The 144,179-nt window shown below is 52.1% G+C and overlaps 2 protein-coding genes and 1 pseudogene across 2 annotated transcripts in view; 2 read left to right on the top strand and 1 right to left on the bottom strand.

The window, feature by feature from the left end:
* Positions 1 to 12,454, top strand: part of NEURL4 (neuralized E3 ubiquitin protein ligase 4) — a 203,518-nt gene extending 191,064 nt beyond the window's left edge. The window contains exons 24-28 of the mRNA XM_075332000.1: positions 2,619 to 2,723; positions 6,933 to 7,077; positions 7,149 to 7,258; positions 8,739 to 8,898; positions 11,943 to 12,454. Of these exons, the coding sequence (XP_075188115.1) occupies positions 2,619 to 2,723; positions 6,933 to 7,077; positions 7,149 to 7,258; positions 8,739 to 8,898; positions 11,943 to 12,147 (725 nt within the window). The 3' untranslated portion in view covers positions 12,148 to 12,454. The remainder of the gene's footprint in view (positions 1 to 2,618; positions 2,724 to 6,932; positions 7,078 to 7,148; positions 7,259 to 8,738; positions 8,899 to 11,942) is intronic.
* Positions 2,783 to 6,742, bottom strand: LOC142260604 (uncharacterized; annotated as a pseudogene).
* Positions 12,455 to 64,626: 52,172 nt separating the features above from the next.
* CTDNEP1 (CTD nuclear envelope phosphatase 1) lies at positions 64,627 to 93,656 on the top strand. The gene is made up of 8 exons (XM_075332002.1): positions 64,627 to 64,800; positions 88,076 to 88,179; positions 88,411 to 88,529; positions 88,617 to 88,688; positions 88,791 to 88,907; positions 91,244 to 91,355; positions 91,931 to 92,015; positions 93,306 to 93,656. Exons 1-8 carry the CDS (start codon positions 64,742 to 64,744, stop codon positions 93,364 to 93,366), a joined length of 729 nt encoding a protein of 242 aa, XP_075188117.1. The 5' UTR covers positions 64,627 to 64,741; the 3' UTR covers positions 93,367 to 93,656.
* The last annotated feature ends 50,523 nt before the right edge of the window (positions 93,657 to 144,179 follow it).

The following is a 144,179-nucleotide window of genomic DNA, read 5'->3' as shown; positions in this document are numbered from 1 at the left end:
GTGGCGAGCGATGGTGAAAACCTGGCACCCATCGGGCACCGCACCTACATTCACGTTCAGGAGTCTGGTGAGCCGTGTTTTGCTTGGTTTTTACATATTCCGGGTACCTGGGCTGCATATACAGCTTAACAAGACACCGAGAACAAGGGACAGAACTAAAGTATCACACTGACTGTTTCTGCCAGAGGCGCCAACCAAGGAGCATTCAACCTCCCACCAGACCGTAATATACTTACTATAGCATAAGAGCGAACGAGCAACTCAGAAAAGTATCACATATAAGCGAGTAACATCAAAGGAGACAAATTCCACAACTCCCAAACTTCATTATATTTCTCAGGGCAACCCCTATTTTGATTCACTGTCCGTTCATGGGGAGCATTGCATTTACCGTATTTTCAGACTAAGATGCACCGGACCATAAGACGCACCCTGGTTTTAGAGGAGGAAAATAAATTTTAAGCAAAAAATGTGGTCATGACACATTGTTATGGGGCGAGGATCTGCTGCTGACACTGTTATGGGGAAAATGTCCCCAAATTCTCTAACTAAGGTACCCCATCCTGGTAATGATCCTCCTGCCTTGTATATGATCCCCATCCTTGTATATATTCCCATCCTGCTATCTAACGCCATCATGGTATATATTCCCATCCTGCTATATACCGCCATCATGGTAAAGCCCCCATCCTGCTACATAGCACCATCCTGGTATATGCCCTTATCCTGCTATATACTGCCATCCTGCTATATACCCCCATCCATCCTGATATTTACCTCCATCCATCCTGCTATATACCCCCATCCATCCTGCTATATACCCCATCCTGCTATATACCCCCATCCTGCTAAATAGCCTGGATCCTGTAGCACGCAAAAAAAAAAATAAACGTTTATACTCACCTTTCCTCAATCCATGCAGCATCGCTCGTCCCCCTGTCAGTGCCGGCAGCAGTGCCGCTGGAGTGTGGAGCCGTCACTGTTGTCTGCAGCATCGCTCGTCCTCCTGTCTGCCTGTCAGCTGACCTGTGTGGAGACTAGCGGTATGCACAGAGATGACGTCATCGCTGTGCTCACCGTTTCTACACAGATCAGCTGGCCAGCAGACAGGAGGACATTGCGATGCTGCAGGGGAATGATGACGGGTGAGTGTACTGATTCACTGCACACCACGCTGATGATGATGCGTGGGCGGGCAGTGAATACAGCCGCACATGATCACTTCAGGCTTTATTTGCCAGGGGTGATCACGCGGGCCGGCTGTTAATTATGCGCGCACCCCCGCCCATCATCCCGCCCACCTTTCAGCGCTGAGGGTTGATGGGCGTGCATATCAAATGAGCAGGCCCACGTGGTCACGGCAGGCACTGCGACAGCCTGATCATGCCACCGATGACCCGCTCCACCGCAGCCACCTCATTCCCCGCAGCGACATTCAGACTATTAGACGCACCCCCCACTTTACCCCAACATTTGGGGGGGAAAAAGTGTGTCTTATAGTCCAAAAAATACGGTACTAGCTACACCCATGCACCTACTGTCGGGGGGAACTGCTCATCCATCATAGGTAGGGCATTGAGTTTCCTGGCCATTAAAAGGGATTCTCGGAGAAAGATTTAGTGGTGAGACCAAGTTCCCTCGTCCTAGACTCCAAACAGGCAGAGTAATGGATAAAGAGGTATAGGGAAGGAGGCCTGGCAGGACAGAAACGATACCACTTTATGCCAAAGGCGGCAATTACCGGGCAGCCCCAGATCATATGGACACAGTCTGCGTCCTCCCCATAACACCGCATACTCTCTGACGTCTCCCGGTGTCGCATCTTAATCTCCGTGGAGTAAGATACGCCTGGTGTATTATACAGATTGGATCATTTTGTTGTTAGTTGACGGGGAGAGCTTAGTGGGCGATTCCAAAACCTCCGGTCATCCTCCCTCATATTTGGAATAAGCCCCCACCTCTCGTTGACTGACAAAGGTTGGGATTCGTTCCCTATGGAAAGTAGGTATGTATACAAAGAGGAGATCAGCCCTTTCTGGCCCTGAGCCCGAGGTATCCCTATCACCGGAAAGGAAGGTCTTGGAACGGTCCCAGGAGTCTCGTGTGATGCGGGAGCGCTGCACTTGCCTTTCTTACACCTTCGTATACATACATATCTGCAGCAGATTTTCCCGCTCATTCTGTTCACATTTCTACATCTGCAGTATGATTTCTGCTCTTTTTGCCCCATTTTTTGATTTTTCTTGCCATATGTTTACAGTACACATCATGCTTGGTTAATAAAATCCACACCTTTTCTCACCACGGTTTTCATTGACTCAGAATAGTTTTTTTCTTCTTTTTTTACTTGATCGGACTATAGACTATGGCTCAGGCCTCACTTTTCTTTGACTGTAATGTGTAGTGCTAAGAAAACAAATGGCTTTGTACCGTGTTAGATGGTAAGAAGTGGCAAGCCTTCAAGACTATCCAGGTCTCCTCATCAGGGATGGTTACTGTGCCTGACGAAGAGATCGGAGTTGTCTTGTTGCTATTTTTTATCATCTGTTCAGATCGCTAATAACCGCTATCAGGCCTAGCGATGTATGCATGCTACATAAGTTTCTCCATCTGTATAGGAGTGAAGGAAAGTTTGTGCTGGCTTCCACCGGACCCAATGGCTCTCCTCAGCTGTGAATATCTCGCCCTCTGCCTCCGCTTCAAAGAGCTGCTGCTGCTGCCTGGTAAGAGCTGCAGATTGCTACCGTCTCCTCTTTCCACGGTCTCTTCATCTTCTTTCCTTTTACCTCCTCTCCTCTGTCTTTTTCACCTCCTTTCTCTCTCTCATCTTCCTTTTCCACTTCCTTTCTCTGTCCTCTGCCTTTTTCTTCTCCTCCCTGTTTCTCCTTGGCCTTTTCCTCCTTGCTTCTCAGCATCTCCCTCCTCCTTCCTCTCTCCTCTGATTTTTCTTCCTCCTTCCTCTCTTTCCTCGGCATCCTCTCTACTTTCCGCTCTCCTCTGCCTTTTGCTCCTCATTATCTCCTTGGCCTTTTTCCTACTCGCTCCTCAGTATTTTCTTCTCCTTTCTTCTCTTAATTCCTTTCTCCTTGGCCTTTTCTCCTCCACTTTCCTCTTCTCCCTCTTCAGCTCCTTTGCCTCTTCTTCCAATTTCCTCTCTCTCTGGCTTTGTTCTCCTTGCTCCTCAGCATTTTCCTTCTTTTTTTCTCCTATTACTTTCCTCTTTAGTCTCTACTCATATTTCCTCTTTCTCCTCCGTCTTTCTCTTTCTTCTTCTCAATCCTCGGACTGTTTCTCCTTAGGCGGGCTTTGCACACTACGACATTGCACGTGCGATGTCGGTGGGGTCAAATTGAAAATGACGCACTTCCGGCATCGCAGGCGACATCGTAGTGTGTAAAGCCTAGATGATACGATTAACGAGCGCAAAAGCGTCGTAATCGTATCATCGGTGTAGCATCGGCGTAATCCATAATTACGCTGACGCGATGGTCCGATGTTGTTCCTCGCTCCTGCGGCAGCACACATCGCTGTGTGTGAAGCCGCAGGAGCGAAGAACATCTCCTGCCGGCGTCACCGCGGCTCCCGTAGGATATGCGGAAGGGAGAAGGTGGGCGGGATGTTTACATCCCGCTCATCTCCGCCCCTCCGCTTCTATTGGCCGTGTGACGTCGCAGTGACGCCGTACGACCCACCCCCTTAATAAGGAGGCGGTTCGCCGGCCAGAGCGACGTCCCAGGACAGGTGAGTCCATGTGAAGCTGCCGTAGCGATAATGTTCGCTACGGCAGCTATCACAAGGATATCGCAGCTGCGACGGGGGCGGGGACTATCGCGCTCAGCATCGCAGCATCAGCTTGCAATGTCGTAGCGTGCAAAGCCCGCCTAACTCTTGGCCTTTTTCTTCCTCTTTCTCCTTCGCTTTTTCCTCATCGCTCGTCTGCCTTTTCCACTTTTTTTCCTCTCTCTCCTCTGCTTTTTCCTCCTCCTTCCTCTCTCCCCTCAGCCTCTTCTCCTCCACTTTCCTCTCTCCTCTGCCTTTTCCTCCTCTCTCTCCTCGTTCCCCGGCATTTTACTTCTACTTTTTCCTTCTAATTCCTTTCTACCCAGCCTCTTCACATCCACTCTCCTCAGCCCCTCTTCCTTTTCCTTTCTTTCCTCTCTTTTTTTTTTTTTTTTTTTTTTGCCTTTTCCTCCTTGCTCCTCAACTTTTTCCCCTCATATTTCCACTCTCTCCTCAGCCTCCTTCACTTTCTTCTTCTCAATCCTCAGATTCTTTCCCCTTCCTCTCTCGCCTCAGCCCTTTTTCTTTTTCCTCTCTGTGTTTCTTCTCCTTTCTCTCTCTTTTCGGCTTATTTGTCCTTCCTCTCTTCTCAATTTCTTTTTCCTTCCACTCTTCTTCTACTCTCTCCTCAGCCTCTTTCTTTTGCTTCCTCCATCTCCTCAGCCTATTCTCCTATTTGTTTCTTTCCTCCTCCTCTGCCTTTTCTCCTTTTTCCTCTTTCTCATGGGCCTCTTCCTCCTGGTCCTCTGCCTCCTTTTTCTCACTCCTCAGCCTTTTCCTCCTGTGTCCTCTCTCTCCTTGGCCTTACCCTCCCATCTCTTTCCTTTCTCCTCGGCATTTTCCGAATTCTCTTTTCTCTGCCAAGTCCTTCAGCTTTTTCTCTATTTGTCTGCTTATCCTTCTTCTCTTTATTTGGTCTTATCATCCTCTCCTGATATTCTCCCTCTTCATACTCTTCTTCTCCTTCCTTGGACTCTTCTTCTTTCTCCTCCTTCTCTCTCCTCCACCTGTTCCTCCTACTTTCTCCCTTTCCTCAACCTCTTTCTTCTTCTCTTTCCTCTACATTTTTCTCCATCTTTCTTCTATTCCCGACCTTTTCCTCTTCCTTTTTTTCTTTCTCTCCTAGGTCTTTCTTTTTGCTCTCTCCATGGCCTCTTCCTCCTTCCACTCTCTCCTCAATCTCTTCCTCCTTCTCTGTCCTCTTTCTTCAGACTCTTCATTTTTCCTCTGCCTCCTCCTCCTTTCCCTCTTTCTTCCTTCTCTTTCCTTGACCTCTTCTTCCTCCTTCTCCTTGGCCTCTTCTCTTCCTTTTCTCTTTCCTTGGCCTCTTCATCCTCCTTCTCTCAGCTCGGCCTCTTCAGCCTTTTTCTCTTTTTCTTTTCTCTCTCTACAGCCTCTTTCTCATTTTTCTCTTCCTGAGCTGCTCTTCTTCTTTTCCCTCTTCATCTTATCTTTTCCTCCTAAATCTCTCTCTTCAGCCTCTTCCACCTCCTCTGCCCTCTTTTTTGCCTCTTACTCTTTTACTCAGACTCTTCCTTTTACCTATTCCTCTTCCTCTTTTTTTCTTTTTTTTTCCTCTTTACGCAGCCTCTTCCTCCTCCTTCCTCTCTCTCATTGGTCTCTTCTCCTCCATGTGTGGCCTCTTCATTCTTTCTCTGTTCTCTGCTGCTTTGTCGTCATCGTCCTCCTTTCTCTGTCTCTTCCTTCCAACTTTATTTGCTCCTACTCTTTTCTCTGCCTTTTTTTTCCCTCCTCTATTCTTGGCCTTTTCCTTCTAGTACTTTCCCCTCAGCATCTTCCTTCTTCCTCTTCGCCCTGCCTTTTCCTCCTTCTTTCCCTCGCCCCCTCTCTTTTTGGCCTATCTTTTCTCTGTACCTTCCGATTTCACTTCCGCTCTTTCTTCCTCCTTTTTCTACCATCTTTCTCCTGAGTTTATTCCTTCTTCCTCTTTCATTGGCCTAGTCTTCCTCCTTCCTTTCTGTCCTTGGCCTTTTACTCAACAGCTTTCTGCTCTTTTCCTCCTTCTTTGCCTATCTGTACTTGGTCACTTCCTATTTATCCTCAGCCTTTCCCTGCTTCTTCCTCTTGCTCCTTAGCCTTTTCCTCCATTTTCTCCTCTGCCTTTTTCTACACCTTCCTCTTTCTCCTTTGCCTTTTCCTACTCCTTCCTTTTTCTCTGCAGCCTTGTCCTCCTCCTTCCTCTCTCTCCATTGCCTCTTCCTCCTCCTACTCTTGTGTCTCCCAACTTCCGCTTCCCTTGGCCTCTTCCTTCCTCTCTCCTCTGCCTCTCCCTCTATTCTCTTTCTTGTTGGTCCCTTCCTGTTTCTCCTCAGCCTTTCCTTCCTTCCTTCTTCCTTTTGCTCCTTAGCCTTTTCCTTCTCTTTCTCCTCTGCCTTTTTCTATACCTTAATCTTTCTCCTTCACCTTTTCCTACTCCTTCCTCTTTCTCCGCAGCCTTTTCCTCTTCTTTCTCTCTCTCCATGGCCTCTTCCTCCTCCTACTCTTGTCCCTCCCATCTTCCTCTTTCCTTGACCTATTCTTCCTCTCTCCTCAGCCTTTATCTCTAATTGGCCTCTTCATCCTCCCTCCTCTCATTCCTTATCCTTTTTATAACATCTTTCTGCTCTCCTCTGCTTTTCCACCTTCCTTTTTCTCTTCAGTTTCTTCCTGTTCCCTCTCTTCTTGGCCTCTTCCATCTTCTTTCCTTCTCATCTTTCCTCTCTACTCTGCCTTTTCCTCTTTCTCCTTCCCCTCCATTCTTTGCAATTTCCTGCTTCCACCCTCTCCTCCGCCTCTTCTTTTTTGTTTTCTCTCCTTGGCCTCTTCCTCCTCCTTTCTCTCTCCTGAATCTCTCCTCCCATATCTCCCTGGCCTTTTCATCCTTCCCGACTCCTCTTCTCCTCCTTCTCTCTTCTGCTTTTTCTTCCTCCTTCTTCATTTTCTCTCTCCTCAGCTTCTTCCTTCTCCTCCTACGTCCTCTTTACTCACACTTTTGTTCCTTTGCTTCTTCCTCATCCCATTTTCTTTTTCTCCTCCTCTTTTTCCTAGTCCTCACCTACTTCCTTCCCCTCTCCGCAGCCTTTTCTTCCTACGTCCTCTCTCTTCAACCTTTTACAGCTTTTCAACACTTTAATTTTGTCTTTGTTGCGTAGATGGCTATTTCATGGAGGACTCTAAATTGTGCATTTGTCACTGTGAGTCTTGTCACAAGTTGCGAGGAGATGAGCTGTACAGTAAGAGGGGAGACCCCCCTCGGGAGTACGCTGAGCCAACGGGATGGTGCAGCTTCCCGCTCAGGTACTTGTAGTTTTCACATTGTGATTGTAGGAATTCTGGATATTCTCGCTCACATCTCCATTGTTTTTCAGACTGAGTCCACGGTTATCATGTACCCAGTACAAGAAGTGGCACATTGCATACCAGGGCAGCAGTGCTGGCAGTGTGAGGAGGACACTGGATCGGGGGGAACTGCTCCCAGGTGAGTGGTCTTGACACAGCTTGTGTGTCATTCTTCATTACTGCATAAAAGGGTGTGAATACATCTGCAGTGTGTGCCTTCTCCACAGATTCCTTGTATATTCTCACTTCACTCCTCAGTGAGTTCTTGCATTCTCGCTGCTTTCCTTCTCTGCAGGTTCCTCATGTATTCTCGCTGCTCTCCTTCTCCATACGTTCCTTGTGTATTCTCGCTGTTCTACTCCGCAGGTTCTTTGTGTATTCTCGCTGTTCTACTCCGCAGGTTCTTTGTGTATTCTCGCTGCTCTCCTACTCCGCAGGTTCTTTGTGTATTCTCGCTGCTCTCCTACTCCGCAGGTTCTTTGTGTATTCTCGCTGTTTTACTCCGCAGGTTCTTTGTGTATTCTCGCTGTTCTACTCCGCAGGTTCTTTGTGTATTCTCGCTGCTCTCCTACTCCGCAGGTTCTTTGTGTATTCTCGCTGTTCTACTCCGCAGGTTCTTTGTGTATTCTCGCTGCTCTCCTACTCCGCAGGTTCTTTGTGTATTCTCGCTGTTCTACTCCGCAGGTTCTTTGTGTATTCTCGCTGTTCTACTCCGCAGGTTCTTTGTGTATTCTCGCTGCTCTCCTTCTCCATACGTTCCTTGTGTATTCTCGCTGTTCTACTCCGCAGGTTCTTTGTGTATTCTCGCTGTTCTACTCCGCAGGTTCTTTGTGTATTCTCGCTGTTCTACTCCGCAGGTTCTTTGTGTATTCTCGCTGCTCTCCTACTCCGCAGGTTCTTTGTGTATTCTCGCTGCTCTCCTACTCCGCAGGTTCTTTGTGTATTCTCGCTGTTCTACTCCGCAGGTTCTTTGTGTATTCTCGCTGTTCTACTCCGCAGGTTCTTTGTGTATTCTCGCTGTTCTACTCCGCAGGTTCTTTGTGTATTCTCGCTGTTCTACTCCGCAGGTTCTTTGTGTATTCTCGCTGTTCTCCTTCTCCATACGTTCCTTGTGTATTCTCGCTGCTCTCCTACTCCGCAGGTTCTTTGTGTATTCTCGCTGCTCTCCTACTCCGCAGGTTCTTTGTGTATTCTCGCTGTTCTACTCCGCAGGTTCTTTGTGTATTCTCGCTGCTCTCCTACTCCGCAGGTTCTTTGTGTATTCTCGCTGCTCTCCTACTCCGCAGGTTCTTTGTGTATTCTCGCTGTTCTACTCCGCAGGTTCTTTGTGTATTCTCGCTGTTCTACTCCGCAGGTTCTTTGTGTATTCTCGCTGTTCTACTCCGCAGGTTCTTTGTGTATTCTCACTGCTCTCCTTCTCCACAGCTTTCTCTTGTATTCTCACTGCTCTCCTTCTCCACAGCTTCCTCTTGTATTCTCGCTGCTCTCCTTCTCCGCAGGTTGCTCCTTGTATTCTCACTGCGTTCCTTCTCCGCAAGTTTTTTTTGCCTATTTTCACTGCTCTCCTTCTGTGTAGGTTTCTTGCGTAATCTTGCTAATCTTTTTTTTTTTTTTTGTAGGTTCCTCGTGTATTTTGACATCTATGCCAATAAAGACGGATCCACAAAATGGCTTCCCAACATCTGAGCTAAACGTCCTGCAGAGCCGCGAAGTGCAAAGTGTGGTCCTCTCACCCACTCTACGATATGCCGGGCTGCCTGACTTCTGTCCCAAAGTCCAGTGAGTGTATGCCAGTAATGATCAGTCATGAGGTGGTACTGCACTCTGCTCGGCCTGTACCGGTAATGATTAGACATTAGGTGGTACTGCACTCTGCTCGGCCTCTACTGGTAATGATCAGTCCTGGGATGGTACTGCACTCTGCTCGGTCTCTGCCGGTAATGATCAGTCCTGGGATGGTACTGCATTCTGCTTGGCCTCTACTGGTAATGATCAGTCCTGGGATGGTACTGCACTCTGCTCTGCCTGTACCGGTAATGATTAGTCCTGGGATGGTACTGCACTCTGCTCGGTCTCTGCCGGTAATGATCAGTCCTGGGATGGTACTGCATTCTGCTTGGCCTCTGCCGGTAATGATCAGTCCTGGGATGGTACTGCACTCTGCTCGGCCTGTACTGGTAATGATCAGTCTTGGGATGGTACTGCACTCTGCTTGGCCTGTACCAGTAATGATCAGTCCTGGGATGGTACTGCACTCTGCTCGGCCTCTGCCGGTAATGGTCAGTCCTGGGATGATACTGCACTCTGCTCGGTCTGTACTGGTAATGGTTAGTCCTGGGATGGTACTGCATTCTGCTCGGCCTGTACTGGTAATGGTTAGTCCTGGGATGGTACTGCATTCTGCTCGGCCTGTACTGGTAATGGTTAGTCCTGGGATGGTACTGCATTCTGCTCGGCCTGTACTGGTAATGGTTAGTCCTGGGATGGTACTGCATTCTGCTCGGCCTGTACTGGTAATGGTTAGTCCTGGGATGGTACTGCATTCTGCTTGGCCTGTACTGGTAATGGTTAGTCCTGGGATGGTACTGCATTCTGCTCGGCCTGTACTGGTAATGGTTAGTCCTGGGATGGTACTGCATTCTGCTCGGCCTGTACTGGTAATGGTTAGTCCTGGGATGGTGCTGCATTCTGCTCGGCCTGTACTGGTAATGGTTAGTCCTGGGATGGTACTGCATTCTGCTCGGCCTGTACTGGTAATGGTTAGTCCTGGGATGGTACTGCATTCTGCTCGGTCTGTACTGGTAATGGTTAGTCCTGGGATGGTACTGCATTCTGCTCGGCCTGTACTGGTAATGGTTAGTCCTGGGATGGTACTGCATTCTGCTCGGCCTGTACTGGTAATGGTTAGTCCTGGGATGGTACTGCACTCTGCTCGGTCTCTGCCGGTAATGATCAGTCCTGGGATGGTACTGCACTCTGCTTGGCCTGTACCAGTAATGATCAGTCCTGGGATGGTACTGCACTCTGCTCGGCCTGTACTGGTAATGGTTAGTCCTGGGATGGTACTGCACTCTGCTCGGTCTCTGCCGGTAATGATCAGTCCTGGGATGGTACTGCACTCTGCTTGGCCTGTACCAGTAATGATCAGTCCTGGGATGGTACTGCACTCTGCTCGGTCTGTACTGGTAATGGTTAGTCCTGGGATGGTACTGCACTCTGCTTGGCCTGCACCAGTAATGATCAGTCCTGGGATGGTACTGCACTCTGCTCGGCCTCTGCCGGTAATGATCAGTCCTGGGATGGTACTGCACTCTGCTCTGCCTCTGCCGGTAATGATCAGTCTTGGGATGGTACTGCACTCTGCTCTGCCTCTACCGGTAATGATCAGTCTTGGGATGGTACTGCACTCTGCTCGGCCTCTGCCGGTAATGATCAGTCTTGGGATGGTACTGCACTCTGCTCGGCCTCTGCCGGTAATGATCAGTCTTGGGATGGTACTGCACTCTGCTCGGCCTCTGCCGGTAATGATCAGTCTTGGGATGGTACTGCACTCTGCTCGGCCTCTGCCGGTAATGATCAGTCCTGGGATGGTACTGCACTCTGCTCGGTCTCTGCCGGTAATGATCAGTCCTGGGATGGTACTGCACTCTGCTCGGTCTCTGCCGGTAATGATCAGTCCTGGGATGGTACTGCACTCTGCTTGGCCTGTACTGGTAATGGTTAGTCTTGGGATGGTACTGCACTCTGCTCGGTCTCTGCCGGTAATGATCAGTCCTGGGATGGTACTGCACTCTGCTCGGTCTCTGCCGGTAATGATCAGTCCTGGGATGGTACTGCACTCTGCTCGGTCTCTGCCGGTAATGATCAGTCCTGGGATGGTACTGCACTCTGCTCGGTCTCTGCCGGTAATGATCAGTCCTGGGATGGTACTGCACTCTGCTTGGCCTGTACTGGTAATGGTTAGTCTTGGGATGGTACTGCACTCTGCTCGGTCTCTGCCGGTAATGATCAGTCCTGGGATGGTACTGCACTCTGCTCGGTCTCTGCCGGTAATGATCAGTCCTGGGATGGTACTGCACTCTGCTCGGTCTCTGCCGGTAATGATCAGTCCTGGGATGGTACTGCACTCTGCTCGGTCTCTGCCGGTAATGATCAGTCCTGGGATGGTACTGCACTCTGCTTGGCCTCTGCCGGTAATGATCAGTCTTGGGATGGTACTGCACTCTGCTCGGCCTCTGCCGGTAATGATCAGTCCTGGGATGGTACTGCACTCTGCTTGGCCTGTACCAGTAATGATCAGTCCTGGGATGGTACTGCATTCTGCTCGGCCTCTGCCGGTAATGATCAGTCTTGGGATGGTACTGCACTCTGCTCGGCCTCTGCCGGTAATGATCAGTCTTGGGATGGTACTGCACTCTGCTCGGCCTCTGCCGGTAATGATCAGTCTTGGGATGGTACTGCACTCTGCTCGGTCTCTGCCGGTAATGATCAGTCCTGGGATGGTACTGCACTCTTCTCGGTCTCTGCCGGTAATGATCAGTCCTGGGATGGTACTGCATTCTGCTTGACCTGTACCGATAATGATTAGATATTTTGAATCAGATTTTCGAAAGGACCGCGGTACGAGGCCCAGACCCAGTCCTCAGGGTCTTTTACACATAATAATTATGACACAGCATCTACATATCATGGGCTGGTACTTCGCACTTCTCTGACTGTGCCAGGAGTTGTGAATTGTACAGTAATTGTGCATGGTATATTAGTGCTAGTAGCCATTTTATAGTGGTCTTTCCCTTCTGAACTCTGCCTATCTCTTATTTCAGGTTCAGAGACCCTCGATCTCAGCGCACATTTGGAGCTCAAGTTGCCCTCCAGGTCTGTGTACGACCAGGGTCATACAAGATTGGCCCTCCATCAGCAGGGACCTCTGATATTTTGGATCCCAGGATTCCTAGCTCTGAAGTGGAGTGGCTGACCAAGGAAAAGGGGGCCACCATCTTGAGGGGTCTGCTGGTGCGCTTAGAGTGAACATATGTTGGATGTGCTGATACCAGAAGAGAAAAGCGGACGGCTGGAAATACCTGTGCCACAAATGGGGAATCTGTTATAGATGACCCTCTGACCGAACTTCTCCCACCACCCCCTAACCAATGCACCCTCCATTTTGTCAGCTTTTTTCTCTACTCCTCGCCCGTTGTTTACATACCCTTCCCATTAATTTATTGAAAAAAAGCATTGTGGCTGGTGGCGGGACACATGACCGGGCGCAAAGTCTCCTGTTCCAGCCTCTCGCCTTTTATTTAAGCTGCTGATCTTTGTTTTTTTTTTCTTGATTTGTACATTAAGTTTATTTTTTTTTAATACATAAATTTCTTGTACAGAACAAGGGATTTGAGTGTTGGTATAAAAAAAGCAAATGGTGGTAGATTGTGCAGAGCTCGAATGCCACTGTACAATTCAAGCCTGGCGGATCGTACAAAACTTGTATGTGAGAGTAAAGCTCCAGCAGAGGTCAGCGAATCGTACAAAGCTTGTATGTGAGAGTAAAGCTCCAGCAGAGGTCAGCGGATCGTACAAAGCTTGTATGTGAGAGTAAAGCTCCAGCAGAGGTCAGCGGATCGTACAAAGCTTGTATGTGAGAGTAAAGCTCCAGCAGAGGTCAGCGAATCGTAGAAAGCTTGTATGTGAGAGTAAAGCTCCATCAGAAATCGGCGGATCGTACAAAGCTCACATGTGAGAGTAAAGCTCCAGTAGAGGTCGGCGGATCGTACAAAGCTTGTATGTGAGAGTAAAGCTGCAGTAGAGGTCGGCGGATCGTACAAAGCTTGTATGTGAGAGTAAAGCTCCAGCAGAGGTCGGCGGATCGTACAAAGCTTGTATGTGAGAGTAAAGCTCCAGCAGAGGTCGGTGAATCGTACAAAGCTTGTATGTGAGAGTAAGGCTCCAGCAGAGGTCGGTGAATCGTACAAAGCTTGTATGTGAGAGTAAAGCTCCAGCAGAGGTCGGCGGATCGTACAAAGCTTGTATGTGAGAGTAAAGCTCCAGTAGAGGTCGGTGAATCGTACAAAGCTTGCGTGTGAGAGTAAAGCTCCAGCAGAGGTCGGCGGATCGTACAAAGCTTGTATGTGAGAGTAAGGCTCCAGCAGAGGTCGGTGAATCGTACAAAGCTTGTGTGTGAGAGTAAAGCTCCATCAGAGATCGGCGGATCATACAAAGCTTGCGTGTGAGAGTAAGGCTCCAGCAGAGGTCGGTGAATCGTACAAAGCTTGTATGTGAGAGTAAAGCTCCAGCAGAGGTCGGTTGATCATACAAAGCTCGTATGTGAGAGTAAAGCTCCAGCAGAGATCGGCGGATGATACAAAGCTTGTATGTGAGAGTAAAGCTCCAGCAGAGATCGGCGGATGATACAAAGCTCATATGTGAGAGTAAAGCTCCAGCAGAGATCGGCGGATCGTAGAAAGCTAGTATGTAAGAGTAAAGCTGCAGTAGAGGTCAGCGGATCGTAGAAAGCTCGTATGTGAGAGTAAAGCTCCATCTGAGATCGGCGGATCGTACAAAGCTTGTATGTGAGAGTAAAGCTCCAGCAGAGGTCTGCGGATCGTACAAAGCTTGTATGTGAGAGTAAAGCTCCAGTAGAGGTCAGCAGATCGTAGAAAGCTCGTATGTGAGAGTAAAGCTCCAGTAGAGGTCGGCAGATCATAGAAAGCTTGTATGTGAGAGTAAAGCTCCAGCAGAGGTCGGCGGATCGTACAAAGCTTGTATGTGAGAGTAAAGCTCCAGTAGAGGTCGGTGAATCGTACAAAGCTTGTATGTGAGAGTAAAGCTCCAGTAGAGGTTAGCAGATCGTAGAAAGCTTGTATGTGAGAGTAAAGCTCCAGCAGAGGTCAGCGGATCGTAGAAAGCTTGTATGTGAGAGTAAAGCTCCAGCAGAGGTCGGTGGATCGTAGAAAGCTTGTATGTAAGAGTAACGCTGCAGTAGAGGTCAGCGGATCGTACAAAGCTTGTATGTGAGAGTAAAGCTCCAGCAGAGGTCGGCGGATCGTCCAAAGCTTGTATGTGAGAGTAAAGCTCCAGTAGAGGTCGGCGGATCATACAAAGCTTGTATGTGAGAGTAAAGCTCCAGTAGAGGTCAGCAGATCGTAGAAAGCTCGTATGTAAGTAAAGCTGCAGTAGAGGTCAGTGGATCGTAGAAAGCTCGTATGTGAGAGTAAAGCTCCAGCAGAGGTCGGTGGATCGTAGAAAGCTCGTATGTAAGAGTAAAGCTCCAGCAGAAGTTGGCGGATCGCATAAAGCTTGCGTGAGAGAGTAAAGCTCCAGCAGAGGTCGGCGGATCGTACAAAGCTTGTATGTGAGAGTAAAGCTCCATCAGAGATCGGCGGATCGTACAAAACTTGCGTGTGAGAGTAAAGCTCCAGCAGAGGTCGGTGAATTGTACAATGCTTGTTTGTGAGAGTAAAGCTCCAGTTGAGGTCGGTGAATCGTACAAAGCTTGTATGTGAGAGTAAAGCTCCAGTAGAGGTCGCGGACCGTACAAAGCTTGTATGTGAGAGTAAAGCTCCAGCAAAGGTCGGCGGATCGTAGAAAGCTCGTATGTGAGAGTAAAGCTCCAGCAGAAGTTGGCGTATCGTACAAAGCTTGCGTGTGAGAGTAAAGCTCCAGCAGAGGTCAGCGGATCGTAGAAAGCTAGTATGTAAGAGTAAAGCTGCAGTAGAGGTCAGCGGATTGTAGAAAGCTTGTATGTGAGAGTAAAGCTCCAGCAGAGGTCGGCGGATCGTACAAAGCTTGTATGTGAGAGTAAAGCTCCAGTAGAGGTCGGCGGATCGTAGAAAGCTTGTATGTGAGAGTAAAGCTCCATCAGAGATCGGCGGATCGTACAAAGCTTGCGTGTGAGAGTAAGGCTCCAGCAGAGGCCGGCGGATCGTACAAAGCTTGTATGTGAGAGTAAAGCTCCAGTAGAGGTCGGCAGATCATACAAAGCTCGTATGTGAGAGTAAAGCTGCAGTAGAGGTCAACAGATCGTACAAAGCTTGTATGTGAGAGTAAAGCTCCAGCAGAGGTCGGCGGATCGTAGAAAGCTAGTATGGAAGAGTAAAGCTGCAGTAGAGGTCAGCTAATCGTAGAAAGCTCGTATGTGTGAGTAAAGCTCCATTAGAGGTCAGCAAATCGTAGAAAACTCGTATGTGAGAGTAAAGCTCCAGTAGAGGTCGGCAGATCATAGAAAGCTCGTATGTGAGAGTAAAGCTCCAGCAGAGGTCGGCAGATCGTACAAAGCTCATGTGTGAGAAACTCCAGCAGAAGTTGGCAGATCGTAGAAAGCTTGTGTGTGAGAGTAAAGCTCCAGCAGAGGTCGGTGGATCGTACAAAGCTCGTATTTGAGAGAAACTCCAGCAGAAGTTGGCGGATCGCATAACGCTTGCGTGAGAGAGTAAAGCTCCAGTAGAGGTCGGCGGATCGTACAAAGCTTGCGTGTGAGAGTAAAGCTCCAGCAGAGGTCGGCAGATGGTACAAAGCTTGTATGTGAGAGAGAAACTCCAGCAGAAGTTGGCGGATCGTACAAAGCTTGCGCGTGAGAGTAAAGCTCCAGCAGAGGTCGGCAGATCGTACAAAGCTTGCGTGTGAGAGTAAAGCTCCAGCAGAGGTCGGCGGATCGCATAAAGCTCACGTGTGAGAGAGAAACTCCAGCAGAAGTTGGCGGATTGCATAAAGCTTGCGTGTGAGAGTAAAGCTCCAGCAGAGGTTGGCGGATTGTAGAAATTTGTGATGCAAACACTGCACGAATTACAGCTACTAGTAAAGAGACTTTGGCTGGAGAACAGCATCTCTTAACGTATCCATGTAGATCATGAAGAAGACAATTAGTCATGTTTCGACTTCTAGAGAAGCCCCAGGATGTGGTGGAGAACAGCACACCCATTCTCCGCCTGTCATTCACACATCTAAAATGTAACTACCTCTACCCATCTGAGAGCGACAGATTGTACAAAAGCTCATATGTGAAAGAAAAATATATTTATACACCAATGGCACACCTGCCACGCTACTGTCACATACAGCTGGTGGAAAAAGTATTGAATACATTACCAATTTTCTAAGTAAATATATTTCTAAAGCTGCTATTGACATGAATTTCTGACCAGATGATTGTAACAATCCATCCAATCCACAGAGGCAGAGAAGTCAAACCATAGATGTCTATAGATTATGTGTAATAATGAGAAATGACACATGGAAAAAGTATTGCACACGTTACTGAAATGTATTTAATACTTGGTACATTCTCCTTTATTGGTGAGGAAGGTTCCAGATGCCTCCTGTATGGAGACACTAGTTGCCTGCATTGCTCAGGTGGGATTTTTGCCCATTCTTCCTCACAAACACTCCTCACATACTGCAGGTCCCGACACCTTTTATCAACTCTGAGTTTTAGTTCCTTCCATACATTTTCTATTAGATTCAGCTCTGGTGATCGGTTCAGCCATTCTAGCAGAATTATTTTCTCTCTTGGACTCTAGTTGGTAGCTTCCTTAGCTGTGTGTTTGGGATCATTGTTTGTTGAAATGTCCGCCCTCGCTTCATCATCCTGGTAGATGGCAGCAGATTTTTATCAAGAATGTCTCAGTACATTTGTCCATTCCTGCAATCATATGATGTTTTTCAGTTCTATGTGCTGAAAATCAGCTGCACATCATGATGTTCCCACCTCCAGGGCTGTGGAGTCGGTAAGCCAAACCTGCGAACCCTCCCCCCCCCCTTCCCCGATACTTGCTCACGGTTAAGTAATAAATTTACTGTACTAAAATGGTAATATTAAACTTTTCGTCACCATTATCATACAATAATCCAGCTATTTGAATAGAACATACAGTGCCTTGCAAAAGTATTCAGCCCCCTTGAATTTTTCAACCCTTTCCCACATTTCAGGCTTCAAACATAAAGATAAAAAATTTAATGTTCTGGTGAAAAATCAACAACAAGTGACACAATTGTGAAGTTGAACAAAATGTATTGTTTATTTTAAACTTTTTTTTTTTTTTCCAAAACGTTTTTTATTGATTTTTCAAATTTGTAAAAACATGACAAGTATCATTGCAAAAGAAGAACATTCGTCTGACAAAATGTGACATAGAGGTGGGTGATACCCCAATTTGGAGTTCCATGTTGCTGTTCGATTTAAGATAGTATACAGTAACATTAAACCAAAACATAGGTAATGAAATATAATATAACATATGCAATACAATTCGTTAAATCTCTGTGTCGTCCCTGAATGATTTCAATTTTGCTAGCGTGTCTTGGTATTCCCAACCGTCTCGTCTCCCCCTCCCGCCAGAGCCCCCTCCTAGGTGATTCTCAGTTTACCCAGGCTGTCCTGGATATCGCTCAGGATATACCACTCCGAGTGAACAAAAGGTGCCATCAGGTTAATTATTTCTCCCTGTGTGAATTGGCTTTCAATAAAATGTCTCCATCTCACAAAAAACTTGGCTGTCAACCCATCTTTATCCCTCTCCGCTTCTAGTTTTTCCCACTTCAGAAGGTTGTGTAGTTCGCCCACAACCTCCTTTATGGATGGGCCCTCCCTTTGAATTTAAACTTTTTTTAAAAAATAACTGAAAATTGTGGCGTGCAATATTATTCATCCCCTTTACTTTCAGTGCAGAAACTCACTCCAGAAGTTGATTGAGGATCTCTGAATGATGCAATGTTGTCCTAAATGACTGATGATGATAAATATAAGCCCCTGTGTGTAATCAAGTCTCCGTATAAATGCCCCTGCTCTGTGATAGGCTCATGTTCTGTGTAAAGCGCAGAGAGCATCATGAAGACCAAGGAACACAACAGGCAGGTCCAGGATACTGTTGTGGAGAAGTGTAAAGCCGGATTTGGCTACAAAAAGATTTCCACAGCTTTAAAGATCCCAAGGAGCCCTGTGCAAGCGATCATATTGTAATGGAAGGAGAATCATACCCCTGCAAATCTACCAAGACCCGGCCGTCCATCCAAACTATTATCTCACACAAGGAGAAGACTGATCAGAGATGCAGCCAAGAGGCCCATGATCCCTCTGGATGATCTGCAGAGATCTACAGCTGAGGTGGGAGAGTCTGTCCATAGCACAACAATCAGCCGTACACTGCACAAATCTGGCCTTTATGGAAGAGTGGCAAGAAGAAAGCCATTTCTCAAAGATATCCATAAAAAGTGTTGTTTACAGTTTGCCACAAGCCCCTGGAGACACCAAACATGTGGAAGAAGGCGCTCTGGTCAGATGAAAACAAAATCGAACTATTTGGGCATAATGCCAAACGATATGTTTGGCGTAAAAGCAACACAGCTCATCACCCTGAACAAACCATCCCCACTGTCAAACATGGTGGTGGCAGCATCATGATTTGGGCCTGCGTTTCTTCAGCAGGGACAGGGAAGATGGTTAAAATTGATGGGAAGATGGATGGAGCCAAATACATGACCATTCTTGAAGAAAACCTGTTGGAGTCTGCAAAAAACCTAAGAATGGTATCTTAAGTTTGTTATTTTGTATTGTCTCATATTGTCTGTACATGTCCCCTCTTAATTGTAAAGCGCTGCGGAATATGTTGGCGCTATAGAAATAAAACTTATTATTAAGAATGGGACAGAGATTTGTCTTCCAACAAGACAATGATCTGCAATGGAATGGTTCACAAATAACCGCATCCAGGTGTTAGAATGGCCAAGTCACAGTCCAGACCTGAACCCAATCGAGAATCTGTGGAAAGAGCTGAACACTGCTGCTCACAAACACCTCCATCCAACCTCACTCAGCTCCAGCTGTTTACAAAGGAAGAATGGGCGAGAATTTCAGCCTCTCCATGTGCAAAACTGATAGACACAGACCCCAAGAGACTTGTGCTGTAATCGCAGCAAAAGGGGGCGCGACAAAGGATTAACTTACAGGGGACGAATATTGCACGCCCCAATTGTCAGTTATTTATTTATTTATTTTTTTCAATAAATTTCCTTCCTCTTCACAATTGTGTCACTTGTTGATTCTTCACCATAACATTCACATTTTATCTTTGAAGCCTGAAATGTGGGAAAAGGTTGAAAAATTCAAAGGGGTCGAATACTTTCGCAAGGCTCTGTAAAATATGTTTATTAAATACAAGTTTAGAATACAAAACTTTCATAAATTGTAAATCTACAATACACTGTGCAGTAAGTGGGAAAAACAGTTTTCAACACAGATACTGAATAACATTGGTGCCGTCTATGAATTTGTTCTGAGAAAAAGCATCGCCTCCATAAGATCCTCCTTCATAGAAGACCTCAAATATGATGTCATTACTGTAAGGCTGGAGAACAACCTCCCTACAGTAACTTGGGCTGGAGGCAAAGCCGTGACCACACGAGCAACATCTAACAATCTCTGGGCATAAAGGAATGGCCTCGTGCACACTCAGTTTTCATGAACGGTTGAACTTTTCTACTTCTTTGAGAGCAAGTGAAACACTTTTCAGAAATATGGTCAATCTGCATCGGGAGTGGAATCTTTCATTGCGGCAGCGCTTTGCCTACTCCATATAGTCCAAATACAGGCGCATCTCAATACATTAGAATATCATCAAAAAGTTAATTTATTTCAGTAATTCAATACAAAAAGGGAAACAGATATATTATACAGTCATATGATAAAGTTTGGGCCCCCCTATTAATGTGAACCTTTTTTCTTTATAACAATTTGGGTTTTGCTATTTCAGTTTCATATATCTAATAACTGATTGACTCATTAATATTTCTGGATTGAAATGAGGTTTATTGTACTAACAGAAAATGTGCAATCCACATTTAAACAAAATTTGATTGGTGCAAAAGTATGGGCACCCTTATCAATTTCTTGATTTGAACCCTCCTAACTACTTTTTACTGACTTACTAAAGCTCTAAATTGGTTTTGTAACCTCATTGAGCTTTGCACTTCATAGGCAGGTGTATCCAATCATGAGAAAAGGTATTTAAGGTGGCCACTTGCAAGTTGTTCTATTTGAATCTCCTATGAAGAGTGGCATCATGGGCTCCTCAAAACAACTCTCAAAGGATCTGAAAACAAAGATTATTCAGCATAGTTGTTCAGGGGAAGGATACAAAAAGTAGTCTCAGAGATTTAAACTGTCAGTTTCCACTGTGAGGAACATAGTAAGGAAATGGAAGAACACAGGTACAGTTCTTGTTAAGCCCAGAAGTGGCAGGCCAAGAAAAATATCAGAAAGGCAGAGAAGAAGAATGGTGAGAACAGTCAAGGACAATCCACAGACCACCTCCAAAGACCTGCAGCATCATCTTGCTGCAGATGGTGTCACTGTGCATCGGTCAACAATACAGCGCACGTTGCACAAGGAGAAGCTGTATGGGAGAGTGATGCGAAAGAAGCCGTTTCTGCAAGCACGCCACAAACAGACTCTCCTGAGGTATGCAAAAGCACATTTGGACAAGCCAGTTACATTTTGGAAGAAGGTCCTGTGGACTGATGAAACAAAGATTGAGTTGTTTGGTCATACAAAAAGGCGTTATGCATGGAGGCAAAAAAACACGGCATTCCAAGAAAAGCACTTGCTACCCACAGTAAAATTTGGTGGAGGTTCCATCATGCTTTGGGTCTGTGTGGTCAATGCCGGCACCGGGAATCTTGTTAAAGTTGAGGGTCGCATGGATTCAACTCATCATCAGCAGATTCTTGACAATAATGTGCAAGAATCAGTGACGAAGTTGAAGTTACACAGGGGATGGATATTTCAGCAAGACAATGATCCTAAACACCGCTCCAAATCTACTCAGGCATTCATGCAGAGTAACAATTACAATGTTCTGGAATGGCCATCCCAGTCCCCAGACCTGAATATTATTGAACATCTGTGGGATGATGTGAAGCGGCTGTCCATGCTCGGCGACCATCAAACCTAACTGAACTGGAATTGTTTTGTAAACAGGAATGGTCAAATCTACCTTCATCCAGGATCCAGGAACTCATTAAAAGCTACAGGAAGCGACTAGAGGCTGTGATTTCTGCAAAAGGAGGATCTACAAAATATTAATGTCACTTTTATGTTGAGGTGCCCATACTTTTGCACCGGTCAAATTTTGTTTAAATGCGGATTGCACATTTTCTGTTAGTGCAATAAACCTCATTTCAATCCAGAAATAATACTCAGTCCATCAGTTATTAGATATATGAAACTAAAATAGCAAAAACCCAAATTGTTATAAAGAAAAAAGGTTATCATTAATAGGGGTGCCCAAACTTTTTCATATGACTGTATATCATTACACACTACATGGGATATACAGGATCTATTCCTATATATTATATAGAGTCATTACACACAGAGGGATCTATTCCTATATATTATATAGAGTCATTACACACAGAGGGATCAATTTTCATGTGTGTATTATATATTTATTGCACAAAGAGGAATCTATTCCTATATATTATATAGAGTCATTACACACACAGAGAGATCTATTTCATGTGTTTATTTCTGGTAATGTTGATGATTATGGCTTACAGGTAATGAAAACCCAAAAGTCAATATCTCAGAAAATTAGAATAATTACCACAAAACACCTGCAAAGGCTTCCTAAGTGTTTAAAATGGTCCCATAGTCTGATTCAGTAGGCTACACAATCATGGGGAAGACTGCTGACTTGACAGATGTCCAGAAGACAGTTATTGACACTCCACAGGGAAAGTAGGCCACGAAAGGTCATTGCTAAAGAAGCTGGCTGCTCACAGAGTGCTGTATCCAAGCATATTAATGGAAAGTGGAAGGAAAAGTGTGGTAGAAAAAGGTGCACAAGTAACAGGGATAACCGCAGCCTTGATAGGATGGTTAAGGAAAGACCATTCAAAAATGTGTGGGAGATTCACAGGAGTGGACGCTGCTGGAGTCACTGATACAAGAGCCACCACACACAGACGTGTCCAGGACATGGGCTAGAACTGTCGCATTCCTTGTGTCACCACTCATGACCAATAGACAACGCCAGAAGTGACTTACCTGCGCCAAGGAGAAAAAGACCTGGACTGTGGATCAGTGGCCGAGGTGATTTTTTCAGAAGAAAGTAAATTTTGCATTTCATTTTGAAGTCGCGGTCCCACATGTGGAGACACGGGGCTCAGTGGGTGCTCTTGTCTACTGGCCCAGCCGCCTTTAGAAAGACCGCGTGGCCCAGGGCTCATCCCAACTGAACGCCGACCTCCTTAACCATGGGCGGAACACTACTCAGACAATACAGGGTGAGGGAATCACAATATTAAGACTTTATTGGATCCCCAAAATATTAACGGCACATAACACATAACCAGCAAAACACACAAATGTAACAGGCAACAGAGTCTCACCCTTCCGCTGGCTCACCAGGGATTAGAATGTCCGTGCCTCAGAGCTTCCAGGGCTACTTACTCCAATCCAGCAGCACCCCGCATTCGACGGGCACCCACCGAGACTGGAATAACGCCAGATTTAGGAAGCTGGCTGAGGTCTGCAAAGTCTGTAGCCAGGTGACTGGATTGTCACAACCTGGGTTTCCTCCTTAAGTAGTCTCTGGTATGTCGAAGTCCCTAGATTGAAGCCATGTAGCCAAGTGATCCTGTAGTCGGAGCCAAAGTCCCTAGACCGAGTCTACAAGGCATCCTGGTCCTGATCCCCTAGCCAGCTCCTAAAAGCTTAGACTGGATCATGCAGCATCCATCAACCACTGGTGACTTAAAGAAATCCCTTTTTATAGCCATAGCCTTCCCTTCGGATTTACTGTGCCCTTATCGGATTAGTTGTACAAGATTGCTTCTCATAAACTGGGTTTACACACTGCAACATCTCAAACGACATCGCTGTAACGTCACCGGTTTTGTGACGCAATAGCGATGTTGTTTGCGATGTTGCAGTGTGTGAAACCTATCAGCGACCCGGCCCCTGCTGTGAAGTTGTAATCGTTACAAATCGTTCAGGACCATTCCTAGGTCCTTTGTTTCCCGCTGTGCAGCATGCATCGCTGGAAAGTTTCAGTGTGTGAAAGACTTTGCAGCGACTTTGTTAGCAACTTCCCTTTCAAAAGGCTGCTTATCAACGTCCCCAACAACCAGCTAGGTCGCTCTGCAGGTCCGGATCGCTGTTGCCTTGTTGGACAGGTTTGAAAGTTTGACTGCTCACCAGCGACTTAGCAGAGACTTAGGGAGGTCGCTGTTACGTCACAAAACCGGTGACGTTACAGCGATGTCCTTTGCGATGTTGCAGTGTGTAAACCCAGCTTTATTGGATGAATTTCAAGCTATATTCAAATATCCAGAGACAAGGGTGAGACAGGTAAGTTACATCACATCTAGCAATTCACTTAGTAATACAATGGGAAGTTCGCATAATTGAGTTCTCTGGGTGTCTGGCCTTCAGTGGCCAAAACAATTACATGAGTCAACAAAAACTTCAATACTAAACTCCCAAGAGTCTTGTAGAACAATGAGGGATCATCCCCCATCTATAAACAAACTGTCTTCATGTCTGGCTGAATGTTAAGAAACTTTAACTCATGCTAGGCAGTGAGTGTCCATGTCGTCACACCACAGACTGGAGGAAGAGTGGAGAGGCCACAATCCAAGCTGCTGCGTTCTAGTGTGAAGTTTACACTTGGCACCTGTCCACACTGCCAGTAGTACCAATACCTGGTTTACTAACCACAGTACCACTGTGCTTGATTGGCCAGTAAACTCGCCTGACCTACACCCCATAGAGCATCTATAGGGAATTGTCAAGAGGAAGATGAGAGACACCAGACCCAACAATGCAGATGAGCTCAAGGCTGCTATCAAAGCAACCTGGGCTTCCATAGCACCTCAGCAGTGCCACAGGCTGATCACCTCCATGCTGCATTGATGCAGGAATTCATGCAAAAGGAGCCCTGACCAAGTATTGAGGCATTTACTGTACATATTTTTCAGTAGGTGCCAACATTTCTGAATTTAAAATCATTATTTCAGTTGGTCTTATATAATAATCTAATTTTCTGAGATATTGACTTGTGGGTTTTCATTGGCTGAAAGCCACAGTCATCAACATTAACAGAAATAAACACATGAAATAGATCCCTCTCTTTGTAATGACTGTAAGTAATGTGTGTGCTTCACTTTTTGTATTGAATTACTGAAATAAATTAACTTTTTGATGATATTCTAATTTACTGAGCTGCACTTGTAATTTTCAAAATGATCTGTAGTGATGGGCAAGTGTGCTCGCCACTGCTCGTTCGATCGAGCATCGGGGTGCTTCTACGCAACTCGAGTAGCGAGTATACTGGAAGTCAATGGGAAACTAAAGCATTTTCAAACTCCGATGCTTGAGTGTCACAGGGCGTGAGGGTATAACCGGGGACCAGGGCTCCTAATCTGGCCCTCAGCCTAGTGGGCACGAACTGTCCCTGATCCCAGAAATATCTCTGATCCCAAAAATATCTCTGATGGTGAAGATGTCTGGGCCGCCTTCCTTTCCCTTCTGGACAGTCCTGATCTAATACCCCAGGGGAGGATCGGGACAGGTGTTATTGAACCCACAGATGGGGAAACCAAAACTCTACATAGCTAGCACACACAGAGATATGACAACATCTGGTAAGGAAATAAAGAGCAGGGAGGAAATAATGAGACAACAAGAGGGTTTCCAAAGCACACCAAGCATCATGCAGTAAATCACCAGCAAATGGAACACAACAACACATGGACTGAATTAGCAAAAGCTATTGTCTGCATGGGAAGACAGATTTCTTCATCTTGAAAAGTAACTGATAGGTCTCCTGAAACATGTCATCCAAAAGGTAACGAGCAGGCTACCAGAAATTAACTCCTGCTAGCCTGATCACTAATGAGCACACAGCTGGTCAACACCCGAGCCTGCCTCTGCAACTCCGAAGCACCAGAGTAAGCATAGTGTGGAATGTCAGAGTCTGTAGTCTTAAAAGTGTCTGATGCTGCCATGACACTCAGTGAATGTAGAGCCAAACACCATGTGACATCGAGTAACGAGCTGTGGCGAGCACACTCGCCCATCACTACTCATATGATGAGACTAAAGATATAAGAGCAGTAGCACTGGATGACCCAACTCCTTATGTTGGGAGGCTGAGAATATGGAGCAGTAGCACTCTGACAAAATTCATCATTTGGTGAGGCTGAAGATATGGCAGCAGTAGCACTGTATGACCCAATTCCTCTTGCTCTTGGCAGTCCTATAGCCTCTCATCCTGATCTCTACTTCAGTCAGAGCTTATTTTCCTTTAGTACGCTGGTGATCATCCAGTAACATACAATGACTTGGGTCCATATAAATAGCGGCCAGAAGAATTGTATTTTCTAATAGCAGTATCTCTCCATTTCATTGAAGCAGCTATGCCATCTATGATTAAACCTCCTCTTTGGGACAGGAAAAAGCAAGTTCTTCCACTCCTTTATGAAAATGCTGGAAGTTAAATCCACAGCTTGTAATTCCTTCAATCCTACCACCTGTGTCCTTCATTGTGTTCCCGGTGGGTTGGCCATGTCTACGAGAAAGGGTTTCAGCTCAAGCAATTGCTCAATCTTTAAAACGGTACTGCCTATTTATAACTTTCCCAAATTGTTTATGAAAAAATATTCAGCATAAACTGCACTGAACTACGGTACCCAACTACATATTTTCAGAGTCTCCATTTTATACCAACTCCACCAAAATCATCTATGACGCCACAATACTGCCCACCTCCACCCTTCACTGGTGTTGGTGTTTTGGGGGTGATTTGTCTTTTTGCCTCCAAACATGGTGTGTATTATGGCATCCAATGAGTTCAGTTTTGGTTTCATTTGACCAGACTATATTCTCCCAGGATTTCAAAAGAAACAATTGAATCAGCCACACTTACCGTTTATGTCCAAATGTCCTTTATTGAAGATCCATAAAATCACCAGGCAACAGGGTGTAAGTAAGGGGGAGTGGGGTGTATCGGGACGACGGCTGTTTCGCGTGTGTGAAACTGCTCTTCAACAGGACCCACAAATTTCTTTAAAAGAGATTTCTAGAACACATTATGGATTTTGTGTGAAGCTGATATGGCCAGACAGAAAGCCAACAGATTGATGACAACAGTAATTTTGAATGGACCGATGAAACGAGGTCCTAACTTAAGAGATTGTACTTTAAGCTTAATGTTTTTAGTGGACAACAACACCAGATCACCCACACAGACCAGACACATGTCTACTGCCCGCCACACACTTATACTTAGAGCCCATGTTATGAATTGCTGCTGAACCTTTTCCCATGTAGACGATAGTGTTGAGCCTAATTGATTCACCTCAGGTACCCCAGACGAGTGGGCCTTAAGAAAAGTACAGAACTGGGGATGGTAACCATAGAAACAAATTAAAGTTGATATACCAGAGGACTCATGGCGGCAATTATTGATTAGCAAATTCTGCCAGAGGAAGAAAGAGGACCAAACCTCCTGATTATCCGAGACAAAACCGCGCAAATACTGTTCCAAGTTCTGATTCATGCTCTCTGCTTGCCCATAGCCTGAAGATAAAATGCAGACGAGTTAGTTTAATCCCTCAGTGAGAACAGAAAGTCCTCGAAAAATTGACGATACAGTCAAACAGTACAGGGTACTTTACAGGCTGTGACATTGCTAGCGCTAGCTAGCGATGTTGAGCGCGATAGCACCTGCCCCCGTCGTATGTACGACATTTAGTGATCGCTGCCATAGCGAACATTATCGCTACGGCAGCGTCACACGCACTTACCTTGTGTGTGACGTCGCTCTGGCCGCCGAACAATCCCTCCTTCAAGGGGGGGGTGCGTTTGGCATCATAGCGACGTCACTGCGGCGTCACCAAGCGGCCGCCCAATAGCAGAGGAGGGGCAGAGATGAGTGGGACAAACATCCCGCCCACCTCCTTCCTTCCTCATTGCCGGTGGAGGCAGATAAGGAAATGTTTGTCGTTCCAGCGGCGTCACACATAGCGGTGTGTGCTGCCGCAGGAACGACGAACAACATCGTACCTGCAGCAGCACCGATATTAAGGAAATGAACGACGTGTCAACGAGCAACGATTTTGCACGTCTTTGCGCTCGTTGATCGTCGCTTATTTGTGTCACTCGCTGCGATGTCGCTACTGGCTACTAACGACGTGACCCCTACGGTATATCGGTAGTGATGTCGCAGCATGTAAAGCCCCCTTACCTCTATCAGAGACCATGTCAGATGGGACTCCATGGAGTCTGACAATCTCATGTAAAAACACCTGAGCTAAAGTTTAGCATTGGGTAATGATAGTAATGCAATAAAATGCAATTTTGGAAAACTTATCCACAACCACAAAAATGACGGTATTACTAGCAGAGTGAGGATGATCCATAATAAAGTCCAAGGTTTGCTAGGGACTCTCAATGGCTGCAGACAACCTGATGGACGAGAGTGCGATGGCTTAGAGCGCGCACAGGTGGCACAAGCAGACACATAGGACACCACATCTCTCTGGATTTTGGGCCACCAGAAATGACGCAGTAAGAGAGCCAGAGTACTTTTCACCCCAGGGTGATCAGCCAGCATAGAATTATGATGTTCCCCCAGAAACCTAAGGCGAAGATTCAGAGAGTCAAATGACTTGCTAGCTGGCACCCCAGATGGTGCCTCATCTTGGGCCTCCGCAATCTCAGTTTCAACCTTAGTACTGAGTGCTGACACCACCACTCCATTCTGCAGGATGGACACAGGTTCCTCACAAGGTTCTCCTACCCCACCCCCCTGAAAATTCCTGGACAATGCATGAGCCTTAATGTCTTTAAAACCTGGACGATAAGTTACGAAAAAGTGAAATCTATTGACAAATAATGACCGCTGACCTTGTCTCGGTGTAAGATGTTTAGCCGAGTCGGGGTAAAGGAGATTCTTATGGTCCGTAATTACAGTAACAGGGTGAATAGCTGGCTTCAAAAAGTGTCCCCATTCCTCAAACGCCAATTTAATAGCAAGTAGTTCCCTATTACCAATGTGATAATTGCGTTCAGATGGAGATAACTTCTAAGAAAAAAATGTACATGGACCCAGTTTACCAACAGACAGACCTTGAGACAATACAGCCCCCATCCCCACCTCTGATGCGTCAAGTTCCACCGTGAAGGGTAAATACACATCAGGTTGTTTTAATACGGGTTTCGACACAAATTATTTTTTTAAACAGTCAAACGTGTATAAAGCACTCTGACCAGTTGGAAAAGTCAGTAACTTTTTTTTGTCATGTCAGTAAAAGGTCTTGCTAGGATAGAAATGTTTTCAATAAATTTCCTGTAATAATTTGCAAACCCCAAGAAACACTAAATCTCTTTAAGGTTCTCAGGACAGTCCCATTTTAATGTAGCTTGTAACTTCGAGAGATCCATCCTAAAACGAGCGGCAGAAATTATAGAACTCAAAAAAACAAAAGTTACTGAGCTGCGAATACACACTTTTCTAATTTAGCGAACAACTTGTTCTCTCTGAGAATTTGCAAAACCTGTTTAACATGTCTCAAATGTGACCCAGAATTCTGTGAATAAGTGAGAATGTCATCCATACAAATGATAAGAAATTTCCCCATCAGGTGCGCAAATACATAATTAACTATGTAATTAACTAAAAAAACGCAGGCATGTTGGTCAGACCAAACCGCATCACCAGATTTTCTAAGTGACCCTCTGGTGTGTTGAATGTCGTCTTCCACTCATCCCCCTATCTGAGCCAGATCAGATTACAGGCTTCCCTGAGATTGAGTTTGGAGAATCATTTAGCACCGGTAATCTGAGTAGGTCTGGATTGAGTAGCATTGGATACACGTCCCGAACTGTAATCTGGTTAAGCTCACGGAAGTCCAGGCATGGACGCAGTCTGCCATCCTTCTTTTTGACAAATCCACAGCCACAGGGGATAAAGATGGCCTAATGTGACCATTAGCCAAACTCTCCGTTATGTATTCCTTGAGAGCTTGGCTCTCCCGATTGGGTAGTTTATACAGTCTGCACTTGGGCAACTTGGCCCCTAGCTTCAACCTTATGGTGCAGTCATAAGGTTTTTGCGGTGGCAACTGCTGACAAGGCTTCTCAGAGAACACATCACCAAACTCTGAGAAAGGATCTGGGATACTGGTGATTGTCGCCGAGATACAGGTCCCTACACAGTGTTCATTACAGTTATTATTATTATTTATTATTATAGCGCCATTTATTCCATGGCGCTTTACAAGTGAGAGAGGGTATACGTACAACAATCATTAACAGTACAAGACAGACTGGTATAGGAGGAGAGAGGACCCTGCCCGCGAGGGCTCACAGTCTACAGGGAATGGGTGATGGTACAATAGGTAAGGACAGAGCTGGTTGCGCAGTGGTCTACTGGACTGAGGGCTATTGTAGGTTATAGGCTTGTTGGAAGAGGTGGGTCTTGAGGTTCCTCTTGAAGCTTTCCACGGTAGTGGAGAGTCTGATGTGCTGAGGTAGAGCGTTCCAGAGTATGGGGGATGCACGGGAGAAATCTTGTACGCGATTGTGGGAAGAGGAGATAAGAGAGGAGCAGAGAAGGCGATCTTGTGAGGATCTGAGGTTGCGTGCAGGTAGGTACCGGGAGACGAGGTGACAGATGTAGGGAGGAGACAGGTTGTGCATGGCTTTGTATGTCATGGTTAATGTTTTGAACTGGAGTCGTTGGGCGATGGGAAGCCAGTGAAGGGATTGGCAGAGTGGCGAGGCTGGGGAGTAGCGAGGGGAGAGGTGGATTAAGCGGGCCGCAGAGTTTAGGATAGATTGGAGGGGTGCAAGAGTGTTGGAAGGGAGGCCAGAGAGCAGGAGGTTGCAGTAGTCGAGGCGGGAGATGATGAGGGCATGCACTAATGTTTTTGCAGATTCTTGGTTAAGGAAAGCACGGATCCGGGAGATATTTTTGAGTTGTAATCGGCATGAGTTGAAGAGGGCTTGGATGTGTGGCTTGAAGGATAGAGCAGAGTCGAGGGTTACTCCAAGGCAACGAGCTTGTGAGACTGGGGAGAGTGAGCAACCATCATGTTTGATGGAAAGGCTTGTTGGAGGAGATGAGTGAGGAGAAGGAAAGACAATGAACTCTGTTTTGTCCATGTTAAGTTTTAGGAATCGTGCAGAGAAGAAGGATGAAATAGCAGACAGACATTGTGGAATTTTGGTTATTTGAGAGGTAATGTCAGGTTCAGAGAGGTAGATCTGTGTGTCATCGGCATAGAGATGATACTGGAAGCCGTGGGACTCTATGAGCTGTCCCAGGCCGAAGGTGTAGATGGAGAACAGCAGGGGTACAAGAACTGAGCCTTGGGGGACACTGACAGATAGGGGGCGAGATGAGGAAGTGGTGTGAGAATGGGAGACCCTGAAAGTTCGGTCGGTTAGGTATGAGGAGATCCAAGATAGGGCCAAGTCTGTGATGCCCAGAGATGAGAGAATCTGTAGTAGGAGGGAATGGTCTACTGTGTCGAAGGCAGAGGATAGGTCCAGGAGGAGGAGGATAGAGTAGTGTCGCTTGGCTTTTGCGGTTAGTAGATCATTGGTGACTTTGGTTAGGGCAGTTTCGGTAGAATGATGTGGTCGGAAGCCAGATTGAAGCCGGTCAAAGAGGGAGAAGGAGGAGAGGTATGAGGACAATTCAAGATGGACATGCTGTTCCAGTAGTTTTGAGGCATAGGGGAGAAGGGATATGGGGCGATAGTTTGACACAGAGGATGGGTCAAGGGAGGGCTTTTTGAGGATGGGTGTAATAGAGGCATGTTTAAAGCATGAAGGGAATACACCAGTTGTTAGTGATAGGTTGAAGAGATGGGTTAGGGCTGGGATGAGGACTGCGGTGATGTTGGGGATGAGGTGCGATGGGAGCGGGTCAAGTGCACAGGTGGTTAGATGTGATCTTGAGAGTAGAGTGGAGAGATTGTTTTCTGTCATGGTGGAGAATCTGGATTTGGAGGAAGAGGGATGAGTAGCTATGATGAGGGGCTGTGGTGATTGTGGGCCAAAGCTTGCTCTGATGTTGTCAATCTTCTGCTTGAAGAAAGAGGCAAAGTCTTCAGCTGAGATGAGAGGAGAGGGAGGTGGTGCTGGAGGACAGAGGAGAGAATTGAAAGTGTTGAATAGCTGTTTAGGGTTGTGAGAGAGAGAAGATATGAGGGATGAGAAGTAGGTTTGTTTTGCAGCAGTGAGTGTGGACTTCAAAAGTGGTGAGGGACTCTTTATATGCAATGAAGTGCTCAGTGGAATGAGACCTCTTCCATCTGCGCTCAGCAATTCTGGAAGCCCGTTGTTACACCTCGTGGCTCTCCTGAGGCAGTCTCCCATTCCTTGCCTGCCACGAGCGCTCCTGCTCAGCAGCGCTGAAGGTCTGCCAGACTGCGCAGTGTGCAGGAGATACCTTCTCAGAGAGGCAGCAGAAGGGTGACACCTAGTGCTTCTCCTGTTACAAGGAGTGAAGCGGTCTCCCATTCCTGGCCTGCCGCGGGCCCTCCTCCTCAGCGGCCCCGAAGGTCTGCGAGGTTGCGCAATGTGCAGAGGTTTACTGCTCAGGGAAGCAGTGAGACTCCCGTTATCTCTGCACATTGTGAGACCGAGGATCCCGCCTCTATTTCCCAGAGGCAGGAGGGTGAGCATGTGCAATGCGTGGTGGGTCCTGATTCGCCCACTGACGTCACACGGCTTGATGACAAGGCTGGTGACGTGGTGAATCCTGACTGGCCAGGCTGGGACGTCGTGGACCCTGATTGGGTCAAGTCCGTCATCTCCGCCTCGCGCCCGCCCTTGGGTGGAGCTACACCTCCTTAAAAGCTCCCCCTGCCATCATGGCGGCGCGCGACCGGCCTTCTATGTTTGGATGTCTGGCAGCGTGCTGCCACGCCACTGCTCAGGCATTACTGTCTTTTGTGGGCTTGGCCCTTGCTGCTTAGGCAGCACCTGGTTTGCAGGCCGTGTCCCTGCCTTGCTGCTCCGGCAGTATCCCCTTCAACAGGCCGTGTTCCTGTCCCAGGTGAGCTCCTCAAGTCTCCACCGGACTCATCTGGTTATTGAAAGCACACGTGCGTGGGCACCTCTGTGCTACCCTCGTGCCATATTTTCGTGACTTCCACTGGCACACGTGCGTGGGCACCTCTGTGCTTCCCCGTGCAACAGGTACACCGAGCCGTGAGATCCGTGCCATACAACCCTCACGGGTTAGGGCAGACCGGTGTACATAGATCGTCTGTGACATTCCAGACGATCGCTAGCAGCAACCCGCTCACTCTTCACCCACCATAGCAGCGGTCCCTTACACCGCACAGTGGACCTTGACCGGCGGAAGCTGTCCTTTTCCCATCTTGGCACGCTTCCCCGGGTCCCCCTCGTAACATTACGGTCGCGCCAAAGGTCGCGCCAAAGGTCTGCGCCTCCTACGACTTCGGCAAGGGTCCGCTTCAGTCGGGGACTTTGCTGTACACTTTAGGACACTTGCCGCAGAGCTGGACTGGCCGGATAAGGTCCTTGTCCCTGTGTTCTGGGAGGGCCTGGCAGGGTTTGTCAAAGACGCACTGGCCACGCGTGAGGTGCCTGCCACTTTAGAGTCCTTGATTCAGGTTGCCTCTTGCATAGACATCCGCCAGGCGGAGCGGAGGCTCGAGGTCTCTTCAGCACCCACGTCTTCTCGGCCTAAAAAGCGTCTGACTCCCGTCTTCCGTCAGACAGGTCTCCCAGCCAGTCCTGTAGGCGACTCCGTGGAGTCAATGGAGGTGTCCAAGGCGGTCTCCTCTGCCCCAGGTTCTCGGTCTTGTGTCATCTGCTTTTCCTGTGGGCAGAGGGGACACATAGCTACCCGATGTCCCAAACCGTCGGGAAAAGACAGCGTCTAGTTTCTATCAGAGGGGGGACTCTAGACGCTACCTCTCCCTCTAGGTTGACTATCAGCGCCCAGTTGCAGTTCGGCACTACTCTCTTCTCTGCCCTGGCTTGAATTTCATTTCAACCTCCCTGGCAACCCGATACTCAGTTCCCCTGGTTCTGTTGCCCAAGCCACTCAGGGTCCGGTTAGTCGACGGGTCCCTACTACTCGATCCCATCACCCAGATCACCATCCCTCTCAGGATGGATGTACCACCGGGACACCATGAGCAGGTGTCCTTCCTGGTGCTTCCAGGGGGGACGGATGAGATCCTACTGGGTCTTCCCTGGTTGAGACAGCATGCTCCTATACTCAACTGGGCAACAGGGGAGATCTCATCCTGGGCAGGATCCTGTAGAGAGCACCTCGTGACTACCGAACCACCCGCTACCATTAGGTCGGTTGGGTCCTCAGGGAATACAGGGGGGCCGTGTTTACCGACACCTTATGAGGCCTACAGGGATGTCGTTTCCAAAAGGGCCGCAGATACCCTTCCTCCCCACCGGCCATATGATTGCCGAATAGACCTGAAGCCAGGCTCCGAGCCCCCTAGGGGCAGAGTGTATCCACTCTCTGCTCCAGAGATGGAGGCAATGTCCAAATATATTCAGGACAGCCTGGCGAAGGGGTTCATTCGCAAGTCTATTTCACCGGCCGGTGCAGGGTTCTTTTTCGTGCAGAAGAAGGAAGGGGATCTGCGCCCCTGTATCGATTACAGGGGATTAAATGCAATCACGATCAAGAACAAATACCCTTTGCCCCTCATTACGGAGCTATTTGATCGATTCCGCGGGGCAAAGGTCTTCACAAAGCTGGATCTACGCGGGGCGTATAATCTAGTGCGAGTCCGAGAGGGCGATGAGTGGAAGACCGCCTTTAACACCGGGACGGTCACTACGAGTATCTAGTAATGCCCTTCGGACTCTGCAATGCCCCTGCTGTATTTCAAGACTTTGTGAATGACATTTTCCGGGATTTGTATCTTTCCGTGGTTGCATACCTGGATGACATTCTTATCTTCTCCCCCGATCTTGCCACCCATCGGAGGGATGTCATCCGAGTACTTAAGAGGCTCCGCACCCATTCGTTATATGCTAAGCTGGAAAAGTGCATTTTTGAACGTGAATCCTTGCCGTTCCTGGGGTATATCGTGTCCAGTCAGGGGTTAGCAATGGATCCGGGGAAGTTGGAGACTGTGATGAACTGGCCTGAGCCCCGCTCGCTGAAGGCGATCCAGCGATTCTTGGGGTTTATCAATTATTATCGCCAGTTCATTCCCAACTTCTCGACGGTGGCAGCACCCATCATTGCCCTTACCCGCAAGGGCGCTAATCCCAAAGCATGGACACGGGAAATGGTAGAGGCATTTCACACTCTCAAAACTTACTTCTCCAGAGCTCCCATCCTTCATCGTCCAGACATCTCCAAAACCCTTCCTACTGGAGGTAGATGCCTCTTCAGTCGGTGCAGGTGCAGTCCTGTACCAAAAAAACGAACGAGGAAGGAAGCATCCGTGTTTCTTTTTCTCCAAGACCTTTTCTCCGGCCGAGAGGAACTACTCCATAGGGGATAGGGAGTTACTGGCGATGAAACTAGCATTCCAGGAATGGCGGCATCTCCTGGAGGGTGCGAAGCATCCATTTGAGGTGTTTTCTGACCATAAAAACCTCACATACCTCCAGACAGCACAATGCCTGAACCCAAGGCAGGCCCGTTGGTCTTTATTCTTCTCCCGGTTCCGCTTTATTATCCGCCACCTGGCCGGTGAGAACGTACGGGCCGATGCCTTGTCACGTTGTATGGTTGTGTTGGAGGAGGACGAGGAGGAGCCTCGTCTTATACTACCCCCGGACAGCTTGAGGATGGTCACTCCCACTTCTTTGGACCAGGTGCCACCTGGCAAGACCCTCGTTCCCCCTGAACTACGGAACGAGGTGCTATCGTGGGCCCATGCCTCCAAGGTCGGGGGTCACTTCGGGGTCAAAAGGACCAGAGACCTTGTGACCAGGCATTATTGGTGGCCGAGACTACCCCAGGACATATAGGAGTATGTGGGAGCCTGTATGTCGTGTTCTCGGAATAAGCCGTCCCGGCAGAGACCGTCAGGTCTTCTCCACCCACTGCCAGTGCCGGATCGTCCCTGGGAAGTGGTGGGGATGGACTTCCTGGGAGATCTGCCCAAGTCAGCAGGGCACAGGGTCGTATGGGTCATCACGGATCACTTCTCTAAAATGGTCCACTTGGTGCCTCTCCCACGACTCCCGACGTCACGTGCTCTCGCCACCTTGTTCACTCGGCATGTATTTAGGTTGCATGGCATGCCTGACAAGGTGGTGAGCGACTGGGGTCCCCAGTTCGCGTCTCGCTTCTGGAGAGAGCTCTGTAAGCTCCTGCAGATAGAGCTGAACATCTCCTCCGCATACCATCCCGAGACCAATGGACTGGTGGAGAGGACCAATCAGACCTTGGTAACTTACCTCCGCCATTTTATCTCCGCGCAGCACGACAACTGGGCTAACCTCCTTCCTTGGGCCGAATTTGCCATTAATAATTCGGTCCATGAATCCTCTGGCCAGACTCCGTTCCTGCTCAATAACGGACAACATCCCAGACTCCCGGTTCCGATGCCCATTACGTCACCCGATCCTAGAGTGGAGGATTGGGCGACCAAGGCCCGGGAGATCTGGGATAACACCCAAGAGGCTCTTAAGAGGGCTAAAGACCGGATGGTGACAACGGCTGATGTTCGCCGCCGCCCTCCACCATCCTTCGCCCCTGGTGACCTAGTGTGGCTGTCCTCTAAGAATGTTAACCTACGGGTACAGGCAGCCAAGTTCGCCCCTAGGTACCTGGGTCCGTTTTAAAGTACTACAGCAGGTAAACCCGGTGGCATACCGACTCCAGCTCCCTCCACGCTGGGCTATAGCCAACACCTTTTCACGTGTCCCTCCTGAAACCCGTACGACTTAATAAGTTCTCGGGGTCCCTGCCGGCTCAAACCGACTCCCCGTCCGACGACCCTGAGGTGGCGAAGCTTGTGGAGACAAAAGTCATACAGGGCCGGAGGTACTACCTCGTGGAGTGGGCCGGCCGTGGTCCGGAGCATAGATCCTGGGAACTGGAGGATCATATCCGCACCCCAGGTTTAATAGCTGCCTTCGAGCACGGACAGGGGAGGGGGCCTAGACGGGGGGGTAATGTTACACCTCGTGGCTCTCCTGAGGCAAGGACTGAGGCAGTCTCCCATTCCTTGCCTGCCACGAGCGCTCCTGCTCAGCAGCGCTGAAGGTCTGCCAGACTGCGCAGTGTGCAGGAGATACCTTCTCAGAGAGGCAGCAGAAGGGTGACACCTAGTGGTTCTCCTGTTACAAGGAGTGAAGCGGTCTCCCATTCCTGGCCTGCCGCGGGCCCTCCTCCTCAGCGGCCCCGAAGGTCTGCGAGGTTGCGCAATGTGCAGAGGTTTACTGCTCAGGGAAGCAGTGAGACTCCCGTTATCTCTGCACATTGTGAGACCGAGGATCCCGCCTCTATTTCCCAGAGGCAGGAGGGTGAGCATGTGCAATGCGTGGTGGGTCCTGATTCGCCCACTGACGTCACACGGCTTGATGACAAGGCTGGTGACGTGGTGAATCCTGACTGGCCAGGCTGGGACGTCGTGGACCCTGATTGGGTCAAGTCCGTCATCTCCGCCTCGCGCCCGCCCTTGGGTGGAGCTACACCTCCTTAAAAGCTCCCCCTGCCATCATGGCGGCGCGCGACCGGCCTTCTATGTTTGGATGTCTGGCAGCGTGCTGCCACGCCACTGCTCAGGCATTACTGTCTTTTGTGGGCTTGGCCCTTGCTGCTTAAGCAGCACCTGGTTTGCAGGCCGTGTCCCTGCCTTGCTGCTCCGGCAGTATCCCCTTCAACAGGCAGTGTTCCTGTCCCAGGTGAGCTCCTCAAGTCTCCACCGAACTCACCTGGTTATTGAAAGCACACGTGCGTGGGCACCTCTGTGCTACCCTCGTGCCATATTTTCGTGACTTCCACTGGCACACGTGCGTGGGCACCTCTGTGCTTCCCCGTGCAACAGGTACACCGAACCGTGAGATCCGTGCCATACAACCCTCACGGGTTAGGGCAGACCGGTGTACATAGATCGTCTGTGACATTCCAGACGATCGCTAGCAGCAACCCGCTCACTCTTCACCCACCATAGCAGCGGTCCCTTACACCGCACAGTGGACCTTGACCGGCGGAACCTGTCCATTTCCCATCTTGGCACGCTTCCCCGGGTCCCCCTCGTAACACCCGTCTTAGTTCTTTAGTCTGCCTTGTGTGCCAGGGTTGCCTGTTGATTGTGCGGGTTTTGGTGTGTGTGAGGGGGGCAGCTGATTCGAGAGCTGCAGAGATTGTAGTGTTGTATAAAGTTGCAGCGGCATCTGCATCATGTAGAAATGCAATATCTGTGAGGGGGAGAAGGGACTGAGAAAGGGCGTGTAAATCAAGGTGTTTGATATTTCTGCGGGGGTGTGGAAGTTTGTGGAGGGGGGGTTGCCGACTTGGAGAAGAGAGGGAAGAGAATGTGAGTAGGTTGTGGTCAGACAGGGGAGAGGCGAGTTAGAGAGGTTAGATAGGGAACAGAGGCGAGTGAAGATGAGGTCCAGCGTGTGGCCATCTTTGTGAGTAGCTGCAGAAGACCATTGGGTGAGGCCGAAGGAGGAAGTGAGTGTTAGAAGTTTGGAGACAGATGAGTGGGAAGCGTCAATGGGGATGTTGAAATCACCCATGATGATGGTGGGGATGTCAGTGGAAAGGAAGTGTAGTAGCCAGGTGGTGAAATGGTCAAAAAAGGCAGTGGCTAGCCCTGGAGGGCGGTAAATGACAGCCAGCTGAAGGTTGGAGGGGGCGTAGATGCGTACGGAGTGCACCTCAAAAGATGGGAGCGTGACAGAGGGTGGTAGTGGAATTGGTGTAAAGGAGCATTGGTCGGACAGGAGCAAACCAACTCCTCCACCATGCTTGTTACTGGGGCGGGGTGTGTGAGACAGTTGGAGACCGCCATAAGAAAGTGCAGTTAGGGCTCTATTTAATAATGTCCTGGGTCTTCTAGTCAACAGGGTTATGTAATGTAAACCAAGGGAAGACTAAGGCTATATGCTCACGAGAAATTAAACCTGTGGATTTATCTGCAGAAAATCTGCGGATTTTCTGGATTTTCCAGAGAAATCTAAAGGTTTCAGCATGTACAGACACTCCCCATGTTATCCTATGGGACATGAGGAGTGCTGTGTCCATGCTGCGGATACGTGCGGCTGCGGAACATGCTGCGGATGTCCCGCAGCCACACGTAATTGCATGTCAATTATTTCTGCGGAATTACCTACGGAAATCCCGGCCCTCCACTATGGAGATAGAGGCCGGGACTTCCGCAGCCTAACACCATTTGTGCTGGAAGGTCTTTGTGCAGTGAATGGAGGACCCCTATGCAGAGTTCCAACCCCTGTACACACTTCATAAAGACTCCTTGTAGAGAGGTAGCGAGTCAATGGCAAAAATCCAGATCGGACTAGATAACTCATTTACCTGTAACCCGGAGGAGCGAGCAAACTGTTCGTCGAATGTTTGCCCCAGAGCCACTATCTAGAAATACGTTAATAGGGCTGTCCTGGCCTCTTTATTTTAACCCTGACAGGTATAAGACACAGACACCATGGTGGAGGAAATACGTAGAACAAGGTTGGAATATTCCAACCCACCAGGGTCTAAAGGTTTTTCCGACTGCAGATTTTTCTTAGACACTGAGGGACCGAGGCTAACAAAGTGTGCCTTTTTACCACAATAAAAACGGACTCCTCTATTAAGAATAGGGCAATTTTTCCCCTCCTGGGACGTCCCTCCAAGCTGCATGGGTGAGGTCTTGGGAGGTAAAGTAGGTACAGTAACCCCCTCCCACAGAGATTTGGTATTATTGAGACTTCTGTTGGGGAAAAAACGGCAATCAATAAAGATTACAAGAGACATGGCACACTCAAGAAGGTGGAGTTCCATACATCATCAACGCCTCCTTTACCCTCTCGGACACACCGTGAAAAAACTGTTTTTGAGCACAAGGTCGTTCCATCAAGTGTCCATGGATCAGCGCCAGAATTGAGTGCAGTAATCCGATGCTAGACTATTCCCCCGCTGCAGTGAACAGATTTTACATTCAGCTACAGATACCTTATCGGGATCATTGTAGAGTAGACCAAATGCAGAGACAAATCCATCCACTGACACAAACACAGGAAGCTGCAGGCAGATGTTGTGGAAACTGCAGACAAGTGGTAGAGAAGCTGGAAGCCGCAGGCAGACGTTCTGGAAAATGCAGACAGATACTAGAGAAGCTGGAAGCCGCAGGCAGACATTCTGGAAAATGCAGACAGATACTAGAGAAGCTGGAAGTCGCAGGCAGACGTTCTGGAAAATGCAGACAGATACTAGAGAAGCTGGAAGCCGCAGGCAGACGTTCTGGAAACTGCAGACAAGTGGTAGAGAAGCTGGAAGCCGCAGGCAGACATTCTGGAAACTGCAGACAAGTGGTAGAGAAGCTGGAAGCCGAAGGCAGACATTCTGGAAACTGTAGACAGATACTAGAGAAGCTGGAAGCCGCAGGCAGACGTTCTGGAAACTGCAGACAAGTGGTAGAGAAGCTGGAAGCCGCAGGCAGACGTTCTGGAAACTGCAGACAGATACTAGAGAAGCTGGAAGCCGCAGGCAGACGTTCTGGAAACTGCAGACAAGTGGTAGAGAAGCTGGAAGCCGCAGGCAGACATTCTGGAAACTGAAGACAGATACTAGAGAAGTTGGAAGCCGCAGGCAGACGTTCTGGAAACTGCAGACAAGTGGTAGAGAAGCTGGAAGCCGCAGGCAGACGTTCTGGAAACTGCAGACAAGTGGTATAGAAGCTGGAAGCCGCAGGCAGACGTTCTGGAAACTGCAGACAAGTGGTAGAGAAGCTGGAAGCCGCAGGCAGACATTCTGGAAACTGCAGACAGATACTAGAGAAGTTGGAAGCCGCAGGCAGACATTCTGGAAACTGCAGACAAGTGGTAGAGAAGTTGGAAGCCGCAGGCAGACGTTCTGGAAACTGCAGACAAGTGGTAGAGAAGCTGGAAGGCGCAGGCAGACGTTCTGGAAACTGCAGACAGATACTAGAGAAGCTGGAAGCCACAGGCAGACGTTCTGGAAACTGCAGACAAGTGGTAGAGAAGCTGGAAGCCGCAGGCTGACATTCTGGAAACTGCAGACAGATACTAGAGAAGTTGGAAGCCGCAGGCAGACATTCTGGAAACTGCAGACAGATACTAGAGAAGCTGGAGCCGCAGGCAGACGTTCTGGAAACTGCAGACAGATACTAGAGAAGCTGGAGCCGCAGGCAGACGTTCTGGAAACTGCAGACAGATACTAGAGAAGCTGGAAGCCGCAGGCAGACGTTCTGGAAACTGCAGACAGATACTATAGAAGCTGGAGCCGCAGGCAGACGTTCTGGAAACTGCAGACAGATACTAGAGAAGCTGGAGCCGCAGGCAGATGTTGTGGAAACTGCAGACAGATACTAGAGAAGCTGGAGCCGCAGGCAGACGTTCTGGAAACTGCAGACAGATACTAGAGAAGCTGGAAGCCGCAGGCAGACATTCTGGAAACTGCAGACAGATACTAGAGAAGCTGGAGCCGCAGGCAGACGTTCTGGAAACTGCAGACAGATACTAGAGAAGCTGGAGCCGCAGGCAGACGTTGTGGAAACTGCAGACAGATACTAGAGAAGCTGGAGCCGCAGGCAGACGGTGTGGAAACTGCAGACAGATACTAGAGAATCTGGAAGCCGCAGGCAGACGTTCTGGAAACTGCAGACAGATACTAGAGAAGCTGGAGCCGCAGGCAGACGTTCTGGAAACTGCAGACAAGTGGTAGAGAAGCTGGAAGCCGCAGGCAGACATTCTGGAAACTGCAGACAAGTGGTAGAGAAGCTGGAAGCCGAAGGCAGACATTCTGGAAACTGTAGACAGATACTAGAGAAGCTGGAAGCCGCAGGCAGACAATCTGGAAACTGCAGACAAGTGGTAGAGAAGCTGGAAGCCGCAGGCAGACGTTCTGGAAACTGCAGACAGACACTAGAGAAGCTGGAAGCCGCAGGCAGACGTTCTGGAAACTGCAGACAAGTGGTAGAGAAGCTGGAAGCCGCAGGCAGACATTCTGGAAACTGAAGACAGATACTAGAGAAGTTGGAAGCCGCAGGCAGACGTTCTGGAAACTGCAGACAAGTGGTAGAGAAGCTGGAAGCCGCAGGCAGACGTTCTGGAAACTGCAGACAAGTGGTATAGAAGCTGGAAGCCGCAGGCAGACGTTCTGGAAACTGCAGACAAGTGGTAGAGAAGCTGGAAGCCGCAGGCAGACGTTCTGGAAACTGCAGACAGATACTAGAGAAGTTGGAAGCCGCAGGCAGACATTCTGGAAACTGCAGACAGATACTAGAGAAGCTGGAGCCGCAGGCAGACGTTCTGGAAACTGCAGACAAGTGGTAGAGAAGTTGGAAGCCGCAGGCAGACGTTCTGGAAACTGCAGACAAGTGGTAGAGAAGCTGGAAGGCGCAGGCAGACGTTCTGGAAACTGCAGACAGATACTAGAGAAGCTGGAAGCCACAGGCAGACGTTCTGGAAACTGCAGACAAGTGGTAGAGAAGCTGGAAGCCGCAGGCTGACATTCTGGAAACTGCAGACAGATACTAGAGAAGTTGGAAGCCGCAGGCAGACATTCTGGAAACTGCAGACAGATACTAGAGAAGCTGGAGCCGCAGGCAGACGTTCTGGAAACTGCAGACAGATACTAGAGAAGCTGGAGCCGCAGGCAGATGTTGTGGAAACTGCAGACAGATACTAGAGAAGCTGGAGCCGCAGGCAGACGTTCTGGAAACTGCAGACAGATACTAGAGAAGCTGGAAGCCGCAGGCAGACATTCTGGAAACTGCAGACAGATACTAGAGAAGCTGGAGCCGCAGGCAGACGTTCTGGAAACTGCAGACAGATACTAGAGAAGCTGGAGCCGCAGGCAGACGTTGTGGAAACTGCAGACAGATACTAGAGAAGCTGGAGCCGCAGGCAGACGGTGTGGAAACTGCAGACAGATACTAGAGAATCTGGAAGCCGCAGGCAGACGTTCTGGAAACTGCAGACAGATACTAGAGAAGCTGGAGCCGCAGGCAGACGTTCTGGAAACTGCAGATAGGTGCTAGAGAAGCTGGAAGCCGCAGGCAGACGTTCTGGAAACTGCAGACAGATACTAGAGAAGCTGGAGCCGCAGGCAGACGTTCTGGAAACTGCAGACAGATACTAGAGAAGCTGGAGCCGCAGGCAGACGTTCTGGAAACTGCAGACAGATACTAGAGAAGCTGGAGCCGCAGGCAGACGTTCTGGAAAATGCAGACAGATACTAGAGAAGCTGGAGCCGCAGGCAGACGTTCTGGAAACTGCAGACAGATACTAGAGAAGCTGGAAGCCGCAGGCAGACGTTCTGGAAAATGCAGACAGATACTGGAGAAGCTGGAAGCCGCAGGCAGACGTTCTGGAAACTGCAGACAGATACTGGAGAAGCTGGAGCCGCAAGTAGATGTTCTGGAAAATGCAGACAGATACTAGAGAAGCTGGAAGCCGCAGGAAGACGTTCTGGAAAATGCAGACAGATACTGGAGAAGCTGGAAGCCGCAGGCAGACGTTCTGGAAACTGCAGACAGATACTAGAGAAGCTGGAAGCCGCAGGCAGATGTTCTGGAAACTGCAGACAGATACTAGAGAAGCTGGAAGCCGCAGGCAGACATTCTGGAAACTGCAGACAGATACTAGAGAAGCTGGAGCCGCAGGCAGACGTTCTGGAAACTGCAGACAGATACTAGAGAAGCTGGAGCCGCAGGCAGACGTTCTGGAACCTGCAGACAGATACTAGAGAAGCTGGAGCCGCAGGCAGACATTCTGGAAACTGCAGACAGATTCTAGAGAAGCTGGAAGCCGCAGGCAGACATTCTGGAAACTGCAGACAGATACTAGAGAAGCTGGAGCCGCAGGCAGACGTTCTGGAAACTGCAGACAGATACTAGAGAAGCTGGAAGCCGCAGGCAGATGTTGTGGAAACTGCAGACAGATACTAGAGAAGCTGGAGCCGCAGGCAGACGTTCTGGAAACTGTAGACAGATACTAGAGAAGCTGGAAGCCGCAGGCAGACGTTGTGGAAACTGCAGACAGGTGCTAGAGAAGCTGGAAGCCGTAGGCAGATGTTCTGGGAACTGTAGACAGATACTAGAGAAGCTGGAAGCCGCAGGCAGACGTTCTGGAAACTGCAGACAAGTGGTAGAGAAGCTGGAAGCCGCAGGCAGACGTTCTGGAAACTGCAGACAGATACTAGAGAAGTTGGAAGCCGCAGGCAGACATTCTGGAAACTGCAGACAGATACTAGAGAAGCTGGAGCCGCAGGCAGACGTTCTGGAAACTGCAGACAAGTGGTAGAGAAGTTGGAAGCCGCAGGCAGACGTTCTGGAAACTGCAGACAAGTGGTAGAGAAGCTGGAAGGCGCAGGCAGACGTTCTGGAAACTGCAGACAGATACTAGAGAAGCTGGAAGCCACAGGCAGACGTTCTGGAAACTGCAGACAAGTGGTAGAGAAGCTGGAAGCCGCAGGCTGACATTCTGGAAACTGCAGACAGATACTAGAGAAGTTGGAAGCCGCAGGCAGACATTCTGGAAACTGCAGACAGATACTAGAGAAGCTGGAGCCGCAGGCAGACGTTCTGGAAACTGCAGACAGATACTAGAGAAGCTGGAGCCGCAGGCAGACGTTCTGGAAACTGCAGACAGATACTAGAGAAGCTGGAAGCCGCAGGCAGACATTCTGGAAACTGCAGACAGATACTAGAGAAGCTGGAGCCGCAGGCAGACGTTCTGGAAACTGCAGACAGATACTAGAGAAGCTGGAAGCCGCAGGCAGATGTTGTGGAAACTGCAGACAGATACTAGAGAAGCTGGAGCCGCAGGCAGACGTTCTGGAAACTGTAGACAGATACTAGAGAAGCTGGAAGCCGCAGGCAGACGTTGTGGAAACTGCAGACAGGTGCTAGAGAAGCTGGAAGCCGTAGGCAGATGTTCTGGGAACTGTAGACAGATACTAGAGAAGCTGGAAGCCGCAGGCAGACGTTCTGGAAACTGCAGACAAGTGGTAGAGAAGCTGGAAGCCGCAGGCAGACGTTCTGGAAACTGCAGACAGATACTAGAGAAGTTGGAAGCCGCAGGCAGACATTCTGGAAACTGCAGACAGATACTAGAGAAGCTGGAGCCGCAGGCAGACGTTCTGGAAACTGCAGACAAGTGGTAGAGAAGTTGGAAGCCGCAGGCAGACGTTCTGGAAACTGCAGACAAGTGGTAGAGAAGCTGGAAGGCGCAGGCAGACGTTCTGGAAACTGCAGACAGATACTAGAGAAGCTGGAAGCCACAGGCAGACGTTCTGGAAACTGCAGACAAGTGGTAGAGAAGCTGGAAGCCGCAGGCTGACATTCTGGAAACTGCAGACAGATACTAGAGAAGTTGGAAGCCGCAGGCAGACATTCTGGAAACTGCAGACAGATACTAGAGAAGCTGGAGCCGCAGGCAGACGTTCTGGAAACTGCAGACAGATACTAGAGAAGCTGGAGCCGCAGGCAGACGTTCTGGAAACTGCAGACAGATACTAGAGAAGCTGGAAGCCACAGGCAGACGTTCTGGAAACTGCAGACAGATACTATAGAAGCTGGAGCCGCAGGCAGACGTTCTGGAAACTGCAGACAGATACTAGAGAAGCTGGAGCCGCAGGCAGATGTTGTGGAAACTGCAGACAGATACTAGAGAAGCTGGAGCCGCAGGCAGACGTTCTGGAAACTGCAGACAGATACTAGAGAAGCTGGAAGCCGCAGGCAGACATTCTGGAAACTGCAGACAGATACTAGAGAAGCTGGAGCCGCAGGCAGACGTTGTGGAAACTGCAGACAGATACTAGAGAAGCTGGAGCCGCAGGCAGACGGTGTGGAAACTGCAGACAGATACTAGAGAATCTGGAAGCCGCAGGCAGACGTTCTGGAAACTGCAGACAGATACTAGAGAAGCTGGAGCCGCAGGCAGACGTTCTGGAAACTGCAGATAGGTGCTAGAGAAGCTGGAAGCCGCAGGCAGACGTTCTGGAAACTGCAGACAGATACTAGAGAAGCTGGAGCCGCAGGCAGACGTTCTGGAAACTGCAGACGAATACTAGAGAAGCTGGAGCCGCAGGCAGACGTTCTGGAAACTGCAGACAGATACTAGAGAAGCTGGAGCCGCAGGCAGACGTTCTGGAAAATGCAGACAGATACTAGAGAAGCTGGAGCCGCAGGCAGACGTTCTGGAAACTGCAGACAGATACTAGAGAAGCTGGAAGCCGCAGGCAGACGTTCTGGAAAATGCAGACAGATACTGGAGAAGCTGGAAGCCGCAGGCAGACGTTCTGGAAACTGCAGACAGATACTGGAGAAGCTGGAGCCGCAAGTAGATGTTCTGGAAAATGCAGACAGATACTAGAGAAGCTGGAAGCCGCAGGAAGACGTTCTGGAAAATGCAGACAGATACTGGAGAAGCTGGAAGCCGCAGGCAGACGTTCTGGAAACTGCAGACAGATACTAGAGAAGCTGGAAGCCGCAGGCAGATGTTCTGGAAACTGCAGACAGATACTAGAGAAGCTGGAAGCCGCAGGCAGACATTCTGGAAACTGCAGACAGATACTAGAGAAGCTGGAGCCGCAGGCAGACGTTCTGGAAACTGCAGACAGATACTAGAGAAGCTGGAGCCGCAGGCAGACGTTCTGGAACCTGCAGACAGATACTAGAGAAGCTGGAGCCGCAGGCAGACATTCTGGAAACTGCAGACAGATTCTAGAGAAGCTGGAAGCCGCAGGCAGACATTCTGGAAACTGCAGACAGATACTAGAGAAGCTGGAGCCGCAGGCAGACGTTCTGGAAACTGCAGACAGATACTAGAGAAGCTGGAAGCCGCAGGCAGATGTTGTGGAAACTGCAGACAGATACTAGAGAAGCTGGAGCCGCAGGCAGACGTTCTGGAAACTGTAGACAGATACTAGAGAAGCTGGAAGCCGCAGGCAGACGTTGTGGAAACTGCAGACAGGTGCTAGAGAAGCTGGAAGCCGTAGGCAGATGTTCTGGGAACTGTAGACAGATACTAGAGAAGCTGGAAGCCGCAGGCAGACGTTGTGGAAACTGCAGACAGATACTAGAGAAGCTGGAAGCCGCAGGCAGACGTTCTGGAAATTGCAGACAGATACTAGAGAAGCTGGAGCCGCAGGCAGATGTTGTGGAAACTGCAGACAGATACTAGAGAAGCTGGAGCCGCAGGCAGACGGTCTGGAAACTGCAGACAGATACTAGAGAATCTGGAAGCCGCAGGCAGACGTTCTGGAAACTGCAGACAGATACTAGAGAAGCTGGAGCCGCAGGCAGACGTTCTGGAAACTGCAGACAGATACTAGAGAAGCTGGAGCCGCAGGCAGACGTTCTGGAAACTGCAGACAGATACTAGAGAAGCTGGAAGCCGCAGGCAGACGTTCTGGAAAATGCAGACAGATACTAGAGAAGCTGGAGCCGCAGGCAGACGTTCTGGAAACTGCAGACAGATACTAGAGAAGCTGGAAGCCGCAGGCAGACGTTCTGGAAAATGCAGACAGATACTGGAGAAGCTGGAGCCGCAGGCAGACGTTCTGGAAACTGCAGACAGATACTAGAGAAGCTGGAGCCGCAGGCAGATGTTCTGGAAAATGCAGACAGATACTAGAGAAGCTGGAAGCCGCAGGCAGACGTTCTGGAAAATGCAGACAGATACTAGAGAATCTGGAAGCCGCAGGCAGACGTTCTGGAAACTGCAGACAGATACTAGAGAAGCTGGAAGCCGCAGGCAGACGTTCTGGAAACTGCAGACAGATACTAGAGAAGCTGGAAGCTGCAGGCAGACATTCTGGAAACTGCAGACAGATACTAGAGAAGCTGGAGCCGCAGGCAGACGTTCTGGAAACTGCAGACAGATACTAGAGAAGCTGGAGCCGCAGGCAGACGTTCTGGAAACTGCAGACAGATACTAGAGAAGCTGGAAGCCGCAGGCAGACGTTCTGGAAAATGCAGACAGGTGCTAGAGAAGCTGGAAGCCGCAGGCAGACATTCTGGAACCTGCAGACAGATACTAGAGAAGCTGGAGCCGCAGGCAGACATTCTGGAAACTGCAGACAGATACTAGAGAAGCTGGAGCCGCAGGCAGACGTTCTGGAAACTGTAGACAGATACTAGAGAAGCTGGAAGCCGCAGGCAGACGTTCTGGAAACTGCAGACAGATACTAGAGAAGCTGGAAGCCGCAGGCACACATTCTGGAAACTGCAGACAGATACTAGAGAAGCTGGAGCCGCAGGCAGATGTTGTGGAAACTGCAGACAGATACTAGAGAAGCTGGAGCCGCAGGCAGACATTCTGGAAACTGTAGACAGATACTAGAGAAGCTGGACCCGCAGGCAGACGTTCTGGAAACTGTAGACAGATACTAGAGAAGCTGGAAGCCGCAGGCAGACGTTGTGGAAACTGCAGACAGGTGCTAGAGAAGCTGGAAGCCGTAGGCAGATGTTCTGGGAACTGTAGACAGATAATAGAGAAGCTGGAGCCGCAGGCAGACGTTCTGGAAACTGCAGACAGATACTAGAGAAGCTGGAGCCGCAGGCAGATGTTCTGGAAACTGCAGACAAGTGGTAGAGAAGCTGGAAGCCGCAGGCAGACGTTCTGGAAACTGCAGACAGATACTAGAGAATCTGGAGCCGCAGGCAGACGTTCTGGAAAATGCAGACAGATACTAGAGAAGCTGGAAGCCGCAGGCAGACGTTCTGGAAACTGTAGACAGATACTAGAGAAGCTGGAGCCGCAGGCAGACGTTCTGCAAACTGCAGGCAGATACTAGAGAAGCTGGAGCCGCAGGCAGACGTTGTGGAAACTGCAGACAGATACTAGAGAAGCTGGAGCCGCAGGCAGACGTTCTGGAAACTGTAGACAGATACTAGAGAAGCTGGAGCCGCAGGCAGACGTTGTGGAAACTGCAGACAGATACTAGAGAAGCTGGAGCCGCAGGCAGACGTTCTGGAAACTGCAGACAGATACTAGAGAAGCTGGAGCCGCAGGCAGACGTTCTGGAAACTGCAGACAGATACTAGAGAAGCTGGAGCCGCAGGCAGACGTTCTGGAAAATGCAGACAGATACTAGAGAAGCTGAAACCGCAGGCAGACGTTCTGGAAAATGCAGACAGATACTAGAGAAGCTGGAAGCCGCAGGCAGACGTTCTGGAAACTGCAGACAGATACTAGAGAAGCTGGAAGCCGCAGGCAGACGTTCTGGAAACTGTAGACAGATACTAGAGAAGCTGGAGCCGCAGGCAGACGTTCTGGAAACTGTAGACAGGTGCTAGAGAAGCTGGAAGCCACAGGCAGATGTTCTGGGAACTGTAGACAGGTGCTAGAGAAGCTGGAAGCCGCAGGCAGACATTGTGGAAACTGCAGACAGATACTAGAGAAGCTGGAAGCCGCAGGCAGACGTTCTGGAAACTGTAGACAGATACTAGAGAAGCTGGAGCCGCAGGCAGACGTTCTGGAAACTGCAGACAGATACTAGAGAAGCTGGAAGCCGCAGGCAGACGTTCTGGAAACTGCAGACAGGTGCTAGAGAAGCTGGAGCCGCAGGTAGACGTTCTGGAAACTGTAGACAGATACTAGAGAAGCTGGAAGCCGCAGGCAGACGTTCTGGAAACTGCAGACAGGTGCTAGAGAAGCTGGAGCCGCAGGCAGACGTTCTGGAAACTGCAGACAGGTGCTAGAGAAGCTGGAAGCCACAGGCAGACGTTCTGGAAACTGTAGACAGATACTAGAGAAGCTGGAGCCGCAGGCAGACGTTCTGGAAACTGTAGACAGATACTAGAGAAGCTGGAGCCGCAGGCAGACGTTCTTGAAACTGCAGACAGATACTAGAGAAGCTGGACCCGCAGGCAGACGTTCTGGAAACTGTAGACAGATACTAGAGAAGCTGGAAGCCGCAGGCAGATGTTCTGGGAACTGTAGACAGATACTAGAGAAGCTGGAAGCCACAGGCAGATGTTCTGGGAACTGTAGACAGGTGCTAGAGAAGCTGTAAGCCGCAGGCAGACGTTGTGGAAACTGCAGACAGATACTAGAGAAGCTGGAAGCCGCAGGCAGACGTTCTGGGAACTGTAGACAGATACTAGAGAAGCTGGAAGCCACAGGCAGATGTTCTGGGAACTGTAGACAGATACTAGAGAAGCTGGAAGCCGCAGGCAGATGTTCTGGAAACTGCAGACAGGTGCTGGAGAAGCTGGAGCCGCAGGCAGACGTTCTGGAAACTGTAGACAGATACTAGAGAAGCTGGAGCCGCAGGCAGACGTTCTTGAAACTGCAGACAGATACTAGAGAAGCTGGACCCGCAGGCAGACGTTCTGGAAACTGTAGACAGATACTAGAGAAGCTGGAAGCCGCAGGCAGATGTTCTGGGAACTGTAGACAGATACTAGAGAAGCTGGAAGCCACAGGCAGATGTTCTGGGAAATGTAGACAGATACTAGAGAAGCTGGAAGCCGCAGGCAGATGTTCTGGAAACTGCAGACAGGTGCTAGAGAAGCTGGAAGCCACAGGCAGACGTTCTGGAAACTGTAGACAGATACTAGAGAAGCTGGAGCCGCAGGCAGACGTTCTGGAAACTGTAGACAGATACTAGAGAAGCTGGAAGCCGCAGGCAGACGTTGTGGAAACTGCAGACAGGTGCTAGAGAAGCTGGAAGCCGTAGGCAGATGTTCTGGGAACTGTAGACAGATACTAGAGAAGCTGGAAGCCGCAGGCAGACGTTCTGGAAATTGCAGACAGATACTAGAGAAGCTGGAGCCGCAGGCAGATGTTGTGGAAACTGCAGACAGATACTAGAGAAGCTGGAGCCGCAGGCAGACGGTCTGGAAACTGCAGACAGATACTAGAGAATCTGGAAGCCGCAGGCAGACGTTCTGGAAACTGCAGACAGATACTAGAGAAGCTGGAGCCGCAGGCAGACGTTCTGGAAACTGCAGACAGATACTAGAGAAGCTGGAGCCGCAGGCAGACGTTCTGGAAACTGCAGACAGATACTAGAGAAGCTGGAGCCGCAGGCAGACGTTCTGGAAAATGCAGACAGATACTAGAGAAGCTGGAGCCGCAGGCAGACGTTCTGGAAACTGCAGACAGATACTAGAGAAGCTGGAAGCCGCAGGCAGACGTTCTGGAAAATGCAGACAGATACTGGAGAAGCTGGAGCCGCAGGCAGACGTTCTGGAAACTGCAGACAGATACTAGAGAAGCTGGAGCCGCAGGCAGATGTTCTGGAAAATGCAGACAGATACTAGAGAAGCTGGAAGCCGCAGGCAGACGTTCTGGAAAATGCAGACAGATACTAGAGAACCTGGAAGCCGCAGGCAGACGTTCTGGAAACTGCAGACAGATACTAGAGAAGCTGGAAGCCGCAGGCAGACGTTCTGGAAACTGCAGACAGATACTAGAGAAGCTGGAAGCTGCAGGCAGACATTCTGGAAACTGCAGACAGATACTAGAGAAGCTGGAGCCGCAGGCAGACGTTCTGGAAACTGCAGACAGATACTAGAGAAGCTGGAGCCGCAGGCAGACGTTCTGGAAACTGCAGACAGATACTAGAGAAGCTGGAAGCCGCAGGCAGACGTTCTGGAAAATGCAGACAGGTGCTAGAGAAGCTGGAAGCCGCAGGCAGACATTCTGGAACCTGCAGACAGATACTAGAGAAGCTGGAGCCGCAGGCAGACATTCTGGAAACTGCAGACAGATTCTAGAGAAGCTGGAAGCCGCAGGCAGACATTCTGGAAACTGCAGACAGATATTAGAGAAGCTGGAGCCGCAGGCAGACGTTCTGGAAACTGTAGACAGATACTAGAGAAGCTGGAAGCCGCAGGCAGACGTTCTGGAAACTGCAGACAGATACTAGAGAAGCTGGAAGCCGCAGGCACACATTCTGGAAACTGCAGACAGATACTAGAGAAGCTGGAGCCGCAGGCAGATGTTGTGGAAACTGCAGACAGATACTAGAGAAGCTGGAGCCGCAGGCAGACATTCTGGAAACTGTAGACAGATACTAGAGAAGCTGGACCCGCAGGCAGACGTTCTGGAAACTGTAGACAGATACTAGAGAAGCTGGAAGCCGCAGGCAGACGTTGTGGAAACTGCAGACAGGTGCTAGAGAAGCTGGAAGCCGTAGGCAGATGTTCTGGGAACTGTAGACAGATAATAGAGAAGCTGGAGCCGCAGGCAGACGTTCTGGAAACTGCAGACAGATACTAGAGAAGCTGGAGCCGCAGGCAGATGTTCTGGAAACTGCAGACAAGTGGTAGAGAAGCTGGAAGCCGCAGGCAGACGTTCTGGAAACTGCAGACAGATACTAGAGAATCTGGAGCCGCAGGCAGACGTTCTGGAAAATGCAGACAGATACTAGAGAAGCTGGAAGCCGCAGGCAGACGTTCTGGAAACTGTAGACAGATACTAGAGAAGCTGGAGCCGCAGGCAGACGTTCTGCAAACTGCAGACAGATACTAGAGAAGCTGGAGCCGCAGGCAGACGTTGTGGAAACTGCAGACAGATACTAGAGAAGCTGGAGCCGCAGGCAGACGTTCTGGAAACTGTAGACAGATACTAGAGAAGCTGGAGCCGCAGGCAGACATTGTGGAAACTGCAGACAGATACTAGAGAAGCTGGAGCCGCAGGCAGACGTTCTGGAAACTGCAGACAGATACTAGAGAAGCTGGAGCCGCAGGCAGACGTTCTGGAAACTGCAGACAGATACTAGAGAAGCTGGAGCCGCAGGCAGACGTTCTGGAAAATGCAGACAGATACTAGAGAAGCTGAAACCGCAGGCAGACGTTCTGGAAAATGCAGACAGATACTAGAGAAGCTGGAAGCCGCAGGCAGACGTTCTGGAAACTGCAGACAGATACTAGAGAAGCTGGAAGCCACAGGCAGACGTTCTGGAAACTGTAGACAGATACTAAAGAAGCTGGAGCCGCAGGCAGACGTTCTGGAAACTGCAGACAGATACTAGAGAAGCTGGAAGCCGCAGGCAGACGTTGTGGAAACTGCAGACAGATACTAGAGAAGCTGGAAGCCGCAGGCAGACGTTCTGGAAACTGTAGACAGATACTAGAGAAGCTGGAGCCGCAGGCAGACGTTCTGGAAACTGTAGACAGGTGCTAGAGAAGCTGGAAGCCACAGGCAGATGTTCTGGGAACTGTAGACAGGTGCTAGAGAAGCTGGAAGCCGCAGGCAGACATTGTGGAAACTGCAGACAGATACTAGAGAAGCTGGAAGCCGCAGGCAGACGTTCTGGAAACTGTAGACAGATACTAGAGAAGCTGGAGCCGCAGGCAGACGTTCTGGAAACTGCAGACAGATACTAGAGAAGCTGGAAGCCGCAGGCAGACGTTCTGGAAACTGCAGACAGGTGCTAGAGAAGCTGGAGCCGCAGGTAGACGTTCTGGAAACTGTAGACAGATACTAGAGAAGCTGGAAGCCGCAGGCAGACGTTCTGGAAACTGCAGACAGGTGCTAGAGAAGCTGGAGCCGCAGGCAGACGTTCTGGAAACTGCAGACAGGTGCTAGAGAAGCTGGAAGCCACAGGCAGACGTTCTGGAAACTGTAGACAGATACTAGAGAAGCTGGAGCCGCAGGCAGACGTTCTGGAAACTGTAGACAGATACTAGAGAAGCTGGAGCCGCAGGCAGACGTTCTTGAAACTGCAGACAGATACTAGAGAAGCTGGACCCGCAGGCAGACGTTCTGGAAACTGTAGACAGATACTAGAGAAGCTGGAAGCCGCAGGCAGATGTTCTGGGAACTGTAGACAGATACTAGAGAAGCTGGAAGCCACAGGCAGATGTTCTGGGAACTGTAGACAGGTGCTAGAGAAGCTGTAAGCCGCAGGCAGACGTTGTGGAAACTGCAGACAGATACTAGAGAAGCTGGAAGCCGCAGGCAGATGTTCTGGAAACTGCAGACAGATACTAGAGAAGCTGGAAGCCGCAGGCAGACGTTCTGGGAACTGTAGACAGATACTAGAGAAGCTGGAAGCCACAGGCAGATGTTCTGGGAACTGTAGACAGATACTAGAGAAGCTGGAAGCCGCAGGCAGATGTTCTGGAAACTGCAGACAGGTGCTGGAGAAGCTGGAGCCGCAGGCAGACGTTCTGGAAACTGTAGACAGATACTAGAGAAGCTGGAGCCGCAGGCAGACGTTCTTGAAACTGCAGACCGATACTAGAGAAGCTGGACCCGCAGGCAGACGTTCTGGAAACTGTAGACAGATACTAGAGAAGCTGGAAGCCGCAGGCAGATGTTCTGGGAACTGTAGACAGATACTAGAGAAGCTGGAAGCCACAGGCAGATGTTCTGGGAACTGTAGACAGATACTAGAGAAGCTGGAAGCCGCAGGCAGATGTTCTGGAAACTGCAGACAGGTGCTAGAGAAGCTGGAAGCCACAGGCAGACGTTCTGGAAACTGTAGACAGATACTAGAGAAGCTGGAGCCGCAGGCAGACGTTCTGGAAACTGTAGACAGATACTAGAGAAGCTGGAAGCCGCAGGCAGACGTTGTGGAAACTGCAGACAGGTGCTAGAGAAGCTGGAAGCCGTAGGCAGATGTTCTGGGAACTGTACACAGATACTAGAGAAGCTGGAAGCCGCAGGCAGATGTTCTGGGAACTGTAGACAGATACTAGAGAAGCTGGAAGCCGCAGGCAGACATTCTGGAAACTGTAGACAGATACTAGAGAAGCTGGACCCGCAGGCAGACGTTCTGGAAACTGTAGACAGATAGTAGAGAAGCTGGAAGCCGTAGGCAGATGTTCTGGGAACTGTAGACAGATACTAGAGAAGCTGGAAGCCGCAGGCAGACGTTCTGGGAACTGTAGACAGATACTAGAGAAGCTGGAAGCCGTAGGCAGATGTTCTGGGAACTGTAGACAGATACTAGAGAAGCTGGACCCGCAGGCAGACGTTCTGGAAACTGTAGACAGATACTAGAGAAGCTGGAAGCCGCAGGCAGACGTTGTGGAAACTGCAGACAGGTGCTAGAGAAGCTGGAAGCCGTAGGCAGATGTTCTGGAAACTGCAGACAGATACTAGAGAAGCTGGAGCCGCAGGCAGATGTTCTGGAAACTGCAGACAGGTGCTAGAGAAGCTGGAAGCCGCAGGCAGACATTCTGGAAACTGCAGACAGATACTAGAGAAGCTGGAAGCCGCAGGCAGACATTCTGGAAACTGCAGACAGATACTAGAGAAGCTGGAGCCGCAGGCAGACATTCTGGAAACTGCAGACAGATACTAGAGAAGCTGGAAGCCGCAGGCAGACATTCTGGAAACTGCAGACAGATACTAGAGAAGCTGGAAGCCGCAGGCAGACATTCTGGAAACTGCAGACAGATACTAGAGAAGCTGGAGCCGCAGGCAGACGTTCTGGAAACTGCAGACAGATACTAGAGAAGCTGGAGCCGCAGGCAGACATTCTGGAAAATGCAGACAGATACTAGAGAAGCTGGAGCCGCAGGCAGACGTTCTGGAAACTGTAGACAGATACTAGAGAAGCTGGAGCCGCAGGCAGACGTTCTGGAAACTGCAGACAGATACTAGAGAAGCTGGAGCCGCAGGCAGATGTTCTGGAAAATGCAGACAGATACTAGAGAAGCTGGAGCCGCAGGCAGACGTTCTGGAAACTGTAGACAGATACTAGAGAAGCTGGAGCCGCAGGCAGACGTTCTGGAAACTGCAGACAGATACTAGAGAAGCTGGAAGCCGCAGGCAGACATTCTGGAAACTGCAGACAGATACTAGAGAAGCTGGAAGCCGCAGGCAGACGTTCTGGAAACTGTAGACAGATACTAGAGAAGCTGGAAGCCGCAGGCAGACGTTCTGGAAACTGCAGACAGATACTAGAGAAGCTGGAGCCGCAGGCAGACATTCTGGAAACTGCAGACAAGTGGTAGAGAAGCTGGAAGCCGCAGGCAGACGTTCTGGAAACTGCAGACAGATACTAGAGAATCTGGAGCCGCAGGCAGACGTTCTGGAAAATGCAGACAGATACTAGAGAAGCTGGAAGCCGCAGTCAGACGTTCTGGAAACTGTAGACAGATACTAGAGAAGCTGGAGCCGCAGGCAGACGTTCTGCAAACTGCAGACAGATACTAGAGAAGCTGGAGCCGCAGGCAGACGTTGTGGAAACTGCAGACAGATACTAGAGAAGCTGGAGCCGCAGGCAGACGTTCTGGAAACTGTAGACAGATACTAGAGAAGCTGGAGCCGCAGGCAGACGTTGTGGAAACTGCAGACAGATACTAGAGAAGCTGGAGCCGCAGGCAGACGTTCTGGAAACTGCAGACAGATACTAGAGAAGCTGGAAGCCGCAGGCAGACGTTCTGGAAACTGCAGACAGATACTAGAGAAGCTGGAAGCCACAGGCAGACGTTCTGGAAACTGTAGACAGATACTAAAGAAGCTGGAGCCGCAGGCAGACGTTCTGGAAACTGTAGACAGGTGCTAGAGAAGCTGAAAGCCACAGGCAGATGTTCTGGGAACTGTAGACAGGTGCTAGAGAAGCTGGAAGCCGCAGGCAGACATTGTGGAAACTGCAGACAGATACTAGAGAAGCTGGAAGCCGCAGGCAGACGTTCTGGAAACTGTAGACAGATACTAGAGAAGCTGGAGCCGCAGGCAGACGTTCTGGAAACTGCAGACAGATACTAGAGAAGCTGGAAGCCGCAGGCAGACGTTCTGGAAACTGCAGACAGGTGCTAGAGAAGCTGGAGCCGCAGGTAGACGTTCTGGAAACTGTAGACAGATACTAGAGAAGCTGGAAGCCACAGGCAGACGTTCTGGAAACTGCAGACAGGTGCTAGAGAAGCTGGAGCCGCAGGCAGACGTTCTGGAAACTGCAGACAGGTGCTAGAGAAGCTGGAAGCCACAGGCAGACGTTCTGGAAACTGTAGACAGATACTAGAGAAGCTGGAACCGCAGGCAGACGTTCTGGAAACTGTAGACAGATACTAGAGAAGCTGGAGCCGCAGGCAGACGTTCTTGAAACTGCAGACAGATACTAGAGAAGCTGGACCCGCAGGCAGACGTTCTGGAAACTGTAGACAGATACTAGAGAAGCTGGAAGCCGCAGGCAGATGTTCTGGGAACTGTAGACAGATACTAGAGAAGCTGGAAGCCACAGGCAGATGTTCTGGGAACTGTAGACAGGTGCTAGAGAAGCTGTAAGCCGCAGGCAGACGTTGTGGAAACTGCAGACAGATACTAGAGAAGCTGGAAGCCGCAGGCAGATGTTCTGGAAACTGCAGACAGATACTAGAGAAGCTGGAAGCCGCAGGCAGACGTTCTGGGAACTGTAGACAGATACTAGAGAAGCTGGAAGCCACAGGCAGATGTTCTGGGAACTGTAGACAGATACTAGAGAAGCTGGAAGCCGCAGGCAGATGTTCTGGAAACTGCAGACAGGTGCTAGAGAAGCTGGAAGCCACAGGCAGACGTTCTGGAAACTGTAGACAGATACTAGAGAAGCTGGAGCCGCAGGCAGACGTTCTGGAAACTGTAGACAGATACTAGAGAAGCTGGAGCCGCAGGCAGACGTTCTTGAAACTGCAGACAGATACTAGAGAAGCTGGTCCCGCAGGCAGACGTTCTGGAAACTGTAGACAGATACTAGAGAAGCTGGACCCGCAGGCAGATGTTCTGGAAACTGTAGACAGATACTAGAGAAGCTGGAAGCCGCAGGCAGATGTTCTGGGAACTGTAGACAGATACTAGAGAAGCTGGAAGCCACAGGCAGATGTTCTGGGAACTGTAGACAGGTGCTAGAGAAGCTGTAAGCCGCAGGCAGACGTTCTGGAAACTGCAGACAGATACTAGAGAAGCTGGAAGCCGCAGGCAGACGTTCTGGAAACTGCAGACAGATACTAGAGAAGCTGGAAGCCGCAGGCAGACGTTCTGGGAACTGTAGACAGATACTAGAGAAGCTGGAAGCCACAGGCAGATGTTCTGGGAACTGTAGACAGATACTAGAGAAGCTGGAAGCCACAGGCAGACGTTGTGGGAACTGTAGACAGGTGCTAGAGAAGCTGTAAGCCGCAGGCAGACGTTCTGGAAACTGCAGACAGGTGCTAGAGAAGCTGGAGCCGCAGGTAGACGTTCTGGAAACTGTAGACAGATACTAGAGAAGCTGGAGCCGCAGGCAGATGTTGTGGAAACTGCAGACAGATACTAGAGAAGCTGGAGCCGCAGGCAGACGTTCTGGAAAATGCAGACAGGTGCTAGAGAGGCTGGAAGCCGCAGGGAGATGTTGTGGAAACTGCAGACAGGTGCTAGAGAAGCTGGAAGCCACAGGCAGACGTTCTGGAAACTGTAGACAGATACTAGAGAAGCTGGAAGCCACAGGCAGACGTTCTGGAAACTGTAGACAGATACTAGAGAAGCTGGAGCCGCAGGGAGATGTTGTGGAAACTGCATACAGATACTAGAGAAGCTGGAAGCCGCAGGGAGATGTTGTGGAAACTGCAGACAGATACTAGAGAAGCTGGAAGCCACAGGCAGACGTTGTGGAAACTGCAGACAGATACTAGAGAAGCTGGAAGCCGCAGGCAGATGTTCTGGAAACTGCAGACAGGTGCTAGAGAAGCTGGAGCCGCAGGTAGACGTTCTGGAAACTGCAGACAGATACTAGAGAAGCTGGAGCCGCAGGCAGATGTTGTGGAAACTGCAGACAGATACTAGAGAAGCTGGAGCCGCAGGCAGACGTTCTGGAAAATGCAGACAGGTGCTAGAGAGGCTGGAAGCCGCAGGGAGATGTTGTGGAAACTGCAGACAGGTGCTAGAGAAGCTGGAAGCCACAGGCAGACGTTCTGGAAACTGTAGACAGATACTAGAGAAGCTGGAAGCCACAGGCAGACGTTCTGGAAACTGTAGACAGATACTAGAGAAGCTGGAGCCGCAGGGAGATGTTGTGGAAACTGCATACAGATACTAGAGAAGCTGGAAGCCGCAGGGAGATGTTGTGGAAACTGCAGACCATTGGCCTTGGAAGATTGGGAATAGGTCATTGTGCACAGGAGAACTAAAAGTCTTAATACCAAGACACGGGCGTGTGTCTTGATGAGTCTTATATAGGCTCAGACAGATGATACCATAGGATCATGCCAGGCCATCTGCAAAGCCCAATATGGAGCACTACAGAGTTTTGCAGACCGGTGCGGGAGAAGCAAAGCTCGGATCAGGGACAGTCTGGTAACACAACCCCATCCCTCTTAGGGCCCCTCCCAGATCAGTGCATTAAGGAAGAAAGCAAACAATTTTCAGAGCAACAGTGAAGCTTCAACTCCCTCTTTGGCAACCAACATCGGTGCCGGTGCGCACACATTTTGGGTAGGGGACGTGGATGCGCACACATTTTGGATAGGTGACGCGGGTGCGCACACATTTTGGGTAGGGGACGCGGGCACGCTCATGTTTTGGGTAGGGGACGTGGGTGTGCACACATTTTGGGTAGAGGATGCAGGCGCGCACGCATTTTGGGTAGGGGACGCAGGCGCACACGTGACGCCCTGGCGCCGCCAGGTGCTCACCGATAAGTAGGCCCCGCACAATACCTTCCCACACAGGGTTACACCAAGCCGACAAAACTCTAGTCACCCCCCCCCCAGGGTAGGAAAGGCACACCAGTGGGCGGGACCAGGCGGAAGGAAAATGCCCATCTAGGTGTCTAGAGAACCCGGGGTGGGAAAAAGTCAGAGGGTTGAAGTTCTGAGTTTGAGTTGAGAGGTGGCAGTTGAGGCTGAGGTGGAAAGTGAAGTGGAAGGCAGAGCAGGAAAGGCGTCGGGGTTGGAGCCCTGGCGTGCTGGCTAGGTGGCAGACGGTGGTCAGTGTCTGAGAGGAGACGGGAACACGGCTGCCGAAGATTCGAAATGGACTGGGACAGGGTAGAAGCCCGCCGGTGCCGACACCGGTGAACCGACCCAGAAACCGTGCACAGAGGGGGTACCTGGACCCTGAAGCAAGGACCGGAACAACCGGCTTTGTTAATTAACCAGTTGTCCCACCCAAAGTCCCAAAAGCAGATTGGCAGCACACCGCGGGGGATAGGGCATCCGCCAGGGCCCTTTAGATCCCAAGAGTCAGCATCTGCGGGCAAGGCTCCCACCCGTAGTTCTGGGAGCGGGCTCCCGTGTTCCATACCAAAACGCCCAAGGAGAATGAAAAATAGTGCAGAGGAAAGTGACACAGACCATCACCCCGGGTGAGGGACCAAAATACACCCGGCCGCGGCGGCCGGCCACTGGCAATTTGGTTTACCAAAAGACTCTGTGTTTATTGACTCATCCAGCACCACGACAACTATTGACTCACCACATCAGTACAACCTCATCTGGCACGACAACCGAACTGTAAGTTTACTGTTCCCTGCAACCCTGCACAGCACCTCGATCCCCGAGGTGTCCACCTCCCCTACCCACGGAGGGGTTAACAACCAGCTGCCATTCCATCGCCCCCGGGTGCTCCCCAACAGCAGCGGTGGTACCACCTTACCACAACCTCGTGGGTGGCGTCACGAACCACTATCAGCAATTCCCTGTACATATACGTCCCCTTTCATTTGAGTGTCCGCGCGACCCCTGGGTCCGGAGGATCCCTCGAGCCACACTGCGGATTCGGATCCGAGCAGCCCGGCTGCTACTGACATGGGGGCGGCACACACACATTTTGGGTAGGGGATGCAGGCGCGCACACATTTTGGGTAGGGGATGCAGGCGTGCACACATTTTGGGTAGGGGATGCAGGCGCGCACACATTTTGGGTAGGGGACGTAGGTGCGCACACATTTTGGGTAGGGGACGTAGGTGCGCACACATTTTGGGTAGGGGACGCGGGCGTGCACACATTTTGGGTAGAGGACGCGGGCGCGCACACATTTTGGGTAGGGGACGCGGGCGCGCACACATTTTGGGTGGGGACGCGGGCGCGCACACATTTTGGGTAGGGGACGCGTGCGTGCACACATTTTGGGTAGGGGATGCGCACATATTTTGGGTAGGGGACGCGGGCATAAATACATTTTGGGTAGGGGATTCGCACATATTTTGGGTAGGGGACGCGGGCGTGCATACATTTTGGATAGGGGACGCGGGTGTGCACACATTTTGGGTAGAGGACGCGGGCGCGCACACATTTTGGGTAGGGGATGTGCACACATATTGGGTAGGGGACGCGGGCGGTACACATTTTGGGTAGGGGACGTGGGTGCGCACACATTTTGGGTAGGGGACGTGGGCGCGCACAGATTTTGGGTAGGGGGACACGGGCGTGCACACATTTTGGGTAGGGGGACGCGGGCGCGCACACATTTTGGGTAGGGGGACGCGGGCGTGCACACATTTTAGGTAGGGGACGCGGGCGCACACATATTTTGGGTAGGGGATGCGAACACATTTTGGGTAGGGGACGCAGGCGCGCACACCTGTTGGGTAGGGAAGGCGGGTGCGCACACATTTTGGGTAGGGGACGCGGGCGCACACATTTTGGGTAGGGGTCGCGGGCGCGCACACATTTTGGGTAGGGGACGCGGGCTCGCACACATTTTGGGTAGAGGACGTGGGTGCGCACACATTTTGGGTAGGGGATGCATGACACGCACACATTTTAGGTAGAGGATGCGGGCGCGCACACATTTTTGGTAGAGGACGCGGGTGCGCACACATTTTGGGTAGAGGACGCGGGTGCGCACACATTTTGGGTAGAGGACGCGGGTGCGCACACATTTTGGGTAGAGGACGCGGGAGCGCACACCTGTTGGGTAGGGGAGGCGGGCGCACACACATTTTGGGTAGGGGACGCGGGCGCGCACACATTTTGGGTAGGGGACGCGGGCGCGCACATATTTTGGGTAGGGGACGCGGGCGCGCACACATTTTGGGTAGAGGACGCGGGCGCGCACACATTTTGGGTAGGGAATGCGGGCGCGCACACATTTTGGGTAGAGGACGCGGGTGCGCACACATTTTGGGTAGGAGACGTGGGCGCGCACACATTTTGGGTAGAGAACGCAGGTGCGCACACATTTTGGGTAGGGGGCGCGCATACTTTCGGTAGGGGACGAGGGCGCGCACACATTTTGGGTAGGGGACGCGGGTGCGCACACCTTTTGGGTAGAGGACGCGGGTGCGCACACATTTTGGGTAGAGGGCGTGCACACATTTTGGGTAAGGGACGCGGGCGCGCAGACATTTTGGGTAGAGGACGCGGGTGCGCACACATTTTGGCTAGAGGACGCGCACACATTTTGGGTAGGGGACGCGGGCGCACATATTTTGGGTAAGGGACACGGGCGCGCACACATTTTGGGTAGGGGACGCGGGCGCGCACACATTTTGGGTAGAGGACGCGGGTGCGCGCACATTTTGGGTAGGGGACGCAGGCGCGCACACATTTTGGGTAGAGGACGCGGGCGCGCACACATTTTGGGTAGGGGACGCGGGCGTGCACACATTTTGGGTAGGGGAAGCGGGCGCGCATACATTTGGATAGGGGACGCGGGCGCACACATTTTGGATAGGGGACGCGGGTGCACACATTTTGGGTAGGGGACGCGGGCGCACACATTTTGGGTAGGAGACACGGGCGTGCACACGTTTTGGGTAGGGGACGCGTGCGCGCACACATTTTTGGTAGGGGACGCGGGCGCGCACATTTTGGGTACGGGACGCAGGTGCGCACACATTTTGGGTAGGGGACGCAGGCGCACACATTTTGGGTAGGGGACGCGCACACATTTTGGGTAGGGGACGCAGGCGCGCACACATTTTGGGTAGGGGACGCGCACACATTTTGGGTAGGGGACGCGGGCGCGCACACATTTTGGGTAGGGGACGCAGGCGCGCACACATTTTGGGTAGGGGACGCAGGCGCGCACACATTTTGGGTAGGGGACGCGCACACATTTTGGGTAGGGGACGCGCACACATTTTGGGTAGGGGACGCGGGCGCACACATTTTGAGTAGGGGACGCGGGCGCACACATTTTGGGTAGGGGACGCGCACACATTTTGGGTAGGGGACGCAGGCGCGCACACATTTTGGGTAGGGGACGCAGGCGCGCACACATTTTGGGTAGGGGACGCAGGCGCGCACACATTTTGGGTAGGGGACGCAGGCGCACACATTTTGGGTAGGGGACGCGCACACATTTTGGGTAGGGGACGCAGGCACACACATTTTGGGTAGGGGACGCGCACACATTTTGGGTAGGGGACGCAGGCGCACACATTTTGGGTAGGGGGCGCGCACACATTTTGGGTAGGGGACGCGCACACATTTTGGGTAGGGGACGCAGGCGCACACATTTTGGGTAGGGGGCGCGCACACATTTTGGGTAGGGGACGCGCACACATTTTGGGTAGGGGACGCAGGCGCACACATTTTGGGTAGGGGACGCGCACACATTTTGGGTAGGGGACGCAGGCGCACACATTTTGGGTAGGGGGCGCGCACACATTTTGGGTAGGGGACGCGCACACATTTTGGGTAGGGGACACAGGCGCGCACACATTTTGGGTAGGGGACGCGGGTGCACACATTTTGGGTAGGGGGCGCGCACACATTTTGGGTAGGGGACGCGCACACATTTTGGGAAGGGGACGCAGGCGCGCACACATTTTGGGTAGGGGACGCGGGTGCACACATTTTGGGTAGGGGACGCGCACACATTTTGGGTAGGGGGCGCGCACACATTTTGGGTAGGGGACGCGCACACATTTTGGGAAGGGGACGTAGGCGCGCACACATTTTGGGTAGGGGACGCGCACACATTTTGGGAAGGGGACGCAGGCGCGCACACATTTTGGGTAGGGGACGCGCGCACATTTTGGGTAGGGGACGCAGGCGCGCACACATTTTGGGAAGGGGACGCAGGCGCGCACACATTTTGGGTAGGGGACGCGGGCGCGCACACATTTTGGGTAGGGGACGCGGGCACGCACACATTTTGGGTAGGGGACGCAGGCGCGCACACATTTTGGGTAGGGGATGCGGGCGCGCACACATTTTGGGTAGGGGACGCGCACACATTTTGGGTAGGGGACGCGCACACATTTTGGGTAGGGGACGCGCACACATTTTGGGTAGGGGACGCGCACACATTTTGGGAAGGGGACGCGCACACATTTTGGGAAGGGGATGCAGGCGCGCACACATTTTGGGTAGGGGGCGCGCACACATTTTGGGTAGGGGACGCAGGCGCGCACACATTTTGGGTAGGGGGCGCGCACACATTTTGGGTAGGGGACGCAGGCGCGCACACATTTTGGGTAGGGGACGCGCACACATTTTGGGTAGGGGACGCGCACACATTTTGGGTAGGGGACGCGCACACATTTTGGGAAGGGGACGCGCACACATTTTGGGAAGGGGGCGCGCACACATTTTGGGAAGGGGACGCAGGCGCGCACACATTTTGGGTAGGGGACGCGCACACATTTTGGGTAGGGGACGCGCACACATTTTGGGAAGGGGACGCGCACACATTTTGGGAAGGGGACGCGCACACATTTTGGGTAGGGGACGCGCACACATTTTGGGTAGGGGACGCGCACACATTTTGGGAAGGGGACGCGCACACATTTTGGGAAGGGGACGCGCACACATTTTGGGAAGGGGGCGCGCACACATTTTGGGAAGGGGACGCAGGCGCGCACACATTTTGGGTAGGGGACGCGCACACATTTTGGGTAGGGGACGCGCACACATTTTGGGTAGGGGACGCGGGCGCACACATTTTGGGTAGGGGACGCGCACACATTTTGGGTAGGGGACGCGCACACATTTTGGGTAGGGGACGCGCACACATTTTGGGAAGGGGACGCGCACACATTTTGGGTAGGGGACGCGCACACATTTTAAGTAGGGGACGCGCACACATTTTAAGTAGGGGACGCGCACACATTTTGGGTAGGGGACGCGCACACATTTTGGCACAGGTTTGTCATATTTTCAGCAGGCGCTGAGGAGACATCTCTCGGTGTCACACATTACGCCCCGTGTGGACGCTCAGTGACGGGGCCTCCTACAGACCGCGCCATAGTGACTTCCTCACGCCCCGCTCACCTCGGAGCCGTCAGCTTTACTACTGCGCTCTGGGGCACGTCCTCTTTATATACGAGACGTGTCATGTGACAGGAACGACGCATGCGTTGTAAACTGTAATGACGACAACGAACATCTCGGGACGCATGCGCTGTACTCGACTTACAGCGCATGCCCCGTGTAGCTTGTGCGGTGTACCTTGCGCAGCCGCAAAGGGGAGCCGGCAGTGAAGGCACGCAGGCGCAGTGGTGACGTTTTGTAGCGGAAGTGACGCGGGCGCTCAGCCATGGCGGCTGTCAGACGGCTCGGCGGCGGTCCTGTGGCCGCAATGTGAGAGGAGGACGCCGCCTCCCTGCACCCGCCGCTGCACAGCCGGACACCCACCATTGCGCGCCCGGGATGATGCGGACTCCGGGACTGCTCGGCCTGCGAGGATTCCTGGCGTTCACGGCCAAACTGTGGGAGCTTCCTGCTGTATCTGCCTGAGGAGACAGGTCCGCACCGTGAGTATCCGCAGCCGGGAGTACCGACCGATGAGGGGCAGCCGGGAGTACCGACCATGGGGAGCAGCCGGGAGTACCGACCAATGAGGAGCAGCCGGGAGTACCGACCAATGAGGGGCAGCTGGGAGTACCGACCGATGAGGGGCAGCCGGGAGTACCGACCGATGAGGGGCAGCCAGGAGTACCGACCAATGAGGGGCAGCCGGGAGTACCGACCAATGAGGGGCAGCCGGGAGTACCGACCAATGAGGGGCAGCCGGGAGTACCGACCGATGAGGGGCAGCCGGGAGTACCGACCGATGAGGGGCAGCCGGGAGTACCGACCAATGAGGGGCAGCCGGGAGTACCGACCGATGAGGGGCAGCCGGGAGTACCGACCGATGAGGGGCAGCCGGGAGTACCGACCGATGAGGGGCAGCCGGGAGTACCGACCGATGAGGGGCAGCCGGGAGTACCGACCATGGGGAGCAGCCGGGAGTACCGACCATGGGGAGCAGCCGGGAGTACCGACCAATGAGGGCAGCGGGAGTACCGACCATGGGGAGCAGCCGGGAGTACCGACCAATGAGGGGCAGCCGGGAGTACCGACCGATGAGGGGCAGCCGGGAGTACCGACCATGGGGAGCAGCCGGGAGTACCGACCAATGAGGGGCAGCCGGGAGTACCGACCGATGAGGGGCAGCCGGGAGTACCGACCGATGAGGGGCAGCCGGGAGTACCGACCGATGAGGGGCAGCCGGGAGTACCGACCGATGAGGGGCAGCCGGGAGTACCGACCAATGAGGGGCAGCCGGGAGTACCGACCGATGGAGGGGCAGCCGGGAGTACCGACCGATGAGGGGCAGCCGGGAGTACCGACCGATGAGGGGCAGCCGGGAGTACCGACCAATGAGGGGCAGCCGGGAGTACCGACCATGGGGAGCAGCCGGAGTACCGACCATGGGGAGCAGCCGGGAGTACCGACCAATGAGGGGCAGCCGGGAGTACCGACCATGAGGAGCAGCCGGGAGTACCGACCAATGAGGGGGCAGCCGGGAGTACCGACCGATAAGGGGCAGCCGGGAGTACCGACCATGGGGAGCAGCCGGGAGTACCGACCAATGAGGGGCAGCCGGGGAGTACCGACCAATGAGGGGCAGCCGGGAGTACCGACCAATGAGGGGCAGCCGGGAGTACCGACCAATGAGGGGCAGCCGGGAGTACCGACCAATGAGGGGCAGCCGGGAGTACCGACCATGGGGAGCAGCCGGGAGTACCGACCAATGAGGGGCAGCCGGGAGTACCGACCAATGAGGGGGCAGCCGGGAGTACGCCGACCAATGAGGGGCAGCCGGGAGTACCGACCAATGAGGGGCAGCCGGGAGTACCGACCATGGGGAGCAGCCGGGAGTACCGACCATGGGGAGCAGCCGGGAGTACCGACCAATGAGGGGCAGCCGGGAGTACCGACCGATGAGGGGCAGCCGGGAGTACCGACCAATGAGGGGCAGCCGGGAGTACCGACCAATGAGGGGCAGCCGGGAGTACCGACCAATGAGGGGCAGCCGGGAGTACCGACCATGGGGAGCAGCCGGGAGTACCGACCAATGAGGGGCAGCCGGGAGTACCGACCAATGAGGGGCAGCCGGGAGTACCGACCAATGAGGGGCAGCCGGGAGTACCGACCAATGAGGGGCAGCCGGGAGTACCGACCATGGGGAGCAGCCGGGAGTACCGACCATGGGGAGCAGCCGGGAGTACCGACCAATGAGGGGCAGCCGGAGTACCGACCGATGAGGGCAGCGGGAGTACCGACCATGGGAGCAGCCGGGAGTACCGACCAATGAGGGGCAGCGGGAGTACCTGCCGAGTACCGACGATGAGGGGCAGCCGGGAGTACCGACCGATGAGGAGCAGCCGGGAGTACCGACCATGGGGAGCAGCCGGGAGTACCGACCAATGAGGGGCAGCCGGGAGTACCGACCAATGAGGGGCAGCCGGGAGTACCGACCGATGAGGGGGCAGCCGGGAGTACCGACCGTTGAGGAGCAGCCGGGAGTACCGACCATGGGAGCAGCCGGGAGTACCGACCAATGAGGGGCAGCCGGGGAGTACCGACCGATGAGGGGCAGCCGGGAAGTACCGACCGATGAGGGGCAGCCGGGAGTACCCCCGACCGATGAGGAGCAGCCGGGAGTACCGACCGATGAGGGGCAGCCGGGAGTACCGACGATGAGGGGCAGCCGGGAGTACCGACCAATGAGGGGCAGCCGGGAGTACCGACCGATGAGGGGCAGCCGGGAGTACCGACCAATGAGGGGCAGCCGGGAGTACCGACCAATGAGGGGCAGCCGGGAGTACCGACAATGAGGGGCAGCCGGGGAGTACCGACCAATGAGGGGCAGCCGGGAGTACCGACCAATGAGGGGCAGCCGGGAGTACCGACCAATGAGGGGCAGCCGGGAGTACCGACCATGGGGAGCAGCCGGGAGTACCGACCAGGGGGGCAGCCGGGAGTACCGACCAATGAGGGGCAGCCGGGAGTACCGACCATGGGGAGCAGCCGGGAAGTACCGACCAATGAGGGGCAGCCGGGAGTACCGCCCATGGGGAGCAGCCGGGAAGTACCGACCATGGGGAGCAGCCGGGAGTACCGACCATGGGGAGCAGCCGGGGAGTACCCGACCATGGGGAGCAGCCGGGAGTACCGACCATGGGGGAGCAGCCGGGAGTACCGACCATGGGGAGCAGCCGGGAGTACCGACCAATGATGGAGCAGCCGGGGAGTACCGACCATGGGGAGCAGCCGGGAGTACCGACCAATGAGGGGCAGCCGGGAGTACCGACCAATGAGGGCAGCCGGGAGTACCGACCAATGAGGGGCAGCCGGGAGAAGTACCGACCAATGAGGGAGCAGCTGGGAGTACCGACCAATGAGGAGCAGCTGGGAGTACCGACCAATGAGGGGCAGCCGGGAGTACCGACCGATGAGGGGCAGCCGGGAGTACCGACCGATGAGGGGCAGCCGGGAGTACCGACCGATGAGGGGCAGCCGGGAGTACCGACCGATGAGGAGCAGCCGGGAGTACCGACCAATGAGGGGCAGCCGGGAGTACCGACGATGAGGGCAGCGGGGCGAGTACCGACCGATGAGGGGCAGCCCCCCCCCCCCCCCGTGTGTACGGCGTGTAACGTCTGTGTATTTATTCCAAAATGGCGAGAAACCAAATATTAGGAGAGGGGAGAGGAGAGGAGAGGGGAGGGGGGAGGGGAGAGGAGAGGAGAGGGGAGGGGGGGAGGGGAGAGAAGGGGGAGAGGAGAGGAAGGGGGAGGGGGGAGGGGAGGGGAGAGGGGAGAGGGGAGGGGGGAGAGGGGAGGGGAGGGGGGAGAGGGGGAGGGGAGAAGGGAGAGGGGAGGGGAGAGGGGAGAGGGGAGGGGGGAGAGGGGAGGGGAGAAGGGGAGAGGGGAGGGGAGAGGGGAGAGGGGGAGAGGGGAGAGGGGGAGAGGGGAGAGGGGAGGGGGGAGGGGAGAGGGGAGAGGGGAGGGGGGAGGGGAGAGGGGAGAGGGGAGAGGGGAGGGGGGAGGGGAGAGGGGAGAGGGGAGGGGGGGAGGGGAGAGGGGAGAGGGGAGAGGGGAGAGGGGAGAGGGGAGGGGGGGAGAGGGGAGGGGAGAGGGGAGGGGGAGAGGGGGAGGGGAGAGGGGAGGGGGGAGAGGGGGAGGGGGAGGGGGGGGAGGGGAGAGGGGAGGGGGGAGAGGGGAGGGGAGAAGGGAGAGGGGAGGGGAGAAGGGAGAGGGGAGGGGAGAGGGGAGAGGGGGAGGGGAGAGGGGAGAGGAGAGGGGAGAGGAGAGGGGAGGGGGGAGAGGGGAGGGGGGAGAGGGGAGGGGGGAGAGGGGAGAAGGGAGAGGGGAGGGGAGGGGAGAGGAGAGAGGGAGAGGAGAGAGGAGAGAGGGGAGGGGGAGAGAGGGGGAGGGGGGAGGGGGGAGAGGAGAGGGGGGAGAGGGGAGAGGAGAGAGGGGAGGGGGGGAGAGAGGGGAGGGGGGAGGGGGGAGAAGGAGAGGGGAGGGGGAGAGGAGAGGAGAGAGGGGGAGAGGGGAGAGGGGAGGGGAGAGGAGAGGAGAGGAGAGAGGGGAGGGGAGAAGGGAGAGGAGAGGAGAGGAGAGGGGAGGAGAAGGGAGAGGGGAGGGGAGAGGAGAGGGGAGAGGAGGAAGGGAGAGGAGAGGGGAGAGGGGAGGGGGAGAGGAGAAGGGAGGGGAGAAGGGGAGGGGAGGGGAGAAGGGGGAGGGGAGGGGAGAGGGGAGGGGGGTGAGGAGAGGGGAGGAGGGGAGAGGAGAGGGGGGGAGAGGAGAGGGGAGGGGAGGGGGGAGGGGAGAGGGGGGGAGGGGAGAGGAGAGGGGAGGGGGGAGGGAAGGGAGAGGGGAGGGGGGAGGGGAGGGGAGGGGAGGGGGAGGGGAGGGGAGGGGGAGGGGAGGGGAGGGAGGGGAGGGGGGAGGGGAGGGGAGGGGAGGGGAGGGAGGGGGGAGGGGAGGGGAGGGGGGAGGGGAGGGAGAGGGGAGAGGAGAGCGATTTCTGTCCGGGCGTGTCACTGGGTCTTGTGTGAGTTTATGGCCAATTTGCTTTTTTTCCACTTTTTTTTTTTTTGTTTGTTCCAGAACTCAGGAAATAAACCTGTGTATAGAAAGCGAGGGGCTCTACTGCGTATAAGAAAGCGAGGGGGCTCTACTGCGTATAAGAGAGCGAAGGGCTCTACTGCGTATAAGAGAGCGAGGGGCTCTACTGTGTATAAGAGAGCGAGAGACTCTACTGTGTATACGAAAGCGAGGGACTCTACTGCGTATAAGAAAGCGAGGGGCTCTACTGTGTATACGAGAGCGAGGGGCTCTACTGTGTATAAGAGAGCGAGGGGCTCTACTGTGTGTAAGAAAGCGAGGGGCTCTACTGTGTGTAAGAAAGCGAGGGGCTCTACTGTGTGTAAGAAAGCGAGGGGACTCTACTGTGTATACGAAAGCGAGGGACTCTACTGTGTATAAGAGAGCGAGGGGCTCTACTGTGTATAAGAGAGCGAGGGGCTCTACTGTGTATAAGAGAGCGAGGGCTCTACTGTGTATACGAAAGCGAGGGGGCTCTACTGTGTATACGAAAGCGAGGGGCTCTACTGTGTATACGAAAGCGAGGGGCTCTACTGTGTATAAGAAAGCGAGGGGCTCTACTGCGTATAAGAAAGCGAGGGGCTCTACTGCGTATAAGAGAGCGAGGGGCTCTACTGCGTATAAGAGAGCGAGGGGCTTCTACTGCGTATAAGAGAGCGAGGGGCTCTACTGCGTATAAGAGAGCGAGGGGCTCTACTGCGTATAAGAGAGCGAGGGGCTCTACTGTGTATAAGAGAGCGAGGGGCTCTACTGTGTATAAGAGAGCGAGGGGCTCTACTGTGTATAAGAGAGCGAGGGGCTCTACTGTGTATAAGAGAGCGAGGGGCTCTACTGTGTATAAGAGAGCGAGGGGCTCTACTGTGTATAAGAGAGCGAGGGGCTCTACTGTGTATAGAGAGCGAGGGGCTCTACTGTGTATAAGAGAGCGAGGGGCTCTACTGTGTATAAGAGAGCGAGGGGCTCTACTGTGTATAAGAGAGCGAGGGGCTCTACTGTGTATAAGAGAGCGAGGCTCTACTGTGTATAAGAGAGCGAGGGGCTCTACTGTGTATAAGAGAGCGAGGGGCTCTACTGTGTATAAGAGAGCGAGGGGGCTCTACCTGTGTATAAGAGAGCGAGGGGCTCTACTGTGTATAAGAGAGCGAGGGGCTCTACTGTGTATAAGAGAGCGAGGGGCTCTACTGTGGAGAACGCTGCGTTTTCTGGAGCATTTCATCCGGCGCTCTGTGACTGTGCGTCTACATCTGCCTTGTGTCTTCTCCGGACTCCTCTTCTCTCTTCCTGGTCCTCCGGCCGTGACTGTACATCTACGTTGTGTCTTCTCCGGACTCCTCTTCTCTCTTCCTGGGCTCCGGCCGTGACTGTGCATCTACGTTGTCTCTTGTCCGGACTCCTCTTCTCTCTTCCTGGGCTCCGGCAGTGACTGTGAATCTACGTTGTCTCTTGTCCGGACTCCTCTTCTCTCTTCCTGGTCTCCGGCCGTGACTGTACATCTACGTTGTGTCTTCTCCGGACTCCTCTTCTCTCTTCCTGGTCTCCGGCAGTGACTGTGCAGCTACGTTGTCTCTTGTCCGGACTCCTCTTCTCTCTTCCTGGGCTCCGGTCGTGACTGTGCATCTACGTTGTGTCTTCTCCGGACTCCTCTTCTCTCTTCCTGGGCTCCGTCCGTGACTGTGCATCTACGTTGTCTCTTGTCCGGACTCCTCTTCTCTCTTCCTGGGCTCCGGCAGTGACTGTGCATCTACGTTGTGTCTTCTCCGGACTCCTCTTCTCTCTTCTGGGCTCCGGCCGTGACTGTGCATCTACGTTGTCTCTTGTCCGGACTCCTCTTCTCTCTTCCTGAGCTCCGGCCGTGACTGTGCATCTACGTTGTCTCTTGTCCGGACTCCTCTTCTCTCTTCCTGGGCTCCGGCAGTGACTGTGCTTCTACGTTGTCTCTTGTCCGGACTCCTCTTCTCTCTTCCTGGTCTCCGCAGTGACTGTGCATCTACGTTTGTCTCTTGTCCGGACTCCTCTTCTCTCTTCCTGGGCTCCGGCCGTGACTGTGCATCTACGTTGTCTCTTGTCCGGACTCCTCTTCTCTCTTCCTGGTCTCCGGCCGTGACTGTGCATCTACGTTGTCTTGTCCGGACTCCTCTTCTCTCTTCCTGGGCTCCGGCCGTGACTGTGCATCTACGTTGTTGTCTTGTCCGGGACTCCTCCTTCGCTCTTCCTGGGCTCCGGCCGTGACTGTGCTTCTACGTTGTCTCTTGTCGGACTCCTCTCTTCCTGGTCTCCGGCCGTGACTGTGCATCTACGTTGTGTCTTGTCCGGACTCCTCTTCTCTCTTCCTGGGCTCCGGCCGTGACTGTGCTTCTACGTTGTCTCTTGTCCGGACTCCTCTCTTCCTGGGCTCCGGCCGTGACTGTGCATCTACGTTGTGTCTTGTCCGGACTCCTCTTCTCTCTTCCTGGGCTCCGGCCGTGACTGTGCTTCTACGTTGTCTCTTGTCCGGACTCTCTCTTCCTGGCCTCCAGCCGTGACTGTGCATCTACGTTGTGTCTTGTCCGGACTCCTCTCTCTCTTCCTGGGCTCCGGCCATGACTGTGCATCTACGTTGTCTCTTGTCCGAACTCCTCTTCTCTCTTCCTGGGCTCCGGCCGTGACTGTGCATCTACGTTGTGTCTTGTCCGGACTCCTCTTCTCTCTTCCTGGGCTCCGGCCGTGACTGTGCTTCTACGTTGTCTCTTGTCCGGACTCCTCTCTTTCTGGTCTCCGGCCCGTGACTGTGCATCTACGTTGTGTCTTGTCCGGACTCCCTCTTCTCTCTTCCTGGTCTCCGGCCGTGACTGTGCATCTACGTTGTGTCTTGTCCGGACTCCTCTTCTCTCTTCCTGGGCTCCGGCCGTGACTGTGCATCTACGTTGTGTCTTGTCCCGGACTCCTCTTCTCTCTTTCCTGGGCTCCGGCCGTGACTGTGCTTCTACGTTGTCTCTTGTCCGGACTCCTCTCTTCCTGGTCTCCGGCCGTGACTGTGCATCTACGTTGTATCTTGTCCGGACCTCCTCTTCTCTCTTCCTGGGCTCCGGCAGTGACTGTGCATCTACGTTGTCTCTTGTCCGAACTCCTCTTCTCTCTTCCTGGGCTCCGGCAGTGACTGTGCATCTACGTTGTCTCTTGTCCGGACTCCTCTTCTCTCTTCCTGGGCTCCGGCCGTGACTGTGCATCTACGTTGTCTCTTGTCCGAACTCCTCTTCTCTCTTCCTGGGCTCCGGCAGTGACTGTGCATCTACGTTGTCTCTTGTCCGGACTCCTCTTCTCTCTCCCTGGGCTCCGGCCGTGACTGTGCATCTACGTTGTCTCTTGTCCGGACTCCTCTTCTCTCTTCCTGGGCTCCGGCCGTGACTGTGCATCTACGTTGTCTCTTGTCCGGACTCCTCTTCTCTTCCTGGGCTCCGGCCGTGACTGTGCATCTACGTTGTGTCTTCTCCGGACTCCTCTTCTCTCTTCCTGGGCTCCGGCCGTGACTGTGCATCTACGTTGTGTCTTGTCCGGACCCCTCTTCTCTCTTCCTGGTCTCCGGCCGTGACTGTGCATCTACGTTGTCTCTTGTCCGGACTCCTCTTCTCTCTTCCTGGGCTCTGGCCGTGACTGTGCTTCTACGTTGTCTCTTGTCCTGACTCCTCTTCTCTCTTCCTGGGCTCCGGCCGTGACTGTGAATCTACGTTGTGTCTTCTCCTGACTCCTCTTCTCTCTTCCTGGGCTCCGGCCGTGACTGTGCATCTACGTTGTATCTTGTCCGGACCCCTCTTCTCTCTTCCTGGGCTCCGGCCGTGACTGTGCATCTACGTTGTCTCTTGTCCGGACTCCTCTTCTCTCTTCCTGGGCTCTGGCCGTGACTGTGCATCTACGTTGTCTCTTGTCCTGACTCCTCTTCTCTCTTCCTGGGCTCCGACAGTGACTGTGCATCTACGTTGTGTCTTGTCCGGACTCCTTCTCTCTTCCTGGGCTCTGGCCGTGACTGTGCTTCTACGTTGTCTCTTGTCCTGACTCCTCTTCTCTCTTCCTGGGCTCCGGCCATGACTGTGCATCTACGTTGTGTCTTGTCCGGACTCCTCTTCTCTCTTCCTGGGCTTCGGTCGTGACTGTGCATCTACGTTATCTCTTGTCCGGACCTCTCTTCTCTCTTCCTGGGCTCCGACAGTGACTGTGCATCTACGTTGTGTCTTGTCCGGACTCCTCTTCTCTCTTCCTGGGCTCCGGGTCGTGACGGTGCATCTACGTTGTCGTTTCCGGATTCTTGTTCTTTTTCCTGGGCTCCGGATCTTGAGCTTTTTTTTTTCTTTTTGTCAGTGCTCAGTCGCTTTAATAATAAATAATGCATTTTATTTCTGTTGCGCCAACAGATTCGCAGCACTTTACAATAAGCGAGGACACGTACAGACAAAAAGTAACTCACAGGTCACCGGTTACAGGAGTGAGGGTCCCGCTCGCAGGCTACAATCTATGGGGAAGTAGGGGAGCACACGAGGCAAAACACACTTGTAGAGTCCGGCCATCACCATGATAAATGATGTATTTCATGTAAAGCCACAGGATCCGGTCATCAAACAGTAACTGCATACAGACACGTAGCTATTGGCTGTATGGAGACGCGAGGGATAGCATTAGGAGGGAGAAGATGAGGAACATGTAGAAGGTGGATACAGGGGAGGGCTAGGTTAGTGAGTTAAGATAAGCTTGTCTGAAGAGATTTGTTTTTAACGCATGATTAACGACATGGGGGCTGGATATGTCACATCAATTGGGGGTAGTACATTCCAAAAAACTGGCGCATCACAAGAAAAGTCTTGTAGGTGTGAGTTTTGGATTATGGAGGATGTTAGTCTAAGATCAGTTGCAGAACAGAGGAGGCTGGTAGGATGATAGACAGAGATAAGGGATGAGATATTGGGTGGTACAGAACTATGGAGAGGACGGGTAGGGTCATAGAGATGAGGGGCGGGATGTAGGGTTGGGCAGGACTGTGAAGAGGACAGGTAGGTTATAGACAGAAATGAGGGAGGACATGTAGGGTGGTGCAAAACTGTGGAGAGGTAGGTGATAGATGAGATATTCGGTGGTGCAGAGCTTTAGAGAAGCTGGGTAGATGGAGGAGATATAGGGCGATGCAAAACTGGAGAGAACTGGTAGGTTATTGACAGAAATGGAGGGAGGAGATTTAGGGGTGGTGCAGAACTGTGGAGAGGACGGGTAGGTGATAGACAGAGATGAGTTAGGAGATGTAGGGTGGTGCAGAACTGTGGAGAGGACGGGTAGGTGATAGACAGAGATGAGGGATGAGATATATGGGGGGTGCAGAGCTGTGGATGAGGACAGGTAGGTGATAAACAGAGATGAGGGATGAGGTATATGGAGGTGCAGAGCTGTGGAGAGGACAGGTAGGTGATAGACAGAGATGAGGGATGAGGTATATGGTGGTGCAGAGCTGTGGAAAGGACAGGTAGATGATAGACAGAGATGATGAGGAGATGTAGGGTGGTGCAAAACTGTGGAGAGGAAAGGTAGGTGATGGACAGAGATGAGGAGGAGATGTAGGGTGGTGCAGAACTGTGGAGAGGAAAGGTAGGTGATAGCCAGAGATGAGGAGGAGATGTAGGGTGGGTGGAGAGGAAAGGTAGGTGATAGCCAGAGATGAGGAGGAGATGTAGGGTGGTGCAAAACTGTGGAGAGGAAAGGTAGGTGATGGACAGAGATGAGGAGATGTAAGGTGGTGCAGAACTGTGGAGAGGAAAGGTAGGTGATAGATAGAGATGAGGAGGAGATGTAGGGTGATGCAGAACTGTGGAGAGAAAGGTAGGTGATAGATAGAGATGAGGAGGAGATGTAGGGTGGTGCAGAACTATGGGGAGGACGGGCAAGGTGATAGATAGAGATGAGGAGGAGATGTAGGGTGGTGCAGAACTGTGGAGAGGAAAGGTAGGTGATAGCCAGAGATGAGGAGGAGATGTAGGGTGGAGAGGAAAGGTAGGTGATAGCCAGAGATGAGGAGGAGATGAGGGTGGTGCAGAACTGTGGAGAGGAAAGGTAGGTGATAGCCAGAGATGAGGAGGTGATGTAGGGTGGTGCAGAACTATGGGGAGGAAAGGTAGGTGATAGCCAGAGATGAGGAGGAGATGTAGGGCATTGCAGAACTATGGAGAGGACGGGTAGGTGATGGACAGAGATGAGGAGGAGATGTAGGGTGGTGCAGAACTGTGGAGAGAAAAGGTAGGTGATAGACAGAGATGAGGAGGAGATGTAGGTGGTGCAGAACTGTGGAGAGGAAAGGTAGGTGATAGATAGAGAATGAGGAGGAGATGTAAGGCATTGCAGAACTGTGGAGAGGAAAGGTAGGTGATAGACAGAGATGAGGAGGAGATGTAGGGCGGTGCAGAACTGTGGAGAGGAAAGGTAGGTGATAGCCAGAGATGAGGAGGAGATGTAGGGCATATGCAGAACTGTGGAGAGGAAAGGTAGGGTGATGGATAGAGATGAGGAGGAGATGTAGGGTGGTGCAGAACTGTGGAGAGGAAAGGTAGGTGATAGCCAGAGATGAGGAGGTGATGTAGGGTGGTGCAGAACTATGGGGAGGAAAGGTAGGTGATAGCCAGAGATGAGGAGGAGATGTAGGGCAGTGCAGAACTATGGAGAGGACGGGTAGGTGATGGACAGAGATGAGGAGGAGATGTAGGGTGGTGCAGAACTGTGGAGAGAAAAGGTAGGTGATAGACAGAGATGAGGAGGAGATGTAGGGTGGTGCAGAACTGTGGAGAGGAAAGGTAGGTGATAGATAGAGATGAGGAGGAGATGTAAGGCATTGCAGAACTGTGGAGAGGAAAGGTAGGTGATAGACAGAGATGAGGAGGAGATGTAGGGCAGTGCAGAACTGTGGAGAGGGAAAGGTAGGTGATGGATAGAGATGAGGAGGAGATGTAGGGCATTGCAGAACTGTGGAGAGGAAAGGTAGGTGATGGATAGAGATGAGGAGGAGATGTAGGGCATTGCAGAACTGTGGAGAGGAAAGGTAGGTAATAGCCAGAGATGAGGAGGAGATGTAGGACGGTGCAGAACTATGGGAGGAAAGGTAGGTGATAGCCAGAGATGAGGAGGAGATGTAGGGTGGTGCAGAACTGTGGAGAGGAAAGGTAGGTGATGGATAGAGATGAGGAGGAGATGTAGGGCATTGCAGAACTGTGGAGAGGAAAGGTAGGTGATAGCCAGAGATGAGGAGGAGATGTAGGACGGTGCAGAACTGTGGAGAGGAAAGGTAGGTGATAGATAGAGATGAGGAGATGTAGGGTGGTGCAGAACTATGGGGAGGGAAAGGTAGTTGATAGCCAGAGATGAGGAGGAGATGTAGGGCAGTGCAGAACTGTGGAGATGATGGGTAGGTGATAGACAGAGATGAGGAGGAGATGTAGGGCATTGCAGAGCTGTGGAGAGGAAAGGTAGGTGATAGACAGAGATGAGGAGGAGATGTAGGGCGGTGCAAGAACTGTGGAGAGGAAAGGTAGGTGATAGACAGAGATGAGGAGGAGATGTAGGGCGGTGCAGAACTGTGGAGAGGAAAGGTAGGTGATAGCCAGAGATGAGGAGGAGATGTAGGGCATTGCAGAACTGTGGAGAGGAAAGGTAGGTGATGGATAGAGATGAGGAGGAGATGTAGGGCATTGCAGAACTGTGGAGAGGAAAGGTAGGTGATGGATAGAGATGAGGAGGAGATGTAGGCATTGCAGAACTGTGGAGAGGAAAGGTAGGGTAATAGCCAGAGATGAGGAGGAGATGTAGGACGGTGCAGAACTATGGGGAGGAAAGGTAGGTGATAGCCAGAGATGAGGAGGAGATGTAGGGTGGGTGCAGAAACTGTGGAGAGGAAAGGTAGGTGATGGATAGAGATGAGGAGGAGATGTAGGGCATTGCAGAACTGTGGAGAGGAAAGGTAGGTGATAGCCAGAGATGAGGAGGAGATGTAGGACGGTGCAGAACTGTGGAGAGGAAAGTAGGTGATAGATAGAGATGAGGAGATGTAGGGTGGTGCAGAACTATGGGGAGGACGGGCAAGGTGATAGCCAGAGATGAGGAGGAGATGTAGGGTGATGCAGAACTATGGGGAGGACGGGCAAGGTGATAGCCAGAGATGAGGAGGAGATGTAGGGTGATGCAGAACTATGGGGAGGACGGGCAAGGTGATAGCCAGAGATGAGGAGGAGATGTAGGGTGATGCAGAACTATGGGGAGGGACGGGCAAGGTGATAGCCAGAGATGAGGAGGAGATGTAGGGCAATGCAGAACTGTGGAGAGGAAAGGTAGGTGATAGACAGAGATGAGGAGGAGATGTAGGGCGGGTGCAGAACTGTGGAGAGGAAAGGTAGGTGATAGATAGAGATGAGGAGGAGATGTAGGGTGGTGCAGAACTATGGGGAGGAAAGGTAGGTGATAGCCAGAGATGAGGAGGAGATGTAGGGTGGTATAGAACTATGGGGAGGAAAGGTAGATGATAGACAGAGATGAGGAGGAGATGTAGGGTGGTGCAGAACTGTGGAGAGGAAAGGTAGTGATAGATAGAGATGAGGAGGAGATGTAGGGTGGTGCAGAACTATGGGGAGGAAAGGTAGGTGATAGCCAGAGATGAGGAGGAGATGTAGGGTGGTATAGAACTATGGGGAGGATGGGTAGGTGATAGCCAGAGATGAGGAGGAGATGTAGGGCAGTGCAGAACTGTGGAGAGGAAAGGTAGGTGATAGCCAGAGATGAGGAGGAGATGTAGGGCGATGCAGAACTATGGAGAGGACGGGCAAGGTGATAGCCAGAGATGAGGAGGAGATGTAGGGCGATGCAGAACTGTGGAGAGGAAAGGTAGGTGATAGCCAGAGATGAGGAGGAGATGTAGGGCAGTGCAGAACTGTGGAGAGGAAAGGTAGGTGATAGACAGAGATGAGGAGGAGATGTAGGGCATTGCAGAACTGTGGAGAGGAAAGGTAGGTGATAGACAGAGATGAGGAGGAGATGTAGGGTGGTGCAGAACTATGGAGAGGATGGGTAGGTGATAGCCAGAGATGAGGAGGAGATGTAGGGCATTGCAGAACTGTGGAGAGGAAAGGTAGGTGATAGACAGAGATGAGGAGGAGATGTAGGGCATTGCAGAACTGTGGAGAGGAAAGGTAGGTGATAGGCAGAGATGAGGAGGAGATGTAGGGTGATGCAGAACTATGGGGAGGACGGCAAGGTGATAGCCAGAGATGAGAGATGTAGGGCATTGCAGAACTGTGGAGAGGAAAAGGTAGGTGATAGCCAGAGATGAGGAGGAGATGTAGGGGCGATGCAGAACTGTGGAGAGGAAAAGTAGGTGATAGACAGAGATGAGGGATGAGATATATGGTGGTGCAGAACTGTGGAGAGGAAAGGTAGGTGATAGCCAGAGATGAGGAGGAGATGTAGGGTGGTGCAGAACTGTGGAGAGGAAAGGTAGGTGATAGATAGAGATGAGGAGGAGATGTAGGGTGATGCAGAACTGTGGAGAGGAAAGGTAGGTGATAGATAGAGATGAGGAGGAGATGTAGGACGGTGCAGAACTGTGGAGAGGAAAGGTAGGTGATAGATAGAGATGAGGAGATGTAGGGTGGTGCAGAACTGTGGAGAGGAAAGGTAGGTGATAGCCAGAGATGAGGAGGAGATGTAGGTGATGCAGAACTATGGGGAGGACGGGCAAGGTGATAGCCAGAGATGAGGAGATGTAGGGCATTGCAGAACTGTGGAGAGGAAAGGTAGGTGATAGCCAGAGATGAGGAGGAGATGTAGGGTGGTGCAGAACTGTGGCGATGAAAGGTAGGTGATAGATAGAGATGAGGAGGAGATGTAGGGCGGTGCAGAACTGTGGAGAGGAAAGGTAGGTGATAGATAGAGATGAGGAGGAGATGTAGGGTGGTGCAGAACTATGGGGAGGAAAGGTAGGTGATAGCCAGAGATGAGGAGGAGATGTAGGGTGGTATAGAACTATGGGGAGGAAAGGTAGATGATAGACAGAGATGAGGAGGAGATGTAGGGTGGTGCAGAACTGTGGAGAGGAAAGGTAGGTGATAGATAGAGATGAGGAGGAGATGTAGGGTGGTGCAGAACTATGGGGAGGAAAGGTAGGTGATAGCCAGAGATGAGGAGGAGATGTAGGGTGGTATAGAACTATGGGGAGGATGGGTAGGTGATAGCCAGAGATGAGGAGGAGATGTAGGGCAGTGCAGAACTGTGGAGAGGAAAGGTAGGTGATAGCCAGAGATGAGGAGGAGATGTAGGGCGATGCAGAACTATGGAGAGGACGGGCAAGGTGATAGCCAGAGATGAGGAGGAGATGTAGGGCGATGCAGAACTGTGGAGAGGAAAGGTAGGTGATAGCCAGAGATGAGGAGGAGATGTAGGGCAGTGCAGAACTGTGGAGAGGAAAGGTAGGTGATAGACAGAGATGAGGAGGAGATGTAGGGCATTGCAGAACTGTGGAGAGGAAAGGTAGGTGATAGACAGAGATGAGGAGGAGATGTAGGATGGTGCAGAACTATGGAGAGGATGGGTAGGTGATAGCCAGAGATGAGGAGGAGATGTAGGGCATTGCAGAACTGTGGAGAGGAAAGGTAGGTGATAGACAGAGATGAGGAGGAGATGTAGGGCATTGCAGAACTGTGGAGAGGAAAGGTAGGTGATAGGCAGAGATGAGGAGGAGATGTAGGGTGATGCAGAACTATGGGGAGGACGGGCAAGGTGATAGCCAGAGATGAGGAGATGTAGGGCATTGCAGAACTGTGGAGAGGAAAGGTAGGTGATAGCCAGAGATGAGGAGGAGATGTAGGGCGATGCAGAACTGTGGAGAGGAAAAGTAGGTGATAGACAGAGATGAGGGATGAGATATATGGTGGTGCAGAACTGTGGAGAGGAAAGGTAGGTGATAGCCAGAGATGAGGAGGAGATGTAGGGTGATGCAGAACTGTGGAGAGGAAAGGTAGGTGATAGATAGAGATGAGGAGGAGATGTAGGACGGTGCAGAACTGTGGAGAGGAAAGGTAGGTGATAGATAGAGATGAGGAGATGTAGGGTGGTGCAGAACTGTGGAGAGGAAAGGTAGGTGATAGCCAGAGATGAGGAGGAGATGTAGGGTGATGCAGAACTATGGGGAGGACGGGCAAGGTGATAGCCAGAGATGAGGAGATGTAGGGCATTGCAGAACTGTGGAGAGGAAAGGTAGGTGATAGCCAGAGATGAGGAGGAGATGTAGGGTGGTGCAGAACTGTGGCGATGAAAGGTAGGTGATAGATAGAGATGAGGAGGAGATGTAGGGTGGTGCAGAACTGTGGAGAGGAAAGGTAGGTGATAGCCAGAGATGAGGAGGAGATGTAGGGCAGTGCCGAACTGTGGAGAGGAAAGGTAGGTGATAGACAGAGATGAGGAGGAGATGTAGGGCATTGCAGAACTGTGGAGAGGAAAGGTAGGTGATAGCCAGAGATGAGGAGGAGATGTAGGGCAGTGCAGAACTGTGGAGAGGAAAGGTAGGTGATAGCCAGAGATGAGGAGGAGATGTAGGGCGATGCAGAACTATGGGGAGGACGGGCAAGGTGATAGCCAGAGATGAGGGATGAGATATATGGTGGTGCAGAGCTGTGGAGAGGACAGGTAGGTGATAGACAGAGATGAGGGATGAGGTATATGGAGGTGCGGAGCTGTGGAGAGGACAGGTAGGTGATAGACAGAGATGAGGGATGAGATATATGGGGGTGCAGAGCTGTGGAGAGGACAGGTAGGTGATAGACAGAGATGAGGGATGAGATATATGGCGGTGCAGAACTGTGGAGAGGAAAGGTAGGTGATAGACAGAGATGAGGAGGAGATGTAGGGTGGTGCAGAACTGTGGAGAGGACAGGTAGGTGATAGACAGAGATGAGGAGGAGATGTAGGGTGGTGCAGAACTATGGGGAGGAAAGGTAGGTGATAGCCAGAGATGAGGAGGAGATGTAGGGTGGTGCAGAACTGTGGAGAGGAAAGGTAGGTGATAGATAGAGATGAGGAGGAGATGTAGGGTGGTGCAGAACTATGGGGAGGACGGGCAAGGTGATAGCCAGAGATGAGGAGATGTAGGGCATTGCAGAACTGTGGAGAGGAAAGGTAGGTGATAGCCAGAGATGAGGAGGAGATGTAGGACGGTGCAGAGCTGTGGAGAGGAAAGGTAGGTGATAGACAGAGATGAGGAGGAGATGTAGGGCATTGCAGAGCTGTGGAGAGAACAGGTAGGTGATAGACAGAGATGAGGGATGAGATATATGGTGGTGCAGAGCTGTGGCGAGGACAGGTAGGTGATAGACAGAGATGAGGGATGAGATATATGGTGGTGCAGAACTGTGGAGAGGAAAGGTAGGTGATAGCCAGAGATGAGGAGGAGATGTAGGGTGATGCAGAACTATAGGGAGGACGGGCAAGGTGATAGCCAGAGATGAGGAGGAGATGTAGGGAAGTGCAGAACTGTGGAGAGGAAAGGTAGGTGATAGCCAGAGATGAGGAGGAGACGTAGGGTGGTGCAGAACTATGGGGATGAAAGGTAGGTGGTAGACAGAGATGAGGAGGAGATGTAGGGTGGTGCAGAACTATGGAGAGGACGGGCAAGGTGATAGCCAGAGATGAGGAGGAGATGTAGGGCATTGCAGAACTGTGGAGAGGAAAGGTAGGTCATAGATAGAGATGAGGAGGAGATGTAGGGCGGTGCAGAACTGTGGAGAGGAAAGGTAGGTGATAGACAAGAGATGAGGAGGAGATGTAGGGCGGTGCAGGAATGTGGAGAGGAAAGGTAGGTCATAGATAGAGATGAGGAGGAGATGTAGGGCAGTGCAGAACTGTGGAGAGGAAAGGTAGGTGATAGACAGAGATGAGGAGGAGATGTAGGGCAGTGCAGAACTGTGGAGAGGAAAGGTAGGTGATAGACAGAGATGAGGAGGAGATGTAGGGCAGTGCAGAACTGTGGAGAGGACGGGTAGGTGATAGACAGATGAGGAGGAGATGTAGGGCGATGCAGAACTATGGAGAGGACGGGCAAGGTGATGGAGATGAGGGAGGAGATGTAGGGGGTGCAGAACTATGGGTAGGAAAGGTAGGTGATAGACAGAGATGAGGAGGAGATGTAGGGTGGTGCAGAACTGTGGAGAGGACAGGTAGGTGATAGACAGAGATGAGGAGGAGATGTAGGGCGGTGCAGAACTGTGGAGAGGAAAGGTAGGTGATAAATAGAGATGAGGAGGAGATGTAGGGTGGTGCAGAACTATGGGGAGGACGGGCAAGGTGATAGCCAGAGATGAGGAGATGTAGGGCATTGCAGAACTGTGGAGAGGAAAGGTAGGTGATAGACAGAGATGAGGAGGTGATGTAGGGTGGTGCAGAACTATGGAGAGGAAAGGTAGGTGATAGCCAGAGATGAGGAGGAGATGTAGGGCATTGCAGAGCTGTGGAGAGGAAAGGTAGGTGATAGACAGAGATGAGGAGGAGATGTAGGGTGGTGCAGAACTGTGGAGAGGAAAGGTAGGTGATAGACAGAGATGAGGAGGAGATGTAGGGCGGTGCAGAGCTGTGGAGAGGAAAGGTAGGTGATGGACAGAGATGAGGAGGAGATGTAGGGTGGTGCAGAACTGTGGAGAGGAAAGGTAGGTGATAGACAGATGAGGAGGAGATGTAGGGCATTGCAGAACTGTGGAGAGGAAAGGTAGGTGATAGACAGAGATGAGGAGGAGATGTAGGGCGGTGCAGAACTGTGGAGAGGAAAGGTAGGTGATAGCCAGAGATGAAGAGGAGATGTAGGACGGTGCAGAGCTGTGGAGAGGAAAGGTAGGTGATAGACAGAGATGAGGAGGAGATGTAGGGCAGTGCAGAACTGTGGAGAGGAAAGGTAGGTGATAGACAGAGATGAGGGATGAGATATATGGTGGTGCAGAGCTGTGGCGAGGACAGGTAGGGGATAGACAGAGATGAGGGATGAGATATATGGTGGTGCAGAACTGTGGAGAGGAAAGGTAGGTGATAGACAGAGATGAGGAGGAGATGTAGGGCATTGCAGAACTGTGGAGAGGACAGGTAGGTGATAGCCAGAGATGAGGAGGAGATGTAGGGTGATGCAGAACTATGGGGATGAAAGGTAGGTGGTAGACAGAGATGAGGAGGAGATGTAGGGGTGGTGCAGAACTGTGGAGAGGAAAGGTAGGTGATAGCCAGAGATGAGGAGGAGATGTAGGGTGGTGCAGAACTATGGGGATGAAAGGTAGGTGGTAGACAGAGATGAGGAGGAGATGTAGGGTGGTGCAGAACTATGGAGAGGACGGGCAAGGTGATAGCCAGAGATGTAGGGTGGTGCAGAACTGTGGAGAGGAAAGGTAGGTGATAGCCAGAGATGAGGAGGAGATGTAGGGTGGTGCAGAACTGTGGAGAGGAAAGGTAGGTCATAGATAGAGATGAGGAGGAGATGTAGGGCGGTGCAGAACTGTGGAGAGGAAAGGTAGGTGATAGGCAGAGATGAGGAGGAGATGTAGGGCGGTGCAGAACTGTGGAGAGGAAAGGTAGGTGATAGACAGAGATGAGGAGGAGATGTAGGGCGATGCAGAACTATGGGGAGGATGGGCAAGGTGATAGCCAGAGATGAGGAGGAGATGTAGGGCGATGCAGAACTGTGGAGAGGAAAGGTAGGTGGTAGACAGAGATGAGGAGGAGATGTAGGGTGGTGCAGAACTATGGAGAGGACGGGCAAGGTGATAGCCAGAGATGAGGAGGAGATGTAGGGTGGTGCAGAACTGTGGAGAGGAAAGGTAGGTGATAGATAGAGATGAGGAGGAGATGTAGGGCGGTGCAGAACTGTGGAGAGGAAAGGTAGGTGATAGACAGAGATGAGGAGGAGATGTAGGGCGGTGCAGAACTGTGGAGAGGAAAGGTAGGTGATAGACAGAGATGAGGAGGAGATGTAGGGCGATGCAGAACTATGGGGAGGACGGGCAAGGTGATGGCCAGAGATGAGGAGGAGATGTAGGGCATTGCAGAACTGTGGAGAGGAAAGGTAGGTGATAGATAGAGATGAGGAGGAGATGTAGGGTGGTGCAGAACTGTGGAGAGAAAAGGTAGGTGATAGCCAGAGATGAGGAGGAGATGTAGGGTGGTGCAGAACTGTGGAGAGGACGGGTAGGTGATAGACAGATGAGGAGGAGATGTAGGGCAGTGCAGAACTGTGGAGAGGAAAGGTAGGTGATGGATAGAGATGAGGACGAGATGTAGGGTGGTGCAGAACTATGGGGAGGAAAGGTAGGTGATAGACAGAGATGAGGAGGAGATGTAGGGTGGTGCAGAACTATGGGGAGGACGGGCAAGGTGATGGAGATGAGGGAGGAGATGTATGATCGTGTAGCAGTGTTGAGCTTTGTGGATGATAGATATACATGACTGGCACACGGTGAAGGCATCGGTGAAGAGGCTGGACAGGGACATGAGGCAAATGAACCTGGCTGCCACATTCACGACTGATGTGGAGGAGAACGTTTGGTTAGAGGCAGACCGATCAGTAGAGAGTTACAGTAGTCCAGACGAGAATGTATAAGAGCGACTGTCGGGGGGGGTTTGCCGTTTTAAAGTTGAGTGTTGGATTCTGGAGATGTTTTAAGATGCAGGAGATGAGTGATTGTATATGGGGAATGAAGCAAAGTTCTGTGTCAGATGTAACCCCAAGATGGCAAGCTGCTCCTAAGGAGACCTCATTGAATCATCAGAGGTAGTTGAGATGTTGGGTGTTGGGGGCGAGTAGAGGGAGGAAACTGGAGAATTCAGTTTTGCATGGATTGTTTGATAGAGGGAGGACAAGATGTTAGAGACCGTGGCCAGACAATCCCCGGGGGGTTGTAATAATGCAGGAATTATGTCCGGAGACAGTGTATATAATTGGTGTCATCAGCAGAGAGATGATCCTGGAAACCCAATCTATTAATGGTTTGTCCAATGGGGGTGATGTATAGTGAGGGGGGCCAAGACTGAGCCTTGAGGAACCCCGAAGCTGAGGGGAAGAGGCGTAAGAGCCGGTAAAGGAAACAGAGAAGTAGCGGTTGGAGAGATCGGAGGAGAACCAGGAGAGGCCACGGATCATGGTGTGGAGGAGCTGGTGATCCACAGTGTCAAAAGCGGTGGAGACATCTAGGAGAAACAATAGGGAGTAGTGGCCACTTGATTTTTCTGTTAATCGGTCATTAAAGACTTTGGTGAGGGTCGTTTTGGTGGAGTGTAAAGAATCTAGAAGCGAATGTTCAGAGAGATAGCGGATTAGCCACGAGTGGACCCGAGCGATCCAGGAGATAAGAGATAAAGGGAAGATAAGCGAGGTCTGGAGTTAGCAGCACAGTGCAGGTCTGATGAGTAGAGGGGTTACGATGGGATGTGTAAATGATGAAGGAAAGATACCGGATGATGGAGATAATAAACGTTTTGGTTACGTAGGTGGTGACAGCTGGGAAAGGGATTGAAGGAGATGTGAAGGCATAGGGGTCACTGGTGCAGGCTGTAGGGCAAGAAGTCAGGAGTCCGGTAACTTCTGTGACAGGCGCGACGATGGCAAGTAAGATTGAGGTATGGAGGGAAGGGGATCCAAGCTCTAGGGATTGTAAATGTCCTGATGGATGTGGTTTATGCTTTGTAAGAAAAATGTGGCCAGATCAGCGCTGAGGCTGGTGACCAGGACCTGCACCGTAGGGCTCCGGAGGGAGTGGAAGGTTTGGACCAGTCGTTTCGGATTGTTGGCTAGAGTTGTGATGAGGGGGATTTGTTTAGCCAGATGGAGAGCACAGTCAAGTTTTGAGCATGAACATTTATTGGATGAAGTCTTCTGCTGAAAGTGATTTTTCTCCACGGACTCAGCACCTCGAGCAGCGCAGGAGAAGACGTGTTTGCAGCATGCGCCAGAGCTGCTGCCGTCTGTCAGGTTTTTCTGCGTGTAGCTGGTGCTGGGGATGTGGGCCAGCAAGTGATCGAGGAACTGATAGGAGGAGCCTGGAGGGTGACACACAACCGCCACTCACAAGGAGAACGGTTTCAAGAGTCTAGTGGTGTGGACCTCAAAGGAAGGAAACTTAAGTGAAGCGATGGGGGGATGACCTGGAAAGCACATTGTGATGAAAGAAGCCACCTCCACCTGGTCTGGTCTCAGGTCTGAGGGCTGTGAGCATTGTATCCCAACAAACGAGCAGCAGCGGCGGTGGTGACCGACTGCTGGATCCAGGTTTCTGTAAGAGCCAGGAGGTTAAGAGAATTGGAGAGGAAAAAGTCTGGAATGTGGAGGAGTTTGTTGCACACTGAGTTCAAGAGGGCACAATTAAGAGATCGGTGATGGTGAGCACTGAATATTTACAAGACTGGCCGGGTTTCTATGTGCATCAGGAAGAGAGTTATATGTACCCTGCTTCCCCGAAAATAAGACCTACCCCAAAAATAAGCCATTGAGAATGTGAGCTATAGATGGGGAAGGGGGAGAGGGAATGATATAGATGGAGAATGTGAGCTGTACATGGGAGTGGAGGAGAGACAACCTGATATTGGTGGAGAATGTGATCTGTACATTAAGGAGGGGAGAGAGGGACTGATGTGAATGGAGAATGTGAGGTGTACATGGGCTCAGCCTCCCATCTCCAGTCCACATGCCATGGTTATCTGGCTCGGCCTCCCATCTCCTGTCCTCTTGCCATGGTTATCTGGCCCAGCCTCCCGTCTCCTGTCCTCTTAGCGTGGTTATCTGGTCCAGCCTCCCGTCTCCTGGCCACTTGCCGTGGTTATCTGGCCCAACCTCCCATCTCCTGGCCACTTGCCGTGGTTATCTGGCCCAGCCTCCCGTCTCCTGGCCACTTGCCGTGGTTATCTGGCCCAGCCTCCCGTCTCCTGGCCACTTGCCGTGGTTATCTGGCCCAGCCTCCCGTCTCCTGGCCACTTGCCGTGGTTATCTGGCCCAGCCTCCCGTCTCCTGGCCACTTGCCGTGGTTATCTGGCCCAGCCTCCCGTCTCCTGGCCACTTGCCGTGGTTATCTGGCCCAGCCTCCCGTCTCCTGGCCACTTGCCGTGGTTATCTGGCTAGACTCTTCAGAAATATTGCTCCAGAAATATCTGGCACACGTGATCTCCTTAGGACAGATCTGAAGGTTACGGAAGTCTCTGCTGGGGTGTAGGACACAAGTTGCCTTGATGATTAAGCAGTTGGGAAGAGACCACAGCAAGTCTCGCGATGTGAGGTATAGACACCCAAACTGGGCCGAAAAAGAGCCGGAAATATCAAGCCCTAGTAAATGTTGAAATTCAGGACGAAATAGTGAAGAACCAGGGTGAAATCCAGATGTGTTCACACGTGACACATGGAACGCATGCAGGTTTCAGGTTTGTGGGGGAATTCTGGGAGGCACGACGAGACCTCTAACATTACACATCTCACAGGAGAGGGGCCAGAGAAAACACGTAGAGACGCAGGATGAGGTCACTCACAGAAGCAGGGAGGCAGCAGACACGTTCCTGGGAGACAGGTGTGAATTCTGACCAACGAGACTAGGGGCAGTCAGAGCTGGAAATTTATGGCGTTTCTGCTTCTCCTCCCACAGGTCATCCAGTATCAGACGGTCAGATATGACATCCTTCCGCTTTCTCCTTCCTCCAGGAACCGCCTCAGTAAGTAATGACGTGTCCGGGCTGCGCTCTGCTGTGGGGGCTGCGCTCTGCTGTGGGGGCTGCGCTCTGCTGTGGGGGCTGCGCTCTGCTGTGGGGGCTGCGCTCTGCTGTGGGGGCTGCGCTCTGCTGTGGGGGCGTCACTGTACCCTCCACCCTGTAGAGCTTTGCCACTGGCACCTGCGGGGGGTTGTAGTGCCTCTGCTTGACTTGCTCGTCACCTGTGTCTTTCAGACCAGGTTAAGAAGAAGGTCCTGGTCCTGGACTTAGATGAGACATTGATTCACTCTCATCATGATGGGGTACTACGGCCGACTGTCCGTCCAGGGACACCCCCTGATTTTATACTAAAGGTGAGTGTGGTGCCTCCCGCGAATGTGATGCCGCCGGCGAGTGTGGCTACCCCCGCTCGCTCAACACCCGCTTCCTCCTCTTCACAGGTCGTCATAGATAAACACCCAGTGAGGTTCTTTGTACATAAGCGGCCACACGTGGACTTCTTCCTGGAGGTGGTGAGTAGAGCGTGGAGACCCCATTGTGGGTGAGTAGAGCGTGGAGACCCCATTGTGACGTTTTCTGCCCCTCCGCTTGTAGTAATGGCGACTTTCCTGCAGGTCAGTCAGTGGTACGAGCTTGTGGTATTCACAGCCAGTATGGAGATCTACGGGTCCGCCGTGGCCGATAAACTGGATAATAACCGAGGCGTCCTGAGGAGGCGCTTCTACAGACAGGTGAGCCCCACGAGACCAACTGTGGGGTATGCAGTCGTAATCCGGGAGAAGGTTTAATCACTGACCCCACCACGAGACCAACTGGGGTATGTCCTCATAGTGCGGGAGAGGTCTTCACCACTGACCCCCACAACTGTCCCCCATTGTTACCCCTGTTGGTCTTGTGACTGGGGTTATGTCGGAAGTCGTAGTCCAGGATAGAAGTCGGCATCACTGACCCACCAACCCCCACTCCCCCCTCCGTCGTCTGCCTCCTTGTCTGTACCCCTACCCCTGTCGCCCGCCCCCCTCCGTCTGTTCCCTCGGTCGCCCGCCCCCCTCCGTCTGTTCCCTCGGTCGCCCGCCCCCCTCCGTCTGTTCCCTCGGTCGCCCGCCCCCCTCCGTCTGTTCCCTCGGTCGCCCGCCCCCCTCCGTCTGTTCCCTCGGTCGCCCGCCCCCCTCCGTCTGTTCCCTCGGTCGCCCGCCCCCCTCCGTCTGTTCCCTCGGTCGCCCGCCCCCCTCCGTCTGTTCCCTCGGTCGCCCGCCCCCCTCCGTCTGTTCCCTCGGTCGCCCGCCCCCCTCCGTCTGTTCCCTCGGTCGCCCGCCCCCCTCCGTCTGTTCCCTCGGTCGCCCGCCCCCCTCCGTCTGTTCCCTCGGTCGCCCGCCCCCCTCCGTCTGTTCCCTCGGTCGCCCGCCCCCCTCCGTCTGTTCCCTCGGTCGCCCGCCCCCCTCCGTCTGTTCCCTCGGTCGCCCGCCCCCCCTCCGTCTGTTCCCTCGGTCGCCCGCCCCCCTCCGTCTGTTCCCTCGGTCGCCCGCCCCCCTCCGTCTGTTCCCTCGGTCGCCCGCCCCCCTCCGTCTGTTCCCTCGGTCGCCCGCCCCCCTCCGTCTGTTCCCTCGGTCGCCCGCCCCCCCTCCGTCTGTTCCCTCGGTCGCCCGCCCCCCTCCGTCTGTTCCCTCGGTCGCCCGCCCCCCCTCCGTCTGTTCCCTCGGTCGCCCGCCCCCCCTCCGTCTGTTCCCTCGGTCGCCGCCCCCCCCCTCCGTCTGTTCCCTCGGTCGCCCGCCCCCCTCCGTCTGTTCCCTCGGTCGCCCGCCCCCCTCCGTCTGTTCCCTCGGTCGCCCGCCCCCCTCCGTCTGTTCCCTCGGTCGCCCGCCCCCCTCCGTCTGTTCCCTCGGTCGCCCGCCCCCCCTCCGTCTGTTCCCTCGGTCGCCCGCCCCCCCTCCGTCTGTTCCCCTCGGTCGCCCGCCCCCCTCCGTCTGTTCCCTCGGTCGCCCGCCCCCCTCCGTCTGTTCCCTCGGTCGCCCGCCCCCCTCCGTCGGTTCCCTCGGTCGCCCGCCCCCCTCCGTCGGTTCCCTCGGTCGCCCGCCCGCCCCCCTCCGTCTGTTCCCTCGGTCACGCCCGCCCCCCCTCCGTCTGTTCCCTCGGTCGCCCGCCCCCCTCCGTCTGTTCCCTCGGTCGCCCGCCCCCCTCCGTCTGTTCCCTCGGTCGCCCGCCCCCCTCTATCGCCCTTTCCCCGCCTCTCCCCTAATATCTCATCATCTCCGCACCTGTGCTCCAATTCTCACATATGACAAAATGACAGTGGTCACGCTCGCAGCAGAGACTCGGATCACAGCGATGGCTCTCGGTCACGCTCGCAGCAGAGACTCTGATCACAGCGATGGCTCTCGGTCACGCTCGCAGCAGAGACTCTGATCACAGCGATGGCTCTCGGTCACGCTCGCAGCAGAGACTCTGATCACAGCGATGGCTCTCGGTCACGCTCGCAGCAGAGACTCGGTTCACAGCGATGGCTCTCGGTCACGCTCGCAGCAGAGACTCGGTTCACAGCGATGGCTCTCGGTCACGCTCGCAGCAGAGACTCGGTTCACAGCGATGGCTCTCGGTCACGCTCGCAGCAGAGACTCTGATCACAGCGATGGCTCTCGGTCACGCTCGCAGCAGAGACTCGGTTCACAGCGATGGCTCTCGGTCACGCTCGCAGCAGAGACTCGGTTCACAGCGATGGCTCTCGGTCACGCTCGCAGCAGAGACTGGGATCACAGCGATGGCTCTCGGTCACGCTCGCAGCAGAGACTGGGATCACAGCGATGGCTCTCGGTCACGCTCGCAGCAGAGACTGGGATCACAGCGATGGCTCTCGGTCACGCTCGCAGCAGAGACTGGGATCACAGTGATGGCTCTCGGTCACGCTCGCAGCAGAGTCTGATCTGACTGTCGTTAGCACAATCAACCCGATTCTCTCATATTGGATGATGTGACCCCGGCCTAACATGTAGTCTTGGTTGCTGGTTCTTGCTGTTGTTGGGGATCAGTGAGTAATTGGTGGATCAGTGAGTAATCTATCCTCTCTCCTCAGCATTGCACGCTGGAGCTGGGCAGCTATATTAAAGATCTGTCTGTAGTGCACAGTGACCTGTCCAGTGTGGTCATTCTAGACAACTCGCCGGGAGCATATCGAAGTCATCCAGGTACTGACATCAGTATAAGTTCCCACATATCCGCATCCCATCATACAGTGCTAACCACTGAGCCCACTCCTGTCATGTGCCATCATACAGTGCTGGTTACTGCTAACCACTGAGCCCACTCATGTCATGTGCCATCATACAGTGCTAACCACTGAGCCCACTCCTGTCATGTGCCATCATACAGTGCTGGTTACTGCTAACCACTGAGCCCACTCATGTCATGTGCCATCATACACTGCTAAAAAATGAGCCCACTCCTGTCATGTGCCATCATACACTGCTAACCACTGAGCCCACTCATGTCATGGGCCATCATACACTGCTAACCACTGAGCCCACTCATGTCATGGGCCATCATACAGTGCTAACCACTGAGCCAACTCATGTCATGGGCCATCATACAGTGCTGGTTACTGCTAACCACTGATCCCACTCCTGTCATGTGCCATCATACAGTGCTGGTTACTGCTAACCACTGAGCCCACTCCTCATGGCCCACCATAACCATATTGACCCTGCTTCCTGTTGTTTCCCCTTGTAGACTGCTAACGGACCCATTCCTCTGTCTATTGTAGATAACGCGATTCCAATCAAGTCGTGGTTCAGTGATCCCAGTGATACTGCTCTTCTGAATCTGCTTCCCATGTTGGACGCCTTAAGGTGAGTAGAGACAGGCCCGGGGGAGAGCTGTGGCGCGGGGGCGGCCCGGGGGAGAGCTGTGGCGAGGGGGCGGCCCGGGGGAGAGCTGTGGCGCGGGGGGCGGCCCGGGGGAGAGCTGTGGCGAGGGGGCGGCCCGGGGGAGAGCTGTGGCGAGGGGGCCGCCCGGGGGAGAGCTGTGGCGCGGGGGGGCGGCCCGGGGGAGAGCTGTGGCGAGGGGGCGGCCCGGGGGAGAGGGGGGGCGGCCCCGGGGGAGAGCTGTGGCGCGGGGGGGCGGCCCGGGGGAGAGCTGTGGCGCGGGGGGCGGCCCCGGGGGAGAGCTGTGGCGCGGGGGGCGGCCCGGGGGAGAGCTGTGGCGCGGGGGGCGGCCCGGGGGAGAGCTGTGGCGCGGGGGGCGGCCCGGGGGAGAGCTGTGGCGAGGGGGGCGGCCCGGGGGGAGAGCTGTGGCGAGGGGGGCGGCCCGGGGGAGAGCTGTGGCGAGGGGGGCGGCCCGGGGGAGAGCTGTGGCGAGGGGGGCGGCCCGGGGGAGAGCTGTGGCGAGGGGGGCGGCCCGGGGGAGAGCTGTGGCGAGGGGGGCGGCCCGGGGGAGAGCTGTGGCGAGGGGGGCGGCCCGGGGGAGAGCTGTGGCGCGGGGGGCGGCCCGGGGGAGAGCTGTGGCGAGGGGGGCGGCCCGGGGGAGAGCTGTGGCGCGGGGGGCGGCCCGGGGGAGAGCTGTGGCGCGGGGGGCGGCCCGGGGGAGAGCTGTGGCGAGGGGGGCGGCCCGGGGGAGAGCTGTGGCGAGGGGGGCGGCCCGGGGGAGAGCTGTGGCGAGGGGGGCGGCCCGGGGGAGAGCTGTGGCGCGGGGGGGCGGCCCGGGGAAGAGCTGGGGGGGCGGGCCAGGGGAGAGCTGTGGCGCGGGGGGCGGCCCGGGTAAGAGCTGGGGGGGCGGGCCAGGGGAGAGCTGTGGCGCGGGGGAGAGCTTGTGGCGTGGGGGCGGCGCGGGGGAGGGCGCGGGGGTGCGGGCCAGGGGAGAGCTGTGGTGCGGGCCAGCGGGGGGTGCGGGCCAGGGGAGAGCTGTGGCGCGGGGGAGAGCTTGTGGCGCGGGGGCGGCGCGGGGGAGGGCGCGGGGGGTGCGGGCCAGGGGAGAGCTGTGGTGCGGGCCAGCGGGGGGTGCGGGCCAGGGGAGAGCTGTGGCGCGGGGGGAGAGCTTGTGGCGCGGGGGGCGGCGCGGGGGAGGGCGCGGGGGTGCGGGCCAGGGGAGAGCGCGGTGGCTCTCCCGATTTCAGAATGACTTTTTTCATTTTTCTCCCCCAGGTTCACGGCTGATGTCCGCTCTGTTCTAAGTCGCAATCTACACCAGCATCGGCTGTGGTGACGATGAGCCCCCGTGACCCCCTCTGCTGATGGTCCTGAGCCCCCTCGTCACCTCCCCCTCTGCCTTACTCCCTCCAGCTGCAGACAGAGACTGTACACCCCAGTAATGAGGACGGGCCGCGCAGAGCTCCCTCCTCTCTACCTCTAGGACACGGATCGCGGGGGAAGAGTGATGACACAGACTCTATTCCCCCTCCACCCCTTTTTTTCAGGGGCTGGTGCATACATGGGGACACCCGGGGGGCTGGTTTTTAATTGTAGACTTTCTTGTATAAAGAGAATTATTTGAAACCTTCTGTGTGGTGGATTGAGAGTGGAAGCGACCACCCCCCCCCCTCTCCCGTGGGGGTATATACCGGGGCAGGGGGCGCTACAGGAATGCCCCTATGTGAGGTATATACCGGGGCAGGGGGCGCTACAGGAATGCCCCTATGTTAGGTATATACCGGGGCAGGGGGCGCTACAGGAATGCCCCTATGTTAGGTATATACCGGGGCAGGGGGCGCTACAGGAATGCCCCTATGTGAGGTATATACCGGGGCAGGGGGCGCTACAGGAATGCCCCTATGTGAGGTATATACCGGGGCAGGGGGCGCTACAGGAATGCCCCTATGTGAGGTATATACCGGGGCAGGGGGCGCTGCAGAAATTCCCGTGAGGTATATACTGGGGCAAGGGGCACTGCAGGAATGCACCTGTGGGGTATATACAGGAGCGGTGCAGGAATGCCCCTGTGAAGGGTATACAGTGTGCCCACCCATATCCTGTATACACCGTGCCCACCCATATCCTGTATACACCGCACCTATATACAGTGTGCCCACCCATATCCTGTATACACCACACCTATATACAGCGTGTCCACCCATATCCTGTATACACCGCACCTATATACAGTGTATCCACCCATATCCTGTATACACCGCACCTATGTACAGTGTGCCCACCCATATCCTGTATACACCACACCTATATACAGTGTATCCACCCATATCCTGTATACACTGCACCTATATACAGTGTATCCACCCATATCCTGTATACAGTGTTTCCACCCATATCCTGTATACACCGCACCTATATACAGTGTGTCCACCCATATCCTGTATACACTGCACCTCTATACAGCGTGTCCACCCATATCCTGTATACACCGCACCTATATACAGCGTGTCCACCCATATCCTGTATACACCGCACCTATATACAGTGTGCCCACCCATATCCTGTATACACCGCACCTATATACAGTGTGTCCACCCATATCCTGTATACACCGCACCTATATACAGTGTGTCCACCCATATCCTGTATACACCGCACCTATATACAGCGTGTCCACCCATATCCTGTATACACCGCACCTATATACAGTGTGTCCACCCATATCCTGTATACATCGCACCTATATACAGCGTGTCCACCCATATCCTGTATACACCGCACCTATATACAGCGTGTCCACCCATATCTTCTATACACCGCACCTATATACAGTGTGCCCACCCATATCCTGTATACACCGCACCTATATACAGCGTGTCCACCCATATCCTGTATACACCGCACCTATATACAGTGTGTCCACCCATATCCTGTATACACCGCACCTATATACAGTGTGTCCACCCATATCCTGTATACACCGCACCTCTATACAGCGTGTCCACCCGTATCCTGTATACACCGCACCTATATACAGCGTGTCCACCCATATCCTGTATACACCGCACCTATATACAGTGTGTCCACCCATATCCTGTATACACCGCACCTATATACAGCGTGTCCACCCATATCCTGTATACACCGCACCTATATACAGTGTGCCCACCCATATCCTGTATACACCGCACCTATATACAGTGTATCCACCCATATCCTGTATACACCGCACCTATATACAGTGTATCCACCCATATCCTGTATACACCGCACCTATATACAGTGTGTCCACCCATATCCTGTATACACTGCACCTATATACAGTGTATCCACCCATATCCTGTATACACCGCACCTATATACAGTGTATCCACCCATATCCTGTATACACCGCACCTATATACAGCGTATCCACCCATATCCTGTATACACTGCACCTATATACAGTGTGTCCACCCATATCCTGTATACACCGCACCTATATACAGCGTATCCACCCATATCCTGTATACACTGCACCTATATACAGTGTGTCCACCCATATCCTGTATACACCGCACCTATATACAGTGTGTCCACCCATATCCTGTATACACTGCACCTATATACAGTGTGTCCACCCATATCCTGTATACAACGCACCTATATACAGCGTGCCCACCCATATCCTGTATACACCGCACCTCTATACAGCGTGCCCACCCATATCCTGTATACACCGCACCTATATACAGCGTGTCCACCCATATCCTGTATACACCGCACCTATATACAGCGTGTCCACCCATATCCTGTATACACCGCACCTATATACAGTGTTCCCACCCATATCCTGTATACACCGCACCTATATACAGTGTGTCCACCCATATCCTGTATACACTGCACCTATATACAGTGTGCCCACCCATATCCTGTATACACCGTACCTATATACAGCGTGTCCACCCATATCCTGTATACGCCGCACCTATATACAGCGTGTCCACCCATATCCTGTATACGCCGCACCTATATACAGCGTGTCCACCCATATCCTGTATACACCGCACCTATATACAGTGTGTCCACCCATATCCTGTATACACCGCACCTATATACAGTGTGCCCACCCATATCCTGTATACACCGCACCTATATACAGTGTGTCCACCCATATCCTGTATACACCGCACCTATATACAGCGTGTCCACCCATATCCTGTATACACCACAACTATATACAGTGTGTCCACCCCTATCCTGTATACACCGCACCTATATACAGTGTGTCCACCCATATCCTGTATACACCGCACCTATATACAGTGTGTCCACCCATATCCTGTATACACCGCACCTATATACAGTGTGTCCACCCCTATCCTGTATACACCGCACCTATATACAGTGTGTCCACCCATATCCTGTATACACCGCACCTATATACAGTGTGTCCACCCATATCCTGTATACACCGCACCTATATACAGTGCGTCCACCCATATCCTGTATACACCGCACCTATATACAGTGTGTCCACCCGTATCCTGTATACACCGCACCTATATACAGTGTGCCCACCCGTATCCTATATACACCGCACCTATATACAGCGTGTCCACCCCTATCATGTATACACCGCACCTATATACAGCGTGTCCACCCATATCCTGTATACACCGCCCCTATATACAGTGTGTCCACCCATATCCTGTATACACCGCACCTATATACAGCGTGTCCACCCATATCCTGTATACACCGCACCTATATAGTGTGTCCACCCATATCCTGTATACACCGCACCTATATACAGTGCGTCCACCCATATCCTGTATACACCGCACCTATATACAGTGTGTCCACCCATATCCTGTATACACCGCACCTATATACAGTGTGTCCACCCATATCCTGTATACACCACACCTCTATACAGTGTGTCCACCCATATCCTGTATACACCGCACCTATATACAGTGCGTCCACCCATATCCTGTATACACCGCACATATATACAGTGTGTCCCCCCATATCCTGTATACACTGCACCTATATACAGTGTGTATACAGCGGTGTTGTGTGCCCTTCATGGTCTGGGTCTCCCAATACGGAACTATAAGAAAAAGAATTTACGGTAAGTAACAAAATTCTCTTTTTCTTCAGCGCTCTATTGGGAGACCCAGACGATTGGGGTATAGCTACTGCCCTCTGGAGGCCACACAAAGCACTACATTAAAAGTGCAAGGCCCCTCCCCCTCTGGCTATACCCCCCCTCCGTGGTATCACGGGTTCTCCAGTTTTAGCTTTGTGTGCGAAGGAGGTCAGACATTCCATGCATAGCTCCACAGATTTTAGTCAGCAGTAGCTGCTGACTATTTCGGATGGAAGAAAAGAGGACACATATAGTGTCCCCAGCATGCTCCCTTCTCACCCCTGGATGGTGTTGTAAGGTTGAGGTACCTATTGCTGGTACAGGGCTGGAGCCTGACATGCTGTTTTCCTTCCACATCCCCTGGTAGGGCTCTGTGGAAGTGGGATCCTGCCGGCCTCTCAGCTCTGACGCCGGGCTCCATCCACAGACCCATTAGAACCTGATGGAGACGGAGCAGGAGTACGATCAGGGACAGGCCCTGCATCATACAGGTACTCTGTGTCCCCGGCAGGCACAGACACACTCCGGGCTGGCTGGGTGTTGTAGTGCGCCGGGGACCGCAACGTTGGAGCTAGTGTCCCTACAGATTACTGGGGGATTGTTTGTGTTTGGGAACGCAGCGCCGACCCCCTCTGGACCGGGCGGCGCTGCTGTGACTTGTGGTGCGCCGGGGATCCGCCGTCCGCGCTTTTACGGCGGCGGCGGTTATAACTTTAGTCCCCGGCTTTTTGGGCCTAGGACGCCGGCTGCTCCGTTTCGTTCCCGCCCCCACCCTGTCATTCAGGGTAGGGGAGAGACGCTGTTCGCAAGCAGCGACGAGGGCTGGAGCCTGATTTACATGCTCCAGCCCTCACACTAGGCACAGAGGGAAGCAGGCTTCCCGCTCTTGGCCAGGAACGCCCAGGGCCCGCCCCCCTTCCTCTCTCGAGACGCCGGCAGCCATTACATGCAGTCTGGCTGGAGGAAGGACGCAAGGCTCTGGGAGACCTGGACTAGGGGCTATCTGGCGACCACACACCCGCTTTTTAAGCGGGCGGTAAGCGATTTTTCTGTGCTGGTCCCTCTAGTGCCTCACTGTGTATCAGTGTACTGGGTACAGATATATAGATATTGTATTTCTTGCACTGTGAGGTCGCTTCTGGCTGCATATCCCAGATCGCTCTGTGGAAGCAGCAACATGCCATCCTCAAAACGCAAGGCTGCCAAGGCAAAAAGGGCTGTGTATACTGCGTGTGCTGCATGTGGGGCTAATCTACCAGCAGGCTCCGATGACCCCCATTGTGTGCAATGCTCCGACCCGGTGCTGCTTCGCCAGCCGGAGTCAGGAGAGGTAGCGACCCAGGCTGAGACGCTTGTAAGTTCTGCCCCGGTGACAGGGACGGACTTTGCAGTTTTTGCAGATAATATGTCTGTGTCTATGGCAAAAATCCTTGAGACCTTGCAATCTATGCATGGGGCTCAGTCTCTGGGCACGGCGAGGCCTCTGTCCTCAGGTCCCCCTCACTTGGAATGTATCCAGCCCACAGGGGGGTCCCCGGCTTCACAGGCCGAGGATTATGACTCAGATGATAGCCCCAGCCACCCTAAGCGAGCTCGCTGGGAAAGACCCTCGACGTCATCACACTGCTCAGGGTCTCAGCGCAATCAGTCTCCCTGTGATGTGTCTGATGAGAGTGATCAGGAATCCACTCCTGGAACCCCTCTCAACCTGGATACCCCGGATGGGGATGCCATGGTAAACGACCTTATCTCAGCCATCAATAGGCTGTTGGATATTTCTCCCCCAGCCCCTTCAGCAGAAGAGGCGGCTGCGGAGCAGGAGAAGTTTCGTTTCCTTTATCCCAAGCGTAAATTGAGTGCTTTGTTGGATCACGCTGACTTCAGAGAATCAATCCAGAAGCACGACGCTCACCCAGAAAGGCGTTTCTCTAAACGATCTAAAGATACGCGTTTCCCTTTCCCCCCTGAGGTGGTCAAGCGCTGGACACAGTGTCCAAAGGTAGACCCCCCGATTTCCAAACTTGCAGCTAGATCCATAGTTGCAGTGGAGGATGGCGCTTCACTTAAAGATGCCAATGACAGACAGATGGACCTTTGGTTAAAATCTGTCTATGAAGCTATCGGCGCGTCGTTTGCTCCGGCATTCGCAGCCGTATGGGCACTCCAGGCTATTTCAGCTGGCTTAGCAAAAGTGGATGCTATCATACATCCAGCAGTGCCGCAAGTGGCGCACCTTACCACGCAGATGTCGGCGTTTGCGTCTTACGCTATCAATGCGGTCCTAGAATCTACCAGTCGCACCTCAATGGCGTCCGCCAATTCGGTAGTTTTGCGCAGAGCCTTGTGGTTAAAGGACTGGAAAGCAGATGCTGGTTCCAAAAAATGTTTAACCAGTTTGCCTTTGTCTAGAGATAGACTGTTTGGCGAGCCATTGGCTGACATCATTAAGCAGTCCAAGGGTAAGGACTCCTCTTTACCACAACCCAGAACATCCAAACCTCAGCAGAAAAAGTGGCAGCAGAGGTTTCAGTCCTTTCGAGGTTCGGGCAAGACACCATTTACCTCGTCCAAAGGGACTCAGAGGACGCAAAGAAACTCAGATTCGTGGCGGACTCACACACGCCCCAAGAAAGCAAATGGAGGTACCGCTTCCAAAGCGGCTACCTCATGACTTCCAGCCCCCCCCCCTCCGCATCGCCGGTCGGGGGCAGGCTCTCCCGCTTTTCCGGCATTTGGATGTCACAGGTCAAAGACCGGTGGGTGACGGACATCTTGTCTCGCGGGTACAGAATCGAGTTCAATTCTCGTCCTCCAGCTCGGTTCTTCAGAACCTCCCCACGTCCAGACCGAGCAGATGCTCTGCTGCAGGCGGTGGATTCCCTAAAAGCGGAAGGAGTGGTTATCCCAGTCCCTCCTCAGGAACAAGGGCAAGGGTTTTACTCCAATCTCTTTGTGGTTCCAAAAAAGGACGGCTCGTTCCGTCCTGTTCTGGACCTAAAACGGCTCAACAAACATGTGCACGCCAGGAGGTTCCGGATGGAAACCCTCCGCTCTGTCATTGCCTCAATGTCCAGAGGAGACTTCCTTGCCTCAATAGACATCAAAGATGCTTATCTCCACGTGCCAATTGCTACAGAACATCAACGTTTTCTACGTTTTGTGATAGGAGACGACCATTTTCAGTTCGTAGCTCTTCCATTTGGTCTGGCGACAGCCCCACGGGTCTTCACCAAGGTCATGGCGGCGGTGGTAGCAGTCTTGCACTCTCAGGGACACTCGGTGATCCCTTACCTAGACGACTTATTGGTCAAAGCTCCCTCTCAGGAGGCATGTCAGCACAGCCTGAATGCTACGCTGGAGACTCTACAGTCTTTCGGATGGATCATCAACTTTCCAAAGTCGATCCTATCACCGACTCAGTCACTAACGTATCTTGGCATGGAGTTTCATACTCTAGCAGCGGTAGTGAAGCTTCCGCTGGACAAGCAGCGGGCACTACAGACAGGGGTGCAATCTCTTCTGCAGGGCCAGTTGCATCCCTTGCGGCGCCTCATGCATTTCCTAGGGAAGATGGTGGCAGCCATGGAAGCAGTTCCCTTTGCGCAGTTTCATCTGCGCCCACTTCAATGGGACATTCTCCGCCAATGGGACGGGAAGTCAACGTCCCTGGACAGGAAAGTCTCGCTTTCTCAGACGGCCAAAGACTCTCTACAATGGTGGCTCCTTCCCACCTCATTGTCTCAGGGAAGATCCTTCCTGCCCCCATCCTGGGCAGTAGTCACGACAGATGCGAGTCTGTCAGGGTGGGGAGCAGTATTTCTCCACCACAGGGCTCAGGGGACGTGGACTCCGCAGGAGTCCACCCTTCAGATCAATGTTCTGGAGATCAGAGCAGTGTATCTTGCTCTACTGGCCTTCCAACAGTGGCTGGAAGGAAAGCAGATCCGAATCCAATCGGACAACTCCACAGCGGTGGCATACATCAACCACCAAGGAGGGACGCGCAGTCGGCAAGCCTTCCAAGAAGTCCGGCGCATTCTAATGTGGGTGGAGGACAGAGCATCCACCATATCCGCGGTTCACATCCCAGGCGTAGAAAACTGGGAAGCAGACTTCCTCAGTCGCCAGGGCATGGACGCAGGGGAATGGTCCCTTCACCCGGACGTGTTTCAGGAAATCTGTCGCCGCTGGGGAGTGCCGGACGTCGACCTAATGGCATCCCGGCACAACAACAAGGTCCCGGCATTCATGGCGAGGTCGCGCGATCAAAGAGCTCTGGCGGCAGACGCCTTGGTTCAAGATTGGTCGCAGTTTCAGCTCCCATACGTGTTTCCGCCTCTGGCGCTCTTGCCCAGAGTGCTACGCAAGATCAGATCCGAGTGCAGCCGCGTCATACTCGTCGCTCCAGACTGGCCGAGGAGGTCGTGGTATCCGGATCTGTGGCATCTCACGATCGGTCGACCGTGGTCACTGCCAGACCGACCAGACTTACTGTCCCAAGGGCCGTTTTTCCATCAGAATTCTGCGGCCCTGAACCTGACTGTGTGGCCATTGAGTCCTGGATCCTAGCATCTGCTGGATTATCTCAGGGAGTCGTTGCCACAATGAGACAAGCTAGAAAGTCGAATTCGGCTAAGATCTACCACAGAACGTGGAAGATTTTCTTGTCCTGGTGCTCTACTCAGGGAGTGTCTCCCTGGCCATTTGCATTGCCCAAGTTTCTTTCCTTCCTGCAATCGGGGTTAGAAAAGGGCTTGTCGCTCAGCTCCCTTAAAGGGCAAGTTTCGGCACTATCCGTGTTTTTTCAGAAGCGTCTAGCACGTCTTCCTAAGGTGCGCACGTTCCTGCAGGGGGTCTGTCATATTGTGCCCCCGTACAAGCGACCGTTAGATCCATGGGATCTGAACAGGGTACTAGTTGCTCTCCAGAAGCCGCCCTTCGAGCCTCTGAAGGAAGTTTCCTTTTCTCGGCTGTCGCAGAAAGTGGCGTTTCTTGTTGCGATCACATCGCTTCGGCGAGTGTCTGAGCTGGCAGCTCTGTCATCTAAGGCTCCCTTCCTGGTGTTCCACCAGGACAAGGTTGTGCTGCGCCCCATTCCGGAGTTTCTTCCTAAGGTCGTATCCTCTTTTCATCTTAATCAGGATATTTCCTTGCCTTCTTTTTGCCCTCATCCGGTTCACCGGTATGAAAAGGCCTTACGTTTGCTAGATCTGGTGAGAGCACTCAGAATCTACATTTCCCGCACGGCGCCAATACGCCGTGCCGATGCACTTTTCGTCCTTGTCGCTGGTCCGCGCAAGGGGTTGCAGGCTTCTAAAGCCACCCTGGCTCGATGGATCAAAGAACCAATTCTAGAGGCCTACCGTTCTGCGGGGCTTCCGGTTCCTTCAGGGCTAAAAGCCCACTCCACCAGAGCCGTGGGTGCGTCCTGGGCATTACGTCACCAGGCTTCGGCTCAACAGGTGTGCCAGGCAGCTACCTGGTCCAGTCTGCACACTTTCACCAAGCATTATCAGGTGCATACCTATGCTTCGGCGGATGCCAGCTTAGGTAGAAGAGTCCTGCAGGCGGCAGTGACACCCCCGTAGGGGAGGGCTGTTTTGCAGCTCTAACATGAGGTATTTATTTACCCACCCAGGGACAGCTTTTGGACGTCCCAATCGTCTGGGTCTCCCAATAGAGCGCTGAAGAAGAAGGGAATTTTGTTACTTACCGTAAATTCCTTTTCTTCTAGCTCTTATTGGGAGACCCAGCACCCGCCCTGTTGTCCTTCGGGATGTTTTTTTGTTGTTTGCGGGTACACATGTTGTTCATGTTGAACGGTTTTTCAGTTCTCCGATGTTATTCGGAGTTAATTTGTTTAAACCAGTTATTGGCTTCCTCCTTCTTGCTTTGGCACTAAAACTGGAGAACCCGTGATACCACGGGGGGGGTATAGCCAGAGGGGGAGGGGCCTTGCACTTTTAATGTAGTGCTTTGTGTGGCCTCCAGAGGGCAGTAGCTATACCCCAATCGTCTGGGTCTCCCAATAAGAGCTAGAAGAAAAGGAATTTACGGTAAGTAACAAAATTCCCTTCTTCTTTATCGTTCCTTTGGGAGACCCAGACCATGGAGGGCACACAACACCGCGCTCACAGCCGGTCTCTGGTTGTGGACCTCTGTATATTCTCCCTGGGATTCATTCTCTGGCTCCAGCAGCATGTCTCACATACATCCACACATGCATTCTCAATAAACATATACTGTATACTGTATCTCGCTGCAATGCACATCTGGCGTCTGCACAGCATACTGTATCCTGCTGCAATGCACATCTGGCCTCTGCACAGCATACTGTATCCTGCTGCAATGCACATCTGGCCTCTGCACAGCATACTGTATCTGGCTGCAATGCACATCTGGCCTCTGCGCAGCATACTGTATTTGGCTGCAATGCACATCTGGACTCTGCACAGCATACTGTATCTGGCTGCAATGCACATCTGGCCTCTGCACAGCATACTGTATCTGGCTGCAATGCACATCTGGCCTCTGCACAGCATACTGTATCTGGCTGCAATGCACATCTGGCCTCTGCACAGCATACTGTATCTGGCTGCAATGCACATCTGGCCTCTGCACAGTATACTGTATCTTGCTGCAATGCACATCTGGCCTCTGCACAGCATACTGTATCTGGCTGCAATGCACATCTGGCCTCTGCACAGCATACTGTATTTTGCTGCAATGCACATCTGGCCTCTGCACAGCATACTGTATCTGGCTGCAATGCACATCTGGCCTCTGCACAGCATACTGTATCTGGCTGCAATGCACATCTGGCCTCTGCACCGCGTACTGTATCTTGCTGCAATGCACATCTGGCCTCTGCACCGCGTACTGTATCTTGCTGCAATGCACATCTGGCCTCTGCACAGCATACTGTATCTTGCTGCAATGCACATCTGGCCTCTGCACAGCATACTGTATCTGGCTGCAATGCACATCTGGGCTCTGCACAGCATACTGTATCTTGCTGCAATGCACATCTGGGCTCTGCACAGCATACTGTATCTTGCTGCAATGCACATCTGGCCTCTGCACAGCATACTGTATCTGGCTGCAATGCACATCTGGCCTCTGCACAGCATACTGTATCTGGCTGCAATGCACATCTGGCCTCTGCACAGCATACTGCATCTGGCTGCAATGCACATCTGGCCTCTGCACAGCATACTGCATCTTGCTGCAATGCACATCTGGCCTCTGCACAGCATACTGTATCCGGCTGCAATGCACATCTGGCCTCTGCACAGCATACTGTATCTGGCTGCAATGCACATCTGGACTCTGCACAGCATACTGTATCCGGCTGCCATGCACATCTGGCCTCTGCACAGCATACTGTATCCGGCTGCCATGCACATCTGGCCTCTGCACAGCATACTGTATCTGGCTGCAATGCACATCTGGCCTCTGCACAGCATACTGTATCGTGCTGCAATGCACATCTGGCCTCTGCACAGCATACTGTATCTGGCTGCAATGCACATCTGGCCTCTGCACAGCATACTGTATCCGGCTGCAATGCACATCTGGCCTCTGCACAGCATACTGTATCTTGCTGCAATGCACATCTGGCCTCTGCACAGCATACTGTATCTGGCTGCAATGCACATCTGGCCTCTGCACAGCATACTGTATCTTGCTGCAATGCACATCTGGCCTCTGCACAGCATACTGTATCTGGCTGCAATGCACATCTGGCCTCTGCACAGCATACTGTATCTGGCTGCAATGCACATCTGGCCTCTGCACAGCATACTGTATCTTGCTGTAATGCACATCTGGCCTCTGCACAGCATACTGTATCTGGCTGCAATGCACATCTGGCCTCTGCACAGCATACTGTATCTTGCTGTAATGCACATCTGGCCTCTGCACAGCATACTGTATCTGGCTGCAATGCACATCTGGGCTCTGCACAGCATACTGTATCTTGCTGCAATGCACATCTGGCCTCTGCACAGCATACTGTATCTTACTGCAATGCACATCTGGCCTCTGCACAGCATACTGTATCTGGCAGCAATGCACATCTGGGCTCTGCACAGCATACTGTATCTGGCAGCAATGCACATCTGGGCTCTGCACAGCATACTGTATCTGGCTGCAATGCACATCTGGCCTCTGCACAGCATACTGTATCTGGCTGCAATGCACATCTGGGCTCTGCACAGCATACTGTATCTTGCTGCAATGCACATCTGGCCTCTGCACAGCATACTGTATCTGGCTGCAATGCACATCTGGCCTCTGCACAGCATACTGTATCTGGCTGCAATGCACATCTGGCCTCTGCACAGCATACTGTATCTGGCTGCAATGCACATCTGGCCTCTGCACAGCATACTGTATCTTGCTGCAATGCACATCTGGCCTCTGCACAGCATGCTGTATCTTGCTGCAATGCACATCTGGCCTCTGCACAGCATACTGTATCTGGCTGTAATGCACATCTGGCCTCTGCACAGCATACTGTATCTGGCTGCAATGCACATCTGGCCTCTGCACAGCATACTGTATCTGGCTGTAATGCACATCTGGCCTTTGCACAGCATACTGTATCTTGCTGTAATGCACATCTGGCCTTTGCACAGCATACTGTATCTTGCTGTAATGCACATCTGGCCTCTGCACAGCATACTGTATCTTGCTGCAATGCACATCTGGACTCTGCACAGCATACTGTATCTTGCTGCAATGCACATCTGGCCTCTGCACAGCATACTGTATCTTGCTGCAATGCACATCTGGGCTCTGCACAGCATACTGTATCTGGCTGCAATGCACATCTGGCCTCTGCACAGCATACTGTATCTGGCTGCAATGCACATCTGGGCTCTGCACAGCATACTGTATCTTGCTGCAATGCACATCTGGCCTCTGCACAGCATACTGTATCTTGCTGCAATGCACATCTGGCCTCTGCACAGCATACTGTATCTTGCTGCAATGCACATCTGGCCTCTGCACAGCATACTGTATCTGGCTGCAATGCACATCTGGCCTCTGCACAGCATACTGTATCTGGCTGCAATGCACATCTGGCCTCTGCACAGCATACTGTATCTGGCTGCAATGCACATCTGGCCTCTGCACAGCATACTGTATCTTGCTGCAATGCACATCTGGCCTCTGCACAGCATACTGTATCTGGCTGCAATGCACATCTGGCCTCTGCACAGCATACTGTATCTTGCTGCAATGCACATCTGGCCTCTGCACAGCATACTGTATCCTGCTGCAATGCACATCTGGCCTCTGCACAGCATACTGTATCTGGCTGCAATGCACATCTGGGCTCTGCACAGCATACTGTATCTGGCTGCAATGCACATCTGGCCTCTGCACAGCATACTGTATCTGGCTGCAATGCACATCTGGCCTCTGCACAGCATACTGTATCTTGCTGCAATGCACATCTGGCCTCTGCACAGCATACTGTATCTGGCCGCAATGCACATCTGGCCTCTGCACAGCATACTGTATCTTGCTGCAATGCACATCTGGCCTCTGCACAGCATACTGTATCTGGCCGCAATGCACATCTGGCCTCTGCACAGCATACTGTATCTGGCTGCAATGCACATCTGGCCTCTGCACAGCATACTGTATCTTGCTGCAATGCACATCTGGCCTCTGCACAGCATACTGTATCTGGCTGCAATGCACATCTGGCCTCTGCACAGCATACTGTATCTGGCTGCAATGCACATCTGGCCTCTGCACAGCATACTGTATCTTGCTGCAATGCACATCTGGCCTCTGCACAGCATACTGTATCCTGCTGCAATGCACATCTGGCCTCTGCACAGCATACTGTATCTGGCTGCAATGCACATCTGGGCTCTGCACAGCATACTGTATCTGGCTGCAATGCACATCTGGCCTCTGCACAGCATACTGTATCTGGCTGCAATGCACATCTGGCCTCTGCACAGCATACTGTATCTTGCTGCAATGCACATCTGGCCTCTGCACAGCATACTGTATCTGGCCGCAATGCACATCTGGCCTCTGCACAGCATACTGTATCTTGCTGCAATGCACATCTGGCCTCTGCACAGCATACTGTATCTGGCCGCAATGCACATCTGGCCTCTGCACAGCATACTGTATCTGGCTGCAATGCACATCTGGCCTCTGCACAGCATACTGTATCTTGCTGCAATGCACATCTGGCCTCTGCACAGCATACTGTATCTGGCTGCAATGCACATCTGGCCTCTGCACAGCATACTGTATCTGGCTGCAATGCACATCTGGCCTCTGCACAGCATACTGTATCTTGCTGCAATGCACATCTGGCTTCTGCACAGCATACTGTATCCTGCTGCACTGCACATCTGGCCTCTGCACAGCATACTGTATCTTGCTGCAATGCACATCTGGCCTCTGCACAGCATACTGTATCTTGCTGCAATGCACATCTGGCCTCTGCACAGCATACTGTATCTTGCTGCAATGCACATCTGGCCTCTGCACAGCATACTGTATCTTGCTGTAATGCACATCTGGCCTCTGCACAGCATACTGTATCTTGCTGTAATGCACATCTGGCCTCTGCACAGCATACTGTATCCTGCTGCAATGCACATCTGGCCTCTGCACAGCATACTGTATCTTGCTGCAATGCACATCTGGCCTCTGCACAGCATACTGTATCTTGCTGCAATGCACATCTGGCCTCTGCACAGCATACTGTATCTTGCTGCAATGCACATCTGGCCTCTGCACAGCATACTGTATCTTGGTGCAATGCACATCTGGCCTCTGCACAGCATACTGTATCTTGCTGCAATGCACATCTGGCCTCTGCACAGCATACTGTATCTTGCTGCAATGCACATCTGGCCTCTGCACAGCATACTGTATCTGGCTGCAATGCACATCTGGCCTCTGCACAGCATACTGTATCTGGCTGCAATGCACATCTGGCCTCTGCGCAGCATGCTGTATCTGGCTGCAATGCACATCTGGCCTCTGCGCAGCATACTGTATCTGGCTGCAATGCACATCTGGCCTCTGCACAGCATGCTGTATCTTGCTGCACTGCACATCTGGCCTCTGCACAGCATGCTGTATCTTGCTGCAGTGCACATCTGGCCTCTGCACAGCATACTGTATCTTGCTGCAGTGCACATCTGGCCTCTGCACAGCATACCGTATCTTGCTGCAGTGCACATCTGGGCTCTGCACAGCATACCGTATCTTGCTGCAGTGCACATCTGGCCTCTGCACGGCATACTGTATCTGGCTGCAATGCACATCTGGACTCTGCACAGCTTACTGTATCTGGCTGCAATGCACATCTGGCCTCTGCACAGCATACTGTATCTGGCTGCAATGCACATCTGGACTCTGCACAGCATACTGTATCTTGCTGCAATGCACATCTGGTCTCTGCACAGCATACTGTATCTTGCTGCAATGCACATCTGGCCTCTGCACAGCATACTGTATCTTGCTGCAATGCACATCTGGTCTCTGCACAGCATACTGTATCTGGCTGCAATGCACATCTGGCCTCTGCACAGCATACTGTATCCTGCTGCAATGCACATCTGGCCTCTGCACAGCATACTGTATCTGGCCGCAATGCACATCTGGTCTCTGCACAGCATACTGTATCTGGCTGCAATGCACATCTGGCCTCTGCACAGCATACTGTATCCTACTGCAATGCACATCTGGCCTCTGCACAGCATACTGTATCTGGCTGCAATGCACATCTGCACTCTGCACAGCATACTGTATCTTGCTGCAATGCACATCTGGGCTCTGCACAGCATACTGTATCTGGCTGCAATGCACATCAGGCCTCTGCACAGCATACTGTATCCTGCTGCAATGCACATCTGGCCTCTGCACAGCATACTGTATCTGGCTGCAATGCACATCTGGTCTCTGCACAGCATACTGTATCTGGCTGCAATGCACATCTGGACTCTGCACAGCATACTGTATCTTGCTGCAATGCACATCTGGCCTCTGCACAGCATACTGTATCTGGCTGCAATGCACATCTGGCCTCTGCACAGCATACTGTATCTGGCTGCAATGCACATCTGGCCTCTGCACAGCATACTGTATCTGGCTGCAATGCACATCTGGCCTCTGCACAGCATACTGTATCTGGCTGCAATGCACATCTGGCCTCTGCACAGCATACTGTATCTTGCTGCAATGCACATCTGGACTCTGCACAGCATACTGTATCTGGCTGCAGTGCACATCTGGCCTCTGCACGGCATACTGTATCTTGCTGCAATGCACATCTGGCCTCTGCACAGCATACTGTATCTTGCTGCAATGCACATCTGGACTCTGCACAGCATACTGTATCTGGCTGCAGTGCACATCTGGCCTCTGCACAGCATACTGTATCTGGCTGCAGTGCACATCTGGCCTCTGCACAGCATACTGTATCTGGCTGCAGTGCACATCTGGCCTCTGCACAGCATACTGTATCTGGCTGCAATGCACATCTGGCCTCTGCACAGCATACTGTATCTTGCTGCAATGCACATCTGGCCTCTGCACAGCATACTGTATCTGGCTGCAATGCACATCTGGCCTCTGCACAGCATACTGTATCTGGCTGCAATGCACATCTGGCCTCTGCACAGCATACTGTATCTGGCTGCAATGCACATCTGGCCTCTGCACAGCATACTGTATCTTGCTGCAATGCACATCTGGCCTCTGCACAGCATACTGTATCTTGCTGCAATGCACATCTGGCCTCTGCACAGCATACTGTATCTGGCTGCAATGCACATCTGGCCTCTGCACAGCATACTGTATCTGGCTGCAATGCACATCTGGCCTCTGCACAGCATACTGTATCTGGCTGCAATGCACATCTGCCCTCTGCACAGCATACTGTATCCTGCTGCAGTGCACATCTGGCCTCTGCACAGCATACTGTATCTGGCTGCAGTGCACATCTGGCCTCTGCACAGCATACTGTATCTGGCTGCAATGCACATCTGGCCTCTGCACAGCATACTGTATCTGGCTGCAATGCACATCTGGCCTCTGCACAGCATACTGTATCTTGCTGCAATGCACATCTGGCCTCTGCACAGCATACTGTATCTGGCTGCAATGCACATCTGGCCTCTGCACAGCATACTGTATCTTGCTGCAATGCACATCTGGCCTCTGCACAGCATACTGTATCTGGCTGCAATGCACATCTGGTCTCTGCACAGCATACTGTATCTTGCTGCAATGCACATCTGGCCTCTGCACAGCATACTGTATCTGGCTGCAATGCACATCTGGCCTCTGCACAGCATACTGTATCTGGCTGCAATGCACATCTGGCCTCTGCACAGCATACTGTATCTTGCTGCAATGCACATCTGGCCTCTGCACAGCATACTGTATCTGGCTGCAATGCACATCTGGTCTCTGCACAGCATACTGTATCTTGCTGCAATGCACATCTGGCCTCTGCACAGCATACTGTATCTGGCTGCAATGCACATCTGGCCTCTGCACAGCATACTGTATCTTACTGCAATGCAAATCTGGTCTCTGCACAGCATACTGTATCTTGCTGCAATGCACATCTGGCCTCTGCACAGCATACTGTATCTGGCTGCAATGCACATCTGGCCTCTGCACAGCATACTGTATCTTACTGCAATGCAAATCTGGTCTCTGCACAGCATACTGTATCTTGCTGCAATGCACATCTGGCCTCTGCACAGCATACTGTATCTGGCTGCAATGCACATCTGGTCTCTGCACAGCATACTGTATCTGGCAGCAATGCATATCTGGCCTCTGCACAGCATACTGTATCTTGCTGCAATGCACATCTGGCCTCTGCACAGCATACTGTATCTGGCTGCAATGCACATCTGGTCTCTGCACAGCATACTGTATCTGGCAGCAATGCATATCTGGCCTCTGCACAGCATACTGTATCTTGCTGCAATGCACATCTGGCCTCTGCACAGCATACTGTATCTGGCTGCAATGCACATCTGGTCTCTGCACAGCATACTGTATCTGGCAGCAATGCATATCTGGCCTCTGCACAGCATACTGTATCTTGCTGCAATGCACATCTGGCCTCTGCACAGCATACTGTATCTGGCTGCAATGCACATCTGGTCTCTGCACAGCATACTGTATCTGGCAGCAATGCATATCTGGCCTCTGCACAGCATACTGTATCTTGCTGCAATGCACATCTGGCCTCTGCACAGCATACTGTATCTGGCTGCAATGCACATCTGGACTCTGCACAGCATACTGTATCTGGCAGCAATGCATATCTGGCCTCTGCACAGCATACTGTATCTGGCTGCAATGCACATCTGGCCTCTGCACAGCATACTGTATCTTACTGCAATGCAAATCTGGTCTCTGCACAGCATACTGTATCTGGCTGCAATGCACATCTGGCCTCTGCACAGCATACTGTATCTGGCTGCAATGCACATCTGGCCTCTGCACAGCATACTGTATCTAGCTGCAATGCACATCTGGTCTCTGCACAGCATACTGTATCTGGCTGCAATGCACATCTGGCCTCTGCACAGCATACTGTATCTTGCTGCAATGCACATCTGGCCTCTGCACAGCATACTGTATCTGGCAGCAATGCATATCTGGCCTCTGCACAGCATACTGTATCTGGCAGCAATGCATATCTGGCCTCTGCACAGCATACTGTATCTTGCTGCAATGCACATCTGGCCTCTGCACAGCATACTGTATCTTGCTGCAATGCATATCTGGCCTCTGCACAGCATACTGTATCTTGCTGCAGTGCACATCTGGCCTCTGCACAGCATACTGTATCTGGCTGCAATGCACATCTGGCCTCTGCACAGCATACTGTATCTAGCTGCAATGCACATCTGGTCTCTGCACAGCATACTGTAACTGGCTGCAATGCACATCTGGCCTCTGCACAGCATACTGTATCTAGCTGCAATGCACATCTGGCCTCTGCACAGCATACTGTATCTGACTGCAATGCACATCTGGCCTCTGCACAGCATACTGTATCTGTAGCAGGTGACACGTTTGCACACATCTGTGATACGTGGTCGTGGTCCTGCAATGTTGGGGGAGGGGTCGCATACACCTGCTGTTTGATGTGACCTCACAGAAAGAAGTCCAATGGGGTCAGGTCAGGTGAGCGGAGGCCACACAGCCTCCACACCCAGTGACTTGTAGGCGGTCTCCATGAGGTGTGGCTTCTCGTCCGCAGCCTTGTGAGGGTTACACCTTCTGTGAGGTAAATCCGGAGAGATGACGATAAATCATGATATTCAAGTATGTCAGGAAGCCCTCTCCTGGTGTCAACCCCCCTTTCCTTCACACAACTGGTTTAGCAACAAACTCCATGGCCATGTCCTGTGATATGGAAATTAGGTGGCTTTAGGACAATGGACACAGGATGACTCCCTGCCGTCACCCTGTAGTAGGAGCTGCTAGCTAGTTAGCAAGGCTATGGAAATAGCCAGACAGAACGACTCCAGTAAAAAATGGTTCATATCTCGCAAGCCATATTTCCGATAAATATGGCAACCATAAAAATGGTGTCTCCGCATGTGGACGATGCCGGCACCCCCTTTTTATGGGAACAGGACATTGGGAAATGCCCCAGGCGTGATATCAGCCAATGGGGAACTGGCAGACAGGTCATGAGTCCCCTCGTTCTGTAGCTAAATTCATAACTGTCACAATGAGAGCATTGGCGTCCGCCTACGACGCTCCCAGGCAAAGTTATAGCCAAAATCCCCTTTGCTGGATAATTCTGATCCATGCAGGGGGAGTGGCAGTGCTTCCCTGTGAGGTCACTAAGGTAGGAGGGGACCTGGATCTGCCCAGGTTGATAACCCTACTTCGGCCATTTTCCAGCGTTCTTCTGCTCGGGGGCCTGGTTGGGAAAGACCTGTGAGAGAGTTCCTAGAAACCTGGTCTACAGCGCCCCCCTGTGGCCAGACGCACAAGGTAACTGATTGAACTGTGTATGCCTGTTTGTAACCCATGCTTTGCTTGTAACTGTACTCTGACATATGTATATTCTGTAGATTCCCTATTGTATATATTGTAGTTTCTAGTGTGCTTTAGGCGATTAAATTATATAATTAATCTTGGGCTGTTCTGTTATCTCGATCTTGAATCCCACGTCTGTGTGTTCGGCTAATAGTTACCGTAAATCGGTTGGTGGCAGCGAGTTGTGCCAAGGATTATTGTGGGGAGGCCAGTGAGATTCGGGAAGATATTATATATTCCGCCCGCGGAGGTCGGGGGAATATATACCCTACTCTCACCGGGGACCCTTCAATAATCGGCATAAGTAGTATAGCGGCCTCCTTGCTTATTGTCGGGCAATTCCATAATTGGCCTGACTATAAGAGGGGCGCTAGAGAGCGCGTCACGTGCTCTGTCTGTCGGTCGGGAGGTATAAAGGAGGGGTGACCCCCACTTGTTACCCCCCGATTGTGACGTACTGGTAGCCAGCGCGGGGGATTTCTGAGTGACCCCCCCGGTGGTTTGTGACATATTGGTGGCATAGCGGTGGGATCGAGATAATAGTGTGTGTGAGTGTGAGACCCATACTCCCAGACACTAAAGACTGCCTGCAGCAGCTGTGGCTGCTGGGGTCTTCAGACTAGCTCAACACTAGAGTGTCAGAGTGCAGATACTGTAAGGTGTGTGGAGGCATCAGGTGTCAGTTCTGTGTCAGTGACCAAAAGTCTGCAAGAATGGCTGATGGCACCAGGAGCAGAGCTATGCAACTGGCCAATGCTAAGGCAGGAGCCGAAGAGAGGGAGGACGGTGCTGTGGACAGCAATGAGGAGGTTGCCCACGAGTCCTCCAGGAGCTCGACGCCAGAAAACAGCTCTGCAGAGGACATTGCACAACCGGGCACTGCTGGACAAGATGAGGAGCAGCTCGCCCAAGGGTCCTCAACGAGCCAGACGCCAGCCCTCCGCTCTGCAATGGACAGTGAAGCACCAGGCTCCGCAGCGGGCCGCAGATCACCACGTGCCATTCCACCGAGCCTGGGAGGCTCGGATAGCCTTCTTCAAATGGCTATGGCCCTACGCCAGGCTGGAGACCGGGAGGGCTACAAGGAACTCATGGCCGAGCGTGAGCGGCAAGCAGCGCGTGAAGAGCGCCAGGCAGAGCGTAACTACCAGCTGCAGCTAGCTCAGCTCCGGCCCGCATCAGCCACCCGTGACCTTCCAGACACCAAACTTCCAAAGGTCCGTGTTGAGGACTTCCCAGTGCTGGAGAAGGATGGAGACTTGGACTCTTTCTTGACTGCTTTTGAACGGACTTGCTTGCAGCATCATCTGAACAAGGACCAGTGGGCCAAATACCTGACCCCCCGTTTAAGGGGTAAGGCCCTGGATATCCTTGGGGACTTGCCTGCTGAGGCGGATCAGGGCTACGACACCATCAAGCGGGCCCTGATCCAACAGTACAACCTCACCCCGGAGTCCTACCGCAAGAAGTTCCGGACGCTGCAGAAGGGACCAAAGGACTCCTGGGCTGACCACCGGCGGGCACTTGCCCGAGCTGCCGACCACTGGACCCAAGGCCTGCAGCTTTCCACCGGACCGGAGATCCTGGACTTGTTCATCACGGAGCAACTCTTGTGGAACTGCCCTGAGGATCTCCGCCAGTTCATCCGAGACCAGAAGCCAAAGGGATCCACGGCTACAGCTGCCCTGGCCGATGACTACACCAACAATCGGGCCCCTGAGGCCAGGAGAGCGGCCACCAGCAGCACCTGGAGAGGGGGTAAGATGAATTCTGCGACTGCCCCACCTGCCCCTAGACTGCAGGGGGTGTCCCCCTCAACTCCCCTCTCCAGGCCCGTGGCAGAGCCAAGACGGTGCCACCAGTGCAACCTACCTGGACACTTCAAGGCCATGTGCCCTCAGCGTCCCAAGGCCCCGGCTCCGTCCCCGTCCCAAGGGCCGCCCAAGGTGTATTGTGTGGGTGGGGGTGGTGGTAGGTCCCTGGACAGCTTCCAACCTGTCACCGTCGGCCGGTCTGTGACCATAGGACTGCGAGACAGCGCCTCGGAGGTGACTCTGGTGCGGCCTGAGATGGTGTCCCCCCAAGACTTGATCCCTGGAAAAACCCTCGCTGTCTCCGGGATTGGAGGCATTGACCCGGCGCTGCCTGTTGCTGACATTTATGTGGACTGGGGCGCGGGGCGAGGGGTGAGAGAGGTGGGGGTAACTGATCGGATCCCTGCAAACGTGCTACTTGGGACAGATTTGGGGCAAATAACCTCCCAGTTTGGCCCCGCCCCAAAGGCTGAACCTTCAGCCAGTGCTGACATGACTCCTGACAATGTTAATGTGTTATCTATGAATGATGTAAGGGAGGAGGGAGTGAACTCTGATATTTCTGCTTGCACAGACACCATAGACACACACGCAGCTGCAGCTGTGACAGGAGGGGAGGGGGTCAGAGGAAGGTGTGACAATGCCTCTACAAGTAATCAGCCTGTGAGCTGGGATCTGTTGCCCTCTGCAGGGATAAGCAGAGAGCAGGGTGCTGCAGGGGGAGGACCAGTGTGTGGGGTGGGGGCTACCACAGCAAATGTGGGGTCCCCAGAGATTTCACACCGGGGTTCTGTTGCTGCAGGAGGGGAACAGGCAGGTGAGATTGGGGCCGGTCCAGGAGCGGAAGTGCTCCCAGGTAAGATCTCGGTGCATGGTTCCCCCACAACCGGGGTGTCAGGAAGCCAGGTAGGTCTGCCTGAACCGGCGACTTGGTCAGGAACGGAGGAGGAGCAGGCACGACCCACGGTCGCAGCGGCTGTGGCCGCTGTCACCCGCAGTGGGAGTGCTGGAAGCCAAGGGGCCTCCCGGAGGTCCGATAGCTCTTCCCCTTCTGACCAAGTGGCAGCCGAGTCAGGTGGAGGCCAGGACACAGGTCCCGGGGTACTGACTGAAGATGTGACAGTCTCGTCGATTCTGGCCACATCTAGTCAGGAGTTTCAGGCAGCGTTAGAAGCTGACGACAGCCTGAAAGCTCTAAAGGAGCAGGCGGCACAGCCTCCCTCGGACTCGGACCCGGAGCGAGTGGTCTGGGACCAAGGACGGCTGTACCGGGCCACGGTCCAGCAGGGTTCACCGGAGGCGTGGCCCAGGGACCGACAGTTGGTGGTACCCTATCCGTTCCGGACGGAGTTGTTGCGGATCGCACATGAGATTCCGATGGCCGGACACCTAGGGATCGCTAAGACCAAGGCCAGGTTAAACCAGCATTTCTACTGGCCAAAAATGGGGGCCGATGTGGCTGCCTACTGCCGTTCGTGTGAAACCTGTCAGAGAGTGGGGAAGGCGGGGCCACGCCCCAAAGCCCCACTAGTATCTCTGCCAATCATCGATGAGCCTTTCAGGAGGGTGGCTGTGGATCTGGTCGGCCCGCTGGCCATCCCCAGCAGCTCCGGAAAACGCTTCCTACTGACGGTAGTGGACTATGCCACCCGGTACCCAGAAGCAGTGGCCTTGTCGTCCATTCGGGCCGACAAGGTGGCCACCGCATTGCTGGAGATTTTCTCCCGAGTGGGTTTTCCCCAGGAAATGCTCACTGACCGGGGGACCCAATTCATGTCCCAGCTGATGGAGACCCTCTGTAAGCAAGTCCAGGTGCGACATCTGGTGGCCAGCCCGTACCATCCACAGACTAATGGCCTGTGCGAGCGGTTCAATGGCACCTTAAAGCAGATGCTTAAGATGTTGGTCGACTCCCATGGGCGTGACTGGGAGCGGTATCTCCCACACCTGTTATTTGCTTACCGGGAGGTTCCACAGGCCTCAACAGGATTCTCACCGTTTGAGCTCCTGTACGGGCGACGTGTGCGGGGCCCCCTGGCTCTGGTGAAAGAGGCTTGGGAAGGGGATTTGGCCACCCCTGGAGTGTCGGTTATCGAGTATGTCATGCGCTTCCGGGACAAAATGCAGGCCTTGACGCAACTGGTACACGACAATATGGCTCAAGCCCAGGCTGATCAGAAGCGTTGGTACGACCAGAACGCTTGTGAGAGGACCTACCAAGTGGGTCAAGAGGTGTGGGTACTGGTCCCCGTACCACAGGACAAGCTTCAGGCAGCCTGGGAAGGCCCATACCTCGTGTACCAGCAGCTCAACCCTGTGACGTACCTGGTCACCCTGGACCCTGCCCGTGGAAGGCGGAAGCCCTTCCATGTGAACATGATGAAGGCACATCATGAGCGGGAGGCATGTGCGCTCCCCGTGTGCAACCTGCCCGAGGAGGGAGAAGCGGAAACCCTCTTGGATATGCTAGCCCAGGTTAGGGCAGGCGGATCCATTGAGGATGTGGAGGTTGGCCACCAGCTCTTGGAGGACCAACGGTCCCAGCTGTGGGCCACCCTACACCCCTTCCGGGGGTTGTTTACCAACCAGCCCGGAAGGACTGACTTGGCTGTCCATCACGTGGACACTGGGGATCATCCCCCGATCCGGCGTTCAGCATATCGGGTCTCCCTGGAGGTGCAGCAACACATGCGCCAGGAGATGGACGAGATGCTGGAGCTGGGGGTGATCCAGGCATCCAACAGCGCTTGGGCCTCGCCTGTAGTCCTCGTCCCTAAGAAGGACCGAACCACTCGGTTCTGCGTGGACTACAGGGGGCTCAATGCTGTCACGGTCGCCGATGCGTACCCAATGCCACGCATCGATGACCTGCTCGATCAGTTGGCCGGGGCTCAGTACCTGACCATCATGGACCTGAGCCGGGGATATTGGCAGATCCCCCTGACTCGCAAGGCCAGGGAACGCTCTGCCTTTATTACCCCATTTGGACTGTACGAGTCCACGGTGATGCCATTCGGGATGAGGAATGCCCCTGCCACTTTCCAGCGGATGGTCAACACCCTGCTCAAGGGACTTGAAGGGTACGCGGCCGCGTACCTGGATGACATTGCCGTCTTCAGTCCCACCTGGGAGGACCACCTAGAGCATCTAGCACAGGTGCTCAGGCGGATCCACCGGGCAGGTTTGACCATCAAGCCGGGAAAGTGTCAGCTGGCCATGAGCGAGGTCCAGTACCTCGGTCACCGGGTAGGTGGGGGAACACTGAAGCCCGAGCCTGAGAAAGTGGAGGCCATCGCATCCTGGCCCACCCCCAGGACCAAGAAGCAGGTGATGTCCTTCTTGGGGACCGCTGGGTACTATAGGAGGTTTGTTCCATGCTATAGTAGCCTGGCAAAGCCCTTGACGGACCTCACCAAGAAGAAGCTGCCCTCTGCAGTCGATTGGACAATGGACTGCGAGACAGCCTTCCGGGCCCTAAAGGACGCCCTGTCCAGCCCGCCCGTGCTACAGGCAGCCGACTTCACGCGGCCGTTTGTAGTACAGACCGACGCCAGTGACTTCGGCCTCGGTGCGGTGCTCAGCCAGGTGGACTCTGCGAGCCAAGAGCACCCGGTCTTGTACCTGAGCAGGAAGCTGTTACCAAGGGAAGTTGCCTATTCCACGATGGAGAAGGAGTGCCTGGCCATAGTGTGGGCCCTGCAGCGTCTGCAACCCTATCTATACGGGCGCCACTTCATCGTGGAGACGGACCACAATCCCCTCAGCTGGTTGCACACCGTCTCTGGGACGAATGGGCGATTGTTGCGATGGAGCCTTGCGCTCCAGCAATACAACTTCACCATTCGCCACAAAAGGGGCCGTGACCACGGTAACGCAGACGGGCTGTCCCGACAAGGAGAGGTCGCGGACGGGCGCACGGGGGAACACCGGAGTGTGCTGCCCCCTAGCGCCCTCAAAAGGGGGGAGGTGTGAGGTAAATCCGGAGAGATGACGATAAATCATGATATTCAAGTATGTCAGGAAGCCCTCTCCTGGTGTCAACCCCCCTTTCCTTCACACAACTGGTTTAGCAACAAACTCCATGGCCATGTCCTGTGATATGGAAATTAGGTGGCTTTAGGACAATGGACACAGGATGACTCCCTGCCGTCACCCTGTAGTAGGAGCTGCTAGCTAGTTAGCAAGGCTATGGAAATAGCCAGACAGAACGACTCCAGTAAAAAATGGTTCATATCTCGCAAGCCATATTTCCGATAAATATGGCAACCATAAAAATGGTGTCTCCGCATGTGGACGATGCCGGCACCCCCTTTTTATGGGAACAGGACATTGGGAAATGCCCCAGGCGTGATATCAGCCAATGGGGAACTGGCAGACAGGTCATGAGTCCCCTCGTTCTGTAGCTAAATTCATAACTGTCACAATGAGAGCATTGGCGTCCGCCTACGACGCTCCCAGGCAAAGTTATAGCCAAAATCCCCTTTGCTGGATAATTCTGATCCATGCAGGGGGAGTGGCAGTGCTTCCCTGTGAGGTCACTAAGGTAGGAGGGGACCTGGATCTGCCCAGGTTGATAACCCTACTTCGGCCATTTTCCAGCGTTCTTCTGCTCGGGGGCCTGGTTGGGAAAGACCTGTGAGAGAGTTCCTAGAAACCTGGTCTACAGCGCCCCCCTGTGGCCAGACGCACAAGGTAACTGATTGAACTGTGTATGCCTGTTTGTAACCCATGCTTTGCTTGTAACTGTACTCTGACATATGTATATTCTGTAGATTCCCTATTGTATATATTGTAGTTTCTAGTGTGCTTTAGGCGATTAAATTATATAATTAATCTTGGGCTGTTCTGTTATCTCGATCTTGAATCCCACGTCTGTGTGTTCGGCTAATAGTTACCGTAAATCGGTTGGTGGCAGCGAGTTGTGCCAAGGATTATTGTGGGGAGGCCAGTGAGATTCGGGAAGATATTATATATTCCGCCCGCGGAGGTCGGGGGAATATATACCCTACTCTCACCGGGGACCCTTCAATAATCGGCATAAGTAGTATAGCGGCCTCCTTGCTTATTGTCGGGCAATTCCATAATTGGCCTGACTATAAGAGGGGCGCTAGAGAGCGCGTCACGTGCTCTGTCTGTCGGTCGGGAGGTATAAAGGAGGGGTGACCCCCACTTGTTACCCCCCGATTGTGACGTACTGGTAGCCAGCGCGGGGGATTTCTGAGTGACCCCCCCGGTGGTTCCTGACACCTTCTAATCGCAGCATTTCTGTATATAAGGGGTGGACTCGGATGGAATTGATGAGGCCCAAAACTTTGTCATCACTTTTTTTCTCTATCTTGTTCCGTTTTCAAGATAAAAGTGCTAACTCCGTTGTTTTCCACCAGGTGGCGCTATAGGTGGGTTCATTGCGTAGCGCATGGCTACTTTACTATACCTAGACACCACTTCTATGCCTATAGCTGCCGCCGTTCTCAAGTAAATGGCGGTGGACAAGAAGTGGGTGGACACACTGTATACAGGTGCGGTGTATACAGGATATGGGTGTACACACTGTATATAGGTATGGTGTATACAGGATATGGGTGTACACACTGTATATAGGTATGGTGTATACAGGATATGGGTGGACCCACTGTATAGAGGTGCGGTGTATACAGGATATGGGTGGACACACTGTATATAGGGGCGGTGTATACAGGATATGGGTGGACACGCTGTATATAGGTCCGGTGTATACATGATAGGGGTGGACACGCTGTATATAGGTGCGGTGTATACAGGATACGGGTGGGCACACTGTATATAGGTGCGGTGTATACAGGATACGGGTGGACACACTGTACATAGGTGCGGTGTATACAGGATATGGGTGGACACACTGTATATAGGTGCGGTGTATACAGGATATGGGTGGACACGCTGTATATAGGTGCGGTGTATACAGGATATGGGTGGACACGCTGTATATTGGTGCGGTGTATACAGGATATGGGTGGACACACTGTATATAGGTGCGGTGTATACAGGATATGGGTGGACACACTGTATATAGGTGCGGTGTATACAGGATATGGGTGGACACGCTGTATATAGGTGCGGTGTATACAGGATATGGGTGGACGCGCTGTATATAGGTGCGGTGTATACAGGATATGGGTGGACACGCTGTATATAGGTGCGGTGTATACAGGATATGGGTGGACACACTGTATATAGGTGCGGTGTATACAGGATATGGGTGGACACGCTGTATATTGGTGCGGTGTATACAGGATATGGGTGGACACGCTGTATATTGGTGCGGTGTATACAGGATATGGGTGGACACACTGTATATAGGTGCGGTGTATACAGGATATGGGTGGACACACTGTATATAGGTGCGGTGTATACAGGATATGGGTGGACACACTGTATATAGGTATGGTGTATACAGGATATGGGTGGACCCACTGTATAGAGGTGCGGTGTATACAGGATATGGGTGGACACACTGTATATAGGTGCGGTGTATACAGGATATGGGTGGACACGCTGTATATAGGTGCGGTGTATACAGGATATGGGTGGACGCACTGTATATAGGTGCGGTGTATACAGGATATGGGTGGACACGCTGTATATTGGTGCGGTGTATACAGGATATGGGTGGACACACTGTATATAGGTGCGGTGTATACAGGATATGGGTGGACACACTGTATATAGGTGCGGTGTATACAGGATATGGGGGACACACTGTATATAGGTGCGGTGTATACAGGATATGGGTGGACACACTGTATATAGGTGCGGTGTATACAGGATATGGGTGGACACGCTGTATATAGGTGCGGTGTATACAGGATATGGGTGGACGCACTGTATATAGGTGCGGTGTATACAGGATATGGGTGGACACGCTGTATATTGGTGCGGTGTATACAGGATATGGGTGGACACACTGTATATAGGTGCGGTGTATACAGGATATGGGTGGACACACTGTATATAGGTGCGGTGTATACAGGATATGGGTGGACACGCTGTATATAGGTGCGGTATATACAGGATATGGAGTGGACACACTGTATATAGGTGCGGTGTATACAGGATATGGGTGGACACGCTGTATATAGGTGCGGTGTATACAGGATATGGGTGGACACTGTATATAGGTGCGGTGTATACAGGATATGGGTGGACACACTGTATATAGGTGCAGTGTATACAGGATATGGGTGGACACACTGTATATAGGTGCGGTGTATACAGGATATGGGTGGACACACTGTATATAGGTGCGGTGTATACAGGATATGGGTGGACACACTGTATATAGGTACGGTGTATACAGGATATGGGTGGACACACTGTATATAGGTGCAGTGTATACAGGATATGGGTGGACACACTGTATATAGGTGCAGTGTATACAGGATATGGGTGGACACGCTGTATAGAGGTGCGGTGTATACAGGATATGGGTGGATACACTGTATATAGGTGTGGTGTATACAGGATATGGGTGGAAACGCTGTATATAGGTGCAGTGTATACAGGATATGGGTGGACACACTGTATATAGGTGCGGTGTATACAGGATATGGGTGGACACACTGTATATAAGTGCGGTGTATACAGGATATGGGTGGATACACTGTATATAGGTGTGGTGTATACAGGAGATGGGCGGACGCGCTGTATATAGGTGCGGTGTATACAGGATACGGGTGGACATGCTGTATATAGGTGCGGTGTATACAGGAGATGGGCGGACGCGCTGTATATAGGTGCAGTGTATACAGGAGATGGGCGGAAGCGCTGTATATAGGTGCGGTGTATACAGGATACGGGTGGACATGCTGTATATAGGTGCAGTGTATACAGGAGATGGGCGGACGCGCTGTATATAGTTGCGGTGTATACAGGATACGGGTGGACATGCTGTATATAGGTGCGGTGTATACAGGATATGGGTGGACACGCTGTATATAGGTGCGGTGTATACAGGATACGGGTGGATGTGCTGTATATAGGTGCGGTGTATACAGGATAGGGGTGGACACGCTGTATATAGGTGCGGTGTATACAGGAGGATATGGGCGTACACGCTGTATATAGGTGCGGTGTATACAGGATATGGGTGGACACTGTATATAGGTGCGTTGTATACAGGATATGGGTGGATACACTGTATATAGGTGCGGTGTATACAGGATATGGGTGGGCACACTGTATATAGGTGCGGTGTATACAGGATATGGGTGGGCACACTGTATATAGGCGCGGGGTATACAGGATATGGGCGGACACGCTGTATATAGGCGCGGTGTATACGGGATATGGGCGGAGACGCTGTATATAGGTGCGGTGTATACGGGAGATGGGCGGACACACTGTATATAGGCGCGGTGTATACAGGATATGGGTGGACACGCTGTATATAGGCGCGGTGTATACAGGAGATGGGCGGACACGCTGTATATACCAGGGGCGCTGCAGGAATGACTGGCAGCTGCTGAGCATACCCAGGCTCTTTCGAGTGCTTTTGGTGACAATCGTAAGGTGCTTTGTTTTTTTTTCTTTCTTTCCACTCACGGAGGCATATGGATCCAAAGTCCTGGTCTAAGAAACCTCTGGAAATAAAGCATCATACGAGATGCACATAATTATATTTTATTTGGGTTCAGATGGTCCCCCTGTGCTGCCTGCAGCCACCACTAGGGGGTGCTTCCTGTATACAGAGATACATGATAAGATCCTGTCTGCAGCCACCACTAGAGGGAGCTCCCTGTATACAGAGATACATGATAAGATCCTGTCTGCAGCCACCACTAGGGGGAGCTCCCTGTATACAGAGATACATGATAAGCTCCTGTCTGCAGCCACCACTAGGGGGAGCTCCCTGTATACAGAGATACATGATAAGATCCTGCCTGCAGCCACCACTAGGGGGTGCTTCCTGTATACAGAGATACATGATAAGATCCTGTCTGCAGCCACCACTAGGGGGAGCTCCCTGTATACAGAGATACATGATAAGCTCCTGTCTGCAGCCACCACTAGGGGGAGCTCCCTGTATACAGAGATACATGATAAGATCCTGTCTGCAGCCACCACTAGGGGGAGCTCCCTGTATACAGAGATACATGGTAAGATTCTGTCTGCAGCCACCACTAGGGGGAGCTCCCTGTATACAGAGATACATGATAAGATCCTGTCTGCAGCCACCACTAGGGGGAGCTCCTTGTATACAGATATACATGATAAGATCCTGTCTGCAGCCACCACTAGGGGGAGCTCCCTGTATACAGAGATACATGATACGATCCTGCCTGCAGCCACCACTAGGGGGAGCTTCCTGTATACAGAGATACATGATAAGATCCTGTCTGCAGCCACCACTAGGGGGAGCTCCCTGTATACAGAGATACATGATACGATCCTGCCTGCAGCCACCACTAGGGGGTGCTTCCTGTATACAGAGATACATGATAAGATCCTGTCTGCAGCCACCACTAGGGGGAGCTCCCTGTATACAGAGATACATGATAAGCTCCTGTCTGCAGCCACCACTAGGGGGAGCTCCCTGTATACAGAGATACATGATAAGATCCTGTCTGCAGCCACCACTAGGGGGAGCTCCCTGTATACAGAGATACATGGTAAGATTCTGTCTGCAGCCACCACTAGGGGGAGCTCCCTGTATACAGAGATACATGATAAGATCCTGTCTGCAGCCACCACTAGGGGGAGCTCCTTGTATACAGATATACATGATAAGATCCTGTCTGCAGCCACCACTAGGGGGAGCTCCTTGTATACAGAGATACATGATAAGATCCTGTCTGCAGTCACCACTAGGGGGAGCTCCCTGTATACAGAGATACATGATAAGATCCTGTCTGCAGTCACCACTAGGGGGAGCTCCCTGTATACAGAGATACATGATAAGATCCTGTCTGCAGCCACCACTAGGGGGAGCTCCTTGTATACAGAGATACATGATAAGATCCTGTCTGCAGTCACCACTAGGGGGAGCTCCCTGTATACAGAGATACATGATAAGATCCTGTCTGCAGTCACCACTAGGGGGAGCTCCCTGTATACAGAGGTACATGATAAGATCCTGTCTGCAGCCACCACTAGGGGGAGCTCCCTGTATACAGAGATATATAAGATCTTGTCTGCAGTCACCACTAGGGGGAGCTCCCTGTATACAGAGATACATGATAAGATCCTGTCTGCAGCCACCACTAGGGGGAGCTCCCTGTATACAGAGATACATGGTAAGATTCTGTCTGCAGCCACCACTAGGGGGAGCTCCCTGTATACAGAGATACATGATAAGATCCTATCTGCAGCCTCCACTAGGGGGAGCTCCCTGTATACAGAGATATATAAGATCCTGTCTGCAGTCACCACTAGGGGGAGCTCCCTGTATACAGAGATACATGATAAGATCCTGTCTGCAGCCACCACTAGGGGGAGCTCCCTGTATACAGAGATACATGATAAGATCCTGTCTGCAGTCACCACTAGGGGGAGCTCCCTGTATACAGAGATACATGATAAGCTCCTATCTGCAGCCACCACTAGGGGGAGCTCCCTGTATACAGAGATACATGATAAGATCCTATCTGCAGTCACCACTAGGGGGAGCTCCCTGTATATAGAGATACATGATAAGATCCTGTCTGCAGCCACCACTAGGGGGAGCTCCCTGTATACAGAGATACATGATAAGATCCTGTCTGCAGCCACCACTAGGGGGAGCTCCCTGTATACAGAGATACATGATAAGATCCTGTCTGCAGCCACCACTAGGGGGAGCTCCCTGTATACAGAGATACATGATAAGATCCTGTCTGCAGCCACCACTAGGGTGAGCTCCCTGTATACAGAGATACATGATAAGATCCTGTCTGCAGCCACCACTAGGGGGAGCTCCCTGTATACAGAGATACATGATAAGATCCTGTCTGCAGTCACCACTAGAGGGAGCTCCCTGTATACAGAGATACATGATAAGATCCTGTCTGCAGCCACCACTAGGGGGAGCTACCTGTATACAGAGATACATGATAAGATCCTGTCTGCAGTCACCAGTAGGGGGAGCTCCCTGTATACAGAGATACATGATAAGATCCTGTCTGCAGTCACCACTAGGGGGAGCTCCCTGTATACAGAGATACATGGTAAGATCCTGTATGCAGTCACCACTAGGGGGAGCTCCCTGTATACAGAGATGCATGATAAGATCCTGTCTGCAGCCACCACTAGGGGGAGCTCCCTGTATACAGAGATACATGATAAGATCCTGTCTGCTGCCACCACTAGGGGGAGCTCCCTGTATACAGAGATACATGATAAGATCCTGTCTGCAGCCACCACTAGGGGGAGCTCCCTGTATACAGAGATACATGATAAGATCCTGTCTGCAGCCACCACTAGGAGGAGCTCCCTGTATACAGATATACATGATAAGATCCTGTCTGCAGCCACCACCAGGGGGAACTCCCTGTATACAGAAATACATGATAAGATCCTGACTGCAGTCACCACTAGGGGGAGATTCCTGTATACAGAGATACATAAGATCCTGTCTGCAGTCACCACTAGGGGGAGCTCCCTGTATACAGAGATACATGATAAGATCCTGTCTGCAGCCTCCACTAGGGGGAGCTCCCTGTATACAGAGATACATGATAAGATCCTGTCTGCAGCATCCACTAGGGGGAGCTCCCTGTATACAGAGATACATGATAAGATCCTGTCTGCAGCCACCACTAGGGGGGGCTCCCTGTATACAGAGATACATGATAAGATCCTGCCTGCAGCCACCACTAGGGAGAGCTCCCTGTATACAGAGATACATGATAGTATCCTGTCTGCAGCCACCACTAGGGGGAGCTCCCTGTATACAGAGATACATGATAAGATCCTGTCTGCTGTCACCACTAGGGGGAGCTCCCTGTATACAGAGATACATGATAAGATCCTGTCTGCAGTCACCACTAGGGGGAGCTCCCTGTATACAGAGATACATGATAAGATCCTGTCTGCAGCCACCACTAGGGGGAGCTCCCTGTATACAGAGATACATGATAAGATCCTGTCTGCAGCCACCACTAGGGGGAGCTCCCTGTATACAGAGATACATGATAAGATCCTGTCTGCAGTCACCACTAGGGGGAGCTCCCTGTATACAGAGATACATGATAAGATCCTGTATGCAGCCACCACTAGGGGGAGCTCCCTGTATACAGAGATACATGATAAGATCCTATCTGCAGCCTCCACTAGGGGGAGTTCCCTGTATACAGAGATACATGATAAGATCCTGTCTGCAGCCACCACTAGGAGGAGCTCCCTGTATACAGAGATACATGATAAGATCCTGTCTGCAGTCACCACTAGGGGGAGCTCCCTGTATACAGAGATACATGATAAGATCCTGTCTGCAGTCACCACTAGGGGGAGTTCCCTGTATACAGAGATACATGATAAGATCCTGTCTGCAGTCACCACTAGGGGGAGCTCCCTGTATACAGAGATACATGATAAGATCCTGTCTGCAGTCACCACTAGGGGGAGCTCCCTGTATACAGAGATACATGATAAGATCCTATCTGCAGTCACCACGAGGGGGAGCTCCCTGTATACAGAGATACATGATAAGATCCTGTCTGCAGTCACCACTAGGGGGAGCTCCCTGTATACAGAGATATATAAGATCCTGTCTGCAGTCACCACTAGGGGGAGCTCCCTGTATACAGAGATACATGATAAGATCCTGTCTGCAGCCACCACCAGGGGGATCTCCCTGTATACAGAGATACATGATAAGATCCTGTCTGCAGTCACCACTAGGGGGAGCTCCTTGTATACAGAGATACATGATAAGACCCTGTCTGCAGTCACCACTAGGGGGAGCTCCCTGTATACAGAGATACATGATAAGATCCTGTCTGCAGCCACCACTAGGGGGAGCTCCCTGTATACAGAGATACATGATAAGCTCCTGTCTGCAGCCACCACTAGAGGGAGCTCCCTGTATACAGAGATACATGATAAGATCCTGTCTGCAGTCACCACTAGGGGGAGCTCCCTGTCTACAGAGATACATGATAATATCCTGTCTGCAGTCACCACTAGGGGGAGCTCCCTGTATACAGAGATACATGATAAGATCCTGTCTGCAGTCACCACTAGGGGGATCTCCCTGTCTACAGAGATACATGATAAGATCCTGTCTGCAGTCACCACTAGGGGGATCTCCCTGTCTACAGAGATACATGATAAGATTCTGTCTGCAGTCACCACTAGGGGGAGCTCCCTGTATACAGAGATATATAAGATCCTGTCTGCAGTCACCACTAGGGGGAGCTCCCTGTATACAGAGATACATTATAAGATCCTGTCTGCAGCCACCACTAGGGGGAGCGCCCTGTATACAGAGATACATGATAAGATCCTGTCTGCAGCCACTACTAGGGGGGGCTCCCTTTTTACAGAGATACATGATAAGATCCTGTCTGCAGCCACCACTAGGGGGAGCTCCCTGTATACAGAGATACATGATAAGACCCTGTCTGCAGCCACCACTAGGGGGAGCTCCCTGTATACAGAGATACATGATAAGATCCTGTCTGCAGCCACCATAAGGGGGAGCTCCCTGTATACAGAGATACATGATAAGATCCTGTCTGCAGTCACCACTAGGGGGATCTCCCTGTCTACAGAGATACATGATAAGATCCTGTCTGCAGTCACCACTAGGGGGAGCTCCCTGTATACAGAGATACATGATAAGATCCTGTCTGCAGTCACCACTAGGGGGATCTCCCTGTCTACAGAGATACATGATAAGATTCTGTCTGCAGTCACCACTAGGGGGAGCTCCCTGTATACAGAGATACATGATAAGATCCTGTCTGCAGTCACCACTAGGGGGAGCTCCCTGTATACAGAGATACATGATAAGATCCTGTCTGCAGTCACCACTAGGGGGAGCTCCCTGTATACAGAGATACATGATAAGATCCTGTCTGCAGCCACCACTAGGGGGGGCTCCCTGTATACAGAGATACATGATAAGATCCTGTCTGCAGCCACCACTAGGGGGAGCTCCCTGTATACAGAGATACATGATAAGACCCTGTCTGCAGCCACCACTAGGGGGAGCTCCCTGTATACAGAGATACATGATAAGATCCTGTCTGCAGCCACCATAAGGGGGAGCTCCCTGTATACAGAGATACATGATAAGATCCTGTCTGCAGTCACCACTAGGGGGAGCTCCCTGTATACAGAGATACATGATAAGATCCTGTCTGCAGTCACCACTAGGGGGAGCTCCCTGTATACAGAGATATATAAGATCCTGTCTGCAGTCACCACTAGGGGGAGCTCCCTGTATACAGAGATACATGATAAGACCCTGTCTGCAGTCACCACTAGGGGGAGCTCCCTGTATACAGAGATACATGATAAGATCCTGGCTGCAGCCACCACTAGGCGGCGCTCCCTGTATACAGAGATACATGATAAGATTCTGTCTGCAGCCACCACTAGGGGGAGCTCCCTGTATACAGAGATACATAATAAGATCCTGTCTGCAGTCACCACTAGGGGGAGAGCTCCCTATATACAGAGATACATGATAAGCTCCTGTCTGCAGCCACCACTAGGGGGAGCTCCCTGTATACAGAGATACATGATAAGCTCCTGTCTGCAGCCACCACTAGGGGGAGCTCCCTGTATACAGAGATACAAGATAAGATCCTGTCTGCAGCCACCACTAGGGGGAGCTCCTTGTATACTGAGATACATGATAAGATCCTGTCTGCAGTCACCACTAGGGGGATCTCCCTGTATACAGAGATACATGATAAGATCCTGTCTGCAGTCACCACTAGGGGAAGCTCCCTGTATACAGAGATACATGATAAGATCCTGTCTGCAGTCACCACTAGGAGGAGCTCCCTGTATACAGAGATACATGATAATATCCTGTCTGCAGTCACCACTAGGGGGAGCTCCCTGTATACAGAGATACATGATAAGATCCTGTCTGCAGTCACCACTAGGAGGAGCTCCCTGTATACAGAGATATATAAGATCCTGTCTGCAGTCACCACTAGGGGGAGCTCCCTGTATACAGAGATACATGATAAGATCCTGTCTGCAGCCACCACTAGGGGGAGCTCCCTGTATACAGAGATACATGATAAGATCCTGTCTGCAGCCACCACTAGGGGGAGCTCCCTGTATACAGAGATATATAAGATCCTGTCTGCAGTCACCACTAGGGGGATCTCCCTGTCTACAGAGATACATGATAAGACCCTGTCTGCAGTCACCACTAGGGGGAGCTCCCTGTATACAGAGATACATGATAAGATCCTGTCTGCAGCCACCACTAGGGGGAGCTCCCTGTATACAGAGATACATGATAAGATCCTGTCTGCAGTCACCACTAGGGGGATCTCCCTGTCTACAGAGATACATGATAAGATCCTGTCTGCAGTCACCACTAGGGGGAGCTCCCTGTATACAGAGATACATGATAAGATCCTGTCTGCAGTCACCACTAGGGGGATCTCCCTGTCTACAGAGATACATGATAAGATTCTGTCTGCAGTCACCACTAGGGGGAGCTCCCTGTATACAGAGATACATGATAAGATCCTGTCTGCAGTCACCACTAGGGGGAGCTCCCTGTATACAGAGATACATGATAAGATCCTGTCTGCAGTCACCACTAGGGGGAGCTCCCTGTATACAGAGATACATGATAAGATCCTGTCTGCAGCCACCACTAGGGGGGGCTCCCTGTATACAGAGATACATGATAAGATCCTGTCTGCAGCCACCACTAGGGGGAGCTCCCTGTATACAGAGATACATGATAAGACCCTGTCTGCAGCCACCACTAGGGGGAGCTCCCTGTATACAGAGATACATGATAAGATCCTGTCTGCAGCCACCATAAGGGGGAGCTCCCTGTATACAGAGATACATGATAAGATCCTGTCTGCAGTCACCACTAGGGGGAGCTCCCTGTATACAGAGATACATGATAAGATCCTGTCTGCAGTCACCACTAGGGGGAGCTCCCTGTATACAGAGATATATAAGATCCTGTCTGCAGTCACCACTAGGGGGAGCTCCCTGTATACAGAGATACATGATAAGATCCTGTCTGCAGCCACCACTAGGGGGAGCTCCCTGTATACAGAGATACATGATAAGATCCTGGCTGCAGCCACCACTAGGCGGCGCTCCCTGTATACAGAGATACATGATAAGATTCTGTCTGCAGCCACCACTAGGGGGAGCTCCCTGTATACAGAGATACATGATAAGATCCTGTCTGCAGTCACCACTAGGGGGAGAGCTCCCTATATACAGAGATACATGATAAGCTCCTGTCTGCAGCCACCACTAGGGGGAGCTCCCTGTATACAGAGATACATGATAAGCTCCTGTCTGCAGCCACCACTAGGGGGAGCTCCCTGTATACAGAGATACAAGATAAGATCCTGTCTGCAGCCACCACTAGGGGGAGCTCCTTGTATACTGAGATACATGATAAGATCCTGTCTGCAGTCACCACTAGGGGGATCTCCCTGTATACAGAGATACATGATAAGATCCTGTCTGCAGTCACCACTAGGGGGAGCTCCCTGTATACAGAGATACATGATAAGATCCTGTCTGCAGTCACCACTAGGAGGAGCTCCCTGTATACAGAGATATATAAGATCCTGTCTGCAGTCACCACTAGGGGGAGCTCCCTGTATACAGAGATACATGATAAGATCCTGTCTGCAGCCACCACTAGGGGGAGCTCCCTGTATACAGAGATACATGATAAGATCCTGTCTGCAGCCACCACTAGGGGGAGCTCCCTGTATACAGAGATATATAAGATCCTGTCTGCAGTCACCACTAGGGGGATCTCCCTGTCTACAGAGATACATGATAAGACCCTGTCTGCAGTCACCACTAGGGGGAGCTCCCTGTATACAGAGATACATGATAAGATCCTGTCTGCAGCCACCACTAGGGGGAGCTCCCTGTATACAGAGATACATGATAAGATCCTATCTGCAGCCACCACTAGGGGGAGCTCCCTGTATACAGAGATACATGATAAGATCCTGTCTGCAGTCACCACTAGGGGGAGCTCCCTGTATACAGAGATACATGATAAGATCCTGTCTGCAGCCACCACTAGGGGGAGCTCCCTGTATACAGAGATACATGATAAGATCCTGTCTGCAGCCACCACTAGGGGGAGCTCCCTGTATACAGAGATACATGATAAGATCCTGTCTGCAGTCACCACTAGGGGGAGCTCCCTGTATACAGAGATATATAAGATCCTGTCTGCAGTCACCACTAGGGGGAGCTACCTGTATACAGAGATACATGATAAGATCCTGTCTGCAGTCACCACTAGGGGGAGCTCCCTGTATACAGAGATACATGATAAGATCCTGTCTGCAGCCACCACTAGGGGGAGCTCCCTGTATACAGAGATACATGATAAGATCCTGTCTGCAGCCAACACTAGGGGGAGCTCCCTGTATACAGAGATACATGATAAGATTCTGTCTGCAGCCACCACTAGGGGGAGCTCCCTGTATACAGAGATACATGATAAGCTCCTGTCTGCAGCCACCACTAGGGGGAGCTATCTGTATACAGAGATACATGATAAGATCCTGTCTGCAGCCACCACTAGGGGGAGCTCCCTGTATACAGAGATACATGATAAGATCCTGTCTGCAGTCACCACTAGGGGGAGCTCCCTGTATACAGAGATACATGATAAGATCCTGTCTGCAGCCACCACTAGGGGGAGCTCCCTGTATACAGAGATATATAAGATCCTGTCTGCAGCCACCACTAGGGGGAGCTCCCTGTATACAGAGATACATGATAAGATCCTGTCTGTAGCTACCACTAGGGGGAGCTCCCTGTATACAGAGATACATGATAAGATCCTGTCTGCAGTCACCACTAGGGGGAGCTACCTGTATACAGAGATACATGATAAGATCCTGTCTGCAGCCACCACTAGGGGGAGCTCCCTGTATACAGAGATACATGATAAGATCCTGTCTGCAGCCACCACTAGGGGGAGCTCCCTGTATACAGAGATACATGATAAGATCCTGTCTGCAGTCACCACTAGGGGGAGCTCCCTGTATACAGAGATACATGATAAGATCCTGTCTGCAGCCACCACTAGGGGGAGCTCCCTGTATACAGAGATACATGATAAGATCCTGTCTGCAGCCACCACTAGGGGGAGCTCCCTGTATACAGAGATACATGATAAGATCCTGTCTGCAGTCACCACTAGGGGGAGCTCCCTGTATACAGAGATACATGATAAGATCCTGTCTGCAGCCACCACTAGGGGGAGCTCCCTGTATACAGAGATACATGAGAAGATCCTGTCTGCAGTCACCACTAGGGGGAGCTCCCTGTATACAGAGATACATGATAAGATCCTGTCTGCAGCCACCACTAGGGGAACTCCCTGTATACAGAGATATATAAGATCCTGTCTGCAGTCACCACTAGGGGGAGCTACCTGTATACAGAGATACATGATAAGATCCTGTCTGCAGTCACCACTAGGGGGAGCTCCCTGTATACAGAGATACATGATAAGATCCTGTCTGCAGCCACCACTAGGGGGAGCTCCCTGTATACAGAGATACATGATAAGATCCTGTCTGCAGCCAACACTAGGGGGAGCTCCCTGTATACAGAGATACATGATAAGATTCTGTCTGCAGCCACCACTAGGGGGAGCTCCCTGTATACAGAGATACATGATAAGCTCCTGTCTGCAGCCACCACTAGGGGGAGCTATCTGTATACAGAGATACATGATAAGATCCTGTCTGCAGCCACCACTAGGGGGAGCTCCCTGTATACAGAGATACATGATAAGATCCTGTCTGCAGTCACCACTAGGGGGAGCTCCCTGTATACAGAGATACATGATAAGATCCTGTCTGCAGCCACCACTAGGGGGAGCTCCCTGTATACAGAGATATATAAGATCCTGTCTGCAGCCACCACTAGGGGGAGCTCCCTGTATACAGAGATACATGATAAGATCCTGTCTGTAGCTACCACTAGGGGGAGCTCCCTGTATACAGAGATACATGATAAGATCCTGTCTGCAGTCACCACTAGGGGGAGCTCCCTGTATACAGAGATACATGATAAGATCCTGTCTGCAGCCACCACTAGGGGGAGCTCCCTGTATACAGAGATACATGATAAGATCCTGTCTGCAGTCACCACTAGGGGGAGCTCCCTGTATACAGAGATACATGATAAGATCCTGTCTGCAGCCACCACTAGGGGGAGCTCCCTGTATACAGAGATACATGATAAGATCCTGTCTGCAGCCACCACTAGGGGGAGCTCCCTGTATACAGAGATACATGATAAGATCCTGTCTGCAGTCACCACTAGGGGGAGCTCCCTGTATACAGAGATACATGATAAGATCCTGTCTGCAGCCACCACTAGGGGGAGCTCCCTGTATACAGAGATACATGAGAAGATCCTGTCTGCAGTCACCACTAGGGGGAGCTCCCTGTATACAGAGATACATGATAAGATCCTGTCTGCAGCCACCACTAGGGGAACTCCCTGTATACAGAGATACATGATAAGATCCTGTCTGCAGCCACCACTAGGGGGAGCACCCTGTATACAGAGATACATGATAAGATCCTGTCTGCATTCACCACTAGGGGGAGCTCCCTGTATACAGAGATACATGATAAGATCCTGTCTGCAGCCACCACTAGGGGGAGCTCCCTGTATACAGAGATACATGATAAGATCCTGTCTGCAGCCACCATAAGGGGGAGCTCCCTGTATACAGAGATACATGATAAGATCCTGTCTTCAGCCACCACTAAGGGGAGCTCCCTGTATACAGAGATACATGATAAGCTCCTGTCTGCAGCCACCACTAGGGGGAGCTCCCTGTATACAGAGATATATAAGATCCTGTCTGCAGTCACCACTAGAGGGAGCTCCCTGTATACAGAGATACATGATAAGATCCTGTCTGCAGCCACCACTAGGGGGAGCTCCCTGTATACAGAGATATATAAGATCCTGTCTGCAGCCACCACTATGGGGAGCTCCCTGTATACAGAGATACATGATAAGATCCTGTCTGCAGCCACCACTAGGGAGAGCTCCTTGTATACAGAGATATATAAGATCCTGTCTGCAGCCACCATAAGGGGGAGCTCCCTGTATACAGAGATATATAAGATCCTGTCTGCAGCCACCACTAGGGGGAGCTCCCTGTATACAGATACATGATAAGCTCCTGTCTGCAGTCACCACTAGGGGGAGCTCCCTGTATACAGGGATACATGATAAGATCCTGTCTGCAGCCACCACTAGGGGGAGCTCCTTGTATACAGAGATACATGATAATATCCTGTCTGCAGCCACCACTAGGGGGAGCTCCCGGTATACAGAGATACATGATAAGCTCCTGTCTGCAGCCACCACTAGGGGGAGCTCCCTGTATACAGAGATACATGATAAGATCATGTCTGCAGTCACCACTAGGGGGAGCTCCCTGTATACAGATATACATGATACGATCCTGTCTGCAGCCACCACTAGAGGGAGCTCCCTGTATACAGATACATGATAAGATCCTGTCTGCAGCCACCACTAGGGGGAGCTCCCTGTATACAGATACATGATAAGATCCTGTCTGCAGTCACCACTAGGGGGAGCTCCCTGTATACAGAGATACATGATAAGCTCCTGTCTGCAGCCACCACTAGGGGGAGCTCCCTGTATACAGAGATACATGATAAGATCATGTCTGCAGTCACCACTAGAGGGAGCTCCCTGTATACAGAGATACATGATAATATCCTGTCTGCAGCCACCACTAGGGGGAGCTCCCTGTATACAGAGATACATGATAAGATCCTGTCTGCAGCCACCACTAGGGGGAGCGCCCTGTATACAGAGATACATGATAAGATCCTGTCTGCAGTCACCACTAGAGGGAGCTCCTTGTATACAGAGATACATGATAAGATCCTGTCTGCAGCCACCACTAGGGGGAGCTCCCTGTATACAGATATACTTGATAAGATTCTGTCTGCAGCCACCACTAGGGGGAGCTCCCTGTATACAGAGATATATAAGATCCTGTCTGCAGTCATCACTAGGGGGAGCTCCCTGTATACAGAGATACATAAGATCCTGTCTGCAGCCACCACTAGGGGGAGCTCCCTGTATACAGAGATACATGATAATATCCTGTCTGCAGTCACCACTAGGGGGAGCTCCCTGTATACAGAGATACATGATAAGATCCTGTCTGCAGCCACCACTAGGGGGAGCTCCCTGTATACAGAGATACATGATAAGATCCTGTCTGCAGCCACCACTAGAGGGAGCTCCCTGTATACAGAGATACATGATAAGATTCTGTCTGCGGCCACCACTAGGGGGAGCTCCCTGTATACAGAGATACATGATAAGATCCTCTCTGCAGCCACCACTAGGGGGAGCTCCCTGTATACAGAGATACATGATAATATCCTGTCTGCAGTCACCACTAGGGGGAGCTCCCTGTATACAGAGATACATGATAAGATCCTGTCTGCAGTCACCACTAGGGGGAGCTCCCTGTATACAGAGATACATGATAATATCCTGTCTGCAGCCACCACTAGGGGGAGCTCCCTGTATACAGAAATACATGATAAGATTCTGTTTGCAGCCACCACTAGGGGGAGATCCCTGTATACAGAGATACATGATAAGATCCTGTCTGCAGTCACCACTAGGGGGAGCTCCCTGTATACAGAGATACATGATAAGATCCTGTCTGCAGTCACCACTAGGGAGAGCTATCTGTATACAGAGATACATGGTAAGATCCTGTCTGCAGTCACCACTAGGGAGAGCTCCCTGTATACAGAGAAACATGATAAGATCCTGTCTGCAGTCACCACTAGGGGGAGCTCCCTGTATACAGACATACATGATAAGATCCTGTCTGCAGTCACCACTAGGGGGAGCTCCCTGTATACAGAGATACATGATAAGATCCTGTCTGCAGTCACCACTAGGGGGTGCTCCCTGTATACAGAGATACATGATAAGATCCTGTCTGCAGCCACCACTAGGGGGAGCTCCCTGTATACAGAGATACATGATAAGATCCTGTCTGCAGCCTCCACTAGGGGGAGCTCCTTGTATACAGAGATACATAAGATCCTGTCTGCAGCCATCACTAGGGGGAGCTCCCTGTATACAGAGATACATGATAAGATCCTGTCTGCAGTCACCACTAGGGGGAGCTCCCTGTATACAGAGATACATGATACGATCCTGTCTGCAGTCACCACTAGGGAGAGCTATCTGTATACAGAGATACATGATAAGATCCTGTCTGCAGTCTCCACTAGGGGGAGCTCCCTGTATACAGAGATACATGATAAGATCCTGTCTGCAGCCACCACTAGGGGGAGCTCCCTGTATACAGAGATACATGATACGATCCTGTCTGCAGTCACCACTAGGGAGAGCTATCTGTATACAGAGATACATGATAAGATCCTGTCTGCAGCCACCACTAGGGGGAGCTCCCTGTATACAGAGATACATGATAAGATCCTGTCTGCAGTCATCACTAGGGGGAGCTCCCTGTATACAGAGATACATGATAAGATTCTGTCTGTAGTCTCCACTAGGGGGAGCTCCCTGTATACAGAGATACATGATAAGATTCTGTCTGCAGCCACCACTAGGGGGAGCTCCCTGTATACAGAGATACATGATAAGATCCTGTCTGCAGTCACCACTAGGGGGAGCTCCCTGTATACAGAGATACATGATAAGATCCTGTCTGCAGTCACCACTAGGGGGAGCTCCCTGTATACAGAGATACATGATAAGATCCTGTCTGCAGTCACCACTAGGGGGAGTTCCCTGTATACAGAGATACATGATAAGATTCTGTCTGCAGCCACCACTAGGGGGAGCGCCCTGTATACAGAGATACATGATAAGATCCAGTCTGCAGTCACCACTAGGGGGAGCTCCCTGTATACAGAGATACATGATAAGATTCTGTCTGCAGCCACCACTAGGGGGAGCTCCCTGTATACAGAGATACATGATAAGATTCTGTCTGCAGCCACCACTAGGGGGAGCTCCCTGTATACAGAGATACATGATAAGATTCTGTCTGCAGCCACCACTAGGGGGAGCTCCCTGTATACAGAGATACATGATAAGATTCTGTCTGCAGCCACCACTAGGGGGAGCTCCCTGTATACAGAGATACATGATAAGATCCAGTCTGCAGTCACCACTAGGGTGAGCTCCCTGTATACAGAGATACATGATAAGATCCTGTCTGCAGCCACCACTAGGGGGAGCTCCCTGTATACAGATATACATGATAAGATCCAGTCTGCAGTCACCACTAGGGGGAGCTCCCTGTATACAGAGATACATGATAAGATCCTATCTGCAGCCACCACTAGGGGGAGCGCCCTGTATACAGAGATACATGATACGATCCTGTCTGCAGTCACCACTAGGGAGAGCTATCTGTATACAGAGATACATGATAAGATCCAGTCTGCAGTCACCACTAGGGGGAGCTCCCTGTATACAGAGATACATGATAAGATCCTATCTGCAGCCACCACTAGGGGGAGCGCCCTGTATACAGAGATACATGATACGATCCTGTCTGCAGTCACCACTAGGGAGAGCTATCTGTATACAGAGATACATGATACGATCCTGTCTGCAGCCACCACTAGGGGGAGCTCCCTGTATACAGAGATACATGATAAGATCCTGTCTGCAGCCACCACTAGGGTGAGCTCCCTGTATACAGAGATACATGATAAGATCCTATCTGCAGCCACCGACAGGGGGAGCTCCCTGTATACAGATATACTTGATAAGATTCTGTCTGCAGCCAACACTAGGGGGAGCTCCCTGTATACAGAGATACATGATAAGATCCTGTCTGCAGTCACCACTAGGGGGAGCTCCCTGTATACAGAGATACATGATAAGATCCTGTCTGCAGCTACCACTAGGGGGAGCTCCCTGTATACAGAGATACATGATAAGATCCTGTCTGCAGTCACCACTAGGGGGAGCTCCCTGTATACAGATACATGATAAGATTCTGTCTGCAGCCACCACTAGGGGGAGCTCCCTGTATACAGAGATACATGATAAGATCCTGTCTGCAGTCAACACTAGGGGGAGCTCCCTGTATACAGAGATACATGATAAGATCCTGTCTGCAGCTTCCACTAGGGGGAGCTCACTGTATACAGAGATACATGATAAGATCCTGTCTGCAGCCACCACTAGGGGAAGCTCCCTGTATACAGATATACTTGATAAGATTCTGTCTGCAGCCACCACTAGTGGGAGCTCCCTGTATACAGAGATACATGATAAGATCCTGTCTGCAGCCAACACTAGGGGAAGCTCCCTGTATACAGAGATACATGATAAGATCCTGTCTGCAGCCACCACTAGGGGGAGCTCCCTGTCTACAGAGATACATGATAAGATCCTGTCTGCAGTCACCACTAGGGGGAGCTCCCTGTATACAGAGATACATGATAAGATCCTGTCTGCAGCCACCAATAGGGGGAGCTCACTGTATACAGAGATACAAGATAAGATCCTGTCTGCAGCCACCACTAGGGGGAGCTCCCTGTATACAGAGATACATGATACAATCCTGACGGCAGTCACCACTAGTGAGAGCTCCCTGTATACAGAGATACATGATAAGATCCTGTCTGCAGCCACCACTAGAGGGAGCTCCCTGTATACAGAGATACATGATAAGATCCTGTCTGCAGTCACCACTAGGGGGAGCTCCCTGTATACACAGATACATGATAAGATCCTGTCTGCAGTCACCACTAGGGGGAGCTGCCTGTATACAGAGATACATGATAAGATCCTGTCTGCAGTCACCACTAGGCGGTGCTCCCTGTATACAGAGATACATGATAAGATCCTGTCTGCAGCCACCACTAGGGGGAGCTCCCTGTATACAGAGATACATGATAAGATCCTGTCTGCAGCCTCCACTAAAGGGAGCTCCCTGTATACAGAGATACATAAGATCCTGTCTGCAGCCATCACTAGGGGGAGCTCCCTGTATACAGAGATACATGATAAGATCCTGTCTGCAGTCACCACTAGGGGGAGCTCCCTGTATACAGAGATACATGATACGATCCTGTCTGCAGTCACCACTAGGGAGAGCTATCTGTATACAGAGATACATGATAAGATCCTGTCTGCAGTCTCCACTAGGGGGAGCTCCCTGTATACAGAGATACATGATAAGATCCTGTCTGCAGCCACCACTAGGGGGAGCTCCCTGTATACAGAGATACATGATACGATCCTGTCTGCAGTCACCACTAGGGAGAGCTATCTGTATACAGAGATACATGATAAGATTCTGTCTGCAGTCTCCACTAGGGGGAGCTCCCTGTATACAGAGATACATGATAAGATTCTGTCTGCAGCCACCACTAGGGGGAGCTCCCTGTATACAGAGATACATGATAAGATCCTGTCTGCAGTCACCACTAGGGGGAGCTCCCTGTATACAGAGATACATGATAAGATCCTGTCTGCAGTCACCACTAGGGGGAGCTCCCTGTATACAGAGATACATGATAAGATCCTGTCTGCAGTCACCACTAGGGGGAGCTCCCTGTATACAGAGATACATGATAAGATTCTGTCTGCAGCCACCACTAGGGGGAGCTCCCTGTATACAGAGATACATGATAAGATCCAGTCTGCAGTCACCACTAGGTGGAGCTCCCTGTATACAGAGATACATGATAAGATTCTGTCTGCAGCCACCACTAGGGGGAGCTCCCTGTATACAGAGATACATGATAAGATTCTGTCTGCAGCCACCACTAGGGGGAGCTCCCTGTATACAGAGATACATGATAAGATCCAGTCTGCAGTCACCACTAGGGTGAGCTCCCTGTATACAGAGATACATGATAAGATCCTGTCTGCAGCCACCACTAGGGGGAGCTCCCTGTATACAGATATACATGATAAGATCCAGTCTGCAGTCACCACTAGGGGGAGCTCCCTGTATACAGAGATACATGATAAGATCCTATCTGCAGCCACCACTAGGGGGAGCGCCCTGTATACAGAGATACATGATACGATCCTGTCTGCAGTCACCACTAGGGAGAGCTATCTGTATACAGAGATACATGATAAGATCCTGTCTGCAGCCACCACTAGGGGGAGCTCCCTGTATACAGAGATACATGATAAGATCCAGTCTGCAGTCACCACTAGGTGGAGCTCCCTGTATACAGAGATACATGATAAGATTCTGTCTGCAGCCACCACTAGGGGGAGCTCCCTGTATACAGAGATACATGATAAGATTCTGTCTGCAGCCACCACTAGGGGGAGCTCCCTGTATACAGAGATACATGATAAGATCCAGTCTGCAGTCACCACTAGGGTGAGCTCCCTGTATACAGAGATACATGATAAGATCCTGTCTGCAGCCACCACTAGGGGGAGCTCCCTGTATACAGATATACATGATAAGATCCAGTCTGCAGTCACCACTAGGGGGAGCTCCCTGTATACAGAGATACATGATAAGATCCTATCTGCAGCCACCACTAGGGGGAGCGCCCTGTATACAGAGATACATGATACGATCCTGTCTGCAGTCACCACTAGGGAGAGCTATCTGTATACAGAGATACATGATAAGATCCTATCTGCAGCCACCACTAGGGGGAGCGCCCTGTATACAGAGATACATGATACGATCCTGTCTGCAGTCACCACTAGGGAGAGCTATCTGTATACAGAGATACATGATAAGATCCTATCTGCAGCCACCACTAGGGGGAGCGCCCTGTATAGAGAGATACATGATACGATCCTGTCTGCAGTCACCACTAGGGAGAGCTATCTGTATACAGAGATACATGATAAGATCCTATCTGCAGCCATCAACAGGGGGAGCTCCCTGTATACAGATATACTTGATAAGATTCTGTCTGCAGCCAACACTAGGGGAACTCCCTGTATACAGAGATACATGATAAGATCCTGTCTGCAGTCACCACTAGGGGGAGCTCCCTGTATACAGAGATACATGATAAGATCCTGTCTGCAGCTACCACTAGGGGGAGCTCCCTGTATACAGAGATACATGATAAGATCCTGTCTGCAGTCACCACTAGGGGGAGCTCCCTGTATACAGATACATGATAAGATTCTGTCTGCAGCCACCACTAGGGGGAGCTCCCTGTATAGAGAGATACATGATAAGATCCTGTCTGCAGTCAACACTAGGGGGAGCTCCCTGTATACAGAGATACATGATAAGATCCTGTCTGCAGCTTCCACTAGGGGGAGCTCACTGTATACAGAGATACATGATAAGATCCTGTCTGCAGCCACCACTAGGGGGAGCTCCCTGTATACAGATATACTTGATAAGATTCTGTCTGCAGCCACCACTAGGGGGAGCTCCCTGTATAGAGAGATACATGATAAGATCCTGTCTGCAGTCACCACTAGGGGGAGCTCCCTGTATACAGAGATACATGATACGATCCTGACGGCAGTCAACACTAGGGAGAGCTCCCTGTCTACAGAGATACATGATAAGATCCTGTCTGCAGTCACCACTAGGGGGAGCTCCCTGTATACAGAGATACATGATAAGATCCAGTCTGCAGTCACCACTAGGCGGAGCTCCCTGTATACAGAGATACATGATAAGATCCTGTCTGCAGCCACCACTACGGGGAGCTCACTGTATACAGAGATACAAGATAAGATCCTGTCTGCAGTCACCACTAGGGGGAGCTCCCTGTATACAGAGATACATGATAAGATTCTGTCTGCAGTCACCACTAGGGAGAGCTCCCTGTATACAGAGATACATGATAAGATCCTGTCTGCAGTCACCACTAGGGGGAGCTCCCTGTATACACAGATACATGATAAGATCCTGTCTGCAGTCACCACTAGGGGGAGCTCTCTGTATACAGAGATACATGATAAGATCCTGTCTGCAGCCACCACTAGGGGGAGCTACCTGTATACAGAGATACATGATAAGATCCTGTCTGCAGTCACCACTAGGGGGAGCTCCCTGTATACAGAGATACATGATAAGATCCTGTCTGCAGCCACCACTAGGGGGAGCTCCCTGTATACAGAGATACATGATAAGATCCTGTCTGCAGCCTCCACTAGGGGGAGCTCCCGGTATACAGAGATACATAAGATCCTGTCTGCAGCCATCACTAGGGGGAGCTCCCTGTATACAGAGATACATGATAAGATCCTGTCTGCAGTCACCACTAGGGGGAGCTCCCTGTATACAGAGATACATGATACGATCCTGTCTGCAGTCACCACTAGGGAGAGCTATCTGTATACAGAGATACATAAGATCCTGTCTGCAGTCTCCACTAGGGGGAGCTCCCTGTATACAGAGATACATGATAAGATCCTGTCTGCAGTCTTCACTAGGGGGAGCTCCCTGTATACAGAGATACATGATAAGATCCTGTCTGCAGCCACCACTAGGGGGAGCTCCCTGTATACAGAGATACATGATACGATCCTGTCTGCAGTCACCACTAGGGAGAGCTATCTGTATACAGAGATACATGATAAGATTCTGTCTGCAGTCTCCACTAGGGGGAGCTCCCTGTATACAGAGATACATGATAAGATTCTGTCTGCAGCCACCACTAGGGGGAGCTCCCTGTATACAGAGATACATGATAAGATCCTGTCTGCAGTCACCACTAGGGGGAGCTCCCTGTATACAGAGATACATGATAAGATCCTGTCTGCAGTCACCACTAGGGGGAGCTCCCTGTATACAGAGATACATGATAAGATCCTGTCTGCAGTCACCACTAGGGGGAGCTCCCTGTATACAGAGATACATGATAAGATTCTGTCTGCAGCCACCACTAGGGGGAGCGCCCTGTATACAGAGATACATGATAAGATCCAGTC

The sequence above is a fragment of the Anomaloglossus baeobatrachus genome, unplaced genomic scaffold, assembly GCF_048569485.1.
Source record: "Anomaloglossus baeobatrachus isolate aAnoBae1 unplaced genomic scaffold, aAnoBae1.hap1 Scaffold_138, whole genome shotgun sequence".
Classification (NCBI taxonomy): Eukaryota; Metazoa; Chordata; class Amphibia; order Anura; family Aromobatidae; genus Anomaloglossus; species Anomaloglossus baeobatrachus.
The sequence above is the reverse complement of the archived record's forward strand: the minus strand, read 5'-3'. Positions and strand labels throughout refer to the sequence as shown.

Coding starts and splice junctions, on each gene's coding strand:
- CTDNEP1 (XM_075332002.1), top strand. CDS start 64,742: ATGATGCGGACTCCGGGACTGCTCGGCCTGCGAGGATTCCTGGCGTTC. Junction 88,530..88,616: donor CCCCTGATTTTATACTAAAG/GTGAGTGTGGTG, acceptor TCCTCTTCACAG/GTCGTCATAGATAAACACCC. Junction 88,689..88,790: donor TGGACTTCTTCCTGGAGGTG/GTGAGTAGAGCG, acceptor ACTTTCCTGCAG/GTCAGTCAGTGGTACGAGCT.